The 144,179-nt window shown below is 39.7% G+C and overlaps 6 protein-coding genes across 6 annotated transcripts in view; 4 read left to right on the forward strand and 2 right to left on the reverse strand.

Annotated features, from left to right (window-relative positions):
* Positions 1 to 46,246: 46,246 nt before the first annotated feature.
* On the reverse strand, positions 46,247 to 70,275 carry LOC125231447. The gene is made up of 10 exons (XM_048136904.1): positions 70,140 to 70,275; positions 65,936 to 65,981; positions 51,408 to 51,628; positions 50,835 to 51,025; positions 50,584 to 50,759; positions 50,018 to 50,496; positions 48,795 to 49,866; positions 48,492 to 48,716; positions 48,259 to 48,370; positions 46,247 to 48,143 (listed from the first exon to the last, which is right to left on the reverse strand). Exons 1-10 carry the CDS (start codon positions 70,194 to 70,196, stop codon positions 48,035 to 48,037), a joined length of 2,688 nt encoding a protein of 895 aa, XP_047992861.1. The 5' UTR covers positions 70,197 to 70,275; the 3' UTR covers positions 46,247 to 48,034.
* A 6,049-nt stretch (positions 70,276 to 76,324) lies between these two features.
* Positions 76,325 to 81,948, reverse strand: LOC125230875. Its single transcript, XM_048136127.1, has 3 exons — positions 81,695 to 81,948; positions 78,438 to 80,547; positions 76,325 to 76,682 (listed from the first exon to the last, which is right to left on the reverse strand). Exons 2-3 carry the CDS (start codon positions 80,462 to 80,464, stop codon positions 76,325 to 76,327), a joined length of 2,385 nt encoding a protein of 794 aa, XP_047992084.1. The 5' UTR covers positions 80,465 to 80,547; positions 81,695 to 81,948.
* An 11,403-nt stretch (positions 81,949 to 93,351) lies between these two features.
* LOC125231449 (membrane-bound alkaline phosphatase-like) lies at positions 93,352 to 102,824 on the forward strand. The gene is made up of 3 exons (XM_048136906.1): positions 93,352 to 93,517; positions 101,967 to 102,387; positions 102,477 to 102,824. The coding sequence occupies exons 2-3, from the start codon at positions 102,031 to 102,033 to the stop codon at positions 102,672 to 102,674; spliced, it is 555 nt and encodes a 184-aa protein (XP_047992863.1). The 5' UTR covers positions 93,352 to 93,517; positions 101,967 to 102,030; the 3' UTR covers positions 102,675 to 102,824.
* A 713-nt stretch (positions 102,825 to 103,537) lies between these two features.
* LOC125231448 (membrane-bound alkaline phosphatase-like) lies at positions 103,538 to 111,421 on the forward strand. The gene is made up of 6 exons (XM_048136905.1): positions 103,538 to 103,664; positions 108,302 to 108,722; positions 108,808 to 109,000; positions 109,193 to 109,365; positions 109,444 to 110,101; positions 110,319 to 111,421. The coding sequence occupies exons 2-6, from the start codon at positions 108,366 to 108,368 to the stop codon at positions 110,579 to 110,581; spliced, it is 1,644 nt and encodes a 547-aa protein (XP_047992862.1). The 5' UTR covers positions 103,538 to 103,664; positions 108,302 to 108,365; the 3' UTR covers positions 110,582 to 111,421.
* Positions 111,422 to 116,935: 5,514 nt separating this feature from the next.
* On the forward strand, positions 116,936 to 123,927 carry LOC125230964 (membrane-bound alkaline phosphatase-like). Its single transcript, XM_048136283.1, is given in 6 exon segments — positions 116,936 to 117,051; positions 117,054 to 117,344; positions 122,179 to 122,371; positions 122,497 to 122,669; positions 122,754 to 123,411; positions 123,489 to 123,927. Coding segments are annotated over 6 exon segments (1,656 nt in total). The 5' UTR covers positions 116,936 to 116,976; the 3' UTR covers positions 123,755 to 123,927.
* Positions 123,928 to 142,985: 19,058 nt separating this feature from the next.
* Positions 142,986 to 144,179, forward strand: part of LOC125230876 (membrane-bound alkaline phosphatase-like) — a 9,947-nt gene continuing 8,753 nt past the window's right edge. The window contains exon 1 of the mRNA XM_048136128.1: positions 142,986 to 143,339. Coding sequence (XP_047992085.1) covers positions 142,986 to 143,339 — 354 coding nt within the window. The remainder of the gene's footprint in view (positions 143,340 to 144,179) is intronic.

A 144,179-nucleotide genomic window follows, 5' to 3' on the forward strand; every position in this document is an offset into this window, starting at 1 on the left:
CGCCGTCAGAAGAGGCAGGCGCACGCGATGGATGGCCCTCCAGTTGAGGGCGCCGCATTATCTCGTAAACGACACACCGCTAGAGCACAGAGCACTAGCTGAGGCACTAGGTACATATCATGTCATTTACCATAACGTGAGGATTTGTCAAATCTAACGTTTAATATTGTAACAATACGAAATTAAGCCATGTACACCGCAACACAATGTATTTTCCAGTGAAGATTTATCTTTATCGAGGGAGAAAGTTGAAATTTAAATGAAAATTGTTCGTTGCTCTGTATCGCTTCGGTAACGAAAACGCCACATTTTCATACATAATTGGTATAATGATGTTGACAGTTATCGTGATCCCGACATCCCGACGCCGACACTAATTGATTGCTCATCGGACTCGTGTTTAATTAAACACCAAATCATTATGATAAGATTTAGACATGAATCATCATCATCCTCCTTGCGTTATCCCGGCATTTGCCACGGCTCGTGGGAGCCTGGGGTCCACTTTGACAACTAATCCCAAGATTTGGCCTAGGCACTAGTTTTACGAAAGCGACTGCCATCTGACCTAGACGATCAATATAATACGATTTAGACATGAATATGGTATGTTTAAATTATTAATGTACCTACGACCCGATCTCAGCCTGAACTTGGTGTTTCATTTACATCGTTAAGTAGCTGTACAGGTTGACAGATCTTGAATTATTCCAAAAAGCTTATTTTGAAATCACACTCTTTGTAATGTGATATTTTTTTATTATAAATGGGCTTACTCTTGGCCACAGACTAGCCAAAGACAAAGACGTGGCCTACGATGGTATTTTCCAGTCAACAGCATGACATATTAGTTATAAGTGGCGCAGTCGGTAGGATATAATAGAATAAGAGCCCACGACCAAAATTTTTGTCTCATAGCAATACAGCCAAAACCGCATCAAATCGATAGATACGATTATCCTGAACTCGAAAATACCAATATCAGACATTTTCCGCGTAGCGTTTGATCTGACCGAATTTTCAAAATTGTCAAAGAATTTTACCGAACTGCATCATAACAATATGTCTGATTTGCAGACTGTAGTTGAATGATAGTTCTGAGATACCGGAAACATATTTTTCAGACGTTAGTGGTGGTTAGTGGTGTAGCGCAAACCCACCCGCAAATCACTTAAAAAAATTAAAAATGAGACAAAAAAAATGTCTCATAGCAATACGTCTGAAAATCTTTTTTATTAGTAAATTTTGGTTATTTGATGCGAACAAGACAATTTTCAGACGGAAATGTGAACGCATTAAATTTTGAGACCGTTTTGAAAATGTTAACAAATTTTACCGATCGGTATCATAGCAATATGTCTGAAAATTGTTGGACATGATAAAATAAGTTGTCCACATGTGCAAAAAATTTATATCAGACAAATTAAGTGTAGCACCTTCTCTATCAGACAACTTTTCGATACTCAGATATCATTTAAAAATCGTATTGAGGCATCTTGAATTCTCTGTTACAAACCAATGAATACGTTGCGACCCTGAATTTATTAGATGATAATTAACTAAGAATTTACCCGAAACCGTAACATTGAAGTTGAAGGACTGAAATAAATCGCACAAAAGGAAACTGGGATGAAGTTGAAAAAAAAAACGGTTTGTTCAAAGTTACAAAATATTCTCGTATTCAATCGCTGTCGGATTCGGAATCGTCGTCTTCGAAATCACTCTCGACGTCCTCTTCTGTAAAATAAACATCGTTAGTAAAAATCACGAACTTATTTATGAAATTAACAGCAAAAGCTATGTAAACTGTACCTGTTGTGGATGATGATTTGTCGTCCAAAATAACGTTGCTCAACTCAGGAAGTTGGTTGCCAGAGAACCACGAAAACTGAAATCGTCCCTCGTCTTCATACCATCCATGGGAGTATATGCTACACTTAAAGTATCTGAAAACAGGTTTTTGGTAATCATGGCAGCTATACGAAAGGTTAAAAAAAAAAATATCCGTATTGCTATGATACAGGTCGGCTAAATTTGTTGACATTTTCAAAAATGCGCTCAGGCTATGTGCTACGCGCAAAATGTCTGAAAACAAACTTTTTCGTAATACAATTATAAAATCTATGTACATTTTCACTATCAGACGTATTGCTATAATACCGACTGCCTTTTTTTTTTGACACAGCAGAAATGGCCTCCCACGCAGTTGCTACACTTTCGACCGTTACTACACACCTAGTCGGGTTCAGAATCATATCGGTAAATGTAAATCAAAGCTGTACCTAGAATTTATCCACTTAGATAGTTATTTTCATAGATAATTTGAAGTTAAAACTTTCTGTAAGCAATACATCAAAACTGTACCTAGCGTAAACTTACTTAGTAAACTTACTTCTACCCACTTAGATTATGTAAGGGAGTCCCCTCTGCCAACAAACTGTCCTGCAGTTTGGCAGAAGATTTAATGTTGTTAAAAAAGGGTTTATTTTGAGAATAAACGATTTATTTATTTTTTTTTTTTTTTTTTACAATCTAACGATTTTATAGGGTTTTTGCCGTATTGCTATGAGACATGGTTTTGGTCGTGGGCTCTAGTACTATAATGCTCAAGCCACGATGGAAGCCGGTATGGAATTAAATTTATAAAATACCCAAAAGAAATTGCATTCAGAATACAGAAACAAATGCAGTTTAGCTCATTTCAACACTCTACATTGATGTGTTTGTAAAAGCGTCCCGTCTCGATAAAAACACAAACTACGGCAAAGGAGCCAATTGTTCCAACCGTAATGAATGTAAATCTGAGGAGCGGCAGTGGGGCACAGAACTAGAGCTTCAGAGTAAGGGACTAGATTCAGATTCAAAGACTTGTTACTAATTTGATATTACTTTGGTACGACCATGAATATTGCCCACGACATACGATTGTTGATGATTACTTGTTCCGTGTGTGTGTAGATTAAACAAATATTTTCAGTCACATACGAAAGATTAAAACCCCTACAATACAAGTTTACAATGTGTTCGTTTGAGTGCTATGGCCGGTCTAATACATACGCTACAACAGTTACAATTCATATGCAAATGACTGGGATAAAAAAGTTAAAAATAAGCGCGACGTTTTTAAAATTCTTAAAAATAATTTGTAAAGGAGATTACACTAGTACTTCCCATTAACTTTGGTGGGTGTAAGCTGGGAGGGGGCGAGGGGAGGGGGTGCAACAGAAGCAGCAAAAGTTTCCTTCAGAGCCTTCAGTGCGCTAACTGAAAAGATGCACAGGGCGCGGGAACCAGATACCTCAGTTGCGCTGCTAAGATTTTAATATTTTTCGCGAGACGACAGTTTTGCTGCGTCAGCTATTCTAGTGTAGGACGGGATGTGTGACCACCGAAATCCTACGCCTACGCATGACGTAACTCTATTCACCACATTGTTCTCACATTACTAATTAATACATGTTTGCATAAATGGTCAAAACTGCAGTACATCATAAATGAAATGTAACTCTCATTTCTCCAAAAAAATGTTGCCCTTTTTTAAGCATTTTAGGTCAAAAATGTAATAGTTAGTTATAAAATGACGCTTCTGTGATTTAGGTATGATCAGATACAGGCCATACAGGCCAACTATTTTCTTTGTTTCATAGTGGCCCAGCTGCCGTCCTCGGCTGCGGGGATGCAGCACAAATTGGTGTCGCGGCGCGCCGACGCCGACGCCGCCGCCGATTATCGCCGATCGCGAGCGCCCCGGGTGATTCTACAAAAGCTTCGCGAGCCATCTGTCTACTACATGAACCAGTGTACCTACTGACAAAATACTCATACAAAAATTAATAAAAAGTGGAAAATGTCTGCCTTCAATGAGACTTGAACTCACGGCCTCTGGATCGATACTGGTAAGTTAGCACTTTTAGCAGTAATTATTTAGTCAAAATTCCAAAACTTGACGGAGACCTTCTCTCGCGTACCCTCGATATCCTTAGCGAATAAGACCATTGAAGACGGGCTTTAGCACGGCGTATAATGAATTTGCGATAGTGGGTAGAAATGTCGTCGGATGATAGCTGGCGCCCTGATTATAGATTCCGAGCAAATTCCTCCTGATACTCGGATCATACTAAACTTGGATGATAGGTTCTAATTTGCCAAAGTTAAGAAGAGGATGACGCTCTTCTTTCGTAGTCCTCGTTATTTTCTCTCTCAATTTGATACATTAAATTATTCGTATTTTGAACATCAATGCTATTACTTATTACAAAGCCTATTGTCTACCTATATGTCTATAAACCATATTTACTGCACAATTAGGACATGATTGCCGCGAGATAGACTACCCGTCCTTATGTGACGACCGGTTCCGCGGTCCCGGGTTCGAATCCCGGTAAGGGCATTCGCATTTATTTGTGTGATGGGCACAGATATTTGTTCCTGAGTCATGGATGTTTTCTATGTATATAAATATTTGTATATTATATATATCGTTGTCTCAGTACCTACAACACAAGCCTTCTTGAGCTTACCGTGGGACTCAGTCAATCTGTGTAAGAATGTCCCATAATATTTATTTATTTATTTATTATTTATGTCATTAATACGACAATTAGAAGAAGACCTGTGATCTCACGGCGACATACTCTCGCGCCAAACATGTGCTAACCGTGCTGAGCAAAGAAAATTATTACCTTCTTGCAATTTACCAGGTTGTCATAATAAAGTCTGAGACTCTTGTATGTACACAAATTCAAATAGCAAAGTACCTCGATCGGCAAAAGTTATAGTTGCCAACAACTAGAAAACTTTGAACGATATTTGAATCTTATGCTTTGAGCTTCATGTTATAACACTTGTAATAAGTATCATGGGCCTTTGACATCAATTATATGATGTATTAAGCAGCGTCCGTAAGATTGCGGCATTTACGCAAATGACTGGTAAGTCCGATGCGAGAGCGGCAGCCGCGGCCGCGCAACTGGCAGGAGAATATCATGCCAGATGACGAAGGTGGCAAATCAGCGCGTTGGTGTCTCAGTTTTCGCCTAGAGTGAAGGAGGTTGAACCATGCTTCATCGTGGGCAGCAACTCCGTGGCCCAGGGTTTTCCTCCAGTGGTCGCGGTCTTCTGCCTCCTTTTCCCAAGCGCTGGGATCGATCCGGAAGGATAACATGTCTCGTTTCGCACTATCCTTGAAACGAAGCATTGGTCTCCCAACCGGTCGTTTCCCGTGCGCTATTTCACTCAGGAGCGTCTTACGTGGCAAACGAGAGGGCTCCATCCTATGCACGTGTCCCAACCACCGCAGACATCTCTGTTTTAAGACTGCTGCGATGCTAGGTAAACGTGCGATGCTAAGTACCCTCTCGTTTGTGACTCGATCCTTCCATGAGATGTTTAAAATGCGTCGAAGACAGCGCATATGGAAGTTGTTTAATTTTCTCTCCTGTTTAGCATACGACGTCCAAGTTTCAGAACCGTACAAGAGTATGGACAAAATACATGTTTGATAAACAATCACCTTCGTGTTTACTGTAAGATGTTTATTGTCCCATACTCTTGTACTGAGCCTCCCAAACATCGTGGATGCCTTACCAATACGGATGTTAATCTCTGCATCCAGTGACAGATTATTGGTCACGGTTGAACCCAGGTAGCAGAAACTTTCAACAACCTCCAGAGGCAGATCATCCAACTGTATGTAAGTATATTTACTCTTTATATACTTTTGGAATATTTCAATCTATTAAGCGATTGATTCTCTTGAGAACTAGCGCTTGAGCTATTGATTGCTAAATTTCTTTGAAAATATTTAGTTAATTCCCATTTTGCTGCTATCTGAAACTACTACTCCTCCTCCTAAAGCGTATTATTTGTTCATTCCTAATAAATACAGATAATTAAGCGCCTACATAAGTATAACCAGTATCACCACATACATCTCGCTCGCAACAGCTCGTTATCCTAATTACAATGTGTCCCCGAAACCGCGCGTGCGGCACATCGCGGGCCGCCACGCGCCGCGGAGCCCCTGGCCACACGGGAGACACACGGACACAACTCTCGGGCCCCGGGCGACATGGTAGACACACTAACACAGCCCTGGGTCCCGTGGTAGACACACAAATATGAGCCCTGCGGCCACGAAGGGGAGCTGGAGCGCGGGACCCCTCGGCGGTGGCCACGTGCCTCGCATGCTGAGAGCCTTCACCCTATCAAGGCACAAGTGATACCGAGTTTGTAATTACGCCGCTTGGCATGGCGAGATTGGTAAGGGTTTCAAAAACGTAACATTATAAGTACACGTAGCAGCGTACATTTTTTTGCATTCTGCTTGTAAAATTATTGGATCACTAGTCTTAGCCATAAACTCTCTGCCATAAAACTCTGAAGCAATAACGAGATACAAGAATTAAACTTCTATTTTACAACAGATTAACTCACAAGTTTAGTTACACCATCTCGTATTTGTTAATTTAACTTCTACGAGAGCACTGGGAGATACGTTTACACTTTTGGACTTTACTCCTTCTTAACAAGGCATAAAATGTAAACATGTACTTTGAGGAGTGTACTGCAAATCATACATGTAAAAGCAATGACCCCGCTAACTGGCGCCATGTTCACAAAAGCGGCTCATCACGTTTAAACGAGTCAAGTTTTTATGCTCCGTGCTTTATGGGGACGCGGCTAATTTGGCGCACATGTGTGTCCGTCTGTCTGTGTGCGTGTGTGTGAGGCTAATTCCGTTTGTCTTGAGCGCAACTCATTAAAAGGGTTGCGCCGCGGGCAGTGGTTTCAGGGCACCGGACTCCGAAATTGCGCTTTTTACTGTAGCATGTATTCACGTGTGCTTTCATTATAACCGCTACAGTATTCATAAAGTATTCATAAAATCATAGCACACCTGAGTATTGTCTTCTCATGCGCAAGAGGGTTCGGGTTATATGTATGTATGTAATTATGTATGTATAAGCCTTATTGTACATAAAGGAAACAAAAGAGACACAGTTACAGAGTCAGTAATATACAATGTAGGCGGACTTATCCCTTAATGGGATCTTATAATAGCTATGAATTACAATTATTTCAAGGAACTCTGGCCTCACTTGCTCTGCAAACATTAGTTTCCACAGTAACCTTAGAGCTCACACGTGCTTTCAACACAGTCGCTGACATCAAAACTAACTAGATAACCTGCCTCAGCTAACTCTGACCCAACTTTTGCTAAGACAAAGTGTGCGAAACACATCATAAACGCCAAATTTTAATTTAAGTTTATGACGGCAGTTTCATATTTTCGTCTTCCTAGTGATGAGTTATCTGGGCCTTACTCTGATAGTCATAAAGTCGTCATACTGCCGCAGGTTTTAACTGAAGCCAAGACGAGTGGAAAATAAACCACTCGTGTTGGAATTAAGTAAGGTGCATTGGGGTGATTTCGAAAGTCACATTGAAGTCAACATTGTTTCCATCATGCCAAGATTCCCCTTTCGAAATTACTCGAGCATTTCTGTGCTTCAAAATTACCTCAATGAACCCTATAAGCTTTCTTCTCCGCATCGCTGGAATATATGGAATATATAACCACGGCCCATGGACCCCACGGTATTTGATTTCTTCATTCTTCTCTCATATCCATTTCATTGAAAGGGGCATCGTAATGAGTCAGACAATTATACTTATGTATGCATAGGTACACAGTCTGTCGGCCAAAGTATTCACGTGTGATACAGTGTTCGGGCGGCAGTGCGATGCCCGCGGGAGCTGTGGCTGCGGCGGCGGCATTGTGCTTAAGTCAAATACTGCTCTTAATAATAAAATTCAATATGCTTAGCTCACATGGGCCATGTTTTTGTTTGTTAAAGTCAGTATATGAGCTTATTTTCCTTGCTTTCTTTCCTTGTCTTGCGTGTTACTGAAAGAGTCCAAGTATGTAAACACGAGTGCGAATACGAGTAAGTACGAGTGTTGACGACCGGTCTGGCGCAGTCGGTAGTGACCCTGCCTGCTACGCCGCGGTCCCGGGTTCCAATCCCGGTAAGGGCATTTATTTGTGTGATCAGCACAGATATTTGTTCCTGAGTCATGGATGTTTTCTATGTATATAAGTATTTATATATTATATATTATCGTTGTCTGAGTACCCACAACACAAGCCTTCTTGAGCTTACCGTAGGCCTCAGTCAATCTGTGTAAGAATGTCCTATAAAATTTTACTACACGTCTACTAAAAATAGATAAAATTATGTAAATCTACTATATTGACACGTCTAGAAGTTCTAGAACACAATGATATTTAATTTATATTGTAGGCCACGAGAGCCTTTTTAGATTGATAAAAATATTTAGTATCTTTTTCCGCTTTAGTACAATATAAGGAAAAAGTTATCTTCATGACACATGACATTCTCTTTTTTCTCTTCGTTTGGATAGGTAGTCTATCATGGCTGATGTCACAACCAACACCTGGCACAATCATACTTAATATCCATAGTCTCTGGTACATATCGGTGTCCGGTAGATATTGTGGATGGATGGATAGGGTTAGACAATGTGGAACGCTTTAATAATCTCCACTGACTTCGATACTTTCCGTAATAACCCCCCAAATTCCTGTTACATTGTTGTTATTGTTAACGACCACGAGATTGCCTTGCATATTATATTACTTCCGATGGGTAGTCCTAGCCAAAACAACACCCTCGCTCGTGGTCTGGACTGGGCAGACACAACCTGAAATAGTTATCTACATGCGATCTCTTGTTAAAATAAAATGAGGACAGAGATTTTTCTATACAAAATTATTTCTACATAATTAACAAAATATAAAAATTAAGTTTAGCCCTAGTAATTTCAGCATGAACTAAACTGGATTTGCTATTGCTTTAGTAAATATGGAATGAAACCCTAATCTCGTATAGTTTAGAAATTGACTGAAATGGCGTAGTCTTTATAACTTTGACTCATACTTTTACTGCCGACAATTTGCTGAACTGTTAGAATTCTACCACAAAACTACTAATGCGCGAGCTTTCATTTGTTGGTTCTAATAGCAACACGCTACGTTCGTAAATTGTATACTACATACATATAATCTCCGCTGTATTCCCGTATTTCCCGTAAAGTGGTAAGCAGGAACATGAAACTACTTAAGTTTCAGCGCCACTGAATTGTATACTATAGGTACTACACATACGTATACACGATATAGAGGGCCGATCAGTACCTAATCGTCAAATTCGCATGAAAATGTCCTGGGAAGCCAAGCGGGGGTATTTAGCCCGAACGCGCGCGGTGCGCGCGCGGCGGTAATCGCCCTCCGCAATTACGCGCCCTCTCATTACACCGATCGCCGGTTAGCGAATCGGTTAAGCGAGAGTCTGCATTTTTATTTCTTGTTATTTTAGGAAGATTCCTGGTCTCGAGAGATTTGAACTGACAAGAATTGTATGGTGTTTCGGATGTTAATTGGTGGCGGACACTTACCAGGCTATCTGCTCGTTTGCCTCCAAAAAAATGCCACCATAAACTATGCGCATTACGTCATGTGCATTGGTGTTAGTGTTGATTAGGTCAAATCGTTGAGCTTAGTTCATTGTATAAAGAACTAGCTTTTGCCCGCTGCTTCGCTCGCGTTAAATTCAAAACTGCGGAAAGCTCCATACAAACTTCCACCCCCCATTTTAGGGAAGTTGGGGGTTAGCAAGAGACAAAAAGTAGCCTATATCACTCTCCATCTCTTCAACTATCTCCACCTAAAGAATCACGTCAATTCGTCGTTCCATTTTGCCGTGAAAGACGGACAAACAAACAGACACACACTTTCCCATTTTGACTGGAATAACTATGATGATTGAGCACATACCCGTAACACCCCGGACGCAAACTATCTCAATATGTATCATATTTCGTGTAATCATTTCAACGATTTATTGGATGACTAAGTACCAGAAAGCTGCAAAACAGTTACTTTTTCAAGGTATATGTAGGTATTTGATGAGGGGTTTCTTAAATACCTAGATGTGGTAAAAGCAACATTTTATTTTCCAACAGACAGTGTAAGCTTAAATTAAATGGTCCCTTCCGATGGGACCCTAAACACGCGGTAAACGCACCAATAAAGTACACCAATTACATTTGCCGTTTAATTGAACGTTCGCAGCCGTCGAATAAATACGGTAAATCTGTTACTGCCGTTACTGCTGGTACTGCCCCGTTACTGCGCGAATTGAAATCATTCCGCACTTTACGATGTAGACGAGCCCAATTTGCGTTGAGCCTGCTAAACCTTTGTAACAGCCAATTCTGACTTTTTATTAAACTGATAGCCGAGCGGATGTAAAAACTTTATTGCGCATAAAATATTTTCTGATTATTAATACAGTGACAATAAAAACAGCCACATAAGAATATGTATAACAATCTATGCTTCAAAGCAAAGGATTACAGGGGCCAAGACCTAACATAATTACGATAATTAGCAAATCCCTGTGCTTTTGTTTTTTCTGACCGGTGCTCAAAAGTGAGACAAAACCTAAGAACCGCACGTCGATCAAATCTCCGTCACCTGTTCTTTCTAATTTCCTGGCTTCAAACTGCCTTAGAATTGTGTTGGCAATATCGGTGGAGTTTATATGTCAGTTGGTGAACAAAGTAACGACTATACGATTGAATATTAAAACTGTGGAATCCATATTCCGAGTAGCGAGTGAAGTTCGATCGCCGTCAATGCACCTCGGAATTCAATAAGTGGATGCCTTCGTTCCCGGCACGCGCCGGAGTCTGACCATCGCCGGTTCCACGCGGCTACTCTCGTTATCAGAGTAGCACCTATTCTGTGTGGAGTTGTTGACGCCGTATAAACAACTGCCATGACACAATTAACTTCACTTTCACCTTAATAAAAATAGCCATCCCGACAATTTTAGAATTATTTTAGAATTTTTTTTTAGAATAACAACCATTCGGTACACATTTGAAAAATGCCTTAGGTCGCGCTGGGATTTGAAAATACAAATAAAATAAGAACTGACGATAATAAATTGAGCAGTATGTTATTTGTAAGCACAGGAATAATTGTCGCTAGTAGAAGTACCTATCCATGCTAAGATGTTGGGGAAGAGAAATCTTAAGTAGGTAACACTTTTACATACATTGTTACTCTGCCATTCCAATCCTCTGTGCCGCACGCGCGAGGAATGCAGATGCGAGCAAACACTAGCCCCTACGACGGCCCACCCGGTCGCTATAGGGCCCGGTGCCTTTTGCGGAGGGACGTCGCTCGTTAGCCGACGCTACCTTTGATTTTTGGCTTGGCTGGACGCGCCTTTTCTGAGCCACTGGCCACATATCTCTCACTGCACAACGTCAAATACATTGTTGTGGAAAGCTTTTGGAGTTTTAAGTATATTGTTTTAATATTTTATATAATAATGTTTTGTAGTATTATATTGAATTGGAATAAAACAAGTCTACAATGGATGTTAAGTTTGGACAGATTAGCTAAAAAGTAACGGAAAATATTTCAATTAAATGAAATACGTGGTCATGGTCGTGGTGGTGGCAGTTACTTACTTCATTCCGAATACGGAAATATCCAGTAGATACTGCAGGAATACTGATATCTAATCATACCTACGTTGGTTTAGAGTTTAGTTAAGTGTCTACAATTTTCATGTAAGAAATGAAGACCTTTTACCATCAGAATGGTTATTATGTGTCATTTGAAGTAAGCAGTTTTCGGGTTTGATATGAGATTCCGTAAATTAAAATAAGCCACCTTGTCTCCTTAATGCAGCTTCATATTTTTTATAATGCTGTAGTTTATGTTCATCACATATAAGGCTTACAAAACATCGCATCTTTTATAATTGAAATTGTCTCCTCTCACTAACTTTTCATTAATTTCAGCCATAAATAATCTGTAGGCTTTGTGCCGAAGCCTTAATGAAGTGTCTCGGGGAGGCCGGTCGCAAACACGCCGTTATGAAGGCTTCGACGGAGCTGCGGATTAGCATGCCACAGGCGCAACACCCATATTGCCTGACAATTTTTAAACTGTATGTACTCTATGTATGTATATTACACAGTAGCAACATTTCACCCATAAAGGGCCATACCATTCCTAGGACGATATGATTAAAAGGACTATCAAAAATATACCGATTTTTCTTGTGGATTTATTTTGTGGATATAATTACGCTCTCATCATGAACCTATAATTCTATGGACGGATAACTCCGAAGAAAAACCTGTGATTCCATCATCCACATTGATAGCTTTGTCTATGACCTCATCCACTAATCTCCCGTCAGTCGGATCGAGGCGCCCGTGGCGAAAACATCTCCAGAAAAATAAGAAAATATGCCTAGATACATGCGTTGTCAAATTGTATCTGGGGGCACGGCAGTGCCCCCGCCAAGTCGAGCAAAAAGAGGCACGGCCGTACCATCCTTTTCTCGAAGCATTTCAGACCATTTTCAACCCCCTGTTACTCCGTTCTGGATAAAACTAGAAGCCTCAATTTTCAGCACCCAAGTAGTCATTGTATAAACACGTAATATTCCAAATTTCATTAAATTTGAACCAATAGTTTAGGAATAATTACTAGCCAAAGTTTCTTAGTTTTGTCACTCACTGGCTGACTGACACAGGATCATCAATGATAATAAGACACTTCTAGTACACTTGGAAGCTTCAAATTTCGAATACAGTAAGTGTTTAGTGTATAGATCACACAGAAATTAAGAAATGTTGCAATTTCATTACAGGTTTTTAGATACATCAACTGCATAAATAACTTTGTAATCTCATATCAATATATGGGATTACCAAGTTATATTTGCAGTTGATTTGCAGTGAATACCTAAATCAGTGTACCTGTCTATGTAAAATAATAAATTTATACTGATGCCCGGAGTGGTGATGGGTTAAAAATCTCACAACCCCATTGCCTCACATGGAAGTCGTAGAAGTCAACTATGGGATATGGATTCCATTGTGGTGTGTGCGAATAGGCTGACAACCCTTTAATAATTTGCCAACGGTGGCACTGAAAAGTGTAGTTTCATGTGCTCTGCCTACCCTGTTTGGGAATACATATCTTTGTAAACGAAATTTTCAAACAATCAGTTTTCCTACATCACCAACCGCATAACTATCTTTGTAATCCTATATCAATATATAGGATTGCAAGGTTGCATGTGCAGTAATTACAGAGAATAAATCAGTGTGTTGTAAAAAATACAATTAAATAATACGTACCTAAATATTATGTTCAAATGTGAAAAAAACTTGTATGTTTCGAGGTACAGTCGAGATCATAAATATGTGTACATTTTTTCAACTAATTTGCAATGGGTTAAGGTGAAAGAATGTGTAGCTGATTAAGCGTAGAGCAAGTAGAGCGACCGCTCTAGGCGCCAAATGGTAAGGGGGCCGCCAAAATCGTATAGCTACATGTGAAAAAAAATTAAATAAAAAGTATTACTTAGATTGCGTGGGCGCGCACAAATTCCAAACTATCGAGAGGTGTCAGGAATTAATTCAGATATTGAAGTGATTGTGGAACGATGTAACAAAATGTCGCAGTGTACAATATTCATAAGGCGCTTGCTGCTGCTAAGGTGCAATGAAAGGAGGATTTTAGTCATTGACAAACCTTTGAAAGACCCCCCCACCCAACTGAGGGGGGACTGAAATCTTCTCGAGGCTGAGGCGTAGGGTTAGAGCCGGCGTAGCTTTATTTGACGTTCATATGCGCATTGTAATATGCCTACTTGAAAAATAAATATTTCATTTTCATTTCATTTTCATTTTCATTTCATTTTCATTTTCATTTCATTTTCATTTTCATTTTCATTTTCATTTTCATTTTCAATACCTATTCTATTGAAATTGTATCAATTATGTGGTGTTGCCTTATATCAAATAAAGTTACGTAGTTACAAAGTTACGTCGTAATCCAAATAGTTAAAATACAGTCCGAAGTGGAGTTCTCTATAAAGCTAAAGCCGCCAAAGACGCAAAACGTCTCAGAGAGTCAAAGCAGTGTAAGCTTGATGGTGAGCACACTAGGGAACCGAAGGGACCTACTGAAGAAAACACCGAAATGGGCATGCTGGCAGAGTTACTGGACCTATAAGTATATTTGGCCTATGAAAGACAAGGGCTTTTATATAATCTCCCCCTTTTTCTCCACTAGCGGGTTGAGTCTTGATAAATTGAGTCATTAATAGGAAAAAAATTCGCGTTCGCTTCGCTCGCGTTTACTGGTTCCGCCAAATGTCTTTTATTTGTTGGACATAAAGAAATAAGTGCAAATGGTAGACAGAATGCATTTTTTACTTACATACTTAGTCAAAATTTCGCGTTTGCTACGCTCACGTTCTTATTTAAAGTCGGGTTTCTGACTCTGTTATGTCGTAGGTGCATGAACACGATATCCTCTATCAGCCCCAGAGCCATATACCTATTAGGGCGTGTATGAGGAGGTTCAAATGTACAATGTATATTATGCTTATAAATAGGAAAGAAGGAAAAAAGTTGGGCTATTTACAGAGTCTACAAAAAGAAATGAGATCCCATCAAAAACAAAACTTGTAAAAACACCAAGTCTTCGCAACTCAGTTCTTCTGGCGTAAAAAGAGTTGAGATCCCTGTAATACCAAGTCGGTTAATTTATTCAGTCCCTACTTAAAGGACCTTCTGCCACAAGTTATTACGTAGTTTACCTATAGCTAACCTAATAACATTTTACTCATAGCGATCATATCAATATGAAAAATATTTCATGTTTTAAAGAAAATGGACTGACTTGGCAATCGCATGAAACAATTTTGTCATCGGTGTAAGTAATTATGATAACTTGTGAGATGCATTATATTTTTATAGTGACCAAGCCTATTACTACTCTGTGGCTCTCATCATAATTATATTTTATGAAACTTGTATAATAAACGAAATCTATGAAAGGTTTAGATCCTAAAATAGTCTTCGTTGCACGTTGCTACAAATTTTCATACAAAGAAGTAAAAACTTTTAAGATTATTTTTAGGGTTCCGTAGTCAACTAGGAACCCTTATAGTTTCGCCATGTCTGTCTGTCTGTCCGTCCGTCCGTCCGTCCGTCCGTCCGTCCGTCCGTCCGTCCATCCGTCCGTCCGTCCGTCCGTCCGTCCGTCCGTCCGTCCGTCCGTCCGTCCGTCCGTCCGTCCGTCCGTCCGTCCGTCCGTCCGTCCGCGGATAATCTCAGTAACCGTTAGCACTAGAAAGCTGAAATTTGGTACCAATATGTATATCAATCACGCCAACAAAGTGCAAAAATAAAAAAACCGGCCAAGAGCGTGTCGGGCCACGCTCAGTGTAGGGTTCCGTAGTTTTCCGTATTTTTCTCAAAAACTACTGAACCTATCAAGTTCAAAACAATTTTCCTAGAAAGTCTTTATAAAGTTCTACTTTTGTGATTTTTTTCATATTTTTTAAACTAATGGTTCAAAAGTTAGAGGGGGGGGGACGCACTTTTTTTTTCCTTTAGGAGCGATTATTTCCGAAAATATTCATATTATCAAAAAACGATCTTAGTAAACCTTTATTCATTTTTAAATACCTATCCAACAGTATATCACACGTTGGGGTTGGAATGAAAAAAAATATCAGCCCCCACTTTACATGTAGGGGGGGTACCCTAATAAAACATTTTTTTCCATTTTTTATTTTTGCACTTTGTTGGCGTGATTGATATACATATTGGTACCAAATTTCAGCGTTCTAGTGCTAACGGTTACTGAGATTATCCGCGGACGGACGGACGGACGGACGGACGGACGGACGGACGGACGGACGGACGGACGGACGGACGGACAGACAGACATGGCGAAACTATAAGGGTTCCTAGTTGACTACGGAACCCTAAAAATGGAAAAAAATGTTTTATTAGGGTACTCTCCCTACATGTAAAGTGGGGGCTGATTTTTTTTTTTCATACCAACCCCAACGTGTGATATATTGTTGGATAGGTATTTAAAAATGAATAAGGGTATACTAAGATCGTTTTTTGATAATGTTAATATTTTCGGAAATAATCGCTCCTAAAGGAAAAAAAAGTGCGTCCCCCCCCCTCTAACTTTTGAACCATATGTTTAAAAAATATGAAAAAAATCACAAAAGTAAAACTTTATAAAGACTTTCTAGGAAAATTGTTTTGAACTTGATAGGTTTAGTAGTTTTTGATAAAAATACGGAAAACTACGGAACCCTACACTGAGCGTGGCCCGACACGCTCTTGGCCGGTTTTTGTAGATTGATCAGCGATTGACCCTAGTCACACCTGATGGAAAGTGAAGACAGAGTCTAAGATCGAGCTCGCCGATTCAGTATAGCCTATTCACTCTTGCTGTAAAGAGACCGAGGTCGTATTTATCTGGGAACACAGATGGTGGGACGCAGTTTCACTTGTAATGCACGTTGTGATGACGCAGTGCTCAAACAAAGGATACTATAGACTAGACAGCCAAATAATAATACCACTACTAAACGAGATGGTCACATACAAATTATAATAAGAGTGACAGAGAGCAAAATGTTATTTTTTGTCTTTGTCATAGTTTCACTTTTCCGCCGCTGCCACAAACGTGTTTGTGGCAAACAATAAGTACGTGACTTGTCAAGCTTATTATCCGCCCAAATTACGTAGGTTGTTTATGGTAAACTGTAAGCCATTTTTAAAGTACTTCTTAAATTCACTCCATTATTCTATATCTGTCCCTTACGGGTGTATGCTTACGTCAACTCTATAGTATCCTTCGTCTGAGACGCAGTGACTGTTTTTCGTGAGTCTATGCCTGCCTTTACTTATGTCTCCATGAAACAAATGCAATAGCTCACGCTGAGCGAACTTATCACGAATCACTATGATAAATATACTTTATCGGCGGCTCCGAGACACGTCGCTCAGCGGTATCAGGGTGCGTAGCCGAATGGCACAAACGCTCACGAAACGAAACGCTAGTAGATATCTATCTCTATCGCTCTTGCGTATTGGCGCGACAGAGCCAGACTAACTTCCGCGGCGTTTCGTTTTCGTTTCGCGTCGGAGAAATGCCATTCGGCTACGGGGCCTGGAGTCTACCTCGCCTTGCCTCGCCTACGAGGCTCGAGATTACATGACGGATATGTAGGCTGGGACGTGTGCGGTATCCGGCGCATGCAGCTAGCTGAAACCAACATGTTTCGTGTGTGGCGGCTGGCTTGTTTCCTGCCGTATTCGAACAATGCATCTAAGATGTAAGATATTATGATAATATGTAAGGTATATGTATGTAAAGTAGTAAGCTTGAACGTATTCAAAATGTCTGCATTCGGTTCATATTTGGTGTGCGCAAATACGACCATGTTTCCAGTTTTCGATCTCAACTAAAATGGCTCCCCATCCGTCGTCGTCGGAATTCTCACATAATTTCTCTTCTTTATTCTATACTTTTTAATCCAGCAACTCCCGGCTATCTCAAGGAGCGTTTCTCTAATCTTAATTCAATTAGATCCTCTCAAAATTTCCTTCTATCTGTGCCATCTTCATCTTCCAAATTTTATAATCGTTCATTTACTTTCCAAGCTATTCGACTGTGGAACTCTCTCCCTGTTGAGTTAAGACGTTCTCAATCTATTGCCTCTTTTAAATCAAACCTTAAAGAATACTATCTTTCCCTTCCTTAGATTTTATGAATGACACTGTTGTTTGTTTCTCTATGAATATAAACCTTTAAGTTCTCGCGCTTTGTACACATATTTAAAGTCACACACAGGTCGAACGCGATTAATTAACATTATTTTTACCTTTTTTCCCAACGTTTCGGCCAGGTTGCACTGGCCGTGGTCGCGGAAGACTGACGTCCCAGCAAAGTGTCACCGGAGATGTAAACAACACAAAACTACCCGATATTAATTTATATAAATGTTCGGGGTAGACAAATAAATATAATCTACCCGCTTTTAGTTATTGTTTAACCCTTAATTTGGCAGACATAGAGACATTAAAAATGTCGTATTTTTTTGTTGAATACTATTTTTGTGGGTCATAAGAAACCCCGAAAAAATAATGAAAAAAATCTTAATCTTTCAGTTTTTCAGGAAAATTATGTTCGGTGTGGCGAACACTGCCAGCTAATCAAGAATAAAAAGTGCCAAATAATTTGCTATATAATTTGTAAGAAACATACAAATTTATTCGTAGAAAATAAACATAAATGTATTGTTTACACTTTGTGTGCCCTTTGTGTACTTTGTGACACCGAAACTAGACCTCCTTTGTAATGTTGACACCGAATATCCTGGTACTCTTGGAGACGGTAAGGGGAATGTCCTGGAATCTAGTCGCTATGTTATTTCAAATGGGGTTTTAAATGCAGAAAATGTGCAAAACTTGTTACTGGGGTTCAACTCGACGAGATTATGTTTACTCCACTCGGATACCTGCTCAAGAGAAGCATCCATTTGAGACACAAGTTGCATTCTGCATTCCAAAACCTGCTCACGATAGGCATTTGCACGACCTGTGTACTGGCTGTCACCTGTGCTGTCATACGCATAGCAATAGATATTGCTAGTTACTAGCATATCATTGATATGAAGGATGAACAGGGTCGGTGATAGGATAGATCTTTGGGGTACACCTCTGTCAATGGGCTGGATTTCTAAGCATTGATCGTCGATGAAAACAGAAATGCTTCGCCCAGGTAGAAAGCTGGCGACCCACATCAAAAACCTTAGGCAGCGATATCTAGGCTAACTGCCAGAGCCTCTCCCTTGTTCTCAATGGCGGTGGCCCAACTATGACTCAAGTATACCAGAAGATCCCCAGCGCCACGACCATGGCGTAAGCCGTATTGCCGGTCACTATAAGCTGGTGCTCTTCAGGTACGCTAAGAGCTGGTTATTAACCACTTACTTCATCACCTCCTTGGAGAGAAGAGAGGTTCTCTCATTTGGCCTCAATGGGCCGATAGTGTGCAGGGCTTGTGCGATTACCCTTCTTTGCGGTTGGATGGACTCAAGCAGTCTTTCAGGATGACGGGCATTTAATACCTGAGCAGTATGAATGCGAAAAAAGGCGCGTTGAAACCGGGGTTAGTTCCGGAGCGCACGTTTTCAGCACAATAGCTGGTATACCATCAGGCTCATTGGACTTATTGACACCGAGGGCAAAAAGTGCACGCCTAACTACACTTTTGAAGCGAACCTCGGGCATGGATGCCTCACAGCGCGGGTTCTGGTGTACGGAGGCCAAAGTATTTTTGAGGAAGTGGGAAGACATGAGGAAGAGGGGTCTGAATCCTCGCTGTAGGACCTTCCTGATGCAAAGGTGATCCATCGCGGTTCAACACGGTAACGCGGCAAGAGAACGGATAGGTACTTTTGCATCGGGATGTTCGTAATTAGGTTAGAGTTGGCTATTAATTTTATGTATGTAGATGTAAGATTAATGTAATTTACTTTTGTGCTCATTTGCGAATAAAATAGTTTGATATAAGGTCCACCGATTAGTTGGCAATGTTCGTCATACCGAACATGCAAGCCTGGAACTCATACACTGCGTAGCTGGCGGTGTTCGCCACACCGAACATGCAACAAACCTACTATTTCACTGTGATGATGGCAGTGTTCGGTACCGCGAACATGACTTTTGAATTATTACTGTCACAAAATTAAGACTTGCACTAAACTAGAAACTCTTTAGTTCGATTCATTAACTCATTGGTAATCGATAAATGTCGTTTTTATAAATGTGACACCATAAAAATCTAATATAATGTCATAAATAACTTGATGATACTTCGCGGTTGCCGTCTTGCCGCGATTTTGCGTGCACTGCTGACATACGAATATTGCGACAGTAATGAATTAATTTTCTACCAATTAAAACAATACATAGCTACAATTTGAATCGAAAGAAAAATAAACAAAGATGAAAATGTGACCAGTAGATTTTTTTGAAATGTATGTTCGCCACAGCGAACACTGTCCAATTAAGGGTTAATAATGTTAATTAATCGCGTTCGACCTGTGTGTGACTTTAAATAAATATAAACCTTTTTATATATATATTTATGTGTGTATGTTTATGTATGTTTATGGTTATACTTATTTATGTATTGTTGGGGACATTACCGGGTTGATGATGAAAACTATTACTTGTACCATCACTTTACTTTATTCGCTTATAACAAACATATTAACAACCGATTTACAATAATAATTCAAGACATCTTCACTACAACTCGTCTGTACTCGAACTGGGCACCGTCACTGTATGTCCGCCATTTTTATAACCATCCAACATGGCGGAAACCAGTGACTAGTATGAGTCAATTGATATTCTTTAATACTTTAATCATAAATAACAGTAAGATAAATCAAAATATAAGGCATTAATAAATAATTACTCTTACAGCTCGGCCATCCTGTTCGAGGCGAGACCCTTCGCCAAAGCTTAATATGAAATAATTAAAAAGAAAGACAATACCAGTTTATACAACAAAAAAAAAAGTGTAGTATAATATGCATTTGAAATAATTCTTAAACAATAGAAATACAAAACATAACACTTCATACCGATACCTTTACCACATAATTACGATATGCTGTAAGACTGATATTAGCAAAATATTATTTATTTATGGAAGAGTAATTCTCAATTATAATAAAACTATAACTTACGTATACTAAAAATGGATTTTTAAATATTTCTATAAACCTTATCAAGTGTAAAGAAAGAGCATTAATCAGACCTAGGCCTGTGAAAAATAAATATAGGAATAAGATTTACTTCGATACAATTAAATTATTGAAATCCAATTAAATTCATTACATTTAATTAAATTCATTACATCCAATTGAATTCATTACATCCAATTAAATTATGATGATTAAATTAATTAGAAGGCATTCACAAGTTATAAACATATTTCAGTAAACAATGCAACACTTCACTGCACACTTCACTCGCGAAACATAAGCAAAAAGAACATATTTACACGATTTTATGATATCACCACCTCATCACATGATTGAACGGAATTCCCGTGCCGCTACGGGGCAATAGCATCATGGGCCACCCAAGCTCTGTCAGCCTGCTGCCGCAGCTGCTCATCACGGACGCCGGATATTGCGCCGCCAGACGCAAGCTCGCATACCATGCCAGCATTTAAGGACTCAGTCGACGATCGAAACAGAGGTATCTTTACCCTGACCCTCTCTCCTGGGCACTCCTGGGTCGGAAGTGAATCTACACCCCGACCCTATCACCTGGGCACTCCTGGGTGGTAAATGAATACCAACCCTGGCCCTTTCACCTGGACGCTCCTGGGTCCTTGATCTGAAACTTGCAACACTTTCTTTAGAAACGTAAAATTTCGACTGTCTTCGAAATTATGGTAAAATTATTATGGTTCGGTAATCAATTTAATAAGTCACAATGTATTGATAGTCGTTATGATTAAATAAATTATTGTCGTCACTTATTAATATATCGCTATACTGAGTAATTATATTTAAGATTTTTCTGATTTATGCAGTATACACATCTGCGGAATCTTTAAATACTCAAATAACCCGTCATTAATGAAATATCGTGCCTAATTATTTATTTACCATTTGTAACGTATTATACATATTATATTAAACAACTATTTAAGCACCATCGCAAATACACGACTATGGTGCACGGTGTAAGCACGGTGTAAGTCTTTTTTTTTTTATTCTGTTATCATTATTATTTCTTTAGGTTCTAGCTAATATTGATGCAATAGTATGTCGAAATAGAAAACTTCTTTGTATATTGGTCATATAAGTAATATTAGTTAATGCCAAGCTATTTTATTTAGGTTATAGGCCCATATAAGTTGAATTATACTGATCTGTATTTCTGATCATAGTAAAAATAAGGTTTTGTAAAATAACTTTTGTTTTAGGTCCATTTTTGTCAACAACTTAACACGATTGCCAGATGATTCAAACAAATCAGATCGACGGGAAGACTGCGGACAGTGCCGCGTCGCATGGCACTTTCATGTAAGAATCCCCGTGTAATAGGCCCAACTTATTATGAACGCCTACCCGCCGAAATACGAACTGAAATATCTGACGAAGCATTTGAACGTCAATTGAGGAACTTTTTATTGAATAATCCGTTATATTCAGTGAATGATTACATGAATTTATAATTAAAACTGTATTAACTGACAGTACTACCTATGTTATGTCAAATTTATATTATTTGACATTGTGATTTTCTTAATTAATGCTCTTAGTTTTAATATGACGATCATTATTATGAGATATCTATACCCACCTATTAGATTTGTTCATTTGAAATGTATTCCATTATGTATTAATTTTTTTAGTTTGAATTCGTTTTTATGTTAACTCTTTTTGTTTTGATTATTATTATTATTGATATTATACAATTGAATGAATGTATGTGAAATAATTATATTGACGATCATAATGTAAATTCGTATAGGTTAACATAGCATAATTTATAATGTAATTTATCATTATGAAATAAATAAAACTAAACTAAACTAAACTTTCTATTGTTCTTTGACTTGTTATTTATTATAACGACACCCGTCAGATATTATAAACGTAATCATTTTTTTCATCATTTATTTCAAGCGTATCTTATGAATATGGCTGCAATGAAATAACAAACAAAATATATGACTAATCCTTATTCGTATTGCTTACAAGCTGTGAGGCATTCATATAATTATAAAGAGGTCTATCCACATATACATCAAGTATAACTTAATTTTCCATGGAAAGCTATTGCTAATTTAGACAATGAATATTATGTTGGCTTACTACGTTTTAATTTTATTCCTGTTATCTATGAAATGGGTTTATACATTGAACTTTTTATTATTCTTAACGAATGTAAGTATATCGCAGAATATTTGTCTTACAGAGAGTCTTAACAGTTACTTGCTAGTAACGATTTTTTTTTAATCTGATAGGTTTCTTCATAAACGATACGAGGTATAAGTACTTGACTTTCAGTATGTACCAAATATTTCACCAACAAAATATGCTAGGTGTTAAGTTGCGTATGTTATTCAAATTTATTGTTCTGATTCGAGCATAATAATTTAAAACAAAGTATTTTTTTTGTTACTTTATTCTGAGAATGAGCACCCAAGATTATATTACACGTAAAGAACTAGATAGCCAAAAGAAAAATATGTAATTACTGTACTACTTAAACTTAACCAATCAAAAAGTCGCCATAATTGTAATGTTGGACATTGTCGATCATAATATAAATTATTAAAGCTCAAGGTGTGCTTTTATATTAATAAAATAAATAAATCGAACCTTATCTAATGTATGGGTACATATATAAAATGTATTTGTCATAATTATTTTAGCAATATTCGCAGTAAAATGTAAATAAACTAATTAATAACCGCTTTATGAAACATCATCGCAATGCAATTTGAGCAATTTAAGCTTTCTGATGAAAAACCAAGAACTGCATATGTATTAATAAAAGCCATGAGGCCAGAATTTACGCATGCATTATAGCGATGTATTTGTGATCAATTAATATTATATAAAATTGCCCATTATTACTTTTTCATTAAATAACAAATTATATCGCCATGAATGATATCAAATTTACGAATGTATTTTTTTTTTCTTCGAAGTCAACAAATTGATCTTTCATAATGATAGTGTTAATCATTTTTATTTTAAACGATACGGGCAAGCGAGATTACCTGTCCATCTAATAATAGGTTGGTTTCAGAGTTACTAAAATCACATAACGCATGTACTGGCATAATGTCAATGATCAAAAATTTTTTTTTTTTTAAGTTGCTTTTGTAGGTATTTACGAACATAGTAAAATTTTTAACTCTCATAATAAAAGCACACAGGAACATCGCATTGCGCCTCAAATTATATGCAACTGACTAACATTTTATTTAAGGTTTCCAAACTACATATGCTGACCTTGTTAACTGTTAGGTGTGTAATGAAATATTTGAATATTACTATTGGTTGATTATTTTGAGGCGATTGCTTATATGAATAAGAATTCTACTACTTACATTATTGTTCAATGTATAATTCATTAAGATTAAAATTAAACGTTTGCACGTTTATCAACGTGTATTAAAAGCTACGCACGTACATCTACGCGCTCAGAATTCTACTACTTATATTATTGTTCAATGTATTATTCATTAAGATTAAAATTAAATTTGCACGTTCATTAACGTGTATTAAAAGACTCGCACGTTCATCCACGCGCTTGAAAGACTCGCACGTTCATCCACGCGCTAAGAGACTCGCACGTTCATCCACGTGCTTAAAAGACTCGCACCATCCGCGCGCTTAAAAGACTCGCACGTCCATCCACGTGCGTCAAACATTGATTCCACAAGATACATGTTACACTGTGCCATAGGTATCCTTATTGATATCTACCAATTTCCTTGTTGATATCTACCAATAAGTACCATAGTAGCGTTAATTGTATACCTTATACTGCGATTAAAACACTTAAACATACGAAAAGTGTACTGTAACTACGGACGAATTTATTATTCACGCGTTGTTACTTATTACATGATTATGACCAACTCTACATGTTGACCGACTCTTTTACATGATTTGACCAATAACTCTACATATTGACCGACTCTTATATACTATAATTGTATACCCGAATTGGGTCACCGTTGTAACTTACTAACGCAACGAATTATTACCTGTGTAACACGGTTGAACAATAAAGATCTATCTATCTATCTATATTGACCGATTACATGATTATGTCTGACTACATGATTGTCCGACTACATGATTGTCCGACTATATATTGACCGACTACATGATTGTCCGACTATATATTGACCGACCACATGATTATGACCGACTCTACATATGACTCTACATATGACTCTACATATGACTCTACATATGACTCTACATATGACTCTACATATGACTCTACATATGACTCTACATATGACTCTACATATGACTCTACATATGACTCTACATATGACTCTACATATGACTCTACATATGACTCTACATATGACTCTACATATGACTCTACATATGACTCTACATATGACTCTACATATGACTCTACATATGACTCTACATATGACTCTACATATGACTCTACATATGACTCTACATATGACTCTACATATGACTCTACATATGACTCTACATATGACTCTACATATGACTCTACATATGACTCTACATATGACTACATATGACTCGTGAAGTGGCAAGGGCGGCCGTCACCCATGTCATTTCATTTGCCTGACTTATCACGCGACTTTCGCGATCTTCTCATAAATACCTTCAATATAAATCATCATTCCAATTAATAATGAATTAGTGTTATTGCAGAAACAAACAATGATATCATTGATTAAATTCACAGCATTATACATTAGTTGTCGATTTCCCATCGAATACATATCCATGATCATCATGGTAATATACGAAGAATTATTTGATATACATTGATCAGATACTTGCGCCATCATTGGCCATTGTAGAATAGTAATAATAAATGTAACCTTTCGTCTGCCGTCCGTCAACAAGCAAGAGGAGACCAAGCACTTCAATTTTCATGGAATAAAACTTTTACATTTTTGTTTTATAACGAGTTACTACTCGTATCCGAAAATGATTTCACGAACAACCGGTGAGCAAACTTTTTTTTAAAGACATGATAACGATCATATTATTAGATTGTTGTTATAGATTGACCACTGCTATAACGATAAACATGTTTTTAAAACGACTTGACGTACAATACAACATATGCTTCACAGATGAAGATTTAGAACTTAGTTTGATTGGAAATAAACGTTATATGGTAACATTCAGTCATGTTCTTGCCAATCAGATTAATTTTTCTACTTACGGTTAAGCTTAAGACTTCCTTTTTACAATAAGAAGTCACATTATTAAAACAGATGGATATTCAATCCGGCATTTTAATACAAAAATTGAATGACAGTGACAACTTCGATTTAACGATTAATGGAATGGATTCGATTCACACAAAGTATTTAACTTAGTCCAGGATTTGGGGCACGGTCCGGCATTATGCCACGTGTCAGATGGAAATGACTTTTGTATACATTAAAAATACTATGATCAATATCGTACTTAACGCATCAAATATCAAGTAACCCTGTATTATAATTTTCAATTTGAACTAAAATCAACATGTCATATGTATACATTTTTTTTTACCAATCTCGTGTCGCGTGACTCAAGAAATTGCAATATTGGAATATTTTATGAGTACATATTTTTACACAGCTTATGTAATTAAATATTTATTTTAAATTGTATTCCCGATCTGTATAATCTGATAAGTTCGAATATGTATCACAATTAAGAAACAAGTATTTGAACCATGATTATTTTCTTACTGGTATAATAAATGTCACCATTTTTTTCAAAAACCGAGATGTGAATTTGAAGCAAAGGAAAAATCGTTTAATCAAGAGTTTATTCCTATTGACAAAGTGCAAGTTTACTCATAACTCCACGATTTCTTAAAGACATACTGTCACAAATTGACCGGCGCAGCATATCGTAGCGCTTAATGTGTAAAACAATATGCAATTGTATTCCATGTATTCCATTTTGGATTCATAAAAATAAGAAATCGTTATAACTTTTAATCATACACAGTACTGAGGGTAAGTAAATGTAATGATGACATCTTTTTTTTTTTTTTAAACAATACTGTTAAGAAATAATGAGAAGTAATTGGCTACTGTAGGTTTTATCAATAAAATTATACTTTTGTTTTATGCGTATTATTGATCTATTGATATAATATACCACAATTATTTTATTCCATCAAATTTTGCAATATAGTCATGACGGTAGATTATCAAACCAGTTCTACAACGCCAAAGAAAGAAAAATAAATGTCTCACTTACCATAACAATTTCAGTGCACGTTTCGTAAAGTAAGATAATGGTACTTCCACAAAAAAAAAAAACAAAGGAAAGAAAACCTTACGTTCGTGTGGCGTGGCAAAAATCTTTACCGATTCTTGTTTCGTCCCATTTCTGACCTGTTGGGGACATTACCGGGTTGATGATGAAAACTATTACTTGTACCATCACTTTACTTTATTCGCTTATAACAAACATATTAACAACCGATTTACAATAATAATTCAAGACATCTTCACTACAACTCGTCTGTACTCGAACTGGGCACCGTCACTGTATGTCCGCCATTTTTATAACCATCCAACATGGCGGAAACCAGTGACTAGTATGAGTCAATTGATATTCTTTAATACTTTAATCATAAATAACAGTAAGATAAATCAAAATATAAGGCATTAATAAATAATTACTCTTACAGTATGTCTATATATTTGAATGAGTGTTTTGTTTTGTTTGGTTGTATTTAAATTCTACTTCTCATATTTTTTAGAGCCACCTACCATATATTCTGATTATATTAACTCCAGTACCCAAAGGTTGTCTGGAAGAGATCGCTCTTAAGCGATAAGACCGCCTGTTGTTACCTCTGTTTAATTTGTTTTGTTTCTTGTGTATTACTTGTAAACTATGTGAGGTGTGCAATAAAGAGTATTGTATTGTATTGTATTGTATGATACCGATCTGTTACTCGTAGTATCAAAACCGATGTTTTTCAAACTGTTTAAACGATGTTACTTAGTGGCTTAAACCCGCGATCATTGAGACACCGGTCTAATCGCTTCGTAACTAAGCCACAGAGGCCTACCAGATACGAGTATGTGCAAATCGTTACATGCCTATGCTAAAAATAGTTTAGTGCTAATGTTAATTACACAACGTTCTGAATTTATAGACCAATGTAAGATAGTAAATATTTATAACTTTCTTATGTCTCCAGTCAGTGCAGCTACATAGTGCGGATTAATTATAATATTATCAAGCTAAAAAAAAATATAAATAAATCCCGTAATTAAGGTGATTAGATGATAAAAGTTTGAGTAAAATTTTATTTCGATTTATTATCTTGGTATCGATAAGTATGCAAATCGATTAAGCTGTCCGATAGTAACTCGAGTCAAGGTCGAGTGTTTTGTGGCGCATTACAACCCGGACACGGGGATTACACGGATTTGTGTACTTAATCACGCTATTTAGTTGTTTTATAGTATGTAACTATACACCGTGTTTCACTTAACACTAAAAACCTGAAAACACTTTATTCAGAATCGAGAGTAGAATCGATTGAGCTATATCTTGATGGGGGTAATATTTTTATTTAAATTATTTATTTATTTATTTATTTATTTATTTATTTATTTAGAACACAAACAGTCGTAATATACATCATACATAGGTGTAGTACATAGAGTACCTACAAAAAACTGAAAGTAATACAAACAGACCTGGAGGTTCATAAAATACATATGAAGTTAACTTAAAACAGTAGGTAGTTATAAAACAGCGTAGTACATAGCGTAGTAAATTAGTATTATTAGTTATTTTTACGTGCCCATTCTATTGTACTCGTAATACAACATTGTGTATATCGCATTGCTAGAGGTTGTTTACCTTTTTCCAGTATTTAGGGGTATTAATACTGGCCGGTTACTTGGACGATTATTTTTTCCGCTACTAGTTTGACGTTGTTTGTCAGTTTAATCTTAATGTTTATCATAAGTCATAACAAATTGAACTCGTACCTAATTACAACCTTGTAATTTTGAATATTGAGTTTATTTGCTTACTGCGATTACCTGTCCAATTTGAAGTTTACTGTGACAAAGCTTTAAAGTGTTTTACAGTGACATCTTAGCTGTCTATTGGTAAACCTTATGTCGTTGCAGTAACGTACACAAATAAATAGTCTTATGGTTTATGATGGTAGTTAGCAATTATTTTATGGAGTGTAGAGCTAAAAGTCAAGTAGAGCTGTACAGAAAATTAAAAATTCAATTAAAAAAAAAAGTAACGATCAGATTAAAAGATGACTCTAGATGAGTTTAAAAAAATAAAAATCAGTAGGGGTGTCTGAGGTTTTGAGTGATACCGGAAACACCGTGTATATATGCTTACGATATATCGAGTTACCAGCGCTTATACCGAATCCATGTCCAAATTGTCCATGTACAGAAAGATTTCGTTACTCGTTTGGATCCATTGGTGGTAGCGACTGGACCGGTGTAGGAAATGCATTCCCTGCATGTACTGTAAAAGAATGAATTATTGCATATTAAGATAATAATGTTAGCTGGTAGAGAATGCCTTCTGGCATTAAGTTCGCCTTTTGTACATTTTTTTACTGTGCAATAAAGTTTAAATAAATAAATAAATAATACACGAGTTCGTATACTAACCTACATTACTAAAAAAATACGCTACCTGTAGATTACTTAGTGTCATATTTTAATTAACATATCCTACCTATCTGGGTATTTTCAATTTTATCATACTTTTGTATGTTATAATAAATGAGGCTTTAAAATAATTTGCATGATAAGTGTAGATAACTCAAGGGTAAACCTAGTTTATCAGTTTCCTTTTCACTTTATTCGACTTTTAATATTTTTTATTACACAGGTCATGTGCTTGAATCGTTTTGAAACAGATGCCTGCTTAAGTATGCCCAGCAATAAGGAGGTATGTAAGATGCGTGATACAAGGCCGCTCTCTCAATGATTAGGTTCTGATAAGCGAGTCCGCGAGTCACATGTAGGAGGAGCTTATCAGTGTACGTAGCCGAATGCACAAACGCTCACGAAACGCTCTCGATAATATCTCTTTCGTAGCTATCTATCTCTATCGCTCTTGCGTATTGGCGCGACAGAGCCAGACTACATTTCTGCGGCGTTTCGTTTTCATTTCGCGTCGCAAAAATGCCATTCGACTACCAGGCCAGGGGACGTAGCCGAATGGCACAAACGCTCACGAAACGAAACGCTCGTAGATATCTATCTCTATTGCTCTTGCGTATTGGCGCGACAGAGCCAGACTGCCTTTCGCGGCGTTTCGTTTTCGTTTGGCGTTGTAGAAATGCCATTCGGCTACAGGGTCAGTTGTCAAATCGCACCCGCACCCGCACCCGCCGCCGCCGCCGCCTTCCGCACTTGCGTCAATGTGCTCGCCTGCTCGCTAGCTCGCTACTCGGTGTATCTGTTTATCTCTTCGCTACCTGTATCTGCTTGTAGTTTATCGAATATTTGTGTTGTTACAAGTCAAGATAGGAAAATTTTCACATTTTAGAGATTTTGGGCTGTTTACTTGATACTTACTTACTTCACTGGCTCAGCGACCCAAAAAGGATCTTGGCCTCTGACACAAGAGGTCGCCACTGCTCTATCCTGCGCCACTTCACGCCAGAATTATAAAAAATAAATAAACGTGATACACATATAAAAAAGTTTTAGTTGGTAGACTCCTAATTATATGATTAGGGAGTACCCTTCATCTCACACATCATCTCATCTCACTAATATTGTCACTAACTGGAAATCTTCCCCAGGACCATTGGCTTAGCGCGCGGGAACACTACCGACTAGTAGGCTAGACCGACTGGTAGTCTTTTTTTTTTTATACTACGTCGGTGGCAAACAAGCATACGGCCCGCCTGATGTAAAGCGGTCACCGTAACCTATGGACGCCTGCAACTCAAACAGTGTCACATGCGCGTTGCCACCCCATTAGAAACTTAGTCATTTGTATTTATACCTTATTAATCACTTATAAAGTGTCAATCATTAAACATGATCATAAAACTGCATTACTAATATTTTATGAGCTTCCGTAATAGTTACAAAACTAAATCCTTGTTTGATAACTACCCACTTCAATTATCTATCTCGTCTCAATTGATTTGTCACTCTGGTATGATGATATACGATGTTATGGGTTGGTTTTTCTACCAGCCAATAGGTGGCGTTCAAATTCAGTGTAGTTCGTTGTAGTGAGGTCACGGCTACAGCTGATCAGCTGATCAGCTGTGTGCCACCAAATAGACAATTAATTATTGTATTTCTCTTTACGCCCTTTGTACCCCAACACAAAGGCATTCCTTTCTCACCTGAGATAAACCAATTAACAAGAATTACTATTCTTATTATTACCAACATATGTTAACATAGAACAAAGGATGTAAATTAGTATATAAGGCTTTGCATTCTAGTAATAAAGGTTCATTGTATATCCTACACTAGTGGTGTCAATAGCTACCCCCTACGTCCCATATTTCACATACTTGAAATGAAACTGTGTTCCAATGATTTGGAACACAGTTTCATTTCAAGTAGGTATGTGAAATATGGGAATTTTTTCAAGTATTTCAAGATGACTCAGCTGTGTGCCATACGGAAGTGGGACATTCATTATAAAACGACATTAAAATGTTCTTTAAACAAATGTCAGTATGAAAAATTTAATTAATATACCAACTGTGCTTAGCTATATATGTTATACGTAGCTGTACCTTAATAAATTTATATCTCTTATACTACCTATTTACCCTATACCCTATTCAAACAATGCACACCCACGCCGTAATAAGGGTCCAGTTGGCCTGGATTAGTATGGATTAGGAGAATTAGTCCTTACATCCCATCAAATGTCAAACCAATCGTGACATAGGTATGACACCCTCTTCCAATTTATCAAGATATCCGCAATATCGGAGTATCTGTACGCCAGCACCCTACACAATACTTGACGGGTGGCTATTGTGACAGGACCGTTATCCGCGCACTGTTACTGCGTTTTCATATTATCCGATCCGATATCGGATGTCCTGATGATGTGGATAGCACTGATTGACTAGCACGTTACCTATTCGCAGATTAGCAAAGTAATCTTCTACATTTTAATCTCTAAAATGGAAACGGTTCTCCAAATTATACCACGTGAGTGATTAAAAGAAGGTGAGTTGAAACAAGTATCCATTTAACTATGACATGAACTGATTCGTTTTAATAGAATCACGTCGTGTGTGCCTGAAGACTGCGGACTATCAGTCGGCCTCGAGGAACGATCCCGCGTTAACGGTGTCATTGTCGTAAAGTCGCCGGCGCGGCGCCGCGGCTCGACCCGACGTTCTCGACGGCCGTGCGAGCTCAAAACACTGAGATCTCGGGAGCTATTGAGCTCATGCACACTTCAACAGTATTACATAAACTGATTCGACATGTTTTGTACCTAAGTCGCATGCATCTCTATGTGACTAGAGTACCAACGCAACGAGTTTTGAAATGTAACTTCTAATGCGACCAACTGACAGTCGTTGAACGTTTAACGCTCAGTGTTGCAAACTCGAATTTTGAAATACCCTTTCCTATTTTCATAATATTAATTATAAATATTATAGTACATTCTTACACAGATTGACTGAGTCCCACGGTAAGCTCATGAAGGCTTGTGTTGCAGGAACTCAGACAAAGATACGTATATATAATATACAAATACTTATATACATAGAAAACATCCATAGCTCAGGAACAAATATCTGTGCTTATCACACAAATAAATGCCCTTACCGAGATTCGAACCCGGGACCGCGGCGTAGCAGGCAGGGTCACTACACGCTAGGCCAGACCGGTCGTCAGTTTCACTTCTTCCGCGCGGAGGGACTCCATGCACTGTTTTTTTTTCTAATCATAATATGCCGCTCCAGAATAAGATAAGAAGAAGGCAGAAGTTAGTTTCACAGTTTTACAGTGGTTTAGTAGACCGTTTCCTAAAACTGAGCAAGCGGTGGTAACGCGTCGGAGACCACCCCGGACTGTAAACTTCCGGCACACTCTTTAATCCACTCTATGGCCGCTTTATGACCGGAGACAATATTACACATAAAGCGAGATCACTTCACCATCAACAGGCTCATTTTGTAGCTCTGATAACAGTTTTCCTTATTTCATCAAACAATGTGCCTATTGAAAAAGAAACATTTTCTGTAAACATTACGCTTGTTAACAGCAGTAGTAGGTAGTACTCGTATTCTTAACAGTCTGAAAACAATCCATTTTGGAGTAATTAATGAAAAGATTTATTAGACGTTTATAAAATTAGTTATACCACCACTACAACCTTTGTTGTTTTAGAAGAGTATAAACAGCCTTTTATATTTTATGTAAGGTTCATTAGGTTAATTCCGAAAATCGTCTAGTTACAAAAGTCGCATAAAAGTCACTATTATGTCCATCATACATATTAAGATTCCTCTTTCAGAATTATCGGAGCATTTCTGTCATTCGGAATTACCCAAAGGCACCTTACTTATAATATATTAAGCTAGCAATCTCACTCTTTCCTTTGCACTCGTGCAGGCAGCTGATCAGGGACTCATTTCTCGAAGCTACAAGTTACAATTTACAAGTGGTACTTAAAGTCTATTAGGACAAGTTGTAAAAATACTTCCGCTTGTAACTTTCAGTTTTGAGAAATGGGCCCCATGTATCATATTAGTCAACATGAACACGTGATCTTTGGTCCCAAGTTGAAGTGCACGTTTCGTAGGTATAAGATGTTAGCGCAATCCATCGATGGATGATCTTATCGGTTTATCGCTGTGTTATCGTAAGGCAACGCGTCGTGGACATCGCGAGGTTATCGACAAGATTACCGGATTCATAATAATTAGGTATACAGCGGGTTTTCAATACTACTATATTAACATTTTTATACTAAGTATATAATTGTTCGCATGATACACTATATAAGTTACCGTCATGTTCCTAATGCGAACAAAGAGACCATTGCAAGGAAAAAGATAAAAAAAAACTCTTCGTAGTTTTGTGTTATTGAACATTATTACCCTTTGGAATGTATAGTGATTCATATCATAAGTATGTCCAAAATAAACACTCTGTACATAAAGGCATTTATGACGGATTATGCGACGTTCTTGCCAATGTCAGTTTTTCCTATTCGCAATTCTGGACAATCTGAATTCTACGCAATTAGTATTTCACCTCATTCGCTATTGTGGACAGTAATTACTTGTGAACAGTGGCGATTCTTCCTATTCGCAATTCTGCACATTCTGAATTGCACACAATAGATATTTCGCCTCATTCGCTTCTGTGCACAGCCATTATTTCTGTACAGAAGCGATTCTTCCTGTTCGCAATTCTACACAATCTAAGTTCCACACAATAGGTATCTATCCTCATTCGCGTCTGTGCACAACCATTATTTGTGTACAGAATAGTTTCTTCCTATTCGCAATTCTACGCAATCCGAATTCTACGAAATAGGTATTTCACCTCATTCGTTATTGTGCACAGTCATTATTTGTATACAGTACAGTTTCTTCCTCTTCACGATTCTACGCAATTCGAATTCCACACAATAGGTATTTTGCATCATGCGCTATTGTGCACTGTCATTATTTGTGTACAGTATAGTTTCTTCCTATTCGCAATTCTACGCAATCTGAATTCGACCCATTAGTATTTAACCTCATTCGATTTTATGCACAGTCATTACTTGTGTAAATTTGCGATTCTTCCTGTTCGCAATTCTACACAATCTCAGCATCCTCAATCCCCTCAAACACGCACAAATTAAAACGCATAAAGTGCTTTCTACGGCGCCCTAGCATAGGCAAAGCTCCTTATAGCATTATTAATATTAACTACCGTCATACACACTGTATAATATATCTAGTAAACAAAATGTTAAAATCGACCGTTTGCTGACTAAATAATTACAGATGTAGTGCGAAAAGCGTTTCCTTCGTATTTTTCGGAAAACGTTCGTATTTTTCATGGTATTATAGTTCACACTGTGACATTTGATGAAGTAGAACTGCTGATAATAGATCAGAACGAAACTCCGCTCATGTTAGGAGATTTCTGCGTTTCTATTTGTGCGTGTTTGTGGGGATTGAGGAAGCTGAGATTATGTAGAATTGTGAACAGGAAGTATCGCTAATTTACACAAGTAATGACTGTGCATAAAATCGAATGAGGTTAAATACTAATGGGTCGAATTCAGATTGCGTAGAATTGCGAATAGGAAGAAACTATACTGTATACAAATAATGACAGTGCACAATAGCGCATGAGGCGAAATATCTATTGTGTGGAATTCGAATTGCGTAGAATCGCGAAGAGGAAGAAACTATACTGTATACAAATAATGACTGTGCACAATAACGAATGAGGTGAAATACCTATTGCGTTGAATTCGGATTGCGTAGAATTGCGAATAGGAAGAAACTATTCTGTACACAAATAATGGCTGTGCACAGACGCGAATGAGGATAGATACCTATTGTGTGGAACTTAGATTGTGCAGAATTGCGAACAGGAAGAATTGCTTCTGTACAGAAATAATGGCTGTGCACAAAAGCGAATGAGGCGAAATACCTATTGTGTGCAATTCAGAATGTGCAGAATTGCGAACAGGAAGAATCGCCACTGTTCACAAGTAATTACTGTCCACAATAGCGAATGAGGTGAAATACTAATTGCGTAGAAATCAGATTGTCCAGAATTGCGAATAGGAAAAAGTGACATTGGCAAGAACGTCGCATAATCCTTTATGACGTGCACGTGTAGCAACAATAATTGGCCAATAAATTTAAATACGGTCCAGATAAAGCATTAAAAAAACTTTTATAATCTTAATAAAAACTATACTTTACTAAGGCCCACTTGCACCAATCACTTAACTCAGGGTTAGTGGGCTGTTGTTATCTGTCAAATTCCATATAAAATGGTGGGTTAACCCTCGGGTTAACCCTATATTTTCGTTGGTGCAAGTGGCCCTAAAGACTTGCCATTTGATCTTGTTTTCAGCCTAGGTTAAATTATCATTCAGTCGACTACCGGCAAAAGTCTTTGCATTTCAAAGCGGAGATTGGGTTACTAAAGCAAAAGGCGGGACTCGGTGAAAAATGTCGCCATCATTAATTATATTTAATTACTCTTCCCTCCCTTGCTCCATTTTTAAAAGGCGCTCCGGAAAGAAGTGTGATTATTGACTTAATTATTCTCTGAAATGGAGTCTGAAAGGCAGCGGGCACGGGCCTGTTGTGACCTAGCAATTTGTTGTGGTTCAGAATTGGTTTTGACACGACCTTCAATTGTTTTCGTGATTAGCGCGTATTTCATGCCACGCACGGTGTTCACTTTGATTTGTATGTTTTCACAGGTCATGGCAGATCTCCAATCCATACTTCCATACTAATATTATAAATGGGAAATTGTGTGTGCCTGTTTGTTTGTCCATCTTTCATGGCAAAAAACCGGCCAAGAGCGTGTCGGGCCACGCTCAGTGTAGGGTTCCGTAGTTTTCCGTATTTTTCTCAAAAACTACTGAACCTATCAAGATCAAAACAATTTTCCTAGAAAGTCTTTATAAAGTTCTACTTTTGTGATTTTGTTCATATTTTTTAAACATATGGTTCAAAAGTTAGAGGGGGGGGGGGGGGGACGCACTTTTTTTTCCTTTAGGAGCGATTATTTCCGAAAATATTAATATTGTCAAAAAACGATCTCAGTAAACCCTTCTTCATTTTTGAATACCTATCCAATAATATATCACACGTTGGGGTTGAAATGAAAAAAAATATCAGCCCCCACTTTACATGTAGGGGGAGTACCCTAATAAAACATTTTTTTTCCGTTTTTTTCGAATTCTTGAGCAAGCAACTGACTACGAGAGCCTTGACGCTATCCCAACCATAACGGAACACGAAGTGCATATAGCGCTTAAGAAAATGAAGTACAGTAAAAGCGCAGGTGAGGATGGCGTCACTACAGAAGCTTTGAGAGTTGGAGAGCAATCATTGATTCCGTACATTCAATTATTTTTTAACAACATTATAAAAACCTACACTATTCCAGAAAAAATGTGTCATTCAAATATAATATTATTGCATAAAAAGGGAGACAAGGCTGATATAGGTAATTACCGCCCTATCAGCCTTGTATCTCATCTCTACAAAATGTTCATAAAAATCATAGAGGACCGCATCTCAGGACAGCTTGATACCCACCAACCGCCCGAACAAGCGGGGTTCCGGCCCGGCTTGTCTACCACTGACCACTTGCATGCACTGAATCAAGTAATGGAAAAATGCATAGAGCACAGTCTCCCCATATACCTTGCCTTCGTAGATTATACGAAGGCATTCGATAGTATATCCCATAATTCCATTTTCGAAGCTCTACAACAACAAAACGTTCCGCCTAATTATATCAAACTTCTAAAAACCATATATTCCAATAGTACAGCCGCCATAAAACTTCAATCATCTGGCCCGTTCTTCGTCGTACATAACAAAAAATAAAACCGCCTTCAAAAATAAGCGCGTTACAAAACACGGAGAAACTAAAAAGCCAAAAATAATAAACCTTTCAATTCAGATTTGTTATCGTATTGCAATAAGCTAAACATCCAAATTATAAACAAATCAATTATTTTTGTAGTCGGTACCAGACCTGTTCGTCGCCTTGCTATTGCCTGTTTGCCCCACCCAACCATACACAGGCTGGTACCGACTCCAAAAATAATTGATTTGTTTATAATTTGGATGTTTAGCTTATTGCAATACGATAACAAATCTGAATTGAAAGGTTTATTATTTTTGGCTTTTTAGTTTCTCCGTGTTTTGTAACGCGCTTATTTTTGAAGGCGGTTTTATTTTTTGTTAAAAAGTTTATTTATTTGTTGATTTTTAGTGGTTCCTAGTGATATTATATGTATCAGTCCGAATACATGTACAGTAGTGAAAGAATTATCCTTTAACTCCTAACCATTGAGGAGTTGACCTTCCATCATCAGCTCAGCCACATAAAATTATTACCATCAGACGTAAATACTGGTGTACCTTTGAAAAATAGACTAAAAACATTACATGTGCCTATAACATTTGAAGAGTTCCCTCGATTTCTCCAGGATCCCATCATCAGACCCTGACTTGGTGCCAATGGGACCATCTCGGGGTTATACCGGTTCGATCAAAAAAAAATTTTGAAAATCGGTCCACGATTCTCGGAGATATCGAATAACATACATACAAAAAAAAAATAAAAAAAAAAAAAAAAACATTCAGTCGAATTGAGAACCTCCTCCTTTTTTGAAGTCGGTTAAAAAAGGAGTTAAACAAGGAGATCCGCTATCGCCGAAGCTATTCACCAGCACTTTAGAATATGTGTTCCAAAAACTTGCGCCTCGTTGGGGAGAGAGGGGCTTAATCGTCGGTGATAAGAGGTTAACCAACCTTCGTTTCGCCGACGATATCGTCTTGTTCTCCTCAACTGCATCTGAGCTACGTCTTATGCTAGAAGACCTCAGCAACGCAAGCCTCGATGTTGGACTAAAGATGAATATGTCAAAGACCAAGATCATGACCAATCAAAGCACACAACGTAGGATTGCGATAAACGGAGAACACATCGCATATGTCCAGGAGTACCTTTATCTGGGCCAAATAGTCTCTTTCCAGGCGCGACAGGACAAAGAGATCCAGAGACGCACTGAAAACGCCTGGAAGAGCTATTGGTCGATGAAGCACTTGATGAAGGGAGACCTACCTCTGTCACTCAAACGTAGGCTCATGGACATGTGCGTACTTCCAGTTCTCACCTACGGTGCTCAGACTTGGTCTTTGACAAAAGCTCAGCAGTCCAAACTCGGGGTTTGCCAAAGAGCTATGGAGCGCAGCATATTAGGTGTAAAGTTAAGGGACCGGGTCCGAAACACCACGCTGCGCTCTAAGACTCAAATAATAGACGTAGCTCAAAAAGCGGCTAAGCTAAAATGGGACTGGGCTGGCCACGTCTGCCGAATGCCGGACTTGTGGGCCAAGATAACCACGGAATGGGAGCCCCACGAGTCAAACCGGGGAACCGGCAGACCACGTCGGCGATGGCGGGATAACTTGGACTCCTTTTTGAAAGATTGGCCAGATGTTGCTCCAAACAGGGATGAGTGGAAAAAGAGGGGTGAGGCCTTTGCCCAGCAGTGGGACACATTAGGCTCTAAATAATAATTTTCCGTTTTTTATTTTTGCACTTTGTCGGCGTGATTGATATACATATTGGTACCAAATTTCAGCTTTCTAGTGCTAACGGTTACTGAGATTATCCGCGGACGGACGGACGGACGGACAGACAGACATGACGAAACTATAAGGTTTCACAAAAAGGGATGAATTGACGTGATTTTTTAACCCTTAAATCGACAAGGAAAAAAAAATTCGAAAAAATGGGGTTGCATCTGTTTTTTGAAGTTATTATGTGATAATTAATTGTAGAAAAATCGTAAAAAAAATATATTTATAATAGTTTTGAAAAAATCCTATGTCAAGTATGTTGGACACTGCCAGGTTTGCTGTAATGATGGCGTCAGGATGGAGTTAGGAGAAGACGTGCAGTATTTTGGACAATGCCGAGTATACGGTATTTTATCCGCATACGGTATTTTTATCAAATTATTTTATTTTGCTAAATATAAAACACTTGTGTTTTTTCCATAAGAACATCCTGTAATAAAAAATATATTGATATAATAAACATGTGTCATCCAATTTTTTTTGAGATAATTTCATAGCTTTTAAGGTGATCATATTTTTCCAGTTATTGACACATATATTTAACATAAAATTAAACGAGCCGAATGTCATAAGAAACAGTAACGTAGAAGCTATTGTTTGTATTATAAGCATGTGCATTTATCAAAAATTTCATAAGAAATTTCTATATTGAAATTGGCTCTTCCTTGTAAGGGACTAATAGGGAAAGTACTCAGTAAAAAATATTTTTTTTTTATCCATTTGGCTCAATAACCTGTAGTATACCAAATAACGAACTTGTTGAGGTTTTAAAATATCTAAAAATCATATATCATTGTTATTTACAATAAAAAAATCATAAAAAAAGAACTGTTTTTAATCTTCGTTTACTTGGCAACGTCCAACATACTGGACGTAGCAAAAGTATCGTGAACTTGACAACGGGTAAAATACGGCACACTGCACTTTTTAAGTGTCTAATACCCATAAAAACAACACCTTTTCGTGTTATTTAGACTGTGACTTATTAAATAATTATTAACATATTATATATTTTAACGCTGCATAATACTGTCATACAAAAAAATAAAAACAGCTAGCAACGATATCAGTCAGTCGGATGCTTCCTAGTAAGGTCTGTGTTCTGTAGGACTTTGACACAAATATTAGGTCTCCACTGGTTCCTAATATTTTTTTATTTACTTAAAAATAACTAAGGATTCACTTACGCTGCATCAAAAGTATTGATATGCTTTAATATTTGGTGTAGAATTTTTTAATTGGGATGTCTTGTATAGTGGACGTTGTCGATTTAAGGGTTAAGAGGAGATAGTTGAAAGGTTGGAGAGTGACATAGGCTACTTTTTGTCTCTTTTTAACCCCCCACTTCCCTAAAATGGGTTGTAGAAGTTTGTATGGAGCAGTCCGCAATTTTCTAATTTAACGCGAGCGAAGCCGTGGGCAAAAGCTAGTAGCTAATGAAAATAAGACAATTCCTATAAGACAAAATTTAAAGAAATGCCTGAAAATTTTTGATTAAAAATGCCTCTGTTAGCCGGGTGTCCCATTGATGTAAGAATCAAGCCTAGTACCTACCTAAGTGACATTTATTTCACTTTTGAGATGAAAGTGTGAAACTAGTAGAATCGGAATTGGCCTCCGAGCTCCGGCCCGGCTCGAGGGTCTCTTTGTGCCGATGTAACAAGACAGGAGTAACAAGACGCTTTCTCGCCGTATCATCATTACAAATGGCTCACCAACCGCGACCCGAAACTGGAGAGGTTCAAATACAGTGAGTAGTTTTGAAATTACATTCTAATTTAGTGTAATCTTGTTTTACACACGATATTTTACTACTTTTATTATTTTATACGCATTTTACGAGTATGTTATGCATTGAGAGTATATAAATATATATACTTGACAGTCGATATATCTATATATCGCGCAGATGTTAAGGATTTGTCGTCGTGAAGCCACACAAGCGGCTTTTCAGAACAGAACCTGTACCACGAGATTTTGATGTTTTACCATGAGATTTTGATAGTGTAAAATTCACCAAAATGTACGTAATTTTTGGACGAGTAAATAACCATTTAGTGGCATTGGTCATTTTCTCCACACAATGCCACTTTCGTGACGTCTTCGCTATCAAGTAGCGTATTCGAGAATTTCAAAAACTCCCGATAAGTGTATCGTGGGGCGTCTCCACACGGGCCGCACGTGCCCCCATTATCCCGCAACTCGCAAAACATGAAATTACGCCGCTCGGCTCGAGAGGCGCTCGCGTCGGCACGGCCGCTTTGACGTCGCCTAACGAGCATCTTCTTAATAACCCCCCTCCACCTCCCCCTCGCAGCCGCGGGCAAAGATCAACAACATGACAACTTTGTTAATATAACGTCTTTAAACGTTTTCAGACGTATCTTCCCATTTAGAGTACAATTTCGCAGTTGGTTTGGAACAGGATGCGAAGTAATTATGGAACATGAGTTCAGCGAGTGAAGTGCATCAGTTGAGGAAAAATATCGGTAGAGATGTTTGAATTAGAATGTTTTTTGTACAGCTGAATGTAACTGAGTATTTTTTTTTTTGAGAAACTTGTAAAGTTGTGTGTGGATGATGCGATTTCAGTAAAAAATGTTGAGGAATTTGCTTCGTAACCTCACTTTTGTCTAGTCTTGTACACTTTGTAACAACGTTACATAGTTTAATAACTTCCTTTTATTCAATCAGTAAACAAATGCCTGTGGTATGTTCTCGTTAATTCACTTAATATTGAATGTTGCTTAATCACATTTCCTTATCAATCCAAGCAAGCGGCTTCTGCATTTCCGTGCTTACTATCATTTAGTCACGTCCCAGCACAGACAGTGCACAGCTAAAGCCGACAGCAGAGTCGATCGCACTCGACGTTTCCCACATGTGTAGCCTACTGTGTAGCCTACTGTGTAGCTACTCTCGCTGGGATAAAACGACACTTACGCTAATACGACGAGCCTTGTGCGACGTCCTTCCTGAGGCGGATTAAGCCTAAGCGAGCTCGGAGCTGAGAAACTATTGTTCAGTTTGCAGGTGGATTCACTTTACAAGATCACATTATGGCTTCTTTATTAGTTCAGTGGTGACTTTTATATAAGTAGTAATATATATATATATATATATAAATATATTACTTTAGTTCAGTGGTGACTTTTATATAAGTAGTAATATATATATATATATAAAAATAGGCGTAGGCGAGAGGCTGGCAACCTGTCACTGCAATGTCACAGTTTCGTTTTCTTTCAACCCCTTATTTGCCAAGAGTGGCACTGAAGCTTTAGTAGTTTCATGTGTTCTGCCTACCCCTTTATGGGATACAGGCGTGATTGTATGTTGTTGTTATGTTGTTGTTATATTACTTATTCCTAGGCATCTAAATCTTTACGGCAGAAGATATTGTAACTATGTGTCGAATTTAACAGAAATACCTAAACAAACGGTGTTCATGATAATTATATATTTAAATATCACTTACGTATCACCACCTGACTTAATCAACATCAAATATATCGAAGTGCTGTTTTTGAATGTTTTTTTATCAGATACATATATAAGCCTTTGCATTAATTACCTATCAACCTTCATAATATTTGTTCAGTCGTTATAATATCTGATAGCAATCGAACGATCATAATCATAAACATTTCTATTACAATCATTTATGAGCTGTGTTTTCAAACTATAAACTATTTGTTTACACAATTTGAATTAGGTTGCCTGTTTATTTAGTTTCATATCGCTACACATCTAAATTGGGGCTACAGGTGCCCACTTAATAGTTCCAATATGTGTGAGCAACAAAGCCGTGCTCGGAGAGTCGTAAAGCGGCCGTAAACGGTGATGTTGTGAATACAAGCGAGAGTGGGTGCCCCTGCCGCGAGCCTCGGGCCGCGGGCCGCGGGCCGCGGGCCACTGGGACACCGATTATTTACGCATTTCCGGCGCCAGCGTGCAGCGGCTCTAAGTGCGTTTTCACATTATCCGATCCGATATCGGATGTCGGACCGATATCCCATACATTACAGGCGCCGTCTTGGATTTTGCCATTGATTTGAAATCCTCCCGACATCCGATATTCCGATATCTGGATAATGTGAAACGATTAAGAAAAATTGAGTCATCCAGCACCAGATTAGTGTGCACATCCAAAGTATTAATAAAATGTGGGGCGAATCTTGATTTCATTTCGTCAGAAGCAACGATCCTTGGCAGCAAATCAAAATAATCACCAAGTTTATTCCGTGTAGTGTAGACAAAATAACAAATAGAAATCACACAGAGGAGAGAGAAAGTGAAAACAACGATGTAAGTATTTATAATAGATTTTTACAGCACTGTAAAAATTAGGTTGACAACCCTTTTCAACTTTCAATAGTCCTTGATCCCATAAAAAATAAATTACATGCCAGTGTCACTACAATTTTTAAAGGCCTTTGAATAGTTAGTATCTCACACACACTGAAACTAAGAGGAAGTTATCCAATTTGAAGTGTTCTAAGTTTGTGCCAGTGGCCTTGCCATTGTTCAGCTGTTCGCTCGCCGGCTGCAGACGGATGCTTCTGTTCTCAAACTTCACACTTCAACACCGAGAGATGCTGCTTTAGATTAAGTCATTTATTGCTACCTACCAATTTCCTAATCATTTTTTTTTTCGTTCTTACCATTAGGCAAAATAAAAGTTAAAAGTTACTTAACGATCGTTTAAACTAATATCGCAATTGTCATTGCCAAGCCGTAGAACATAGCATGGATATGAAATCCACTATAAGTATTAAGGTTATTACCTAAGCCAGTTTTAGTTGATATTGTTTGTTACATAAAGTAATCAGTGTCATATCTAATCTTATATTTGAAGCAGTCTCAGCAAATACACTTTATGCGAGACTCTATACCAAGATGTTGCGTGTCACGTAATCTTATTTTTTCAGAAAATAATTGGCTTCTGGTACCCGAGTGACTATATTCTTTCCCCTTCATCATTAATCAACTGCCGGCCGCCTCCCGAACACGAGACATTATTTGTCAATATTTCTGACTCGTAAAAAATGGATCCGTTATCTATCATGAAGAGGAAAAGCTGAAAGAAAAAGTAAATCTTGTCGGATCTTTTTAAGAAAATTGGCGACCCTCCGTCGCTTGGTCGAGTTTGCGTCTCGCTCGCACTCGTGGGCTCCACTCATCAACCGTCTTTTGTCTTGCCGTCGCTAATTAGGGTTGGTAAGTCAAAGAAGAATGCCGTCGATGATAAAGTCGCGTCATTTTTATTATTAATTATTTTGAAAGAAACCGTGTCGCTACGAGGCGTTGTTCAGTTTCAGGTTAGTTACTCTTTAAATTTTATAAACAATCTCCTGAACTAATTGTATAAACATAATTATTTTTAAATCGGGACCGAATCGCGTATAACTACATATTAAACTGACCTCCAACGTTTCAAGGACGGCGTTGTCCCCGTAGTCTCGGAGAAGACTGGCTTGAAATGACATCAACACCTTCTGACAGCCGCGCGAGTTTTTCGAACTACCCGCACTTGGTTTTGATTATCAACTTGAACTGTTTGCGCACTAGGGATGTTACTCTGTCGACATACAACACTGACGATATTCGATTTAACGACTGTCGATATTATTTTCGGCTTACACTTATTAATGACAGGATTCCATGTGGATGAGATCCTAAAACCTTCGTCCCGATTGAAATTGCGATGTTTTTTGATTTCAATGGCTTCACGCACTTTTCTACTGTAGAAATGGCGTTCCGTGGAAAGGACTTTAGGGTCATGTAGTTCTATCCAGTGGTTTGGCCCTGACTCTAACAAATGTTCAGCCACGGCAGACTTGTTGACCTGACGATTTTTCACAGCCACGATGTGCTCCTTTACCCTTTCTTCTATGGTGCGCTTAGTTTCTCCAATGTAGGAGCTACCACAACTGCAATCAATTTTATAAACGCCAGGTGATTGAAACGGTATAACGTCCTTAGGTGATCTTAGGCTTCCTGCAACTTTGGATAATGGCGTGTACACCGTCTTTATAGAGTACTTTCCAAATACTGTACCAACCTTATCCGTCACACCTTAACATACGGCAGAAATGCCGGTTGTCTACATTGGAGAAACTAAGCGCACCATAGAAGAAAGGGTAAAGGAGCACATCGCGGCTGTGAAAAATCGTCAGGTCAACAAGTCTGCCGTGGCTGAACATTTGTTAGAGTCAGGGCCAAACCACTGGATAGAACTACATGACCCTAAAGTCCTTTCCACGGAACGCCATTTCTACAGTAGAAAAGTGCGTGAAGCCATTGAAATCAAAAAACATCGCAATTTCAATCGGGACGAAGGTTTTAGGATCTCATCCACATGGAATCCTGTCATTAATAAGTGTAAGCCGAAAATAATATCGACAGTCGTTAAATCGAATATCGTCAGTGTTGTATGTCGACAGAGTAACATCCCCAGTACGCAAACAGTTCAAGTTGATAATCAAAACCAAGTGCGGGTAGTTCGAAAAACTCGCGCGGCTGTCAGAAGGTGTTGATGTCATTTCAAGCCAGTCTTCTCCGAGACCACGGGGACAACGCCGTCCTTGAAATGTTGGAGGTCAGTTTAATATGTAGTTATACGCGATTAAGTCCCGATTTAAAAATAATTATGTGTAATAATCGCGGAAAGTTTAAATCAGTGTAATTGTATAAATATGGAAAGGGCATTTTTAGGTATGTATCTAAATTATAATAATACCCATCTTGTTTACTGAACTAATTGTATAAATATGGAAAGGGCATTTTTAGGTATGTATCTAAATTATAATAATACCCATCTTGTTTACTGAACTAATTGTATAAATATGGAAAGGGCATTTTTAGGTATGTATCTAAATTATAATACCCATCTTATTTATCGTGACGTATTCGATGGCCAATAATTAATTATATTGATAAGATAATATTCTCTCACCTACCTATCACGGAATAACACAAAATGAGGAAAATTATAAATAAAACAATTGTTCATAGTCATGTTTTATTGAGAAATGACAAGTTTGTTAACATTAGTTAAATATAAATTCAGTTGCTAGCGCACTCTACACAACCTGCACTATCCAGTCTTCCCGCGGCCCGCACTCTGCCCCCCCCCCCCCCTCTACTCCCACCACTACCTGCTACCCTTTCGTTTACTATATATTATGTATAATAATTATAATAACATCTCATCACCTAACCGACATGGAACAGTATATTTTGTCTGTAATTTCGGTTATGAAAATTTACGTAATTTTCGATTAGCTTGTAGATCGGGTGTCGGCTCATTTTCGTTCACGATAGTTATAGTACAAAATGTGCCAAACTGTATAATACTGAAGGATAGAACGAACGCAGCAATACTTATGATCACGTATTCGTGATTCATCTCGTATAAAATTTGAATTCCCAACCTACTACTGATTCAATTATTTTGACGAAATTGCAATCGTGTTTTGTGACGAAATATCAATAGTTTTTGCGAGGCAAATATCTTTCAAAATAGATACCTATATTATTACTATTTTCCGTAATAATAAGCTGTTACTATTATTACCCGATGTCACTCACATTTGTTACAAAAGTGAATTACAAAACAAAGCAATACCTTTTACAAAAATCTTGAAACATACAAACTCGTATTAATTATCAGCTCGCTTTTAATCTTGTATTATTCAAAAAAGAATTTAACAAATGATAAAAGTTTGGAAGTCAGTGCAGTGTGTAAACAAACCGCGGTCCCGGGCCGCGGCCGCGGGCGCTCGCTCACTAACCGCTCCACGCTATCATAATTAACTATAATAAATATATTACACGTTCGATCACCTGTGGTTGCACTCTTATTGCTATGTCGAGTTCATGTACACGAGTACAGTCATAAATCTGTATCAAAATATTACAACACCGCCTATGTACACCTACCCCCTACCTACCCCCACTCCGCTCGAGCGCGCCTATGTACATAGTAGATATAAATGACTAGAAATAAGTTATATTTGGCTGAGTCTTAGGCTAATATAGTGTATTTGAATAAAAAATTAACAACTATTTATAAGACCTGTCTTGTAATTCGTTTAGTTGCGCGTCGCGCCAGTTTGTTTACGGTATCCTTCCAATTCGGACAGCAAGCGGCAGCGGCTTTCCACCATTGTCCAATATTTCGATTATTTAAATATTTAAAGATCATATCCAGCGGCCAGCGGCCGGCTAAATCCAGCGGCGAGACTAAATGCTGACGCTTTCAATCGGAATTGGAATTATACTTTTAATTACTAGAATTTTCATCATAATCACATTTACAATTTTACTAGTGTCCATAGTAATTTATTTTCATATATTAAGACCCAAGTTACAATTTATTTTACAAACTTTCATGTAACTACAAGGAAATTTATCAGAAATAAAATAAAAGTCGTACAAAAGAAGGCTCCGCCGGAGCGCTGCCTGTGGACGGACACACACACGGACAGACTCACATCTACATACGTAAGTACAGAAATACACAGTATTCAATTCACTTAACACTTTTATAATAAAATTTAACAAATGATCTATCTCACTCTCCCGGTCATCGCGCGGGGGCAAATTGTTTATACTCACTTAAGAAAGAAGTGAACTTTGAAAAGCTTCTATTTAGTTTGTTTTTGTAAATATTTACTAGACCACGTCGTCAGTTGTTACACAAAGGTATGTTATCCCAAGTTTTGTACCTAACTGACAATAATGAAACAAACATTTTCTTTTAACTTAAATCGTTTTAAAATGTGGCTTAGCCAAGTTTACAATCGTTGACAGATGGAAAAAGTCACCTCATATCTAATTCCTATAAGTTAATGAAATTCGTATGGTTACTTCGTTTAAACGTTGTTCACTAGGCTGTGCCTTTAGTAATCTCAGTATGAAGAGTGGGCAGCGTTGCGTCGGTTCAGGGCAGGTTGGAGTAGAGGTGCGAGGTGGCGGCCAGGCGCGCGCCGAGCGGCTGGTACTCCTTGCCGGAGCGCGGGCGCAGCACGCTCGCGCACTGCCGCCCCGCCCTGCAACATACCACTAATATAACACTGACATATGCAATCGTTCAATAAATTGCTGCTGTTTTATTCATCGTTGGCGTTGTGGAAAGAGCCCAACTATGTGGCATCAAAAACTCACCGCATGGTGACCGGCGTGTCGCTGGAGGAGTGAGAGGAGCAGATGGAGAGCGTCTCGATGTAGTCGGACATATCGGACGCGCCGCTCGACGAGCTGTGCGTGTCCAGCACTCCTGCCGGGAAATACTCTGTTCAATTTTCCGGTAAAATGCAACGTAATAGTTTAAAATCTACCTAGAAGTTATAAGTAAAAAGTTATGATTTCTCTCAGAGTAACTTTTATTTTATACGTACCTCTAAGTGCTTTAAGCGATAGGAGTGGCACTTCAGCTTCTGCCGACGACGACTTGTGCGTGGGGTCGGCCGCGCCGAGCCGCGGCGCGTCGGAGGAGCGCGCGCGGCGCGGCGGCGCGGTGCCGGCCGGGAGCGCGGCGCGCCGCGCCGAGCGGTAGTGTCGGCGCGCCGCTGCCGTCGTCAGCGGCAACTCGAACTCACCTGCTCGACTGCTGCTGCTTACACCTGAACACAAAACAAAAGTTACAACAATACACACATAATTCGGACCTATTGACGAAATGCAAGAAAGCAGAGGCTCACCTGAGTCATTGCTACTAGAGGAATCTCTGTTGCCTGCCGCACCCGGTGCCGGCGCTCGCGCCTTCGACGCCTCTGAACTGTCCGCGTCAGACAGCTTGTGGCAGCCGCAAGGCGACGCGGCCCGCGCTCGCAGCGTCTCCACTGATGAGGATGATCCTCTACTGCCCGCGCTGCCTTCAAATTCCTTGACGTCTTCCAAGAATCGCGAGGAATCGGCAGAGCTTGAACGCTTTCGGTATTCCACCCGCGTACGTTCTATTCGCGTGGTGAGTTGCGGCTCGCCCGTGCGCAGCGCCGCGCGCGCGGCGGGGCAGAGCGCAGGGTTGCTGGCGGACTTCTCCTCGCCGAGGTTCCTGGCGGCGCGCGCGGGGAGCCGCAGCGTGTGGAACGCGAACCCGCCGATGGGCGACATGGGCGTGTAGCCCGACGGCGCCTTCAGCTTGCCGGGCTCGATGCCGGGCTCCATGAGCAGGTACTCCGACGCGGGCTGGCGGCAGGCGCTGCAGGCGCAGCTTCGCGCCGGCAACCCGAGAGGCCTCAAGTTTGCGCTGATAGCATCCAGTTCAGCCTGCGTCACGCCGGCTTTCCGTAACAACGCCCGGGCGTTCTCGTAATGTTCTAAAGATAATGCGAAGCTCAAGTTCTCGTAGTTTGCAAGCGGTCCTTCGTCTACTTCGACATTCTGCGCTTCACCACCGAGCGACGCTTTCCGCTTCGTCTTTCGAGAAACGTCTATAGTAGCGTACAGCGCTGTCCGATCGCTATTCGGCGTCACATTCTCCTTGTTCGGTACTGACGCCTCCGTGGGCGTCGCTGCTTTCCTGCAGTAGGGCAGCTTTATCCAGCTGTGCGCCCAGTCAGTGACGCGCCGGCACGGGCAGCTGGCCGGCTCCAGGCCCTCCTCGGCCTCCACCACCGTCGCCTCTCTCCGTCGTTTGCCGAACTTGAGGAGACATCCGCAAGGTTTCTTTAAAATAATAGCGTTTGACGTTGAGCTCTTGGTTATCCTAAACAACTCTTCATTTAAACATTCCTTTAATCTTTTAGGAGTATCGTAATACTCTCCTTCCACCTGGTAACAAGAAAATAAGACATTGAAGTTAGAATATGTTTTTTTTATTTAGTTTCAGCAGATTATCATCAAGTGACGAATATAATAGGTAAATAAATTGTGATGAATAATCAAATAGGTAATACCTAATTACAAAATAAGTGAGTCTTACCTCAGCAGGGTGAACTTTAGGCACGTCGTAATTTTCATAAGGGCCGATTTTGGAGTCGTCTGACTGGCAGCATGTAGTGGGCGGCGGCGCGGGCGGACGCCCAAGCTCCAGACGCGCGGGCTCCAGGCGCGCGGGCTTGGGCGGCCGCGGTGGGGCGTCGCTCTCCCTCTCCTGCAGTGCGTCCATGGTCCACGCGGGGTTGAAGGTGCCGGGCGTGGCGGCCGTGGACGAGCGGGACAGCGCGCCCAGCTTGGACATGCAGCTCATGCAGCGCTCCAGCGCCACGCCGGGCGCCCACTCGCCGTGCACCGACGCCGTGTCGCCGTCGCGGTCCGCCGCGCCCCAGGGGGAGCCAGCTCCTCGCGCCGTCGAAGTGTCTTCTAACCGCAAGTCTGCAGGAAGCGAGCGCTCGCCCGCGTTGAGCTCCGACAGCCGAGTGTCTGGTCGAAACGCCTTGGTTGACTTGGGGCTTTCGGCTCCTGCGTGGAAACGTCAGCATAAACTTCTCGTACAGACTACACATTTATGTGGACAAGTTCGTAGTAGTAAAGTAGGAGCATGTTCACCTTCAGGTTTGGTAGCTTGCGGCCGCCGCCTCGGCGACAGGCGTCCCTGCGCGGCGAGCTCGAAGTCCCGCGCCAGCGCCGCCGCCTGGTCCGTCGTCAGCACGAACAAGCCCTCGCCCGCGCCGCAGTGCGACCCGCCCTCGAAGCAGAACTTGCCTTCCACCACACCATACCTCCTGCACACAAAATTTTGCAATCTCTAATATTCGTTATTTATTAAACAGAACATCAATATTTGTGGGTGGCCTTACCGCAGGTGTTGTAGCTGCCACTCGCCGAGCAGCCGCGGCGGCACGCCAGCGGTGAGCGCGCAGCGGCGCTCGTGCAGCAGCAGGCGCGCCGGGCCCGCCGGCAGCCGCTTGCCGCCCGCCCCCGCACCCGCCCCCGCGCCCAGCACCACCAGGTACTGCCGCGCCTCGCCCAGGTGCAGGTTCACTTTCACCTGCACATTCAATCAGCGTAACCATAACCAGAACGATACCAGTCAATTATTTTGCTGATACCCGTGAAAAGGTCAATGATTTTAGAATACACTTTGGTGATCTGGCAAAGGCTTTTGACTATGTAAATCAGGTGCATTCCTTACAAGTTAGATTAGTAAATTAACAAACTGTACCTGGGGTAGTGCCTCATTGCCTTTACGATACAACTCAGCGAGCAATTTGTTATTTACCTACTAAAAGTAAGACAGGTTGCTCTATGAAACGATACGGAGTACCTCAAGGTTCAATTCTAGGTTCATTTTCATTTCATAATAAAAATAAAGTAAGAACACTTGTTTAAGGTGACTATACATAAGATTATTGTTTGTATTCTCTGCGTACCTGCCACTGTATGAGGCGCTCCCTGGTCTCGAAGGCGAGGATGGCGACGAGGTCGCGGCAGACGAGCGCCAGCGTGTTGGAGTGCTTGTCGAGCGTGAATCCCGCCTCGGCGCCCAGGAACTGCTGCAGCGAGAGCGCCGCCTTCACGCCGCTCGCGCCCGCATCCGCACCCGCCGCGCAGCGCGACCGCGCGTCGCGGTACAGCTGCAGGTGCACGCAGTCTGCACACAAATTCATTTCTCCATCACTTCTGTATTATGGCAACTTTCTAAATCCCTCACATGGCATAGGATTTTGAAAGTTGTCATACAAAGTTTACTGCCACTACGGTATCAGATAAAATTTTCATGTACGATATGCGGGACAAATTAGCCTTACACGTGCTTGTTTATGCTTGCTCTTGTCGCTGTCAGAAGTTAATAAGTTTAATGAGAGAGCTGATATTTCTATTGCTTGTGATAAGTAAATTACATGTGATTATCATTAAAATACAAATACAAATTTACGTGGCAGAGTATAGAAAAATCTTTGCTTGGATAACTGTCACAAGGATACGTCGAATTTTCCCCAAGGTTAAACAATTAACATGACCAAACATCCCTCTGCACTGAATGGATCACATTTAAATATGTAGTAAAATTATTAATTTGTCAATGCATCCAACTAGGATGAAACAGCTCTAAAAAGGCGTAGGGTGAGATTTTATGATTTATAATAATTTAGTTGCACTTCTAACGTCGTTTGTGTACCTACATATTTTGTTTGTTCGCTATGTAGACCATAATGTAGACATCACGTCAACAGAAACTGTTTATTATCTACCAGCATTAAAGAGTTACTTTGTTGTTAAATCGCACAAAGAAGTGATAATGATAAGTGATAACCATAATCCAACTACTGATCATCACCTAATCCCTCTTAATTCCGTACGAATAACAAAACAGTCATACTATAATACTGGCGGAGCGCCAAAAGGAAAACTACAGCTCCCCGGATACGAACCGTGAACTATTTCTTCAGATTCACCTGTTCACAAAACCCTTTCAAAACCTGGTAATAAATATGCCGTCGACAAGTTATTATGGACAATGTTTTGTAACATTTTTTGCTGCACCCCTCGGCCCATAAAAGCCGAGAGCGAATGTACTGTAAGAATTTTTATTACACTTTAGGGTGCAGCGAACAATGGGGGACGGCAACGATTCCAAAAAAATCGTTTCAAATCGGATGGCGCCGGGTGCTTTATCGAGGAGAAAATATCGCGCCTCGGAGCGAGGAGCTTCTTCCAAGTACTCGCCAAAGTCGTCGGCCCTTTGTGACTTCTAGGTCTAACCGAACTTTCAAGAGTATTGGTTTTAAATCATTCGCTAGCTTAATACTACCCCTTCGATAGGAAGGTCTGTAACCTTAAACTTGTTACACCGAAGTAAATGAAGTCATTTTAATTGATGATCGAAACGAACTTCTTGAAGTGAAGTTCCATCGAAATTATACGACTCACTTCATTTGACTATAAAATAAATACGACAACTAGTTTCCTGTATGAGATGTATAATGAAATCAGTGAACTGTATGCGGCAATTAATCCGTCATGCAGCATGTTTTGATTCGGTCATCGGGACACGAAATATTTGAGTGCCAACATTATTCGCAAGTCCGAATAATTCGCCAGTCGAGAGAGTTTGTTATACTAATATTAACATTTTTTTTTGCTTTTGATTGGTGTTCTGTTTTTGTGCATAATATATTATAATAGATATACAGGATGATTCATGAGTCGTGAGCAGGAGTGAACAGTGAAGTCACACTGAGCAACTTTCATAATGGGGCAACACTAAATTGTGATTTTTTTTTTCTTAACTATGACTTAATTGATAGTTAATCATCAATTAAGTCATAATTAGAACGTAATTGATCAATTAAGTACTTATCAATTAAGTCATAGTTAAGAAAAATAATCACAATTCAGTGTTGCCCCATTATGAAAGTTGCTCAGCGTGACCCTCCCCAGTACCCTGTTCACTCCTGCTCACGACTCATGAATCATCCACATAGTATACCTCAATTTAAGTTTCATGAAAACGAGGTTGTAAATATTGGTACATTCTTGATAATAATAAATTTTGTAACTAGATTCATCTTTTATAAATCTTTTTTCTGGTCTATTTTTGCTGAAATTATACAAACCTCACTTATTTTATAAGCCAACAGCACACGTATTTTTGTACATAATTAACCGCCTTCCAGATCTCAAAGGAAGGGGTTTTCAATTCGTCTGTATTTTTTTTTTAATGTTTGTTCCTCGATATCTCCGTCGTTACTGGACCGATTTTGAAATTTTTTTTTTGATTGAATGTATATGCATACAGATTTTGTGTTTTTGTGTTTTTAAAGGAACAGCATGCATTTACGTACGGAACAGTGACATTTGGTGCAGTGGAACTCCTGATGATGGTCAGAATGGAACTCCTCAAATCTGAACGGCACACTTATAGTGACTTTGGTATTTTTATAAGAACAGCAACAGCATGCACTTACGTCCAGAACAGTGACATTTGGTGCAGTGGAACTGCTGATAATGGTCAGAACGGAACTCCTCAAATCTGAACGGCACACTTATAGTGACTTTGGTATTTTTATAAGAACATAAGAACAGCATGCACTTACGTCCAGAATAGTGACATTTGGTGCAGTGGAACTACTGATGAAGAGTGAGCCGCCCCTGGTTAGAGTTCCGTTCTGATAATCATTCTCATCTGTAAGTACTTCAGAATCATCTAGATTTCAAAATTGGTTCAGAAATGACGGAGATATCGAATAACAAACATAAAAATATACAGACGAATTGATAACATAATCCAACATTTGAAAGTATTTATCACCAGAACCCCAAAGGAAGGCGGTTTTTTTTTCTTAAAAATTATTATAAGTACTAAGTGTTATAATATGTATTCATAATTTTTAAATGTTTTAACCGCTTCCGTAACTTATGCGCTACTTCATGCAACTTAAGTAGGTACTTTTACTTATAAATACCTTGATTTAACAACAATGTCTCAAGCTCAAGCTTTTACTGCATTCAATTATTTGTAAACCATCAGATTTTATAGCATTCCGAGTGGGGTGGTTCCGTCACTCACGGCCTCACACTGAATGTGTGGAGCTCTTACATTGTTCGTTTATGGCGGCCCCAAACTGCTTCCGCTACAAAATCCTACTTTAGTCGTAGCTAAGCTTGATCACTGGCGCATCGTAATAAAATTACAGATATTGGAAATAAAATATACATTTTACGAGATCGTTAAGTTTTAAACCGAAGAACAACAAAATAAGTTTACGGACACAAATAGCTGATGTGCCGGCGCCGGGGCTAATTGTAAGATTTGTAAGGCATCGCTTTATTGCCATGTTCTTTAAATAGTTTATTTTGTACTTAAAACTTGGTTCACAAGTCTGGAATCTCTCCGACGGGAGGCGAGGGCTGATGTCGCGGGGTTTACGACACGATTAATGAATTTGTAGGATCGCGAGCGGACGGCAGGAGTGCAGGCGAGGGGCGTCGTGGCTCGCGGGAGGCGCAAGTATTTTATACTTGTAGTTTAAAGTGCATACGAGATAAGTGACACTATTTATTTTTGGAAGCAGATCTAAGATAGACTTCTTCATGTGGTAGGTATCATTTCGTGATATCGATATCATCGATTAACCATATCACGCAAAAGTCAAGTTATAGTTCTAAGTGATCAATTTTAACATTATATTTCATGAAGTGATCAAAATCTGTGATGTGTAGGGTGGTGTATGTAGGTACATTATAGTTAACTTTTATCAGCAAATGCTTAAAACATTTCTTGAATTATTTACATGAAGCAAAACTACTGCACAAGTCGAAGTTGTCTTATTAGGGTTGTGTGGGATGCACTTTGTGCAGCGATTCCGGGAGTGGGCCATTAAAGGGTCCTCGCTGCGCTCGCAGCCCCCCCCCCCCCCCGCTGCGACGAGGGAGACTCGCATTGTTTCCGTCGCGCCGCTAACCCACTTCCCCATTTCTTTCAACTTATAACTATCTCAAGTTATTTGGATCAAATTTAATATTGCGAAGTCGTCTTCGTATCATCTTGGTGGGTTATGCTCGTGAAAACCTACCTATAATGTACCTATAATGTAGTTTACTCGTAAAAATCACAATTATATTCAATAGATAGTTACTTCTGTAAATAGGTATATGTACATATATTGTGGCACGGAATTACTACCTGAATAGTCCTCAGTATTTTGCGAGCCTTAAAACTGCTCAATCACAAAATGCATTTTGCTTAAATTCGACATTTTTATTCACAAAAATGTTTAACGTTGGTCTTGGGTTTCCTTTACCAAAAAAATATCACCTGTTTATTTTATGTTGAACAAATACTTATTCAGTATTGGTACATTTTCCGATTTCCATAACTCGTAAGTATCTCGCGCTGAGTTCGCTTATCGGCCGCCTCGTGACGGCTCCATCATCTCCCCCTTATCTGCGAATCACTGCTGCCACGCGCCCCTCCCCGCTCCCCGCTCCCCGCCCGCACGCTCCACCCGTGGGCTACGAACGCATCCACGTCATTATAAAGATTTGAAATCATTATAAAGACCACGGAATCACCATCTAGGTACTGTTTTAAGCAGGTTTTAAGCATGCTTAAGAGTAGCAGGTACTTAACTTTTACTATCTGCTAACATGCTTAGATACATTGCTTACATACATAGCGAGTACCTACAGCTCAGTTTGCGATCCGAATAGTAGTATTATATTTTTATATATGGTACTGCTAGCTCGTGTATTCTCCACTTACCTATTTACACCATAAAAGCCTCCGTAAATCCCTAAAACTGAAGTTTTGCAGGGTACACCACGCGTTGTGGACAAAAGCGCTTCTGTATAGCTAGATGCCGATGCGAGATGCTGTGTATCCAGAGATGCCGAGTTAGGGTGAAGACACATATATCAGCATCGAATCGCATTTAGCTGGATGATTTTGGACACACTATACGCATCGGAAGTTATTAGTTAGTCTGTGCTATCCCTGACACCCCTCTCCGCTAATTTATTTGTCACATCATCGGGCGCGGGCGAGCGGCGCGCGGGCGGCGGCGCGTTCGCGAATCAATTGGACACATGTTCGCCGCGCCCGCGCCGCACCGTGCCGCGCTTCGCAATTATACTTAATGACTTTTATATTCCGAAACCGATTTGGGGCCGTTCCGATATTACTAATATCAGTAATATCGACATGAATAATATGACTATAGGTATTGCCTATGGCAGATACCTATATTTTTTCAAATGAAAATAATTGATAGTATAAATATTAGTGAGATAGGATTAGTAAACGTAACTAACACAATATTTTTAGGATATCATATTGACAATAAGTTAAGTCACTCATTTCACATTGACAAAATTTGTAACAAAATAGCTTCAGGAAATTATGCACTATTAAAACTAAGACCCTTAATCAATCGTAAAACACTTATATCGGCTTACTATGCTCTAGTTCATGCTCATCTGAATTATGCTGTAACTACTTGGGGCAACGCAGTTGGAATAAAAAGAATTCTTATATCTCAAAAACAATCAGTGAGGATTGTATACAATCTACGCAAAGGCACTTCCGTTAGAGAATTCTTTATAAAAAGTCGAATCATGACAGTAATCTCATTGTACATATTTAACTGCCTATTAGAAATCCACTAAAGTAAGAATGATTTTAACACGCGAAAGGACATTCATACATATAACACACGAAATAAGTATAAGCTATGCGTTCCTGCAACAAAGTTAGTCAAAACATTTAAACAAGGTATCTCCTTAAAAGTTACTCTTTATAATTTACTGCCTGTAAACGTAATAAATTTAACATGTACGGAATTTAAAAATAAACTGAAACGTTTCTTTCAATGTAATCCGCGTTCTATTCAATCAATGAATTTACTGAGAAAATGAAAAATAATGTACATCTTATATGAATTATATCTTTGTTTTATATAAGCTATTTTAAGACATTGCATGATTAGTTTTAGCAATGACCTGTAATTGACTTGCTAGATGTAACGTGTTTTGTTACTTGGCCAAATAAAGAAACTTGAAACTTGAAACTTGAATATTTCTATTGACAATATTTGTACAGGAAACAGGAACGAACTTCTTACTAAATGTTGGCTTAAATAAGTACGAATAACTATATTCGGAGTTATAGGTATCTGAGCTGAAAACACTCTAACATCTAAGAAAAAATAAAACCGCCTTCAAAAAAAGCGTGTTACAAAACACGGAGAAACTAAAAAGCCAAAAATAATAAACCTTCGAATTCAGATTTCTTATCGGATTGCAATAATCTAAACATCCAAATTATAAACAAATCAATTATTTTTGTAGTCGGTACCAGACCTGTTCGTCGCCTTGCTATTTCCTGTTTGCCCCACCCAACCATACGCAGGGCTGGCCCCGACTCCAAAAACAATTGATTTGTTTATAATTTGGATGTTTAGATTATTGCAATCCGATAAGAAATCTGAATTCGAAGGTTTATTATTTTTGGCTTTTTAGTTTCTCCGTGTTTTGTAACACGCTTTTTTTGAAGGCGGTTTTATTTTTTGTTAAAAAGTTAATTTATTTGTTGATTTTTAGTGGTTCCTAGTGATATTATATGTATCAGTCCGAATATATGTACAATAGTGAAAGAATTATCCTTTAACTCCTAACCATTGAGGAGTTGACCTTCCATCATCAGCTCAGCCACATAAAATTATTACCATCAGGCGTAAATACTGGTGTACCTTTAAAAAATACACTAAAAACATTACATGTGCCTATAACATTTGAAGAGTTCCCTCGATTTCTCCAAGATCCCATCATCAGACCCCGACTTGGTGCCAATGGGACGACCTCGGGGTTATACCCGTTCGATCAAAAAAAAAATTTTGAAAATCGGTCCACGCTTCTCGGAGATATCGAGTAACATACATACAAAAAAAAAAATAATAAAATTACAAAAAATAAAACCGCCTTCAAAAATAAGCGCGTTACAAAACACGGAGAAACTAAAAAGCAAAAAATAATAAACCTTTGAATTCAGATTTCTTATCGTATTGCAATAATCTAAACATCCAAATTATAAACAAATCAATTATTTTTGTAGTCGGTACCAGACCTGTTCGTCGCCTTGCTATTGCCTGTTTGCCCCACCCAACCATATGCAGGCTGGCACCGACTCCAAAAATAATTGATTTGTTTATAATTTGGATGTTTAGATTATTGCAATACGATAAGAAATCTGAATTCAAAGGTTTATTATTTTTTGCTTTTTAGTTTCTCCGTGTTTTGTAACGCGCTTATTTTTGAAGGCGGTTTTATTTTTTGTAAAAAAAGTTTATTTATTTGTTGATGTTTAGTGGTTCCTATTGATATTATACGTATCAGTCCGAATATATGTACACTAGTGAAAGAATTATCCTTTAACTCCTAACCATTGAGGAGTTGACCTTCCATCATCAGCTCAGCCACATAAAATTATTACCATCAGGCGTAAATACTGGTTTACCTTTGAAAAATACACTAAAAACATTACATGTGCCTATAACATTTGAAGAGTTCCCTCGATTTCTCCAGGATCCCATCATCAGACCCTGACTTGGTGCCAATGGGACCATCTCGGGGTTATACCCGTTCGATTAAAAAAAAAATTTTGAAAATCGGTCTACAATTCTCGGAGATATCGAGGAACATACATACAAAAAAATAAAAAAATAAAAAAAAAACATTCAGTCGAATTGAGAACCTCCTCCTTTTTTTTGAAGTCGGTTAAAAAATAAACTTTTTTTACAAAAAATAAAACCGCCTTCAAAAATAAGCGCGTTACAAAACACGGAGAAACTAAAAAGCAAAAAATAAACCTTTGAATTCAGATTTCTTATCGTATTGCAATAATCTAAACATCCAAATTATAAACAAATCAATTATTTTTGTAGTCGGTACCAGACCTGTTCGTCGCCTTGCTATTGCCTGTTTGCCCCACCCAACCATATGCAGGCTGGCACCGACTCCAAAAATAATTGATTTGTTTATAATTTGGATGTTTAGATTATTGCAATACGATAAGAAATCTGAATTCAAAGGTTTATTATTTTTTGCTTTTTAGTTTCTCCGTGTTTTGTAACGCGCTTATTTTTGAAGGCGGTTTTATTTTTTGTAAAAAAAGTTTATTTATTTGTTGATGTTTAGTGGTTCCTATTGATATTATACGTATCAGTCCGAATATATGTACACTAGTGAAAGAATTATCCTTTAACTCCTAACCATTGAGGAGTTGACCTTCCATCATCAGCTCAGCCACATAAAATTATTACCATCAGGCGTAAATACTGGTTTACCTTTGAAAAATACACTAAAAACATTACATGTGCCTATAACATTTGAAGAGTTCCCTCGATTTCTCCAGGATCCCATCATCAGACCCTGACTTGGTGCCAATGGGACCATCTCGGGGTTATACCCGTTCGATCAAAAAAAAAAAAAAAAAAAAAAATTTTTGAAAATCGGTCCACAATTCTCGGAGATATCGAGGAACATACATACAAAAAAAAAAAAAAAAAAAAAAAAAAACATTCAGTCGAATTGAGAACCTCCTCCTTTTTTTTGAAGTCGGTTAAAAAGAAAAACATTCAGTCGAATTGAGAACCTCCTCCTTCTTTGAAGTCGGTTAAAAAAAGAACAAGATTGAGTTGAACCATGGGAAGGGGTTTGCTCAGCTGTGACACATAAATAGATGCACCAAACAAAAATAAACATTTTAGAAAATCTATGTATTTTTACCAAATTTTTTTCGGATGAGAAAAATTGTAAATTGCCAGCTAGTACAACGTATCGAATGTGACGAGCCCCAAAAAAAACAATTGCAATAGTTAGTACATGTTGAGTTGACAGACAGTGCACCACACTGCACTTGCACGGCACTGCACCGCGCCGCCCGTGCCGTCAGCTGACACGCCATTATATTTAACGACGTTTGTGCTCTAACGCGATTTGTCGCACTCCACTCCGTGCACTCGCTCGCTCGAGATTCAATCTCGCGATTAGTGCTGGGCCGTTAAACGCACATCCGCGGTGCGCACTCTGTCACGATAATGGTCCACAAAAGTTTCGAGTTCTTTTTATTTATTGTTTTTATCGTTAATTGTAACTGGCCCCGTAGCCGAATGGCATTTCTCCGACGCCAAACGAAAACGAAACGTAGTCCGGCCCTGTCGCGCCAATACACAAGAGCGATAGGGATAGATATCTACTAGCGTTTCGTTTCGTGAGCGTTTGTGCCATTCGGCTACGCACCCTGATTCGGTGTTTTTACCAATTTTCTAACCAAGTAAGTACAACAAAATGAATTCAATCTTGAACTAGATGGAACGTAGAGATACTGAGTGATAGTACTCTCAAGATGCTTTAAATAAATGTAGGACTTTTACTGGCCTCTGTGCCTGAACGTCAATCTGAGTAGGCAGCTATCTAGTAATCCGGCAGCTGGCTTGCATTTCGTGCACCGCGTCCACTGCACATAGCCGACACGACGTCGTGTCCGGAACACCGTTCCTCCAGGAAATCATTCCATCCCGATAGTATTGATCCTCCTACCTCCCGGCGTGTGAGTATGTAGTTTCGGTGGGGGGCTTTATTTACTACATTTGCATAAAAAAACTGTTCGTAAATAAACTAAAACCACCGTCACTGTCGTATCATCGTCAACCGTCAATGCGTCAATGCTTATGAATTTACTTTCACCCTCGTTCGACTAATAAACAATTGATATTTAAATAAACAAATGAACATAATCCTACTGGTTTGTGGGGCGCGATTATCGATTGAAGCGCCCCCTCGCGGGTCAAGTTCACTCGGACCTCAAGCTCGGGCGCTGATTGACAGGTTTCATGATAAGCTGTAATTGAAATCATTCAATGATTTTGATGAGGCGACGAATTGTGTTTAGGGTCCAACGCCTCATTATTCTTGTAATTATTTTTCGATGTATCAATATAAAAGGTTTTATAGTTTGTTCGTCCCAACCTAACATAGTTTACCAGAAATCGGTTTCAGAAAAATGTTAAATAACGTTTAATTAATGTAAGCACTTTCTCTCTCTCATCTCTTAGCGTTATAAGCACTTTGTTAGTTAATTAAAAAAAATTCTACCGTATATTATTATATTCGTAAAAAACGAAATTGAGAAAGTAAGTTTAAACTTTATAGCTCAGTGCAATAGTTTGGCTTTATTAATAGTGTTATTAATTATTACTTATTATAAATTTGTTTTTTATCATGCAGAAACGTCTGCCACCCACCCTAAGGCGGTTGAGAATTGAGGGAAGACATGGATAAATTCGCACACATCCAGCAGGTCTCCGTTGCGCAGTTGGAAAGCGCGATGGTCCCGGCAAGGCCAAAGGTCGCAGGTTCGAGTCCTGCCGGAGGTGTGAATTTTTCAATTTTTCCTTTAATTTAAAAAATATGTATTACTTATTATGTCATATTAAAGTACAATTTATACCTATATAGGTGCAGTTTAATTCAAGAAATACAAGAACATCAACAAAGCATGTTACATGTCATATCAGTCGTATGACGTAACAGTTTCTTCCACGAGTTCCACCACAAAACAAATACAATGTCTATAATTAGGTACACAGTAAGTACGTAAAGATTATAGAATGGACACATGCCCATGAGCTGTGGTTTGGAGGCGTGATCGAGACGTCGTGACGCTTGATCGTATTCGTATTATACCGGCGCAAAGTGCGAGGGCGCGGCGTGCTCGACGCTCGTGGCTGCTCCGTGGCTAGAAAAACTGGAATTTAGCATGACCAGCTACCATGTACCAGATAACAGTACCTACGGACGACTACCTAAGACCTAAGTACTCCTAATTGTACCTATTAGTGTACACAAGTGTTCGAAACGTCGGGATGAATCGTAAATTCATTATACCTACGCGATTTAATCCGTTTCCATAGTTTTATTTCATGAGTAACTATCGCGGTAACCGAAGTCTATATTATGTAGGTACCTATTACGTTATGAAGATATTGGAGATCCAACAGCTATTATTACAATATAACACTAATGAATAAGAAATGGAAAATAAATTGCAGGATCACACTTATAGATACAATACATAATTTATAGATTTAAGTGATATGTTCAATGTAGTCAAGCTAAGCTCAACCGGGGCCTTACTAGATGGCGTTAGTAGTCCCGGTCTGCAAGTAAACTTAGTGAATATTTAAGCGTTCCCGTAGCCATAAAATTCTAAAACCTGGTGCAATATGCGTTAACAGGTGGCTAGATGTAACTCCAAGGTAAAATTGGATAAATTGCTAATTTAGCCACCCGTCAACAGATGGCGCCAGCAGTCTCAATGTTGAGATATTGTACTTCGGTGTTTGAAGATGTAAAGTTATGGAGTAATAACGTTCCCGTAACTTCTGAATTTTACTGATGTAACTAGAAAATGTAAAGATTGGAAATAAGTAGTTAAACATGTAAAAACAAACGACAACGTTAGTAGTAAGATCAACTTATCTGTTTATACATACAATTCAATATGTGTCGCTGTGGCGCACCTCGAAGTAAGTTGTCACTACTTATTAAGATTTTTCTCAAAATAAGGACCTCTTGTACTGAACTATGTTATGAATGGAGGATTATTAGCTAAATAGCTAGGAGTCAATTTGGGCACATTAATCAGTGTACCGTAGGGGACCTTTGTGAACCATTTGGCTACATCTGCCAGGCTGCCCTTTGCGCTCGACTGCTGTCCTCAAGGATGCTGTACGGCCTTAGGAACTTCGCTACTTTAGTTATTTATTTAGCATAGTGCCGATTGAATAAGTACTTAAAAACATAACAAGAGCCCAAAGCCGCCAGACCTTCTTATAAAAAAAATCAAAAACATTTATTCAGTAAGCAGGCCACAGGGTCACTTTCACATGTCAACATAAATTAGAATAAAATAATACAGATTCAACTAAACTAAAAAGCTACTTCATATTCACGTATCGTTAAATGTCTGCATATTAGCTAGTTCGGCCCGTTGCGATTCTGCTATAAGGTTTTTTTTAACACTAACTTTTCATAAATGTCGCATATCACGAATTTCCTTGAAAACAACCGGAAACATTCTTGCTATTATCAGTATCATGAAACGATCACGGTCAGATCCTCAATGCCATGACAGAACATTTGACACATCGAACGTTATCTTGCAGTCAAAGGTTTTTCTTCTGATATTATCATCGTATGATAGACACGGATCGATATGTTATCAGATACTACACTACTTGAGTTGAGATACAGAGCCGAGCCCATTCGCAAACTTTTGTTTATTTATAGTTAATACCCCCGACTGACGGCCCGTTCCGAACTGATATTAGGCACAGACCTTCCTCCTTCGTATTTTTACGGAAACGTGTCATGCAATAAGTACAAGATGTACAGACGCTGGTCTGAACTAGCATGACAAATAAGTCTGTAGGTACGTAGAGTCGACATCAGACATATCTGAGCAGCCGGGCGCGCTAAATAAATAAATAAATAAATAAATATTATAGGACATTCTTACACAGAACTAAAATATCTCAACACGCGTAATCGCCTTGAGAATAGAGGCGAGTTCGGATATTTGTGAGCACCTTGACCGCTCCCATATATCTGCTGCCGGCTGTACGTGCATCGCATAGGTTATTTTACTCTTTCTCACAGGTGTTTTGCGAGCTCATGTCTTTGTACAAAATCTATGAACTTTTGTCAAACACGATCATTGTTTGAACATGATATAAATATTGTCCTTAATGCTGACGTTACTGGCTGTTTTTGAAACAGGCGTCGTCATTGTGTAAACAAAGCTATCAGATAAAGTAATCCAATATTTTTTTATGCTGGTCATTAATAATAATCATTAATCTTGACAAGCATCTACTTAACTACTGTAATAAAGATAATAACAGGCCTTTGCAGATGCATGACTTATAGATATAACAGATGATTCAAGCAGCATCCTTGCGACACTTACGTTCGTGGCTGTATAGCCCAATTCGAGAGAGGATCCCTCGTCCGCACACACGACAGGTGTATGCTCCCCCAGATGGGCGGGGGTTAGAGGCCTGCTCGTGACGCCTCATGCGTTTATCATTCAAGGAGGAGAACCAGGCGTTGTCGTGCTTGGATTGACCGTCATGGACAACACGGCGCCACGTGGGTCGGTCTTCGGTCAGCCGCTGCCACTGGTTGCATGGAATATCAAATGTGACCATGTCACGCTTCACGCAATCTTTAAAGCGCAGCATTGGCCGTCCGACCGGTCTCTTTGCATCTGCAACCTCTCCCAGCAGGATTTGACGTGGTAAACGAGTCTGCTCCATTCGATACACATGCCCGAGCCACCTCAGTCGCCTCTTCTTTAGTATGGCTGTGATACTAGGAAGCTGTGCCTCGGCTAGAACAGACTCGTTTGTCACGCGATCCTTCCATGTGATGCCCAGTATGCTCCGCACACAGCGCATGTGAAAGGAGTTCAGCCGGCGTTCTTGTTTTGCGTACGATGTCCAAGTTTCCGCTCCGTACAAAAGTGTACTTAGGACACATGTTTGGTAAATGAGCATTTTCGTTTTTACCGTGAGATGTTTATTGTCCCAAGCCCTTGTACGGAGCCTCCCGAACGTTGTGGCCGCTTTGCCGATGCGAGAGTCGATCTCCGCGGTCCGCGGTCGGTAATAAAGATACTTATCGTTAATAAATTAAATGTTTCATAAATACGTCCGAATCGCAAAACAATGTGGCTATTTTTAAGGTCGCTAAATGCGGAGAACTCGAAGATAATTTCAAGGCAACAAGGAAACAACGATGGAAGTTTTACAAGCACGCTGTTTCTTCCGATAAGCAGATCGACAAAACAGATTGCGAATCTGTGATATATATTCGTTTGTGATATATTTGGCACGTACTCGTGTTCCAACAATACCTACATATACAGATGTAGTGTCAAAAGATTTGCCTTCGTATCGTTACGGAAACGTAATACGAACGTGTCATGCTATTTCAGTCAGTCTCAGTACAAGATGTACCTACTTACATTGACTAAAGTAGCGTGACAAATACGAAGGAATCCCTTGTCGTACTACGTCTGGACTGATACATTTTTACACATCGAAAGTTATAAAGTCACCAAAACCCTTCTACACCACGGTCATATATTTTTATTATATACTGTTAGTTAAAGCTAATATTTGACGTATTTATTAACCGAGCGGTAGTTATGTACTATCAGCTGCAAAAGTGCATGGAGCTCATGAATGAATTCATTAATAAATTCTCCATGCACTTTTGCAGCTGATAGTACCTACACTACATGTTAGTAGTTTATTGGCTAGTACGAGTAGGAGCAGTAAGTTGTGTTGTGTTGCGGTGTGTTGTGTTGTATAGCGTGCAGTAGAGGTGCGCTCACCTGCGACGGGCGACAGCTTCCGCATCACGCACCAGCGGGACTTCCACTGCAACAACAAACGCCGAGTGAAACACCGTGCTCTAATTCTCATCATGCTCATATTCATGTACGCGCTGCCTACATATACATTATACAACTACAATATACAGAACGCACCTAGGGGTATTTCCTATGGATATTTTAAAAAGCTGACTATTAGTCGATGTAAATAAGCAAAAGTAAAAATAATTTAAAATAGCGTATTTGGATTGACACAATAGAACTACTTGTAGAGATGTAGGTACTTATATACTTAAACAATTTTGTCCAGCTTCTTTAGTGAAATACCCCTATGTAGAACGTCACAAGACTATGGGACAGAATCAGAATAGTTTATTTGCTAGAATACTTAATATTATCATTAATTTATTTATAACTTCTACCTCACATGTTTTCAACAAAAGCTATATATGACTGATAATAAAGTTGTTGTGTTTTACATCGTTATAATTATTTAAGTATCACAATAATCCTGCCTCATAAAATCGTCACCAACTTCTACCAACAATAGCACAACACATAGTACATAATTAGTAATTATTGTGAATAAATGGACGACCGCGACCGGTCTGCTTTACAAAAGTATGTAATAGTAAATAAAATCAGTAACTAACTGTCAAATGTGACATAACGCGTGGTAATGTCGTGCAAACAATGCGACCGTATTGATACAATAACAAAATGTAGTCGGCGTGTGCACTTGTTACGGTAACAAAATGTGTACGAATCTGTGGCTGTCAATGTCACTGTCAGAACGATTTTCAACGACACTTTATTAGTCGACGTATGCACACATAACGGTAACAACATGTGGACGAATTTGTCGATGTAAATAAGCAAAAGTAAAAATAATTTAAAATAGCGTATTTGGATTGACACAATAGAACTACTTGTAGAGATGTAGGTACTTATATACTTAAACAATTTTGTCCAGCTTCTTTAGTGAAATACCCCTATGTAGAACGTCACAAGACTATGGGACAGAATCAGAATAGTTTATTTGCTAGAATACTTAATATTATCATTAATTTATTTATAACTTCTACCTCACATGTTTTCAACAAAAGCTATATATGACTGATAATAAAGTTGTTGTGTTTTACATCGTTATAATTATTTAAGTATCACAATAATCCTGCCTCATAAAATCGTCACCAACTTCTACCAACAATAGCACAACACATAGTACATAATTAGTAATTATTGTGAATAAATGGACGACCGCGACCGGTCTGCTTTACAAAAGTATGTAATAGTAAATAAAATCAGTAACTAACTGTCAAATGTGACATAACGCGTGGTAATGTCGTGCAAACAATGCGACCGTATTGATACAATAACAAAATGTAGTCGGCGTGTGCACTTGTTACGGTAACAAAATGTGTACGAATCTGTGGCTGTCAATGTCACTGTCAGAACGATTTTCAACGACACTTTATTAGTCGACGTATGCACACATAACGGTAACAACATGTGGACGAATTTGTGGCTGTCATTGTCACTGTCAGAACGGTTTCTGACAGTGACATTGACAGAATTTGTACACACATGTGTAGGTCTGATTACCGAACTGCTCCTAAACCACTGTATCCGCAAATGACAATCTGAAATACGAAGGTTTCTCAAACTGTCTTGTGAAGTTGTGGACTGGTTGCTGTGAATCATTTAAATATGAGCGAATTAAATAATAATAAACAACGACGACCATTTAAGCACTCTTCAACATTTTATAGAAATGTGGGAAAGTTAAGAAAAGTACAGAACGATAATACAAATAGATAAGCACTTTATAGTTACTTAATGTTTTTAGATATATAATTTTTAATTCTTATTGATAAAAAAGATGTGTAGTATTGCTTTACAGAATAAAAGTAGGTATCAAATGAAATAGAGTATTTACTGTGATATTAATAGATGTCTTGTGAAGTGCATACTAGAGTAAATTCCTATACAAGTATACATAACGTAGTTAGTATTATTCTAACCTTCATTATTTATAGGCAGAAATGACACAGAAGTTCAGGGGCCCGTTTCTCGAAAGGTACAAGCCTTGTATTACAAGTGCGCGAACTGTCAAATCGTATGGGTTTCCATGGAAACACACTTGTAATACAAGGCTTGTACCTTTCGAGAAACGGGCCCCAGATCGCTGAAATTAATGTTGATAGTAATATTAATGAAAATCGACGTATTTTATATTGTTATGAATGCTGGTAGTTACTACTTAGTATTTGTGACGCAGTTTACTTTATGTATTGGGTTCTTCTGTTGCGCAATAATAGTTTTTTTCAATACAGATGCTGCTTCTTTTTAACGCAGTAGTGCGAGCAATGATTCATTTCTGGTCTGGTCGAAACTCTTAGCTTAGATTTAGGTACTGAAAATTGTCGTACGATACACGTGCGAAAAGGACATTCGCAACTCGTGTCGATTTAAAACACTCCCTTCGTTCGTGTATTAATTTATCGCTACTCGTATCGATTTTCCTCTTTGCCGCACAAGTATTTTGTTTGGGTTACAAAAAAAAACAAATTATTTACTCTACTTCGTTTTATTTACGTCTCTTTAACATTACAAATTTGTGGACACTTATCTCTACAAAAATCTTGACAAAAGAAGTTCAGATCGCTGAAATTAATGTTATTAGTAATATTAATGACGACTACTTCAACAAGTGTCAATTGTGAAATGCCGCAAAATACTAGTTGCTCTATAGAAGACCATAATAATATGATCCCCGATCCTTTACAACCCAGCAGCTCGGTACACACGTTACAATTTTTTTTAATGTTCTCCAGTGAGGACAACTGAGTACGACGGCATATTTAATTGTTTATAAAGTTTGAGGATACCTGGAAAAAATGAATACAAGAAGCCATTTTGTAAATCCAATAAATATTCACTGCTTTCGGTCACGCGTGTACGCTACGACCATTTTGCGACCGTTTGGTGACCGTTTGTCGACTGTTTTTTTACATAGAATATTACCCAGTCTTAATCTATATTTTAACAACTTTATTGGTTTTCTAGACATTATTTTTATTATTTCAGTTTAGTATATGCACCGAAGCACTAAAACTTCACCAATCAATATAGTTAAATGTACACAAACACCGAGTAGTCAATAATATTATTGCTGGTTAAACTGAGGTAAATTGATGGCGCGTTGATAAATTTAGACTTATTTAATGAAATCACTCGAGCAATTTAATTGGCCATGGTAATTAGCCCACATTATATTACAAATGCAAACAATATTTATCTTTAACAAATTCTTACGCCATTACATTTTAATGTCAAATGATTTTATTTCTTTGTTACTTTGACGTCTCTGACAGTCGCCATTTGAAAAGAATGAAATGAACGAATGATTTTGGGAAAGTAGTCGCCAAACTGTAACAATGTGTGCACGCGTAGTGCACACTTCTGTCACTTCTGTGACCATTTGTGCCTGTTACCAATCGTCCCCATTTGGGTCGCCTCGACTAAACGTCGTCCGTACTGCGACTAAGCATTGAGACCCGAAGACCTGTGTGTACACAAAATAGGACGATTTGCGTAGGAACGACGACCGATTATGGTTATATGGGTTAGGTATCATAAATCAAATTACAATAAATTATTATATTGGGCACATGGTTATGAATATTATTCAAGTACTATCGTCGTCTACTTCATCTAGCACTCAACATGCAAGCGACTAGCTCAATTTGAGTATGATTATCTCTAAAATATTAGTTTATTTATTCATACATACCTATACCTTTTTGTTTGTCAAGGTTCGTAATCATGATGCGCACTGACAGCAATTGCTATCAACTAATACGGTAATATTTAAGTATAAACATTAACGTATTGGTATTAATTATAAAGGTAGGTACGCGTACAGTATTTGGTCATATGCTAACATTAGAGCATTTCCCAAATCTCCGCGCTCGAGGGAGACCTATCATGTTTTATCACGAGCTGTTGGAAGATGAGATCGCATTTATATAGGAGTACAATGTAGGAAATGTAAGCAGTAGGAAGGACCAACCAATAGTAATTAGGTACAAGGTACAAGTGACATGCAAGGTCCGGAACACTAATGTGATTGAAAAGACAATCAAATTTAGGATCATAACATTACAATGTACTTAATTCGGAAACATATCTGTGCGCTCACCTTCTTGCCATCGCGGAACTTGACGGTGCCCTCGATGATGGTGCTGTCATCCGCCATACTGCTACTGCATCTCTGTCCCTGTCGCACTCACTACCCGCACTCACTGCACCGCACTCACTCACTCACTGTCACCGCATCACTCACTGCACCATGCTGCGAGCGCCAACATCTGGAACAAGGGAATAGCTCAATTGAAATGAAATATTTATTTTCCAAGTAGGCATATTACAATGCGCTTATGAACGTCAAATAAAGCTACGCCGGCTCTAACCCTACGCCTCAGCCTCGAGAAGATTTCAGTCCCCACTCAGTTGGAGGAGGGTATCCACTATGGGACTGGCAAGAAACTCGGCGGGCCACTTCTTTTCAAAACATTACATCTTATAATTAACATGCATTAAAAAACAAGATACAATTTAATCAGCAAAAGTATTCATCAAAAAAAAGAAATATTAAATTAACAGACTAGGTACCTACTCTATGGAAATTCATTTCAATAAATTATACAAAGTACTAAGCTACTATGATTAATAAGAGATTTTAGAGATGTATAGTCTCTAAGTGTTAAAGTACATCAAAAAAAAGAAAAAATATACATGATGAAAACAAAAAAAAACGAACTGATACGAATAAAAGATAACTAAAATAACTTTAGAGTTGTAAAAGACTCTTGATGTCACAACTAAAGAAAAAAAAAATAGATATTACTTAATCTACTTTTTTCCTTGGAGATGTATATGGTCTCCAAGAGTCAGAAAGAAAATAAACAAACAAGGACCGAACAGAGTGCCTCAATGTAATCAAAATTAATGTTACAATCTAATAGTTATAGCCCCTATTAGCAGAAACAGACCGGTCTTCACAAACAGCACCCGTTCACGAGTATGGCGCGTATCTCAGCCATCGCCTCCCTCAACCTATATTCGGGAAGGTGGCGACCCGATCAACGACGCCACCGTAAGCAAAGACTTTTAAGCGAGCATGACATGTTCAAGCTGTCCGGGCTGTATTAAATATTCAAATAATAAGTCAAGGCATATAATTAACCGGGCAACTAAAATATTAAACGGGAAGTTAAGTCTGGCATACAATAATATAATTTGGCTGTGTTTTAATATTGTGGCGACAAAAAAAATACATGAGCCTCAAATATTAAGCATCATTATTATTGAAAAAACGGCAGCAAATTTCAAGCGACAAAAATATTTCCGAGGAACATTAAACAATACTTTGGCGACTAAAATAATAATTGGCACCTAGTATTGTAAAGCGTAAGATTTTTAATATTTGTAGTCATATAGATGTTAGCACCTAAATAATTATACTTAGCTCATCGTTTAAAGTAGTATTTAAATTGAGGAGGCAACTAAAAAAATTAATGGGAAGTATGTTTTTTTAAAAACACATATAAAATCGTTTTTTTATGAAAACGGGTTGATGCGTAGCTACCTACGTACCGATGGTCTCATCGGAAGATCAGCGCTGGAAGTCCAGCAACATGCTGAGGTGAGGCCATTTCGTGGCACTTCATTCCTTTCTGTCTTGTTTTATTATGTGTCAGCAATTCCCGTCAACTTTGTACAAAAATGAAGGGAAAAGTTAAATTTGTTTTTATTAATTCCTATTTTGTTACCAAGATTTTGTTGATTAATTGAGATTTTAATAAGTTTTATTTCGTCATTAAGGTTCTCTAGTATCTATATTTTCTTAATTATAACAATTATCCTGTATATATCTTACGAAAGTCGAATTATATTACTAAATGTTGGTAACAAAATAGGATCAATTAAAATTTGCTGACGTGGCATTGTACAAAGTTGACGGGAATTGCTTGTGTATTTTGTCTTGCCTGTGTTCACGAATATATGTTTATTCTATTCTATTCAAACATCGTATTTGCGACCCGTAATCCACGAGTAGTATTTAAATATCTCTATTAAGGGAACGCGTACCATATCATTTTATAATAAGTACACAGCAAAAAGGAGTGTATAACCTTCTAATGGGTCGGTAACGCGCATATGATACCCCTTGAGTTGCAGGCGTCCATAGGTTACGGTGACCACTTTCCATCAGGCCGATCGTATGCTTGTTTACCACCGACATGGTATTTAAAAAAAATACCGTGATAATCGTATAGTATAATATTAGAGGTACAAGAGCAGAATTATTTTCTGCTAGCAGAAAAGTGGGTTAGGGTTAGATTATTTTTAGTAGAATATAAGTCCTACCAAATTTGCTATGGCATAATTCTTAGGTACTTTGTATGAACAAAACAACGATAGCAAAAAGGAAATGAAATACAGTCCCAGAGGCACCGTTGGGTACGACGACGAGCGAAGCGAGGAGGAGTGTTAGGTATCTTGCATCCCCAACACATAAGACTCATTATCAAAACAGAAATAGGAAGAAGATGGACAAATTTTTACTGCCTAAATATTATGCAAACAAAAGTCTACGGAAATACTCTTAATTTAGAAGATTATTTTGCTCATTAACATTATGCCAGCATAAGATTCGATATTATAAAATCTGCGGAACGATTTATGAAAAGACATATTCTGAGTAAGGTTTTACTGCCAAAAAAATGAATCTTTCAGAGTGATGTTAAGACTGCGTAAGACCGGCCTTAGATTCGATAGAGTAAACGTCATGAAAAGTTAAATTCATTGTATAGAGTCGAAGTTGCCAGCACCCCCAAACACCTAATTTCTTACCCATAAGTATAATATTTTGTCGACCATTATATTTTATAAGAATTCTTTTTTTTTTATTAAAATGACAGCTCAGGTGATGAGTGCCGATGTATAAATTTTAAATGTACTTTTTATGTTAATTTGCTATATAAATATTTTAAAAGAACTGTATATTTTATATTAATAGATAGCCGTTTTCCGATTAAACTGTATCTCTTAAATTGTTTCCAATATAATAATTCAGTTGCCAAATAAATAGTTGGTACTCGCGTCTGAATAAACCGTAGCCGTAATGACATTAAAATGCTACCTCATATTGAAATAATTTGAGGCCCCATTTTAGTCGCCAAACTATTATTTTTGATACCCATTTCTATGGTTATTTAGTCGCCCGGTTAAATACGTGCCATAAGTCAATACCGTATACCTACTTACCTAGATGTAAGACACAACATTCCGTGCTTGTATGTTACATAGCTTAAATTGACTTAACTGAAACAAGATCTTGGGAGATGTAAAAGGTCCCCACAGTCAATTATAATTAATGGGATATAATAAAAATAAAAATTTGGAGGTGTAAAGGCTCTCCAAGTGTCAAAGTACTAGAAATAAAAATGCGTATGAAATACAAATTTCACGTCAGCAGACTGTTAAGCTATAGCAATCTCCAACTAATTCTACAGAATGCATAACTAGTATGTACTCAACAAGTCAATATTTACAAAATTATAATTATACAATAAATAAGGAACAATAATTTGAACAGCCAGTAGCAACAGCGCCTTAAGCATGACACAATGTCTCCTGGGACACTGCTAGCAAAACTATGACAGATTTTGAGCCTGGATAGTCGGCCATGGTGTAGTATCTCCCAGATAATCATCAATTTTGTAGTACCCCTTTTTTAGAAGTGCACTTTTTATGTACTTCTTGAATGAAGTAAAGGGCAAATCCCATGCCTCTAAGGGTACTTTATTATAAAATGTAACACAGTTTCCCAGGAACGATTTCTTCACTTTCTGTAGACGAAACTTGGACACCGCTAGCTTATGTTTGTTCCGTGTATTATAACTATGAATATCTGACAGTTTCTTAAAGGACTCTAAGGTAATGGCGCCTATTAACGTGGTACCTCAGGAAGATTTCAAAAGATTCCAAAAAATTAGGGGTATCAAAGCTCGTTAACGACCACAAATATTTTTTTTATGGAAGAGTATTTATTGAACTATTAGTTTTGAAGAGTTTTTGGATCATTTTAGTTTATTATATGTCATAAAATAATTATTGAAGCCAGTATACCTAAATTTTCTATTACCGTGGTAATGAACAGGCTGCGGTTCTATTAACGCGAATTGAGATTTCATTACCGAGGGTATGAATGACAGTGTTTTTCTGCCATCGGTAAATAGAAACCCATCTCAAAATTCGGAGCTTAATACCGACGGTTGAATATACAAATTATGACAAATACATATACCTATACTATCTTCCTTTATGAATACCCACAGAAGACTCAGTTTCATCTAAGAAATCTGTACTTACGGTACTCTAAATGTCATATGTTTAGACAACAGATTTCGTCAGCACATCGCGCTGATCCGCGCAAATCAATCTAGGGCATAAGCCAGCACAAACATAGTGTAGTAGTTGCACTTTACACGGATGGAATACAAATAAGATTTACATATGTGTGCTATAGGTAATATTGTGTATATAAGGAAATATAATTTGTAAATAAATCAGATACCAATTGTCCGTTGGTGTTTCACTACCTCCATACCTAAAACCTCTGCTTGCTCAGGGCGACACTCTGAGAGTAGAGACTCCCATCCACCACCTTTTTACAGGTACCCTTGCTGTGGCATAAGACTCCTTTAGCCTTAATCGGTCGTCTGAGCCTGGGCGATCGGCAGCAAGTATCCATCCAACCACCTTGATCCCCCCCCGTAGGGAATCCGTCTGTTACCGATAGGTCTCCCGGTACAGACATCCTTGTCATAGAATAAGTTAGGGCTAGGGAAGTAGGGACTTAGGCCAATAGGATCCCTTGCTATCGCCTCCCACCTTATTTTATGCAGTCTGTGCAGGCACATGCATCGCCTAAGTACCATTTGATTCCATATCATTTCAGTCCATTTAGTACAGGTACTCGGCCTTAGCGTGTGGCTGTATATATGGTCCTTCGAACCGGATATCTCTTAAGGTTAACATTGCTATGAGTGCATGGTAACTTAAGGGGTGTCTGGAAAGTCGGTGATATTGACAACCAACCAGTCAGTAGTATCGACTATTAAATTTGCCCTCCACCACTAGGTACGTTATACACCGCGATCTTGTTAATATTATCCTCCCACGGTTAGGTACGAAATAAATTGGTAGGGTTTGACTGACAAACTTACAACATGGACGCTGTTAGGCTCAACGAACTTCTGAAGAGTCAAGAAGAGTTAGGAGGAGGACTTAAGACCTTGTTGACGAATATGAAAAAGGATTCGGCAAGCAGGAAAACGCATAAGTACATCATGGACAAGAGGACGGTGCTTAACGGAATGAAAACGCAAATTGAGGAAAACCACGCACAACTTGAACCGGAAGAGCGGTTAGCCACCCACACCTACATGACCAGCTACTACGGTAGTCTCCAAACCATTTATGAAGAAGCCACAGCATACTTAGACAAGTGTGAAGAAGCGTTGATGAAAGATAGCCAAGGTGGGTCTACAGAATCCAAGTTTGTAGACTGCCAGGAAGTTTCGCCAAAATTAGGGATACAGAAGTGGCGCATATCTCAACTCGTCAAGAAGTTAGCCGCAGCCAGGCAAGCCATTACTGAGAACAAGCCAATCTGGTTCCTGCAAACAACTCTCCAAGCCATCCAGAAACAGTGGGAAACTGTAGAAGAGGAGCATTTGGGATTATGCGTAGAAGAAAGTTCATTTAGTGACGAATACTTTACGAAAGAGAGTTTTGAAGGATGTCAAAAAGATGTTGAAGACACGTCATACCAATTACAAGCTAGAATTAACGAGTCAGCCGAGACTGCCATTTCACGTAGTTCCACCGAACCCAGAAAACGGGCTAACTTGCCAAAAATCACCATCCCGATATTCACGGGGGAGTACGAGTCCTGGTACTCATTCCACGATTTATTTAAAAATCTTATTGTTTGAGCCTGAACTCAATTGTTTAAATAAAACAGTATAAAATATTACCATTTCTTTTAATGGATTTTAAATTACAGGTTTTGTCTAGGACACGCGACAGAGAGAGTTTTCGATTAGTAAAAAAGGGGGCTGGTGCCGCGCACCGTGCTTTTATAGTGTCGCGACGGGGGAAAACCGCGGCGCTTCAGTCTTCATTCCTATTGGTCCGGCAGCTCGAGGCTCTGGCCGCTGCTCATTGGATCAGCGGGGTGACCGGAGGTTGGCTATCCTGTCTGTGTTGCCAGTCAGGGCGTTAACATACTCCGGGGCGCTGAAAGACTCTCTTTCAGGATTCTTGTTGTGACGAGAGCGGGCATATTCTGTTCAGCGCACGCTTGATCACCCCTCTAGCGGTATTGATGTCAGCCACGCGAGGTACGCCATCCTTCCCGTGGTATAGTTTGACGACTCTGCCCATGCGCCAGAGTAGCGGCGGCAAGCCCTCCTCCTTGATGAGTACTACTTCTCCCAGCTGTAGATCACGTTGCCTCTCGCGCCATTTATAGCGTTGCTGTTGTAGAGACACGTACTCGGCCGACCAGCGCTTCCAGAAGTGTTGCCGTAGCTGCTCCAGCCTCAGGTAGCGGTCCAGGCGGTGCGGGTTGCGGTCGTCGAGCGGCGGGCCCGGCAGCGACGTGAGTGGCCTAAAAATGAGAAAGTGCCCGGGAGTAAGGGGTGTAAAGTCTAAGGGGGAGGGAGAGAGTGGACAGAGAGGCCTACTGTTTAATATTGCCTCCACTTGGCTAAAGAGGGATGCAATTTCTTCAAATGTGAGATGGGTGTTACCCAAAACTCTTTTAAGGTGAAATTTTGCGCTCCTTATCTCGGCGTAGCCGTTGAAATTTGGCGCGTAAGCTGGTGCGAATTTGAATTTAATTCCTTGACCAGCTGCAAATTCAGCGAGATCACTTTCATATAACTTAAAAAAATCATTAATTTCTTTAGCTGCAGCTACAAAGTTTCTACCATTATCGCAAAACAATTCTGCAGGTCTGCCGCGCCTAGCGATAAACCTGCGGAGAGCTAGCTCAAATGCATCTTTAGATAAGTCGCTCACAGCTTCTATATGAACACATTTATATCTTAAGCATATAAACAGACACAAGTAACATTTGGTGATTTTGCATCCACGCCCACGGCGATCTGTTATTAAATAGGGCCCTGCCATGTCTACAGCTGTTGACGTGAATGGAAAATCAGCCTTAATTCGTTGCGCTGGTAAATTTCCCATTATATTTTTTAAAGTTTGGCCAGCGATACGTTTACAGGTGACACAATTGTGGGCCGTGCTTCGTGCCAAATTCCTGCCTCCGATCGGCCATATCTCGTCTCGTACTGAGTCTAGCAATGACTGTGGCCCGGCATGTAAGAGACGTACATGTTCATGTGTAAAGATGAGTTTAGTTAGTGTGTGTTTAGCACGTAACAACATTGGATGCTTCTGATCGTAAGTACAATCTGAAGCATCCAGCCTCCCGCCTACTCTCAAGAGGCCTTGAGAGTCGATGAACGGGGCCAGGGTTAGTATGTGTGACTTGGGACTCAACCTGTGACCTTTGCGAAGCGTTTCAAGCTCTGCAGAGAATGACTCCTGCTGTGCAAGTTTAATTAAAGTGTGAACTGCGCCTGTAAGCTCCTGTGCTGAAAGTGTACCAGTTAATTTAGGCCCACGGGGCTTACAGTTATTTATGAAACGACGCACATAGGCCATAGTACGTTGTAGTTCTGTGTATTTTGAAAATCTGTCAAAATCTATAATAGATGAGGTTTCTGTGTTAGTAGTGAGCATTGATGTTACTTTAGTTTCAGGTAAGACCTCCGGCTCTACAGCGTTTAATTCTGGCCATTCATTCTCAGGCTTTAATAGAAACTCGGGGCCTTCCCACCACAGAGCTGTCCCTGCGACATGTTGTGGATCCACACCACGAGTTGCAAGATCACTTGGATTTTGTTTTGTAGGTACATGTCTCCAGGTGGCTCCGGGAGCAAGGCTGTCTATAGCTGCTACCCTGTTGGCCACAAAAGTTTTAAGCTTTGATCTGTCTGTTTTTAGCCAAGCCAAGCAGCAGCTAGAGTCAGTCCAGAATATTGTGCGAGAGACAGGACGTCTCCAGGCTCGTACTACGGCTGCATATGTTTGGGCTGCTAACAAGCACCCGGCCAATTCAAGTCTAGGAATAGATGTGCGACGGATTGGAGCAATTCTGTCCCTCGCACACAGCAAATGTACTTTCTGTTCACCGGATTCAGAAATAGATTTAACATAAATGCAGGCTGCATATGCAGTCTCCGCAGCGTCAGAAAAACAGTGTAACTCTATTGTGCAGGTTGCCTCACATAATACATATCTAGGTATGCTAAGTGATTTAATGTGATGTAAGTTTTTAATGAATTTTGACCAGATATGCTGTATTTCAGGAGAGACTGGCTCGTCCCAAGCTTTGCCTTCTTTCCATAAGGTTTGAATTAATATTTTAGCTTTAACTGTGCATGGACTTAAGAGTCCTAATGGATCAAAGACTTGGAACGTTTCAGATAAGATTTTTCTTTTTGTAACTATTTTATCAGAATGATCATTTTTAATGGAAAAGTTTAGTACATCTTGGCTAGGTTGCCACCCTAGTCCAAGTGTTTGGCAAGCTTGACTCAATGCTAAGTGATCATCTTTATTAATATAATCTGACTTTAATAGCGCGTTAGAATTCGAGCGGTATTTACGTAAATTGAAACAACCAGAGGCTAAAGCCTGTGAGACACCTGCTTGTATACGAAGCAGCTCTATTTCAGAGTCTGCGCCCGTTAATAAGTCATCACAGTAAAAGTCATTTTGTATAATAGTCCTAACTAAAGGATCCTTGCTTTCAGCCCCTAACTGCCACAAACAGCGTGCTGCTAGCCAGCTCGATGAAGCAAAGCCGTACGTAACGGTATTTAAAGTTAGTGAGCGTATGGGTAAGTGCTCATCTTCGCGCCATAGAATAACTTGTAGGTTTCTATCTATTTCATTCATCATTATTTGCCTGTACTGTTTTTCTATGTCACCAGATAGCACATACTTGTACTGTCGGAATCTAAGCAATATGTCAAACAGTGGGCTTTGTATGTTAGGGCCTACAAGCTGAATATCATTTATTGAATACCCAGAAGAGGTGGGACAGCTAGCGTGAAAGACTGTGCGCATGCGTGTAGATTCACTCTCCTTCATCACAGGGTGATGCGGGAGGTGATTAGCTTTGTAACATCGCTCAGACTCCGACAGATGCCCTAAGTCTCTATATTCATTTATGAAATCAACATACATTGATTTTAGTTCAGGTTGGTTACTAAAACGTTTCTCTAAACTGAATAAACGCCTTTTAGCTATGTTAAATGAGTTGCCTAAGCAGTCCGGCGAGTCCTTTAAAGGCAAGCGCACAACGAATCTGCCGTCAGATTGGCGGTAAGTGTTTTCAACAAAGTGTTGGTTTATAGGGTGAGACTCGAACTCACTCCCATTTTTGATGGAGTCCGTTTCAGACGGTAGCTCCTCTGTTTCCCAAAATTTGGTCATTTGGGCCGACAGATCAGAGAGACAGAGGTGGCTGCGCGTGTTCCCTGTATGTAAATGAGCCGAGGCTCCCTCTACCGGTCCCGCTATTAACCACCCTAGTTTAGATGGGATTAGGAAGGTGCGCTTGCTCGTTGGCAATCTTTTTGCAGCACCTGTCACAATAGTCCAAAACATTTCCACTCCCAACAGCATATCTATTTGGGATGGAACGTTAAATGTTGGGTCAGCAAGCTGCACAGAGGCAGGTAAGTTAAGGTGACTAATGTCTACATAGTTTTGTGGAAAGCGACTAGTTACTTGATCTAAAACTAGAAAGTCAATTTTGGCATTAAAATCACTGAGTTTAGATTGAATATGAGCTGCACAAAGCACAGGTTGATAGGTCAGAGGCGTATTTCCTATTCCTGTCACATTTGAGGCAGTTAGAGGCTGACAATCAAGATTTAGTTTTTGTCTCAAATTATGAGATAGATAATTAGACTGTGAACAACTGTCTACAAGACATTTAACTGTCTCCCTTTTGTTGTTAATAGGGTTGATCACTTCAATTAGAGCTGTTGAGAGCAATGACTCACTGGTACTAATTAAAGTGCTAGCAGTGAGGGTGTTTTGCACCGCTGCACTGTCAGAGGTTAGCATAGTCGAGGAGCAAGCCACATCCGACCTAGCACTATTTGCAGGTTCGGCTGTTTGTTCCGTGCTGGCTCCAGGTGGAGAAGTGTTGAGTGTTTGTGTGGTGTGTAAGTATGTATTGTGACGTCTCTTACATACCCGGCAACCGTTCAGCTTGCACTGACGGGTCTCATGGTCCGGTCGGAGGCAGACATGGCACAGCTTTAGACGTGACGCCTGCGACCAGCGCTCGTCGACTGACATCTTTTTAAAGGCTGGGCAGTCGTACACTCTGTGATCACCATGGCACACGATGCACGGCCGACCCTTGTGGTCATCTTGTTTCTCTGAAATCACGAATGTTTTTATGTTTTTATCATGTTTAAATGAAGTTTTATTGGCCACAGGCTCTGGCTTGTGGTTAGATTGTTTTTCTCTCCTAGAGCGATACAGATTTTCTAAGATGTCTGCACGATTACTAAGAAATCCCCTAAAGTCATCGAGTGATGGCCACTCTTTGAGAGTGTTCCTATGTTCTTCCCATTTTGCATTAGTATTGACGTCTAACTTAGCCGTCAATAGGTGAACTAAAATTGTATCCCAATGCTCTGTCGGTTGACCTAATGTCTTTAGGGCCCGGAGATTTTTAACTACATGATCATTAAGGAACCTTAAGGCCTTATCCGATTCTCGCTGTATAGGTTCTAAATTAAATAGAGAATTTAAATGGTTAGTAATCAGCTGTCTTTTATTACTGAACCTGTCACACAAAATTTTCCAGGCTTCAGTATAATTGTTAGCGGAGACTTCTAAGTTTGCTATCACTCTGGCCGCATCCCCTTCAAGATAAGAGCTCAGATAATGGAATTTATGAATAGGTTTAATGTGATCATTATTGTGAATTAAAGATTCATAAAGGTCCTTAAATTCCATCCACTTATAATATGAACCATCAAATTTAGAGATTTTAATTTGAGGAAGCTTGAAGCCGAGATGCTCAGAATGACAGCCGTTCGATGAACATGTTCTGACAGAAGTCTCTGGAGAGGGTTTTTGAGCTTGAGAGCGTTCAAGAATACACTGAGCTGCAGCTATAGCATTATTGATATGGGTTTCATTGTTGTCCCGTTCTGCAAGTTCAGTGTCTAAATTTTCAAAATTAGCAACTTCGATTGAAGTTTGCAGCTCGTCAAGTCGCGTGGATAACTCTATAACTTTGTTTAATCTTAAGGTCAGCTCATTGAATTTAACACCTGATAACACTTCATCATCTGAAATTTTGTCTAAGTAAATGCGGAATTTGGAAACTTGTCCTTTAATCGATCCGCGTTTAGTACGCAATTCTGCTAGAAGAGCCTCCCTTTTAGCTGCCTCAGCCATGTTGAATTATGTTTTTAACTGGGCTAGCAAACAAGTCAAATACAATTTTAAAAACAAAATGTCAAGTTTAAAGTTATCCACGTTAGAAATAAAATGTGAAAACAGCTTACGCGCCTTTTAAACTTCAACAGCTAGGCCGAGGTGTGTTGCGGCAGCAGTCCCTTGGACAACTTGCCACGTGGTGGCAGGTATGGGCGTGGCACTACAGATGTGGCACGCGACACGCACTGCGACGGTTGTCCACGGAATCCACTGAAATTGTGCAAACGAAACTGTGCATAAGCGAACACAAACCAAGATGCAAGCAGGCGCGATGTTAGAATAGAACCACTTTGCGTCAGCGTAATTAGAAAGAAATAGATACAGTTGAGTTTCAATTCACCTTTTTAAAGAAGAAAGCAGTGCCTTTGATTGCAAATGAATTTATCACCTTACGTTTTTATCACAAAATAAGGATGGCATATGCACTTTCTATTAAACTTTAAACGAAACTCAATTTTTAAATTAAAAGTATGGAAAGAACAATGCACTTTACTGTGTTAAGCAGAAAAAACTCGAAATGCAGTATGCGTTAAGCTATGCTATAGCAACGTTTATGTGCCAGCGTGGCTTTTGAGGTTAACGTCACACTGACAATTTGCAGATGCGTTCTGAAACTAAAACACAAATGAAGGCAATAATACGCAGCGAGCTCTCTCCTAATTTTAGATTGATGGGGAACTAGTGAAATTTGAATTTAAAGTAAGGTTGTCAAGTCAGTACGGGTAAAGGTCAAATAGAGGTTAAGTTGTTTACGAGTTCAAAGTTGAGTAAGTAGGTAGATATATAAATTGATGTTAGCTAAGTTGGGTTGGAATGAATTTAAATTTAAGGTTTGTAAATTGGAAAATGAATTTAAATTGGAAAAAAGACTAGGGCTAATTAAGAAATTGGGGGAAACAGAATTAGGTGGGTATGGGCACTTCTCACGGCACTTTCCTTAAAAACTCGCCAGCCGCCACACGCTGCCGCCGGGTGCCGCGCCTTCGACGCTCGTCAGGTTTTTCTTTGTTCGCCGCAGCTGTCCCCCAGGAGACTTCGGGAACTTGATATTCGGCTGGCGGCGATGTCCCTTTTCTGGCTTGCGACGTCTTCTTCTGCTCCAGGCCCAACCCGTTCCGCCAAGATGGCCGTTGTCTTGAGGTGGCTATAAAAATTTAGTTCCTCTCTCCGCACGTGTCCTGTCTACGGTCGCCAAAATGTTTGAGCCTGAACTCAATTGTTTAAATAAAACAGTATAAAATATTACCATTTCTTTTAATGGATTTTAAATTACAGGTTTTGTCTAGGACACGCGACAGAGAGAGTTTTCGATTAGTAAAAAAGGGGGCTGGTGCCGCGCACCGTGCTTTTATAGTGTCGCGACGGGGGAAAACCGCGGCGCTTCAGTCTTCATTCCTATTGGTCCGGCAGCTCGAGGCTCTGGCCGCTGCTCATTGGATCAGCGGGGTGACCGGAGGTTGGCTATCCTGTCTGTGTTGCCAGTCAGGGCGTTAACACTTATCCACAACGACGCTACATTATCAAACACAGAGAAAATGCAATATTTAAAAACACATTTAAAGGGAGAGCCTGCCAGAATGATTCAACAATTGAATATTAGCGAAAACAATTACGACACCGCGTGGGAATTGTTAACGCAGCGTTATGAAAATGAACGACTAATAAGTTCAAAGTTTATTGACAAGTTGCTTGATTTGCCTACAATAGAACGGCCTAGCGCTATTAAAATAAAAAACATGTTTGATACAATAAAGGAGAGCTTGGCCGCATTAACGAACCAAGGAGTGATTACGTCACACTGGGATCCGATTTTAACTCGTATCATCAGTCGAAAATGGGACACTGAGACCAATAATATCTATGAACTAGCGTTGGAAATACCGAATAAAAATCAGAGTTTAACCGATATGATGGGATTCATGGAAAAAAGGTTTAAATGTTTGGAAACTGCAGCACAGATCACTTCCACACAGACACCGAAAGGGAATCGACTTACTATATTACCGAGTGTACAGTCAGACCAAGCACACGGAAAAAAATGCTGGTACTGTCATAATGAGGACCACAAGATTTATTCTTGCGCAAAGTTTAAGTTGCTAAGTATTCCCGAGCGCCTTAAGGTGATTCGAGACCGGAAAATATGTTACAACTGCATAAATCATGACTCGGCAGAGAAATGTAATAGTACAGTGTTGTGTCACTTTTGCAACAAACCCCATCACTCGATGATTCATATCAATCCACCAGGTAACGGTATCAAGCTCAGGTCCGATGAGATGAGAAACCAAAGAGGATTGAGATTTCAACCCCAATATAGAGAGGGTCAGAATAAGGATAGGCGCGTTCAAAGGATGACTACTCACACAGCCACAACTGCAGAGGATTCAAAGAAGACAACGTTGTTAGCTACGGCGTTAGTAGAGACCTCGACATACTACGGTGAACCACGGTTGCTAAGGGTTTTGTGTGATCAAGGGTCAGAAGCGTCATTTTGTACAGAAGAAGTGGCGCAGATGTTATCGTACCCAAGACAAAAAATATACACCCAGGTCAAAGGAATTGGGGACGAGCAGCCAAAAGAGTCTAAACATTGTATTACGATTACAATGAAACCACGATTTCCAAGCCAATATAAACTGCCGGTAACACTCATAGTGTTGCCAAAATTAACCTCCGTATTACCAAGACAGGATATTCCACAAGTAAACTCCAAGAAGATAGAGAACAAGGTCATAGCCGATCCCACATATTACAAGAAAGGCCCAATTGATGTAATTTTAGGAGCGCAAGAGTACAGCCAGTTCCTGCGAGAAGGATTTGAAAAGGTAGAAACAAACATGATAGCACAGGAAACGGAATTTGGGTGGATATTATCAGGCTGGCGGATAACCAACATCGTGAATCCCATGAAAGTGTTATGCATGACATCGTTTAATGAGGAAATCAAACAATTAACGGATTTTTGGGAGCTTGAAGAGGTCCCGAGAAATATTGAATTGAAGGAAGAAGATCGAATTTGTGAGGAATATTTCAGTAAAAGCACTGTAAGAGGGAAAGATGGAGCATATACGGTCCGCATTCCGTTGAAGAATCCAAACCTTGAGTACGGGGAAACGCGTAATAAAGCTGCGGCACGACTATTCCAACTAGAAAAGTCATTTAAGAGAAATGACGTCCTACGGAGCCAATACAACGAGTTCATGGCAGAATACCTGCGTATGGGACACATGAAAAAGCTTAACAAAGCTGAATACGGCAAAGGAAAGTTCTACATACCACATCACGCAGTAATAAGAGACGACAGCTTGACCACAAAGTTAAGGGTCGTGTTTGATGCTTCTAGTAAGGAAAAGGGATATCTCAGTCTAAATGAAAATATGTATAAAGGTCCGCGCTTACAACAAGACATATCAGACATTTTGTTACGATGGAGAAAGCATGAAGTGGCATTTATGGCGGACCTGGAGAAGATGTATCGATTCATAAAAATTCACCAGTCAGACTTGAAATATCAGAGAATACTATGGAGATGGTCCACAAGTGACCCAATCGAGGAGTATGCCTTGACCACAGTAACATATGGAACAGCCTCGGCACCATATTTAGCTGTCAGAACCCTGCAGCAATTAGCACGTGATGAACAAGAAAGCTATCCATTAGCAAGCAAAACAACACTACACGACTTTTATGTGGATGACATTTTATCAGGAGCAGATAGTGAAGAAAAAGCCAAGATATTACAAGATCAGTTGATAAACATGTTGAATGCCGGAGGTTTCAACCTAAGAAAATGGTCATCGAATAATATAGAGTTATTAAATAACATCCCAGAAGGAAGTAGGGAAGACGACATGATAAAATTACCACAACATGAAACAAGAAAATCACTAGGCGTGATGTGGTCACCAGCAGAGGACAACTTCCACTTTCAAATAAAAATCACCAATACCGAAAAATTAACAAAACGATTTCTTTTATCCGAAATTTCCAAAATATTTGACCCAATGGGTTGGTTGGCGCCGATCATAATAGGAATGAAGTTACTAATTCAAGAGTTGTGGTCAAATGCAATAGATTGGGACACACCCGTAGACGAAGCCATAAAAAAGAGATGGGAAGAGTTTTATACACAAATCAAAACGATTGAAACAATTCGCATACCCCGTTGGATAAAACATAAAACCACAACAATCGAGTTACACGGATTTTGCGATGCGTCAGAAAAAGCTTACGGAACGGTGATATACAGCCGAATTAAGATGAACGGCCAGTATTATGTTTCTTTGTTACAAGCGAAATCCAAAGTGGCCCCAAAAAAGACTAAAAGCACACTGCCCCGACTAGAGCTTTGTGCAGCACATCTATTATCCAAACTAATAATAAAGGTGAAGGACGGCCTAGATTGTGAAAACGTAACAATCCATTGTTATACAGATTCCATGATCACTATCGGCTGGATCAAAGGTGAAGCAGGAAAATGGCAAACCTTTGTCGCGAACAGAGTATCAGAGATTCAGAGAAGTACGTCAAGTGAATGTTGGAATCATGTGAAAACTACAGAAAACCCAGCAGATGTACTGTCAAGAGGAATAGAACCACGAAAGTTGGAACATCATGAGCTATGGTGGAAAGGGCCCAGCTGGCTTCAAAATGAGGAGATACCACATACCAAGACCATAATAGAGAAATGCCAAGAAGTTAAAAATAACCACGTTACGATTACAGAAGACAAGAAAGAAAAGAAAATATGGGAAAGATTTTCACGGTTTCAACGCATGATACGGGTTCTGTCGTTTTGCTACAGAATAACACAAAAAGAACAAAAAGGGAACATGTTAACGTACGTTGAAATACAACAAACAACAGGCAAAATCCTTAAACTAGTACAACAGGAAGCCTTTGCTGAAGAATATGAGGCATTAAAAAACAATAAACCAGTCACGAAGAAAAGTAAACTGCTGTGTTTGGATCCATTCATAGGAGACGATGGGTTAGTAAGGGTGGGTGGACGACTACACCACTCACAGTTGCCATACAGTCAAAAGCATCCAATTGTTCTACCGCACCACCACCACGTATCCAGAATGCTAATTAATGAAGCACATCTTCAAACGTTGCACGGTGGGAACAAGTTGACAATGGCAGTCGTAAGGCAGAAGTATTGGATTTTGGGATTAAAAAGAATGACAAAATCTAGCATCCGCAACTGTGTTAAATGCATACGGTATAAGGCAGCCACGGCATCACAGAAGATGGGACAGTTACCAGAACCCAGAGTAACTCCGTCTCAAACCTTCAGCCATACTGGTGTCGACATGGCAGGACCAATACAAGTAAGGACTACGAAAGGCAGAGGGAATAAAGCTACAAAAGGCTATATCGCAGTATTTGTCTGCCTTGCAACAAAAGCCATACACCTAGAACTGGTAGGAGATTTATCCACAGAATCATTCATTGCTGCGTTGATCAGATTTAAAGCAAGACGTGGCCACATATCACATATATACAGCGACAACGGAAGAAATTTCGTAGGTGCAGCAAGGATGCTACACACGCAACTATTAGAAATCATGCAATCACCGCACGTCCAAAATGCCGTAACTACGATGGGAACACAATGGCATTTCAACCCACCCCTCGCACCTCACTTTGGTGGGATTTGGGAGGCAGGAGTCAAAGCAATGAAGTATCATTTGAAGAGAGTAATAGGAGAGTCAACATTAACATACGAAGAATTATCCACGCTCTTGAGCCAGGTAGAGAGCTGTCTGAACTCAAGACCCCTTTGCGCACAAAGTGATAACATCAATGACAACACCGTATTAACACCAAGCCATTTTCTCATTGGAAGAGAGGCAGTGGGCATCCCTGATCCAATAAATGATGTTAGCACAAACCTTCAACAGCGATGGAAATTGATTCAAAAAATGAAAAAAGATTTCTGGAAAACATGGAGTAGAGACTATTTACATCAACTACAGCAGAGGTATAAGTGGCAACTAGATCAAGGAAATATTAGCAAAGGAACCGTGGTTCTAATAAAAGACGAAAACGTTACACCGAGTCAATGGCCATTAGCAAAAGTGATAGAAACACACCCAGGAGCTGACGGGAAAACAAGAGTGTTAACATTACAAAAAGCACCTGGAAATTGTTTAAAAAGGGCAATCCATAAAGTAATTCCACTACCCAACAACAAGGAAGATATAACAGAGACTCAACAGGTCGTCGTCAACAGCAATGTAGCACAACTAACACCAGTCAATGCTACATCAGATCAATCAAACAGAACCGTTACAAAAGAATCACGAAGACAAAGCAACAAACGCACAGGTAGAAAATACCCTTGGACATTGTTCATAACCCTGTTTACCTGTTTTATAAATATGACAACAGCAACTTACACAATAAAAAACATCAACGAAGGAATTTACGTGGAACACGTAGGGTCAGCGACAATCGACAGAGGAATATTCCGGATTCAAACCAATTACGAAAAAAGTAAAATAGGGAGAGATGTTGAAGATATTCGAGGAATCACCGCACAATTCAAACATTACTGTGACGCAGTAACAAAAACTAATACGGAAATTCACTGTGCCCAATTATATCACCAGTTGTATGAAGGGCAAGAAAGACTAGAGGAAATCACTAATTTGATCTTGAATATAGGACAAATCAGAAAAAAAAGAGGATTATTCGGCCAAATGTTGACGTCAATATTCGGGGTAAATGACGAGGTCTACAAAGACATAGATACGTTACAAGGGAACCAAAACAAGCTGATAGAGGCCGCCAATCATCAAACCAAATTCATGATATCAACCATCGCAACAGTCAACCAAACAGAAGAAAGAATAGTAAAGAAGCTAGAAACATTTCAGACCAAGTTAAATCAAGCAATACAATATATGAATAATGTGAACAAATGGTACAAAAGAATAGATATCAATCGCGTAAACATCAACATTCTTCACATGTATCAACTCGCAGCACACTACATAGATGAGGTTATAGAACACTACGCCAGACTTCAAGAAGCATATTTACATCAAGGAACAATCTATGATGTACTACAACTTAAAGAAGTTAACCAAATTATGACAAACGCCAATAGCAGGCTACCAACGAAGCTAAGAATAGTGCAAAATCAACTAATAGATACGAAGGTCACAGAAAACTCAACATACATAAAAGTATATGGGTATTTCGCATTACAAGATATAACTAAATACACCTTGATTCACGTGACACCAGTACCAAAGCAAGATAAAAAAGGAAAAGTATACAGTTTAGAAGTATATCACAACATAATTGCGATCGATTACAATAATGAAAATTACTTCGAACTAGAGACAGAAGAATTTAAAGCATGCCTCAGAAAGAATACCGAATACATTTGTTACCCGACATCAGTAAAAAATATGCAGGAGAATAAGAATTGCATTATTGATCTATTATTTAAGGGAACTGAGATGGTCAACTGTAACACGAGAGAACTGAACCTAACAACAACTGTATGGAAACAATTATATATGCCAAACACTTGGCTAATCATGACAGCAGAGTCAGTAAAAGCGTCAATCATTTGCGATGGAGAAAGAGAAGAAATTATGATCCAGAACACAACTGTCATCCATATTGCAGAAAACTGTATTATCAAAACAAGAAGAAACATTCTAGCAGCAAGAAGAGCTAACTCAATATCGGTGTTAGCAACGTTCTCAAGACAAGCCAACTTTTCATTGAATACAAACGAAACAACCAATCAAATAGAAGATTTAACCAGAGATGAGGAAGTTCTTGACAGCTCCAGAGACATATTTAAACATCTCACTAGTAACGAAAATTTACTCCAAAAACAATTAGACAATACAATTTGGAAACAGATACAAAATAACTCAGTAGCAATCAGTCTCGGTTCGTCATTAGCAGTCTTTAGTTTAATGATACTAACAGTTTGTTATGGTCCACAGGTCCTGGTACACATCCGTTCCTGCACAACCAGTCCGCAGTCTGCTCCGCTGCCCGCCGCCCCCGCCAGGTCGGCTCCACCGAAACCCAAGCGCCACAAAACAAACCCAACGAACAACAGCAGCCAGTTTGAAGAAATAGAGTTACGTCCGATACAGCCGCTGTAAAGCAGCTTCCCATCATTCCCGCTGCCGTCGAGAGTCGCCAGGATGTTTAGACAACAGATTTCGTCAGCACATCGCGCTGATCCGCGCAAATCAATCTAGGGCATAAGCCAGCACAAACATAGTGTAGTAGTTGCACTTTACACGGATGGAATACAAATAAGATTTACATATGTGTGCTATAGGTAATATTGTGTATATAAGGAAATATAATTTGTAAATAAATCAGATACCAATTGTCCGTTGGTGTTTCACTACCTCCATACCTAAAACCTCTGCTTGCTCAGGGCGACACTCTGAGAGTAGAGACTCCCATCCACCACCTTTTTACAGGTACCCTTGCTGTGGCATAAGACTCCTTTAGCCTTAATCGGTCGTCTGAGCCTGGGCGATCGGCAGCAAGTATCCATCCAACCACCTTGATCCCCCCCCGTAGGGAATCCGTCTGTTACCGATAGGTCTCCCGGTACAGACATCCTTGTCATAGAATAAGTTAGGGCTAGGGAAGTAGGGACTTAGGCCAATAGGATCCCTTGCTATCGCCTCCCACCTTATTTTATGCAGTCTGTGCAGGCACATGCATCGCCTAAGTACCATTTGATTCCATATCATTTCAGTCCATTTAGTAATCCAGGTACTCGGCCTTAGCGTGTGGCTGTATTTTGATACAAGACTAATATGTCGCTCGGTAATAGATACTTCTTTAGGAACCTATTACCGACCCAAACAAATATTGCATGGATCGGTAATAGATTCTTATACATTCCATTACCGAGGGTTATCCGATCGTACCATCGGTGATAGGCATAAATTGGAGTATAATAAAATCTAATTCCGACCAATAAAAACAATGTCATACGATGTATTTTCATTACAAATCAAAATAAAATATTGCAACTTTATATTAAAACCAAGTTTACATAACTGGTAAGTAAACATCAGACTTTATCTCAATGTTTAAAAAAATTGACAAATTAACGGTTTTCATAGAAACTACGAAATCAGTAGTGAAGTTTTTGCTAAAAATTAAGGTTTTGTTGAATATTTTTCATACCACGTAAATAGTTCTTTGATAGCGTGAATAGATCAAGATTAAAACAACTGTAAGACATTATATAACTGATCACATATACTTAAAATAAAACATAAAGAACTAATATCACTACTTTAACCATTACTGTGGTATACCACAGTAATAGAATCTACTCACGAAATGGCGCCTTTCACCGCTGTCTTTTAATTTCCACTTTAAACACATTTCCAGGCTAAACAATACGTAAAAAGTACTCAGAAGTCATGTAGAAAACTATAAACAATAATTTAAAATGCATAACTTTCACCTATTTACCACAATTATTACGTAAACTACTAAATGAGATTGGAGTTCACTTAGGTTTAGCGTCACGCGTCAGTATGACACAACCTCTTCTTGCGGCCCCGTGGCAAAAACTGTCAAATAGCGAGTGTCTTCTTTCATTCACACTCTCTAGAGCCTATATGTGCGTTAGTCAACTAAACTTCCTTTGTGTGAGTAACTTTATTTAGGAAATTGGTCGGTTTGCCTTCAAAATGCGTATTTGCAAATGCGGCGGTAATGGACGTCGATTTCGATACCCGCGTTGATAGCCGCCGTTACCTTATATTCTTATGAGTATACATTATCACATCTAGTATGTATTGTGAAGCTACTGTAAGGATGTCTATCTTCTTAAAGCGTTCCTTCAGTGAGTCACGTGACGCCATGTTGTAGATAGATCGTATTGCCCTTTTCTGGAGAACGAAGATGGTTTGTATATCTGCTGCTTTTCCCCAGGCCAATATGCCGTAAGACATAACACTGTGAAAGTAACTGAAATAAACTAGGCGAGCTGTCTCCACATCAGTGAATTGCCTAATTCTCCTTACGGCATACGCAGCAGAACTCAACCTTTTTGCAAGGGCAGATATATGAGGACCCCATTGCAGATTGCAATCTAAAGTAAGGCCAAGAAAAAGCGTATTCTCGACAAGGTCCGGGTTTTCGCCGTTCAGCGTGATGATAGAGTCTGTCTTCCTTACATTGGGTAAAGAGTATTTAACACATTTCGTCTTCTTGGCATTAAGGAGCAGGTTATTTGCTGTAAACCATTCTAAGCACCTCTTTCAAAGTTTCATTCACATGGCTATAGTCACTCAGTTGCCTATCAACTTTGAAAATTAGTGAGGTATCATCAGCAAATTCGATACATCAGTCCCCACTGTTCCAAAATTGAATACATCAGTCCCCACTGTTCAGTTTACGTCACATCCTATGTTACAGAACCCCGAAGGCATACTAAACTAAACTAAGTAACTTTTATTTATTTATTCCGGAACACGGAGTAACATTAAATTTGGTACTTAGGTAACTAACTAAGCACCAGTGGCGGCTGGTGTAAATGTCTGCTAGGCAACACTGAGCAAAAAGAAAACCTACCATAATATTAAGTACTTTACTAGTAATCAATTTTAGGCAAGCCGGTGGGAATCGGCTTGTATGGACCAGCCGCTGCTGCTATGCTAAGCACATTTACCCAATACAAAAAAAAAAATACAAAATCATTTATTCAGCAAATAGGCCACGGGGGCACTTTTACATGTCAACATTACAGAGTATTCATTAAAGTTAAACAAATGAAATTAATAGAAATATTAACTAAAAATATTAATCATAAGCAAAGTAGCTATACACTGATATAGAAATAGCTATACAATAATGACTACGTTACATAGTTACTCGTATTTTGAATGAGTCTGCAACAACAGAAGTCACTCGACGATAATATCTGTCTGTTGTCATAACAGAGGTAAACGCCCGATTCTTGATAGCGATACGATACTAGATAATTTAAGGTTAATGATTACATAATTATATTTTATGAAATATTTACAATGTGTTAAAAGTCATTACCATATCAAATGCTTTTGTAAACTAAGAGTACTCAATAATCGTTAACCCACAACATAACTTCGTAGCGCATATTCAACGGTGCAAAAAGTAGCGAATACTATGATTAATCAACAAGTCAACTGCATAAATTCGTAAAAATAATCTGGAACGATAGAATATGTGTATCTGAGATACCTATTGCATTTGTTACATTAAAAAGGTGCATATTGCAACAAAGACTGACAAAGATAAATCTATAGCAAAAATGTATATAAAATAAGTCCTACAATTAATTGCTACTAAAATACTTATTGTACCTACTTATATCTGTCTGTACTGTTGCCGTGCAAGATTATAACATTGTTGTCTTGGTTTAACGTTTGTCCTCTCGTCCTCATCAGGTACTTACCATGCCAACGCTATTTTTTGCCAAGAAGACGCAAATGTTGCGTGCTACATAATTATTTTCGATGCTAAAGAAAATGCCAAATAAAAGCTTTCAATTAATGTAATTTAATTGCAGGTAATATTTAGAAAATCTATCACGGGTGATGATTAAAATATAATCGGGACTGTGTAATCAGTAATCAGCATAAATAATCGTGTAAGTATAATGATCGCAGATAGGCGTAATCCCCGTGTCCCGCGGAGTCTCGCGCCTGCGCGGCGCACGCGGCGCCCGGCTCGCTCGCTACGATAACCTCCTCGCGAGCCTGTCTTCCCGGCGCGGCGGTACCACACTCATCCCTCTACCCCGACATTAACCTTTATCCTTACGTCATCGTGAGGTGATTACTAATCACGCTATCGCACTGCTATCAAAAGTCCAAAGTCCAAAGTGTTTTATTTGTAAGTATATGTCAAACTAATTACAGTGGTGGTAAACAATATCATATATGTAGCACTATACTCTGCCTGATGGCGTACAAAAACTTCATTATGTCTTTACATACTAACATGCGAAATTGATTTTACGTAACTATATTCAACATAAATTGGGAAATTGAGTAATAATTAGTTATAATATAATTAACATTGAAATTCATATCAGGCCGTGGGCATTAAAAATTATGTAGCAAAAATTCAGAAATAGAATAAAAACAATTATCAATTAAAAATGTCAATAGTTTACGTTTAAATTCATTTATGGGTAACATTCTAAAACTAACAGGGAATTTGTTATAAATCTTACTAGCTAAGCAGAATACACTTTTGCGCATTAAGGCAGTTTTTGCGAAAACAGGAAATAGATTCTGAGGGTACCTGGAATCTCTAGTAAATACCTCGGAAACCGTCCTGAATAGTGTTGGGTTTGTTTTAATAAACATCATAATTTCAAAAATGTATAGGCACGGAAAAGTCAAAATATTTAATTCTTTAAAATGTGGCACACAGCTATCTGTTAATTAAGTGAAGCCCTCGAATTGCTTTCACACATTTCTTCTGCGCTATAAAGACGGCTTCTCTGTTGACCGAGTTACCCCAGTAAATGAGCCCATATCGTAAGGTAGAGCCAACGAAACTGTGATAAGCCATAAGCACAGCTTCCGTGCTAACTTGCTTCGAGAGTTTGTATAGAGCGAAAGCATATTTATTTAATTTTTTACAAACTGTCTCCGTATATGTATCAAAATCTTTACTCAATTAATTAACATTATCATATAGGTACTTATAAGATAACATGCCTATGATAGAAACTGAATGTACAGCTCAATGAAGGCTTTAAGTTATGTAAATTCATAGCAGTAGTGAATAAAACATTCCAATTGTAGGTGGTGGCGCGTAATGTCATGTTAACGATATTAATTTTGTGTAGAAAGTGACAGTCCCATATCCACAGTCCGTATTATCATTCGAACTTTCAAAAACATACAGAACACTTGTAGACATACAGTTGCGTCATCCAACATGAAACATGCAGGGAGTCAGTCGTCAAAAGCGTGCCACGCGCCTTATCTGACACATCAGTAGCTATACCTACTGCGATTATAAAAGTCGCATTATGACTAAGTAACCAGTGTCGCGAACTAATCAAATTATGTGCAATGAACGTAATCCTCTGTCCCGAGGTTGCCCGCGCGGTGCCGGGCTACAACACCCCCGCGGTCCCGGGCACCGGCCGGTCCATCTTGCTTATCTCTACCCTCACATTGACTCTTATATGTACATCACAAAGGATTATTCGACACGATAATATCTTTGCTGTGCCTATAATATAAAAATTATAATCGTATTAAGCCATGACGTAAAATGCCTAAGTACCTATTGAATCTATATTTAATCCACATGCTTATATTTTAACCGTGCGCTTTTGCGGTGCATTGTTAACCACGCATTTTCGACGCGTTGTTACTAAATAATTTTTTGGATAATTGTTAGATAGATAGATAGATAGATAAGAACTTTATTCATTCCCACAACATACATACACATACCTGTTCGACATACCTACGATGTACCGTGATGATCTTTCCAAACCGATTTTGGTAGCGTAATAATTCTCACCTTTCGAACGAATTCAAACCAACTCAACAACGATTCGTTTCAGCGTTTGGTCGCTTTCAGTCTAGAGGCGCGCATTGTTTTGCTTCTTATTGTATAAATATAATGTCGATCCCAATCGATAATTACATTACGTCTATTCATAGTACGGTAGAATTAATTAAAGGTCTAAGATTCTTGCCTAAATATTTACTATCATGAAAGACGGAACTCGCGAATTAGCATCGTCGTAACAGCGAGCCTCCAAGTCTTATCATTTCACCACATTATACAACGACAAGAACCTTGGCAAAGTGATAAGCGCAGCCAATCATGCTCCCTGATAAGAGTAATCCGCTCTGTCCCGAGGCTTCCCGCGCCTGCGCGGCGAGAGGCGCGCGCGCCGCCCGCGGGGACCACCGCGATAACGTCCCCGCGCTCCCGGACACCGGCCGGACCAACTTGCATCCCTCTACCCCGACATAGCGCTTATCTTTACGTCATAAGGGTTAACGAATCGATCGCTATCTCAGTGTCAATATTCAAAAATATAAGCGGATTACGTAGATTACCGGAGCGACATCGTGTGGCGAAATGATGAGCAGAAGTTTTGAGATAAGGCGCGGTTGCGCCGCCGGCGCCGCGCCGAGTGAACAGCGCGCGCCGCGGGCGTGATGACCGCTATCTACGATGTACCTGATTGTACCTATCACTTGCACCTAAAACTTGGACGGTCACCAGAAATAGTACGTTACACAACAAAGGCCGCAGAAATATCTGACACGAAGTTTTGAATTAAAACCGAAATAAATTACATATATGAAAGAAAAAGTGACCAAGTCCTCTGGTGCCTAAGGCTGGAATCGAACCAGCGTACTTTCCTATCGAACGAAGTTTTGAATTGAAACTCCAAAATTTGCACTACAGATAGAATTATAAGACCAACGGCCATCGGTTCTTCAATCTTTTATCTCTATTCGTAAGAGAAACTTATTTTTATATTTTTTTTAAACATGGTCTAAACACTTTTATCGAAATTTGATTCTAGTGAAGGGTGTTACATACATGAAATCGACGTTTGGATTTACCTTTGACTTTTCTAAAAATACAACAGAGATTTTGATTTTAAAGTACTTAAAACCAAACAAACAGTTTTTGACCCTAAAATTGTTCAACTTTAATGCCCAATATTTTACGGAAACAATGAGCTGTGAAGGAATTATGAGATACTAAATATTTAGTTATACATAACTTAAAAATGTTCGTCAGCTTTTCATTATTAATCGCAAAGGCAACCATTCAAGAAGGCAACAGATTAACTTTTGAGTTAATTTCATGAATTGTTGATGGGCGCTCTGATTCCTTCCGTTAATATTAAATGGAGTCCATCGTTTGTCACACTTTAAAGGAAGTGGAACGATTGTTTTATCCATACCGTAAACAATTACCGATAATCATTATACCACATCCATGTGTCTGAGGATTTTAGGTCGGTACCGTTAGGTACCATCATAATCAGGCTGGGAAAGATAGTAAAAACCAACAACCAATTTGAATATCACCTTTGGGTTGTTTAGGACTCTCGGGACGAAGCATGCTGCTGATTTGTATTTGTAGACTACGTATCGGACGGGTACCTTTCATGAAACCCGGATTACTACCGACGCAACGAGGAGTCTAATCTATCCCGAACTTTTGATCTAAAGCCTACCTTATAATGAATATCAGGCCTTCCGAAAACACCTTTTCTAAAGACTTGGGCGAGTTGAGAGCTTAGTTGACTACCGATCCGATTCTCACTTACACATACGTACTCGTTATAACATACATAGAATAGGCGATTCTCAAAAGGACACACATACAATCACGCCGCTCAAAGTTTCCACTCTTGCCGAAAAGGGGTACAATGTAAGCATTAGTCTCACTCTTAGCAATTAAGAGGTCAAAAGAAAACAAAATGTTTTTGTGATATTCCAGCCAGCACATCGCCTACATCACAATTGAACCCATATCCCATGGTTGATTCGTACGACACTCACGGGAGGAAAAGGGATAGGTACTTAGTGAAATTCTTAACCCGTCACCATACTTCAACATACAAACAACAACAGTATAACACAGTTATTCCACATACGTCAAATATTAAACCTAGATAGGATATGGATCGGATCAGTGTCATATATATCATACTTGTTTTTGCCAGCGGCTTCGCTAGCGTTAGAAAGAGACAAAAAGTAGCCTATGTCACTCTCCATCACCACCTAAAAAATCACGTCAATTCGTCGCTTCGTTTTGCCGTGAAACACGGACAAACAAACAGACACACACACACTTTCCCATTTATAATAGTTGTTTATTTATTTATTTGTTTACCTATTTATTCAACCAACTTACATTTACAGCATAGTGCTAAACATGAAAGTTATAGGTCATACTATCAATAATTAAAATTAATACAAATTCATATTTAAAACCGGCCAAGAGCGTGTCGGGCCACGCTCAGTGTAGGGTTCCGTAGTTTTCCGCATTTTTCTCAAAAACTACTAAACCTATCAAGTTCAAAATAATTTTCCTAGAAAGTCTTTATAAAGTTCTACTTTTGTAATTTTTTTCATATTTTTTAAACGTATGGTTCAAAAGTTAGAGGGGGGGGGACGCACTTTTTTTTCCTTTAGGAGCGATTATTTCCGAAAATATTAATATTATCAAAAAACGATCTTAGTAAACCCTTATTCATTTTTAAATACCTATCCAACAATATATCACACGTTGGGGTTGGAATGAAAAAAAAAATCCGCCCCCACTTTACATGTAGGGGGGGTACCCTAATAAAACATTTTTTTTTCATTTTTTATTTTTGCACTTTGTTGGCATGATTGACATACATATTGGTACCAAATTTCAGCTTTCTGGTACTTACGGTTACTGAGATTATCCGCGGACGGACGGACGGACGGACGGACGGACGGACGGACGGACGGACGGACAGACAGACATGGCGAAACTATAAGGGTTCCTAGTTGACTACGGAACCCTAAAAATTAAAATCAAGATTAAAATGAATAGTATGCAATAATTCGATGTTTTACATATTAAGTATGGAAGTATGGATGTGTGACTACTTAGTGACATCTTTCTCAAATGTTTGAAGCATTGCACGAAAACCTAACTTATATGTATAAACAACACATTTTAAAACACCGCATTAACTGGCCCGGAAGTTTCGAGTTAATCGAACGCATGTAAACACAGGTGATGACTAATCAAAGCAAAGTTGTCTGTCTTTTTCCTGGACTCTAATCATACAACTTCGTAGGCTTTGACAATCGTAGTCGAGGTTCGTAGAGCTACGAGCCGCGCGCAGGCTGCGTAGCAACTAGCGCGGCTACGAATAATGCCTTCGACGTGCTACAGAAGCTACGCGCGCTACGAATTAGTAACACATAGCAGCGACTCTTCCCGCTTCTCGCTTCCATCATGGCTTTCAATGAGGTGCAAATAAAAAAAATCGTGATTTTCCTGAAGACATTGCCTTTGACTTTAATACATACACAAATATGAAACTTTCAATCTTGGGTCAAAACTCTAAAGTTGCTTTAATGACTCCAGAGCCGACAGACGGTTGATGCTTACATCTAAAGTATTTTTCTATTATGAATGGGTTCATATTCGGCATTATAAAACTTAATAATTACTTGTTTAAAACTTTTCTACTTCGCCCAAAGGTTGCCCGCTGCAAACTTTGCTAGGGCACTAAGTTCGTCATCTTACAACTAATAGAGATCCAATAAGTAACTTGCCTTACAAAGTGTCAGTAATCCAGTAAGCTCACAACAAACTTTCCACCAAGCTCACTTCACTTCGCCGCGAACGTTCGCGAGTGTGGCAAGTTCGGCGCGAGTGGCGACGTGCGGCCGCCGCGCGAGCCGTCCGGGACTGCCCGGGAGCGGGAGCGACCCGGGGCGCGCGCCCCCTGCGCCTCTACCCGGGGGCGGGGGGGAGCACTGCCCCCATTCCGCAGCCTCCGCGCTGATTCTATTGCAAGTTTTTATCAATCCATGTCGCTGCACGACAACTTGCACCCTTATCGTGCAATTATTGTTTACACTAAACTTGACTTTTGTTTCCGTCTAGAGCCAGCATGCAGTTAAGGAATCTACCTAGTTTTTTTTTTTATATGAAAAGGACTGACATTATTTCGGAAATAGATAAATACCTTTAGTCCATACATTATACGAAAATGTTATGCAAATTGTCCTAGTTGCTAACACCATGAAGAATTAATACATATTAACTATGGTTGATTCACCCCTGTCCTCTTTGCTGTCACGTGGTCATCAAAACCTTTTTGCTTTATAGGTTTATAGATATTTAGAGGTTATTAAGAAATAAAAGATTTTATAAATGTCCAACTACTCGTATTATTGAACTGCAGCTTTATTTTCAGAATTTGGGCCCCCCAATTAGCGAAAGTTGTTAACAAAAATTAACTCGATGTCAGTTTTGTGACGACAATTAGGCATAAAATCTGTCTAAAAATGTATTTTTTTCACATTCTGAATGTAGATTATCGCTTAAAGTTTATGTAATTAACATAAAAAACAATATTTTTTATTGAAATGTCATGCTTAATTATCGTCACAAAACTGACAGTGAGTTAATTTTTGTTAACAACTTACGCTAATTGGGGTGTTCCAAAACCTAAAAATGCCCTAACACAAAAACAATATTTTAGCTAGCTATATACTTGCCAAGTTTCGTGCTTTCTACGACTAAATACAAAATACAAAATCATTTATTCAGCAAATAGGCCACGGGGGCACTTTTACATGTCAACATTACAGAGTATTCATTAAAGTTAAACAAATGAAATTAATATATAGAAATATTAACTAAAAATATTACTAGGACTGTACTTCAAGTTAAGGGGGAGGACTATAGACATATTTATTAAATTAAAAAAGTTTCAAGCAGTCACGGCTATCAGAGCAATGGTCCAGCGACCTTGACCGCGGCGGCGGCTCGTGCTCGCCGCCTGACGGAGCCGTGGCCCACACCCCTTTTTACTAGGCTCACGCCTTACATAATCCTAACGATAGCAATTATCATGCTACCAAGATAAGGTCAGTGCGGGCAAGACCGGCATAGTTTATTTGAAATAAAGTTTGAGTGGATAAAACTCTATAATTAATGAAGTCTGGCGTAATGCGCATGGTCCTATGAGATAGCAAATACTATATTTTACAAAGATTTTATAATATTTTGGTGAAATAAGGTACTTTTAAGTCATAAAAATCACATTTTATAAGGCTCGGCGGGTTGACCGTCCTCCCGCGATGAGTACAGAAAGACCGTCTAGTGCTTGTTGTCGCGTAATTTCATATGAGACTAGGTTCCAAAATCATGATCATTGTTATTTTACGTAATAACAGGGCAGAATGTGCTAGATAATTAATAAAATAATGTTAAAATATTGAACATATAAGCATTTTTCTATTTATAAGGCAAGACCGGCATAAGTCCCGTAGATGGGGTTCATAACCTTTTCTTTTCAGGTCCAGATATTGCATAATACTGTTTTTCCAACGAACACCTGCGATACAATTTAGTCACGATATTACAGGCTCATATAAATCCAACTACTTATCTGTTTTTGAAACTTTTTTATTAAAAAAAGGTAATAGGATATTAAGATACGTGAATTGGTTTGGTAACATTTCTTAGCAATGCTTGGTTTTTCTATAGTTACTACCAGAGTTACCACTTACCTGAGCTACCACCCCCGAAAACCTATCGACGACACCCATAACGACTTTTTGTCAAAGTGACAGCCAGCAATGTCAATTAACGGTCGGGTAGCCGTAAAATAGTCGGTCAAAAGTGTCAAAACCGTTTTAAAGGGTACCCATACGGTCCCTGTTGGGTAATGCTGATTATAAAATTAATGACCAACTGGAAACCCTACTCTCTTTTGAAATATTTGTCGCCGCATGTTGCACAATCTTAATATACTTAAACAAATATAATAGAAAACGGTTAGAGCTTACGATAATTCTACCAACTTAAATATGATGATGAATAATGCAGTCTAAGCTTACTTCTGTTCACCTCTTATCATTCTTCACAACCATGTGAATACTTTCGAATTATTTTAGTAACACCATACGAATCATTATCAAAACTGTATTTCGAAGTTAAAATCAAAAACGGTACAACTATCATAAGCCAAAAACGTACCTATATATTGATATTGTTTACACTCGACTTATTTCCAATAAAGCCTAAAAAAAGTTGGCAACTCCTTGTTTATCATACGAGTATGCCGGTCTTGCCTTTCTCTTTTATGCGACTTTCTGACTAGGCACAATTTCTGAGTTACATATTTCAGAACATAAAACTAGAAATTGAGCGCGTTTTGAGTAGAATAATAGTACTAGGCAGAAATAATGGTTATTAAATGACTGCGTTACATACATGATATACAAATATTCCGACTGCTTCTATTTTATTTTATTTTTTTGCGGAGCCATGTTGAACTCGATGTTCGAGTTCGAAACGAGAAACAAGTTTATTGTTAATTAGTGTTCGTCCTAGGGATATGTATTGAATACCAATGGATTAAGGATGAAAAACTGCTATACCTCCAGATGTGTGAGAAGCGTAGATATATAAACAAAAAAGTTATAGTCAATAGACGGTCTTTCCGGGTAGGCGGTCTTCCCCACACTGACCTTAACACTAAATATACTTAACTAGGTATCCCTCAGTCGTAGTGATTAGATACAAAGCTGGCAATTTAAGCAATACATTTCGTCAGGAAAAGCAGTCTCAAAGTTGCCGCTGGTGTGTGTGTATTTTCCACCTCGCCGACCACTCTCACGATGCTCGCCTCGCTGCTAGTGCTGTCGCTGGCGCTGCTGGTGCCTGCGCACGCCGACCGCTACCACCCGGAGCGCGCCGCCACCGTCACCGCCGCCGTCGCCGCCACCGCCGCCATGCCGGACGAGGCCGAGCGCAGCGCCGACTACTGGTACTCGGAGGCGTTCGCCGCCGTCGACGAGCGGTTGTCGAATCACATTTACGACGACGTGGCTAAGAACGTGGTGATGTTCCTGGGTGACGGGCTCTCGGTGGCGACACTGGCGCCGGCGCGCACGTTGCGCGGCCAGCTCGCCGGCCGCACCGGTGAGGAGGAGCGCCTGGCTTTCGAGCGCTTTCCTGTTACTGGACTCGCCAAGGTTACTTATTCGAACTCACACTGTTGTATATTTTTAGGGCATAATATGTGTATTCTAACAACACTATCTTCACACTGTTTTGTCGTCAGACCTACTGCCTCGACGCGCAAATCCCCGACTCGGCATGCACGGCGACGGCTTACCTGTGCGGCGCGAAGGGGAACCGCGGCACGCTCGGCGTGAGCGGCGCCGTGCCGCGCTGGGACTGCCCCGCCTCCGCGGACCCCGCCGCGCATCTCGAGTCCATCGCCATATCATCGACATTAGATTCACTAATGGCTCAATGACAATGAGATTTAACCTATAAATAAATTACCTACTGTGAATAAATAAAGTTGAAATTTTGCAATCGGTTTCGATATCTCGCTGTCTGGATTCAGGTATCGTAACATCAGCGCGCGTCACGCACGCGTCCCCGGCCGGCGCGTACGCGCGCAGCGCCAACCGCGACTGGGAGAACGACGGCCAGGTGCGCGCTGCCGGCTACGACCCAGCGCTCTGCGCCGACATCGCCGACCAGCTCATCAACTCGTATCCTGGGAACCAGTTTAAAGTGAGTCCCGCTAATACTGATCGATTTTATCTAGGTAATTTCAGAAATGCTAAATACATTTTTAACTTTTTAGGTAATCCTGGGTGGCGGACGACGCGAGTTCCGCCCGATTACAACCAGGGACGAGGAGAAGGATTTGGGTCGCCGCTGGGACGGACGAGATCTGATCGAGGAGTGGCGCGCGCAGCGCGAACGGGCCGGGGACTCGCACGCGTACGCCTGGAACCGCACCCAGCTGCTCGACGCCATCGCCAGCCCGCCCGACTACCTGTTGGGACTGTTTGAAACCACACACTTACGATATGAAAAGGAAGTGCCAGAGGAAAACCTGGATGAACCCACCCTAGCTGAACTCACGGAGGCCGTGTCCTTTCTAAAAACCCTCGCGGGTTCTTCTTGTTCGTGGAAGGCGGGCGCATCGACCACGCGCACCACGACACGCGGCCGGCGCCGGCGCTGCACGAGACGCTCGCGCTCGACGACGCGGTGGCGCGCGCCGACGCGCTGCTGCCGCGCGCCAGCTCGCTGCTCGTGCTCACGGCCGATCACTCACACGTCATGGCGTACAACGGCTACTCGCGCCGCGGCAACGACATCCTCGGCGTGTCCGACGACCGAGGCGACGACGAAGTGCCCTACATGACGCTCTCCTACACCAACGGGCCCGGCTACCGTCCTCACATCGACGGCAAGCGCGCCGACGTCACCAGTGACCATACCTTCCGTAAGTTGCATTGAAGTTATCATTATATATCATATATTCATTGTATCATCATATATCTTCCGTAAGTTGCATAGAATATAATTTTATTTGAGAAATAAAGTTCTTAAACCTGAGATCTGTCAAATACTAAATATAGGTAGGTCTACAAAAAAGGCAACACAAATGTTATTTGCTACTCTCTGAATGATTCTTAGTTTGGTTAGTAATTAGTCTGGTGTGGTGTTGCAGAAGCGTTGCGATGGCGCACGCACGCGGACGTGCCGCTGGCGTCGGAGACGCACGGCGTGGCGCGTGGAAAGTGCCCGTTTTTTGGCTGTTTAGCGTGCAAGAAGTTGTATTTTACGAACTAGTGCGTAAAAAGTATATACGTTCCATTTTACGACTACTTACCGAGCTGTTTTCATATCAGTCGTTTACTAAGACAGAATAAAACTATAAACATACTATTAAGTGATTAATATTTAAAACGTTAATATTTCATATGTAATTGTTTACTTTTAGTCATACTAAACATAATTTATAAAATGGTTTATACTTTGAAAAATCTGTCATAATGAGTCGTGTAAACAGAACATGATTGGAACGAAACGCGTCTTCTACTGTCAAAGTAGAGGCGTCTACCATGTTTTAACTTAATGCACGTTCAAAAAACCTCAATAAGTTACGCGATTTGTCATAATTATTTTACGTTATTTGCAATACGTCGGGACATAAATGGATCGATTAAATTAAAATGTAGTTGTACATTAAACAATCGTCCCAAATCGTAAATGTTTATGTTTTTATGGCACCCAATGAAATAAATTATGTTAGATGAATAGCAAACTCGAAAATATGCACGCAAGTTTAAAAGCTTCAAAAATACGCCTTTGAATTGTCAAATAATCCGTCAATGTCCATGGGAAAATTGATAGTTCGGATTGTTTTATTTCGTTGTAAGTAGTAGTGTTTTTTCGCAACTGTATTAAAAAACGTAGTTCGTTTTCGTTACACGTGCGAGAATGTCATTCTTCACTCGTCCCGAGATTTGCCACGAGCGGCACAAAATATTATTTTCGGACTCGTCCGGGGAAAAAATTCGATTTACACCAAATGTCCGGGTTTTTTTTTAATCTTTGTCCGGGTTTGGCGAAATGTGAGATGGCAGCCCTAATCTTGTGTTTAATTTAAACACAAGATTAGAGCATGTCAAAGGGCGATCGAAAGAAAAGTTTTAAATATTGGACTTATTGACAAAATGCGACACAAGAATATACGAGAAAAAAACAAAATAATCGATGCCCTCGAGCATTCATTAAAACTCAAATGGCAATGGGCAGGTCACGTCGCGAGGATGCCAGATGACAAATGGGCAAAGCGACTTACCATTTGGAAAGGCCCGTTTGGCAAACGTGGATCAGGGTGGCCCCGCGCTCGCTGGGCAGACGACATTGAGGCAGTGTCGAGCAACTGGCTCACAGAGGCACAAGACCGAGAACGGTGGAAGAGGTTGGAGGAGGCCTATACCCGGAAGGGGTCATAACCACTAATACACTTATATTTAAATTTAGTTTATAAGGAAAATTTTGTAAAGTGTTTATGGAATAATAAGGCTTTTTATTCTTATGTTATTTATTTTACTAAAGTTGCGCACTATCGCAACCACAAGTGAACAACACTATCGTATGTATAACTTATATACTAACATAATCAGTACCATTGAAATATAAAATGAAACCACGAAATGAAAGCGACGAAACGCCCAGAGGACACAAAGTATTTCTGTACAAATTTACGCCTCGCGTGGCATTATTTTACAATTGAATACATCGATGTCAAATTCTTTAGATGACACATTTAATTTGCGACTTGCACGCGGTAAGGAACTATTTTGCCTGTATTTGGAAGATGCATTTTTTATCTGTATTGGAGGATACTTACTTATACTTTCGAACGAGTTAGAACGAGTAGAGACATTAAATAAATAAATAAATATTGGGGACACCTTAGGCCGGCAACAGACAGTTTTAAAAATTCATAATCTTAAAAAAAAATTGTATGCAAACTGACAGTTCAAACTGACACTGACAGATCTGTCAGTGTCAGTTTGCATACAAATCTTTTCTAAGATTATGAATTTTTAAGACTGTCTGTTGCCGGCCTTACACAGATCAACTTAGTCCCAAACTAAGCAAAGCTTGTACTATGGATGCTAAGCGACGATATGCATACTTAAATAGATATATGCACAATAATATACATAGAAAACATCCATGACTCAGGAACAAATATCTGTGCTCATCACACAAATAAATGCCCTTACCGGGATTCGAACCCCGGACCGCGGCTGAGCAAATAGGGTCACTACCGACTGAGCCAGACCGGTCGTTGAAAATTATAGTCTATCACTACCAGTAGTAACACTTAAAATAATAAATAAATAAATAAATAAATAAATAAATATAATAGGACATTCTTACACAGATTGGCTGAGGCCCACGGTAAGCTCAAGAAGGCTTGTGTTGTGGGTACTCAGACAACGATATAATATAATATATAAATACTTATATACATAGAAAACATCCATGACTCAGGAACAAATATCTGTGCTCATCACATAAATAAATGCCCTTACCGGGATTCGAACCCGGGACCGCGGCGCAGCAGGCAGGGTCACTACCGACTGCGCCAGACCGGTCGTCGACTTAAAAGATGTTGTATATCACTTGTATCGGCTATTTCCCGACGTTTATGTAAAGAGATAAGGTGGTTTTGCTTATTATTAAGATAGTTGGAGGGCCTGTATGGATCCTTTGAACTTAAAGCAAAGGTGTTTAATACATTTTTGCAGAATACGTTAAATTTTGTCAGTATTGTACTCGTAGCAAGGGTTTCAGACCAGAGATGCGTATTCCAACTTACTTCTAACAAAGGAACAATAAAGTACTTTGAGCGTCTTGGCTTGAGTAAAATTGATAGAATCGTGCATTATAAAACCTACTCTATAAGCGCCATGAATAATATAGTTAATATGACTGTCAAAAATAAGCTTAGAATGGTGTATAACACCTAGGTCTCTCATAGATGGTACTTTCTTAAGAGTTTTACGCTTCAAGGTAAGTAAGGTTCAAGGTAAGATAAGTAGTTAAGGTAAGATAAGTAGTCAAGGTAATAATAAAATCTTTTATTTCGGACAAACAGGGTATCCATAGAAAGTTAGTAAACATGCCTAATCTTAATCTAGTGTTAGTATTCACAATATATCTAAACTTATGTGTACTAATTTATAATATTATTCCTATATTTCATATACCGCTACACTTTTAATCTGCTTGGTCCAGTAGTGGAAGATCGGACAGTCGAACCTATCAGCGATTTCTTTTAAAATGCTGTTGGGACTACATCTCACACGACTTAGCAATGACACTATGTTTTTTCTTAACATTTCCTGAAAACTATCCGTGCGAGCTGCCACAAACATACCCGATGCAGAGCATCTTCTAGGCAGTCCCATCAGCATTCTAAAAGCATTGTTGAACTGCACCCGCGGGGCATTGTAGGCTCGTTTCGTGTACTTGATCCACAGGCTGCTCGTGTACAAGGATTAACAATAGGATTTAAATAGTGTAATTTTTACATCACTTGAGCAACGAGCAAACCTGCGTGTAATCATGTTACTCCGAACCGCCAACGCCCTGCGTTCCCTTTCAATGTCCAAGTCATCCTTGAAGTCGCTCGTGAGGACGTGCCCCAGGTATTTTACTTTATCCACAACTTTTAATGGGCTAGAGTTCAACAGAATAGGTGGCACATAGTAAGGCTTAATGTTACCCGCTCTAAAAACTAACACCTCACTCTTTTTCGTATTGTACTCCAGACCATGTATCAAAGCATAGGTTTCGCAGTGGACAAGCAGCTTCTCCAGCGCACTGACAGACGGTACGAGCAACACCATGTCATCGGCATAACTTAGGCTGTTGACACAAGTACCACCCACATAACACCCAGCATGCATGCTGCTCAGCCCATCTATCAGCTTGTTAATATATAGAACTTATCTTTAAGAAAACTTTCTATAAGTATGTCATCTGCGAAACATAGGAGCTTAGAAGAGACATTTTGTCAATATTGTTGATAAAGATATTAAAAAGCAGAGTAATGACCCTTGCGGTACTCCACTCGGTACAGTGACTAACCCTGATATATTATTATTAACGACTACGGCTTGAATCCTGTTTTCGACTGGGATGTAAACCAGCGCAGCAAATCTCCATTTTATTCCGATGTCATTCAGCTTTGATATTAATAAACCATGGTCAATTCGATCGAAACATTTGCTGTAGTCCGTGTATATAACATCAACTTGGGACCCACTATCCAAAACATTAGTAACATAATCTTTTAGAAGAATTAAGAACAAAGTAAAATGGCTGGACTATAGAGGACTGGGTCGAGCGGCCTTGACCGCGGCGGCGGCTCGTGCTCGCCGCCTGACGGAGCCGTGGTCCACACCCCTTTTTACTAGGCTCACGCCTTACATAATCCTAACGATACCGACTATCATGCTAATAAGATAACACTAAATAGGTATAATTATGTATTCCACAGTCGTAGTGATTAGATACAAAGCTGGCAATTTAAGCCATACATTTCGTCAGGAAAAGCAGTCTCAAAGTTGCCGCTGGTGTGTGTGTATTTTCCACCTCGCCGACCACTCTCACGATGCTCGCCTCGCTGCTAGTGCTGTCGCTGGCGCTGCTGGTGCCTGCGCACGCCGACCGCTACCACCCGGAGCGCGCCGCCACCGTCACCGCCGCCGTCGCCGCCACCGCCGCCATGCCGGACGAGGCCGAGCGCAGCGCCGACTACTGGTACTCGGAGGCGTTCGCCGCCGTCGACGAGCGGTTGTCGAATCACATTTACGACGACGTGGCTAAGAACGTGGTGATGTTCCTGGGCGACGGGCTCTCGGTGGCGACACTGGCGCCGGCGCGCACGCTACGCGGCCAGCTCGCCGGCCGCACCGGTGAGGAGGAGCGCCTGGCTTTCGAGCGCTTTCCTGTTACTGGACTCGCCAAGGTTACTTTTTTATTTTATTTAATTATTATTGACTCACACTGTTAAAACAGTAAACAACACTATATTCACACTGTTTTGTCGTCAGACCTACTGCCTCGACGCGCAAATCCCTGACTCGGCGTGCACGGCGACGGCGTACCTGTGCGGCGTGAAGGTGAACCGCGGCACGCTCGGCGTGAGCGGCGCCGTGCCGCGCTGGGACTGTGGTGCCTCCACGGACTCCGCCACGCATCTCGAGTCCATCGCTGCGTGGGCGCTCGCCGACGGTCGCAGCGCCGGTTAGCACACCATTGCTGTATACCTACCCTACCAGAATCGATGTTGAATTTACTTCATCAACGACATAAGATATACTAATGGTCCAATGACGATTAGATTTGGCCCATAAATACAGTATTGCTGTTAATAAATTAATTAATTTTGGGATTTTGTCGTTGGTTTCGCTGTCTCAATATCTGGTCTGGATGCAGGTATCGTAACGTCGACGCGCATCACGCACGCGTCCCCGGCCGGCGCGTACGCGCGCAGCGCCAACCGCGGCTGGGAGAACGACGCCCAGGTGCGCGCCGCCGGGCACGACCCCGCACTCTGCCCCGACATCGCCGACCAACTGATCAACTCGTATCCTGGGAACCGGTTCAAAGTGAGTTCCGCTAAACCTGCTCGATTTTATTAATCTAGGTAATTTCAGAAATGTTAAATACATTTTTTAACTTTTTAGGTAATCCTGGGTGGCGGACGACGCGAGTTTCGCCCGAACACGACCATGGACGAGGAGAATGATTTGGGTCGCCGCTCGGACGGACGAGATCTGATCGAGGAGTGGCTCGCGCAGCGCGAACGGGCCGGGGACTCGCACGCGTACGCCTGGAACCGCACCCAGCTGCTCGACGCCTTCGCCAGCCCGCCCGACTACCTGTTGGGACTGTTTGAAGCCACACACTTACGATATGAAGAGGAAGTGCGAGAGGGAAACCTGGATGAACCCACCCTAGCTGAACTCACGGAGGCCGCTATTCGTGTCCTTTCTAAAAACCCTCGCGGGTTCTTCTTGTTCGTGGAAGGCGGGCGCATCGACCACGCGCACCACGAGACGCGGCCGGCGCTGGCGCTGCACGAGACGCTCGCGCTCGACGACGCGGTGGCGCGCGCCGACGCGCTGCTGCCGCGCGCCAGCTCACTGCTCGTGCTCACGGCCGACCACTCGCACGTCATGGCGTACAACGGCTACTCGCGCCGCGGCAACGACATCCTCGGCGTGTCCGACTACCGAGGCGACGACGAAGTGCCCTACATGACGCTCTCCTACACCAACGGGCCCGGCTACCGTCCTCACATCGACGGCAAGCGCGCCGACGTCACCAGTGACCATACCTTCCGTAAGTTGCATTGAAGTTATCATCATATATCATATATTCATATATCTTCCGTAAGTTGCATTGAATATAATTTTCTTTGAGAAATAAAGTTCTTAAACCTGAGATCTGTCAAATACTAAATATAGGTAAGTCTACAAAAAAGGCAACACAAATGTTATTTGCTACTCTCTGAATGATTCTTAGTTTGGTTAGTAATTAGTGTGGTGTGGTGTTGCAGAAGCGTTGCGATGGCGCACGCACGCGGACGTGCCGCTGGAGTCGGAGACGCACGGCGGGGAAGACGTGGCGGTGTTCGCGCGCGGGCCGGCGCAGGCGCTGTTCACGGGGCTGTACGAGCAGAGCCAGCTGCCGCACCTCATGGCGCACGCGGCGTGCCTGGGCCCGGCCGCGGCGCGCCGCGCGCTCTGCAGCCACTCCGCCGCGCTCGACGCTTCTGTCATAGCGATATTACTCTCCGTACTCGCCGCGATATACCATTAGCTTTCAACATTGTGATATTTTTAAGTAGATAAAAGTTTAAATTATTTCCTAACTTGTACTTTTAAAACCACTGCTCAAGAAGATTGTAATGTTTAATGGTTGAGCAGAAAATGAGGGCAAATCAAATAGATGTGTGTATACATACGTAGCAACTATTTAATGGAACGAATCAACGAAAAATAGCAAGGCTAGAAGCATCATTATAATCCATGGGCTACCTTTCTCCTTAATCTTCAGGTAGTGGCGTACAAATCTTGAAGGTAAATTACCAAATTAAGAGATCTGGAATTGAATTTAAATAAGGTGGAATTAATCGATACGTATTTTTAATAAAATGTTTTGCATAATATGCAATTGCGTAATATAAAATTATAATTTGTATGTATTTCCCATCACGGAACAATGGTATTCCGGACCTTTGGGAGGCGTGCGCGGGGCCGAAGCCAACGCGTAGAGGCCCTTTCGACACTTTAATGAAATGTTGTAACGTAGCAGATTTTTTTGATAGTCGTAATTAAATATTTTGGATAAATTTAATTTTTGAATGAAATACTTTCTTCTCGTTCATTGCATTATCTGTTGCACTTCAAATGCACATATTTATGTTTAATCTGTTGTAGGGTTGCCATACAACAAGTATTATTCGAAATTGTAGGTATTTTGGCTGTCATTCCAGAAAAACTTTGTATTATTTTGATATATTCATATTCATATTCATATATTCATATTATTTATTCACAATATTTGCAATATTACATGTCATTTTTACATTCAGTAGTAGAGTTAGATTGTAGTGTGACAGGCCACACTCACACTACTACTCCTAACCATGCTATATAAGTTGACGCACACTGTATTCTTATGCTCAATAAACCTATATCTCATACAAGTGAATTGTCCTTTAGTCCCCACATCACATGGCGACCCTGCCGGTGCGGCCTCGCGCTGCACTGGCGGCGCGCGCGCCGGTCAGAAGATGAAAATTAGTTATTCATAAATTATTGGACAATTATTGTGATAAAGTACAGTGAAATTCAGTGGACACAATTAAAACTGCAACAACTGGACAATTTAACCTAAATACCTACATTAAACTGTGGTGATTAAATATAATTATAAGTTAAAATAACTGACTATGACACACTCAAAACTTAAACAAACTTTGCGCAATCCAGTTTTACTACGAAATAATATTTCTTTGGCAGTGAGGTATACAAACTACGAGTATGTGTCAGGACAAATAAAACAGCCAGTGAATGTAAAAGTGCATTAAGCGAAAATGGACTAAATGAAACAACAATTGGGACTTAGAACTTTTGTGATGATGGTAGCTGCTGGGAGTTGTTCGTGTCGCTGGGAAAGGCCTCGGTCTGAGATTGCTGGTGTCCTTGGCCCTAGTTCGTGCACCTGACTCCAGGTGGAAGGACCAGAAGCTATTCCAGTGGAGTGGTACATTCGGAGTATAAAGGACAGTTTAGTGTGATAAGGTTGTATTTAGTTTCTTATAGTGTTTTATATGGAAAATTAAAAACATTTTTTTAGTTTAACGCTAATGCGTCCCTCCTTATTGAGTGATAATTAAAATAGTGAGTGTCATCGAGGAATATTTACAAGAAAAAAATTTATTGTGGTAGTTATTCAGGTAAAAAGTATTATGTTACTTGAACTTGGCTGGACACGCTACCGCGCTACCGCGTGTCTAGATTTTTGAAGAAAAGTAAGCTTTTGTATGTCTACATAGAAAATATTAGTGAGAGGTAAAAACTCTATTATGGTTAAATGTACCTATATGATGTCATTTTATTTTTAAATATAGCTATTTTGTTTTGATTTCAGATATATTTGGTAATCCGGTTTCATTTCGATGTTACACCATGTTTGTTTAAAAAGTATCCCAAATACATTGCGCAAGTTCCTTACAAGTAATTTCATCAGAAACTTAGTCACGCTGCCACCATGATTGGTAGGTATGCGCTGTCTGTAATTACGGCTCAAATCTCAGTAAACATTTGTATCATTATGCACCTGTTTAGATTACAATGTAAATTTTGCAATCACATTTCTTATTAAAAGACCGACAGTTGCCACTTTTAACCCTATAATATTTACTTAGGCTACCTATTAAGTACATTATTGATTAGTTTAAATAATGATAATTAAGATTGATTTAATTTTAACGATACGAGTATTATTTTATTAAGAATGACAAATATTTGATATAACGGATTTGAGATTTTTTTACTAAGAGAACAGGATTTTATGAATTGAAATATAAAAAAAAAAACAAACGTACAGTATTTTGAATAACAAAAATGAAAATTGAAGAGAACTATGTATAATTTAATTTCGGTATATGTAGAAATTGGTTGTTTGTTTTAAAGTTGAATTTTATGGATAGTGGTTTTGTGTTTCAAATTGTGTGTTATACTCGTATAATATGAGAAAATATTATAGAGAAAGACAATTTAATTTTGACAATGTTGGATTTTGAATGGAAGCATTAATTTATGGAGAATGGAGTTGTATGGCATAGATGGTGCGATAGCAGTGGTTGGGCAAGCTGAAGCAGATAAGTTTTTCAAAGAACGATAAGCCTGATCAACTTAGAGTTGTTGAAATTCTTGTGTGTTAAAGCTTTCACGGTGTTGAGTTATATGTTAGGGTTGTGAATGTTTTTTTTTTGTGAATGCGAAAGGAATATAGTGAATATAAATAAATATGCCTATCGCATCAACGATGGCCCGAGAGGCAGTGTTGTGCGATTAGGTTAGCAAGGGTACGCCAGGATACAAGGCAGGCACGGAATCCTTGGCCGTCTGACCATGATTTGGTCGAGTATCAATCGTGGGGACGCCTTGGACACATGGAAGGTTTTGTTGTAAGGATGTGTGTTAAAAGAACTGCCTGTATGTGTAAAAAAATGAATGTGTGCGCGCTTAAAATAAATTTACTTGTATCCTGAGCTAATAAATAAATGTATAATGTACGGTCGGCCGACCAAGTAAATGCGTTGTGTACCCTTGCCAAGTATTGCACGCTTTAGATGCACAATTAAATAAAATGTTATGTTATGATATCATAAATGAGACGTCTATTGAGTGAATGTAATACTTGCAAGTATATATGTGGTGCTAGTAAAACAGAAATAACGTATTGCAATACCGACCTAAAATGACAAATAAACGTATTGTATTCACGTATACACTACGTATGCTACGTAATTCAATATGATGTTTTGTGCCTTTTGTAAGGATATATTAAATATATTTTATCTATATTTTCATATTATTTTAATCATTATTTTGAATTTTAGCTATAATTTTGAAACTGAATTGGTTAAGGTTTTTTTACATTATCAACGTGTTTTGAATTTAAGTTCCATTTCGTTTTCGCAACGCGCAGAATTTATTTTTAGTTTATGCGTAATTACCATCCTTGTAATGTTATTTTTTCTGTTAATTTTCTGATAAGTAATATGTACAACTGTACGTGCGAGTTGCCTTTGTATTCTAGGTTAGTTCAACTGTGGGAATATAAACGTGTTTACTTTAGATTATCATCAATATTATCTTATTTCACTAGTGAATTGATGCTTATGCCTTTTGAGAATGTCCATGAACTACATTTATAGATACTTATGATTTTTTATTGCGTTTTATGTTAAATGTTTTAAATGGCATTTTTCTGTCTTTTCATTAATAAGATCGATACTAGAATTACAGTAAAAAAAAAAGATTAATTTCAACCGATAATTAATCTTTTTTTTCCATGAGGAGGAGATGTAGTGTGACAGGCCACACTCACACTACTACTCCTAACCATGCTATATAAGTTGACGCACACTGTATTCTTATGCTCAATAAACCTATATCTCATACAAGTGAGTTGTCCTTTAGTCCCCACATCACAAGATTCAGTAATTATATAATTATACATTCGTACAGGGAATTACAATAAAGTAAGATAAAAATAATTGTTGTCACTTAACTATAGCTTAACACTGAGAAATTCATCATAGCTGTAGAATGTGTGCTCGAGGAGCCAAGACTTCAGCCTAGTCTTGAAAGATTGGAGTGACTGTGCCGAGGTCACTGTCTCCGGCAATCTATTGTAGACAGTTGGACCCATTATGTGGGTTACCTTATTGGATCTCGCTAGTCTACGTTTTACAAGGAGGAGTTGATTAGGGTGCCGTAGCGTGGGGGCTATAGGCTATAGTTTAAGTATTGATTTTTGGAAAATATAATATTTTAGAAACATGATAACAAATGTTATCATAGGTTTTTTAAGGCTGTTCTGGAATGACATTTGTTAGGTTTTGTTTACTTCAAGGTCTGATACAGAAACTGGAGTAATTTTCATTTAATTAATTAGAGTATTTTATTGTTCATTCGTTTGCCACCCGGCTTTTGTTTTGGGTCCTTTAAATTCGAGATCATTCAGTGCGGCGTTCTTTCTGTGACGAGATCCTCTTGAATAGTGATCGGACGGCCGTATAAGGGCCTGGAGCCCGGCATGCCACGTGCTGCCGTGGCCATTAATTAAATGAAAATTACTCCAGTTTCTGTATCAGACCTTGAAGTAAACAAAACCTAACAAATGTCATTCCAGAACAGCCTTAAAAAACCTTATCCTTATCTTTTTTGTTATCATGTTTCTAAAATATTATATTTTCCAAAAATCAATACTTAAACTACATCAAAATAATACAAAGTTTTTCTGGAATGACAGCCAAAATACCTACAATTTCGAATAATACTTGTTGTATGGCAACCCTACAACAGATAAACATAAATATGTGCATTTGAAGTGCAACAGATAATGCAATGAACGAGAAGAAAGTGTTTCATTCAAAAATTAAATTTATCCAAAATATTTAATTACGACTATCAAAAAAAATCTGCTACGTTACAATGTAAGGGGTACACCGAGCGGATGTTGCCCTTACCCGTATCATGGGACACACGCAAAGGCAACACCCGCCAGGGTGTAAGGACTATTTGAGAGTTAATGGAATCTAAAATGAACTGGTCTATTTTGATGAAAGTGATGGACTAAATACTGGGCTATGGATAAAAAACCGGACACCTGCCTAATAAAACGGTATCCAATTTTATTTCCGGCAGACGGTGACTCGTCCCCACAAGATGGGCCCCCACAAAAAGCGACATCCAAGATGGCTCAAGGGCAACACCGGTGTGAGAACTCAAGGGTGTCGAGAGGTGTACACCGCTTTCTGCCCAGTGGCTGTTAAGCCACTGTACCAACTTCGCGTCTTATGCAAATTTTCACTTCCACCCCTGGGGCATGTAGCCCTAACGACTCCACTCTGGACGGCCAGCCAAGGCAAGCCAGAGGTAGAGAGTACTGTCCCACCCACCCGCCTTACGGGTAACAGAACTCCCCAGGAGCACTCGGGTACGTGGGGTCGCTGTTCCCCAACAGCTCGCCACAAGCTGCCCTGCGTTGACTGATTGCACTGGTAAAACCAATGGGCGATGGGGTCGTCACATCCCTACGCCATTCACATCCCTACCCCAATAATTATTATTATAATTTCCTGTTGAAATGTAAAAAAACCTGCCATAAATTACCAATAATTGGAAGGAACACGTGTTGGAAGTAAAATCTTTTGTTATGTCTTTATATGCATAATAAAATAATTTTTATAAAAAAGACTATATTTAATACATTTATTAGCAAACAAACACACAATAATACAATCAAAACACCATTCAATCAACACTTACATAAATTAATTATGAATACTTGTAAAATATTCATTAACACTATAATAGAAACACAAAATCTGTTAGCCAAGCATACAATTTCTTCTTAAAGCCTCCATTGGTAACTTCTTTGAATCATAAAGAAGATGATTAAAAACTTTGACACCCATTGCCGTGACACTATTGTTGTAAGTTGCTGATTTATGTTTTTATCCAATCCATACTTGGCTTGTAGCCTGGCTTTAACAAATATGGAAACGTCGCTAATATACCTACAGGCACGGCAAAGCTTACAATTTTAGATTTTTAAAAAGTGGCCTACTCTTTGTCTTAATCCGTATATAGATCTAAGACATCGCTTCTGACGCCTAAACACAGTATCCCTGTATCCCCGTTAATAACAATATGTATCTTAATAGCTGTGTCATCTTCGCATTGTTCGAATTGGGTCGCTTGGTCACTAACGCAACGATACCTGCAGCCGCCGTCGAGCGATACGTCTACTGCATTTATAATCGGAATAATATCGTTATCATTAAACAGTTGCAAGTGATTAGATACTACCAGCAATTTAAACAATTAGGCTCGTCGGAACTTGCAGTCTGAAAGCTACCGTCGCTGCGCGTGTATCGTTCCATCTCGCCACCACTTAGGATACGGCATACGATGCGTCCCTCGCTGCTGACGTTGTCGGTGTCGCTGGCGCTGCTGGCTATGGCGCGCGGCGACCGCTACCACCCCGAGCGCGCCGCGCGCCCGCCACCGCCGCCCCCGCCAGCGCGCGCGCCGCCACGCCGGACGAGGCCGAGCGCAGCGCCGCCTACTGGTACTCGGAGGCGTTCGCCGCCATCGACGAGCGGCTGGTGGAGCCTACATACGACGAGGTGGCGCGGAACGTGGTCATGTTCCTGGGCGACGGGCTGTCGGTGCCGACGCTGGCGGCGGCGCGCGCGCTGCGCGGCCAGCGCGCCGGCCGCCCCGGCGAGGAGGAGCGCCTCTCCTACGAGCACTTCCCCGTCACCGGCCTCGCTAAGGTTCGTCATCGCGTTTATTTTTATGATTCACATTGTGACAATGTTCTTGGAAATAAATTAATAATAAAAAATAACATATATTATAGTACAGTCGTGTACATTTATTCATCTTATTGCATAGAGTTAAGGTGAAAAAATGTACACATATTTATGAACTCGGCTGTGCCTAGAAGCTAGATATTTATTAGGTATCACATCAGGGGGCACGGCAGTGCCTCCGCAAACCGAGCGCGAAGCAAACACTGCCGTACCATTCTTTACTGGAACCATTTCGCCGCATTTTCAGGCCCCTATTTGAGAACCTCTGGATAAGACCAGAACGCAGAAGTTATCGTCATCAAGCAAGCTATAATCACATACTTAAAATCCAAAATTTCAAGTCTGTAGGTCATTTAGTTCCGAAGTTAAGCGAATGCAAAATTTCGCAATGTTGTGTGACTTGGCCGTTGAAGGGTACAAAACCAGGTGCTCTATGACACCAATGCACCTCAGTATGTCGCCAGAACCACTACCCTTCAACGGCTAAGTCACACAACATTAACTATAATAATAAAGAAATTGGTAAGGAACCTTAGACTTAATTCAAATAATTTAGACACATTCAAATAATTTCATATACAACCACACCATAAACCAGCTAAATTACAATTTGCCAGTTCATCTTGAAGAGGGTTAGGTTTCTGATAAGAGTCCAACTTATTACTTTGTGGCGCATCACTGGCCGGCAGGCGAGCTGGCTGCCCACAAACCCGCGTCAACGCTGTCAAATTCAAATTCATTTAAATCAGTTTTGTAAATAGATATCAATATAAATAGATTTCCAAAAATATTCATTATAAATACTCATTTCATCCAAGCCATTGGTTTTGATTTATTTATATAATATTACATACCTATATGAATAAATTAAAAAAGAAAATGAAAGAGCTCTAGCCAAAGGCCTACCATAACTTCATAGAAGTTTCTGACGTTTGATTCTAATATTTACGGTTAAAGATTATTTATTCCCATAAGAATTACAAATTCACTTACATGAGAATATCTTACTACTTAACTTAATTCTAGTTCAACGCACAGTGCTTAATTTATTCCTTAAATAACAATTCAATATCTAAATATATAAAAGAAGAAGCTGACTGACTGACTGACTGACTGACATATCAACGCACAGCCGAAACCGCTGGTCCTAGAGATTTCAAATTTGGCACGTAGGTTCCTTATATAGTGTAGAGGAGCACTAAGAAAGGATTTTCCAAAATTCACCTCCTAAGGGGGTCAAATGGGGGTTCAAAGTTTGTATGGGGAAACAAGATTAGTTTGATTATTTTATTCGAAACTTCACAGAAAGATTTCTTAAGACATATGACTGAATACGTGTTTCAGGTTTTTTGTAAATGTAACCCCTAAAAGGGTGAAAAGGGGGTGATAAAGTCAAAAAATCAATATGGGTATCGTTTTTATGGTTTATCGGGTCGCTGATCACGATAAATACAACGTTTTTAAAATCTAACGAGGCGGAAGTGAAATACCTTCTCCCCTGTTGTAGTGCAATGGGGTTTAAATATATAAAAGAAGATATTGACTGACTGATTGACATATCAACACACAGCCGAAACCGCTGGTCCTAGAGATTTCAAATTTGGCACATAGGTTCCTTATATGGCGTAGAGGAGCACTAGAAAGGATTTTTCAAAATTTTCCTCTTAAAAGGGTGAAATGGGGGTTCAAAGTTTGTATGGGGAAACAAGATTAGTTTGACTATTTTATTCGAAACTTCACAGGAGGATTACTAAAGACATATGACTAAATACATGTTTCAGGTTTTTTGAAAATTTGACCCCTAAAGGGGTGCAAAGGGGGTAAAGTCAAAAACACAATATGGGTATCGTTTTTATGGTTTATCGGGTCGCAGATCACGATAAATACAACGATTTTAAAATCTAATGAGGTGGAAAAGAAATTTTCTCCCCTGTTGTTGTGCAATGGGGTTAAAATAGCCATAAGTATAGCTTTAGTTTTTATCTTTACTTCTGGTTCAAGAGATTTCAAATTGACACGGAAGTTCCTTAGAGGAGCACTAAGAAAGGATTTTTCAAAGTTCACCTCCTAGCATGATAATTTGACAGGGGCAAGGACAGGGACAGGGCCAGGGACAGGGACAGGGCCAGGGACAGGGTCAGGGACAGGGCCAGGGACAGGGACAGGGCCAGGGACAGGGTCAGGGACAGGGACAGGAACGGGATAGGGTTAGGGATAGGGATAGGGATAGGGATAGGGATAGGGATAGGGATAGGGATAGGGATAGGGATAGGGATAGGGATAGGGATAGGGATAGGGATAGGGATAGGGATAGGGATAGGGATAGGGATAGGGATAGGGATAGGGATAGGGATAGGGATAGGGACAGGGACAGGGACAGGGTCAGGGACAGGGACAGGGCCAGGGACAGGGACAGGGACAGGGACAGGGACAGGGTCAGGGACAGGGACAGGGACAGGGACAGGGAAAAGAACGGGATAGAGTTAGGGATAGGGATAGGGATAGGGATTGGGATTGGGGGTAGGGATAGGGATAGGGATAGGGATAGGGTTAGGGATAGGGATAGGGATAGGGATAGGGATAGGGATAGGGATAGGGATAGGGATAGGGATGGGGATGGGGATGGGGATGGGGATGGGGATGGGGCTGGGGCTGGGGCTGGGGCTGGGGATGGGGATGGGGATGGGGATGGGGATGGGGATGGGGATGGGGATGGGGATGGGGATGGGGATGGGGATGGGGATGGGGATGGGGATGGGGATGGGGATGGGGATGGGGATGGGGATGGGGATGGGGATGGGGATGGGGATGGGGATGGGGATGGGGATGGGGATGGGGATGGGGATGGGGATGGGGATGGGGATGGGGATGGGGATGGGGATGGGGATGGGGATGGGGATGGGGATGGGGATGGGGATGGGGATGGGGATGGGGATGGGGATGGGGATGGGGATGGGGATGGGGATGGGGATGGGGATGGGGATGGGGATAGGGATAGGGATAGAAATAGGGATAGGGATAGAAATAGGGATAAAAATAGGGGACGGGGACGGGCATAGGGATAGAGATAGGGCCGGGGATAAGAATAGGGATTGGGGTCGGAATAATCGGTCGGCAATCGATATCTAGGCAGTGTAAAATGCAGGTGGCTCAGTGGGAAGGGATTAGTAAGTAGGCATCGGCGAGTATCCTGCATCCGTAATAACTATTACATTCAATGTGCTGTAAGAAGATCGTTGTTTTGCTTGCCTTTTATATGTTTACGTTTGCAATAAGTATAAGCAAAATGGAAAAAATTGTAAGCGATAATGCAAGGAAGTACTTTTTACCCTACCGACCATAGCGTCGAGATATAGCGTCGAAATACTGGCTATGTGGGTTGTACGAAGTTTCCCCAGTATAAATATTTATATAGGTAAAATACATACATATTCGTACCTACTACCTACGCTGTGGTCGCTGTGTAACAATTCTAAAATCATTGCAAGAATTTCTTTAAAAACAATAGTAATATGTGTAAGACTGTACAGTCAGCCAAAACCGGACCGTACAGCAAATAGATCAGTTACAATGGCCCCCCAGTCGAGAATTGCCCCGCTTTACCTTAATCGAAATAATCGCGGACAGATGTACCTACAAAGAAACCTACGGATCCAAATGAAAATCTTATTTTTTGTAAACGTTTCAATAAGAATATTTTTATTACGCGGGCGAAGCCGCGGGTAAAAGCTAGTTTAATATAAAATCGACACATATGTAGGTAATTTTAAAAAGCGACATGCGAACAAGTTTAGTTGTTGTGCAGCGGCTCAGCGCCGAGCGCTCGGCGATAAGGCGCCGGCGTATATTAACGTATCATCGTGATGGATGCGGCATCGGCAGAGTGAGCGTACAAACTTTTAATTTTTTGGTTACTTATTTTAAATTGATTATGGTTACATATAAAGGTTCATTTAAAGTTTTACTTCTTTATTATATTTCGCGTGCATATTTTTTGTTTTTTTTTTAATTAATCGTATACTTAATGTAACAATAATTTAAATTTAATAAAATGTAGTTTTTAGTATATTTGAGGCTAGTATTTTTATATTGTTAATTTCTTATTAAATTTTTAATATGTATATATTACGTAATTAATTCTTTTTTAGGCGTAACGGGCCTATATATATAAATATATATCTAGCATGCTTTGATAAATATTCATATACTTATAAATTGTTGTAAATTCAACAAGCTTATTTATGTAAGTATATTGATTTAATATTCGTGGTAGTAAAATTTTAAGTAGTAATCTATTTTATGTTTAGGTGTGTTTGTGTTTTGACTTAGTTTGAATGTTATATTTATTGCAATTTTTTTTTATATGTTTTTTTTAATATATTTTTTAATTTTTTTTAGTTTAATTTTTTGTTTTATCTGGTGTAAAGGGCCAATATTTAATAACTAATTAATATCTTACATGCTTCTATAAATAAACTTGTTGAGTAAGGTAACATAGTGATAATTTAATATTTGTGGTAGCTTTAAATGTTTATTTATTTAGGTAATAATACTATTTGGCATAAAGTTTATAATTTTAATAGGGTAAATCATTTAACAAGTTTTATATTATTTATTATGTGGTACTTTAGGTATTTTTTGAAACGGTTAATGGATTTTTCTAATTTCTAAACTTCATTTGTTTCGCTAACGCCAAGCAACGAACTATACATAATATACTTTCTTAAAATATAATTAATATGACACGATTTAGATGAATGCTTGAATTGGTTTACAATAATTGTTGATATTCCAGACGTACTGCGTGGACAAGCAGATCCCCGACTCGGCGTGCACGGCGACGGCGTACCTGTGCGGCGTGAAAAACAACTACGGCACGCTCGGCGTGACGGCCGCCGTGCCGCGCCACGACTGCGCCGCCTCCGCCGACCCCGCCACGCACCTCGACTCCATCGCCGCCTGGGCGCTCGCAGACGGCCGCAGCGCCGGTCAGAACACAACCGCACTTACTTACCATTATAAATCGCATTCAATGATCCTTTATCAGAAGTTACTCTCTATCATAATTATTTGATTATATTAGTAACTAACAATTTTTCTTATCAATCTGTAGGCATTGTAACAACAACTCGCATCACGCACGCGTCACCCGCCGGCGCATACGCCAACAGCGCCAACCGCGGCTGGGAGAGCGACAGCGACGTGCGCGCCGACGGCCAAGACCCCGCGCGCTGCCCCGACATCGCCGACCAGCTCGTCAACTCGCATCCCGGCAACAAGTTCCAGGTCACTCATACGTTATTCGCCTAAACGTATAAGTCATATAAAAATAAAATATTAGACAAACCAAACTGATACTTCTTCTTACAGGTGATTTTGGGCGGTGGACGCCGCGCGTTCCGGCCAAACACTACATTTGATGAGGAAAGTCAGCCGGGTCGGCGCTGGGATGGTCGCGATTTAATCGAAGAATGGCGCGTGCAGCGTGACGAGGCCGGACAATCGAACGCTTACGTCTGGAACCGAGCCGGGCTGCTCGGTGCCATAAACAGTCCACCCGATTACCTGCTGGGACTGTTCGAGAGCGGCCACATGCAGTACGCGGCGGAGGCGCGCCAGGCCGGCAACGACGAGCCCACGCTGGCCGAGATGACGGAGGCTGCCATCCGCGTGCTGTCCAAGAACCCGCGCGGCTTCTTCCTGTTCGTGGAGAGCGGGCGCATCGACCACGCCCACCACGACAACATGCCGCACCTGGCGCTCGATGAGACGCTGGCGCTGGCCGCCGCCGTGACGCGCGCCGACGAGCTGCTGCCGCGCGCCAGCTCGCTGCTCGTGCTCACGGCCGACCACTCGCACGTCATGGCGTACAACGGCTACTCGCGCCGCGGCAATGACATCCTCGGCGTGTCCGATGACCTAGGCGACGACGACGTCCCCTACATGACGCTCTCCTACACCAACGGGCCCGGCTACCGCCCTCACGTCGACGGCAGGCGCGCCGACGTCACCAGCGACAACACCTTCCGTAAGTCCAGTATCTAAATTTGTAGATACGTATGTTGTTAAATGCTTGCAGTCATGAAACATATTTGTTTCTTTCAGCGGCGGTCGCTTGGAAAAGCCACGCGGAGGTGCCGCTGGAGTCGGAGACGCACGGCGGCGAGGACGTGGCGGTGTTCGCGCGCGGGCCGGCGCAGGCGCTGTTCACGGGGCTGTACGAGCAGAGCCAGCTGCCGCACCTCATGGCGCACGCGGCGTGCCTGGGCCCGGCCGCGGCGCGCCGCGCGCTCTGCAGCGGCGCCGAGCTCGCCGCGCCCGCCGCCGCGCTCTTATTCGCGCTCCTCGCGGCGCTCTTCCACATGCACTGAACGATACGTGGCAGCGACTCTTTAGCCAGCACAACCGAATGCTAAGGTCTCCTGTAATATCAACGTTTAATATTGAACCTATAGACTGGACTTGTATTTAATTTGAATGTTAATTACGTAAATATGTGATGTTAGTTTTTAATTACATTTAAGAGTAAAATTATTGTACGATCTTCCATGGTTTTCTTTATTTATCACTATCATAGTGGGCAATTGTAACTGTGGAGAAATAGGCCACACAGGTCAATTTAGTCTATAACAAATATATGAATAAAATCAAAGTACCCACCAAAAATATGATTACAGGACTTTATTTCCTTGAGTATATGTGCATAGAGGTACATTATGTTACATCCTACCAATACATAAAGTGCAATACAGCTTGTTGTAAAACTTAAAGTAAAACCAACTGACTTTATCAACTGACAAACATACGTGTCATCAAACAGATATATAAGGTCCTAATTTATGTTAATATCTCTTTATTTACATGAACATATTTACATAATTATATAAGAAACTAAGACTAAACTTATTAGATGCAGATATTTTTACAGCTGATAGTACTCGGTCTCTGGAGTATAATATACTCCCTTAATATTATTAAACCGTGAAACATTATAGCTTTTACGATGTTTTTTTGGAGAAAACGGAAAAACAAATTTGCTACGTAAAAACACCCTGTTTATGTGATTATTAAATGAAAACTCATTGAATAGATTCTAGTACTTCTTTTACGTACCACTTAACTGTAACTGGCCACTTCAATGACATGTGCAGTTTTCCCGCCGAACCTTTACGACATTTACAACAAACAATTGTTGACATGACAGACAGTGTTATTGTGACATGTGATAATGCACATGATGATTTTTTTTAGACGAAATTATAATTAATTTTTTTGTTAGGAAAATGAAATCAAAAAAGTTACATGAAAAGATTTCTTAATTTATATTTAAAGTTAATTATTTTAATCATTATTTTTAAAATCGGGACTTAATCGCGTATAACTACATATTAAACTGACCTCCAACGTTTCAAGGACGGCCCCTACATGACCCTAAAGTCCTTTCCACGGAACGCCATTTCTACAGTAGAAAAGTGCGTGAAGCCATTGAAATCAAAAAACATCGCAATTTCAATCGGGACGAAGGTTTTAGGATCTCATCCACATGGAATCCTGTCATTAATAAGTGTTAGCCGAAAATAATATCGACAGTCGTTAAATCGAATATCGTCAGTGTTGTATGTCGACAGAGTAACATCCCTAGTGCGCAAACAGTTCAAGTTGATAATCAAAACCAAGTGCGGGTAGTTCGAAAAACTCGCGCGGCTGTCAGAAGGTGTTGATGTCATTTCAAGCCAGTCTTCTCCGAGACCACGGGGACAACGCCGTCCTTGAAACGTTGGAGGTCAGTTTAATATGTAGTTATACGCGATTAAGTCCCGATTTTAAAAATAATGATGTGTAATAATCGTGAAAGTTTAAATCAATTATTTTAATGTAAAGTATCATGTGTTAAAATATCTGCAACTAATAAATTAGGACTTTATATACTTGAATGAGGATGGGATATAATATACAGTTAGTAGTTCTCGAGAGCTGGTCGCTGACACGAATTCTTGTGGGGAAAAGTTCCTACTAAAGAAATGCATTAAGTAATAAGAAATAACTTCCGACATTTAATGAAATAACAACCTTTGTGAGTCTTTTGTGTTAAAAGTAAGGTTTGAAAAAACTTCATCGACAAAGAGGTACCAAATACCGTAGCTGACCGATCTTGCATGTTTCAGTAACAGATGGCGTAGACAAAGTTCTACACTAACGTTTCTATGTCACAAATACAAGAGGAAAGGACGTGCTGTATGGACAGTTAGGTTTACTTACCTAGAAGACACTTAGTGCTTAAGCAAAGGTTAAAGCTTAAAGTAAGCAGTAAGCTAGTCCTACTGAGAAGGTCATGAAGTTACGATGCACAAACGTTAGCGTGTTTTATTTTGCATACTGACGCCATCTATTAGTGACCAGCGCAAGCATTATTGTAGGCGTATTTGTATCAGCGCGGAGTGGCCTGACGTCACGTGAATTTGAGTACTACTACCGGCATCTGTTGTCGTGTAGCGATAATGGTGTTACAATGTGAAAATAAAAATCAATCAAAATCAAAATCAAAATCAAAATAATTTATTCAGCAAATAGGCCACAGGGGTACTTTTACACGTCACATGTACAGTATAGGTATTTAAAAAATATTTAAAATTGAGTTGAAATTACAATAAAATTGATACTATTATATACTAATTCTAAGTTCTAACTAAAGTTAACTCTATACAATTAATTAGAGATGTAGATGTAGAAGGTCTCTAAATGTCGGATTACAACCAAGGACTACACTAAATTTTAATTTAAAAACCGGCCAAGTGCGAGTCGGACTCGCCCACCGAGGGTTCCGTACCTACAAAACTATTAGGTACTTTTACATTACTCACATAAGTCTAAAGACTGGGCTAGGCTAGAAGTATAGGTTCTCTAATGAGCATAATTGTGTTTAGCGCCACCTCTCGACGAATTCGCGAACTAATTAGCACAGCTTGCGTGAGGTCTTTTATAATGTTTACCAAATTCAACATTTTTTATTTTATTTTAAAGTAGGTGTTTTATGTAAAATTTCGTAGCTATAAATTTTAACACCTTTATTCATAAACGTACACTAAAGTTATCCAGCCGATAAAGTTCGTTTGTCCCTTTCTATCACACCAATACGTCGGAAAGGGACAACCGAACTTTATCGGCTTGATAACTTAGTGTACGTTTATGAATAACGAGGTGAGTATTACCGTACTGTAAAAATGTAATGTATACGGATTAATGAATTTAATATAGATAGGTAATTTAATATTTGATATGTGGCAAAAGGAAGGAAATTGTTTACACCTTCGCAATAAGTATCTAATGATATTTTTTTAATTTACCATGATACTTCACGTACCTACTTAGGTACTTATTTTAAAAACTCTAAAAATGTCTATTGAGTTTCTGTCGCAGACCACCATGTGGCTTCTGCATATTCTGCGCTGTGATAGAGTTGCCATAGTAGGTATGTATACATACATACATACAATCACGCCTGTATCCCATAAAGGGGTAGGCAGAACACATGAAACTACTAAAGCTTCAGTGCCACTCTTGGCAAATAAGGGGTTGAAAGAAAACGAAACTGTCGCAGACCACCATGTGGCTTCTGCATATTCTGCGCTGTGATAGAGTTGCCATAGTAGGTATGTATACATACATACATACATATACATATAATCACGCCTGTATCCCATAAAGGGGTAGGCAGAGCACATGAACTACTAAGTTTCAGTGCCACTCTTGGCAAAAAGGGGTTGAAAGTAATCCAAATTGTGATTGTGAGTAGGTATGTATATATTGTATAATAGGCAATAAGAGGCAAAAAACATATTGTGCTAAAATATTTAAAATACCTACAGTCATTTCCGAAACGTGTGAATTCATGTCAATACTTTCTTTTATCAGTATTACACGGAGTAGGTAAACGTTTCGTGGCAGCGGCAGCGCACACTGCAGAGAGCGCACGTGGACACCGGCGCGGCGCCACAGAATATATAATAGCACAAGTAAAGAAGGCCCACTGCTTTGATGTTTCCGAAATGCCGCCTTTTTAAATACCTACAACATTCTTACAAAGAAACGAGCCGCACGTGCGCGGCGTCCGGTGATAGGGTTACCAAAGGATCCCAACGAATTAATACTCACATTAAATGTTATATTATTATATTCAAGTCTTGAGTACTTTCTAGGTATATACGCTGTATTTATATATTTTTGTTCAAGGTTCACAAGCCTTATTGAACTTTTCCGTGGGACTTAATCAATAGTAGATCTGTATAAGAATATCTTTTGGTATTTATTTTATTCAATATGTCTATTTAATTAAGTATTATTAGCCATTCCACCCGCGGACATCGCTTAAAAAACCTCGCGACGTAAAGTAACAATAGAAAGTGCGAACGTGCATTCCGTGAGAATGTGCGCCACCCCTGAGTAGGCCGCGAACTCGCGGCCACAGCTCGCGGCTGCCAGGATATACTTGTAGCGCGGCGATAGGATAGCGGAGTGAGCCGCCCCTGGCGGCGCCAGCGGACGAGTCTGTGTGCGTGAGCTAGGTATGCATACAACTACAACTGCTGTAGGCACCGCCCCCCCCCCCCCCTCAGCGCGTCCTCTGCAGCGCGGCGATAATCACCTAGCCCTAAGGCCCTGGTTTCTCTGGCCCGTCACACGCGTCCGGCGGCGTTTGGATGTGAGCCGCATGCGCCGCTGTGCCACACGCTGTCGGTCGCGGGTGCGTGGGTTTTCTGACCCTTGGTCACCCGTCGTCGGCGACGGAACTCAGAAGCTCTGGTAGACTGATTTTTGAACTGTTGTGTTGTGCTCTGATCAAAATGAATGCAAAAATACTTACATTGTAATTCTTAGAGGAAGAAGATTATACGCGACTTAATCCGTTTCCATATAAATATTGATATTACCCAAAAAAAGACAGTCAAACGATATTTTTGTATGAAACCGGCAAAAAGAAAGTGAAATTTTTAACTTGGTACTCAAACACTTGCATTGTAGTAAAGTAAAATTTACATCATATATTCGATTAAGTTTTTATTTTTATTTTTATTCGATTAAGTATATCGAAAACAGTTCACAGAAGTACAATTCATCCATTGAATTACTATGTACTAACATACTAGAAATTACACCCCAAACAAAGTCTGTGCTCCGGCCGGTAGCGCGCGGCGCATGCGTGGGGAGGTACCGTGTCATAGAGTAAGACTTGACCAATGACCACCTAGACGCGACACTCTTAGTGTAAACCTTTTTTTATACTTTTTGTAAAATACTAACCCCCTTATTCATAAACGCACACTAAAGTTATCAAGCCGATAAAGTTCGTTTGTCCCTTTTCGGCGTATTGGTGTGATAGAAAGGGACAAACGAACTTTATCGGCTTGATAACTTTAGTGAACGTTTATGAATAAGGGGGTAAGTAGTTTAATTTTAGCACTATCATACATTGTGCTATGTTTAAGTTCTACTAAGTGAAACAAAAATACATTATTGATTTTTTTCATATACCTACTTTAATTGCCCTTGAAGAAAATCATAGGTTATTATTGTATGAAAATATCGATTACAACTCGTGTTAGAACTGTGTAGTATTCATAAGTATAACGTGAAATAAATTTAACATTTCTCTTTTATATATTACAAACAGAATATAATCACAATTACTATACTTCATTACCTACATGTCAAGTCTGTGCGATTATGATGCGATTAATCTATGATTTCGTTCAACAAAATGGCAGCGATAGCTTCGCGTTTGAGGAGCGCGTCCCTTCATTGAAATAATTACTTAAATAAAGATCGATTAACATAGCGTGTATACTAACCGATGAAATGTGACACGTCAGTTTTATTCGATTTTCCCGTATGGCTTAAACAGCATCTTGTTGCGCAGGAAGGCATTTTTACATTTTATTTGTGTGCAGGCAGAAACATAAGTCCAATGGACTTATGTTTGTAGCGCAAACGTTTTGCAGTGTCCTCTCTAGTATTACCTCAATGAGTTCATCATTATCTTTAGTGAAGTCAGTCATTTTCCATATCAAGACGCCACCCGCCGTCCGTTGCTATTGTACAAAACGAATACAGACCGTCGCGTGCGGCGTGTGACCTTCGCCCGTCGAACCACCCGCCGCCGGCGACGTTTCAAAGAAACCACCCTCAAACATTTCCGAACAAAACATTCGAACGTCGTCAGTCGCGGACCCGCGTAAAAAACCACAACACGTTCTATGAACATTGGTCAAGTGCGAGTCGGTTTTCGACTTTTCCATACAAAGAACTCATGAGCGCCTGAACGACTGTGATGGCAAAGTTAACTTTTCGCACTTTCAAGACTTTACGTATATATCTCGGAAACGATAAGAGATAGAGCAAAATGGACTTCAGATTTGGGCTGTCGTTGGCACAAATTCTATGTTTTCGTCAACAGAGACCTTTTTTTGGACCGATTTGAACAAAATTTTGCTCAGTCCACTTACAAACGGTCTTAAGCGCCTCCTTTTTAGTAGGAACTTAAGTCATTTTGGCAAATGAAAAAAAAAAATGATCAATTTCTAAAAAGAAAAAGACAGAAATGAATTTCTTTCTACCTGTCCATCACGCTTACAAAATTTTAAGACGTTTAGTAACTGCTTGCAGCGTCAGTGAGTGAAAATATTAATTTGAGTTTTTTTCTCGTAAGTCCGACTTACGCTTGACTGTAGATTTCTAATAGGTTTTCCTGTAATCTACAGGTAGAGGGCTATCTCGTGTATTTTTTTGAAAATTTTACGCTAAGTAGTTTCGGAGATAAGGGGGGGGGAATGGTCATTTTTTGTCTATTTTCTTAAATTACTTCTAAAGTACCAAAATTAAAAATTAAAAAAAAATATATTTCAAATGCTCATAAAATGCTCTTTCATTTGATATATAACACAATATAGTTTTAATAACTTTGATTTTTAATTTTCAAGTTTACCCCCCAAAAGTGACCCCTATGATTAAATTTCATTTAATTAAATTACATGTCCGTCTTTGGGCCACAGGTTTACATATGTGCACCAAATTTCAAGTAAATCGGTCCAGTAGTTTCGGAGAAATCGGCTGTAACAGAGGGACAGACAGACACACGAGTGATCCTATAAGGGTTCCGTTTTTCCTCTTTGAGGTACGGAACCCTAAAAAGTACAAATACAAAAAAAAGTCTAAAATTACTTTAGAGGTGCAAATGACTCTAAATGTCACAACTAAAGATAAAATGTATATCTACTTAATCTAATTCTCCTTAGAGATGTATATGGTCTCCATGAGTCAAAATCATATATTTAAAATATTCACTAAAAGAAAGGAAACAAACGACAACCGAACAAAGTGTCCTAATTTAATAAAAATTAGAATTAAAGTTACTAAGTTATAACCAGGGACCGGCCCGCTATCCCTTATACGGGGTTTTGTATGGGTATTTCGTTAGGCTTAACTTACCCTACCCTTTTGACGCGATACCCTTTCATTTTGCTTTTAAAGCCCTAACGAAAGCGCTTACCTAAAATAGCCCAATACCCTTTCAAAACCCTTATCATCGGCTCAGCCTAACGCCATAAGGGTAAGCCTTATATTGGGATTTATTTGCTTTCCCTTATAGCATATCGTGCGAGTTTAAATCCTGTACCTCGCTCATAAAGCACACATTACTCCGAACGAAATAACATACGATCGTTACCTACGGCGGCACTGTGTGTGATATTTGCGTGTTTCTGTTTGATGGAAACGGCTGTAGATAAAATAAGGTTCAATTTTCAATACCAAATACTTATAGTTATGATAGGCTCCTTCTTTGCTCAGGTGTAACACAGGCAAACGCTGCTTTTTAGGGTTCCGTAGTCAACTAGGAACCCTTATAGTTTCGCCATGTCTGTCTGTCCGTCCGTCCGTTCGTCCGCGGATAATCTCAGTAACCGTTAGCACTAGAAAGCTGAAATTTGGTCCCAATATGTATATCAATCACGCCAACAGAGTGTAAAAATAAAAAATGGAAAAAAAATTATTAGGGTACCCCCCCTACATGTAAAATGGGGGCTGATAATATTTTTCATTCCAACCCCAACGTGTGATATATTGTTGGATAGCTATTTTAAGAATGAATAAAGGGTTTACTAAGATTGCTTTTTGATAATATTAATATTTTCGGAAATAATCGCTCCTAAAGGAAAAAAAAGTGCGCCCCCCCCCCTCTAACTCTTGGCCGGTATTTTTTATCGGACTTGTCTTGATGAGTACCCGAAGTCTAGCGGATGCTGAACCCTGCCTGCACCTAGGGGAACTCGGGCTTAGTGTAATACAGGCAAACGCTGTTTTCGTCATCGGACTTGTCTTGATGAGTACTCGAGTGAGCAGTACCCGAAGTCCAGCTGATGCTGAACCCTGGCTGTACCTAGGGGAACTCGGGTTTAGTGTAACACAGGCAAACGCTGGTTTCGACATCGGACTTGTCTTGATGAGTACTCTAGTGAGCAGTACCCGAATTCTAGCTGATGCTGAACCTTGGCTGCACCTAGGGGAACTCGGGTTTAGTGAAACACAGGCAAACGCTGTTTTCGTCATCGGACTTGTCTTGATGAGTAGTCGAGTGAGCAGTACCCGAAGTCCAGCTGATGCTGAACCCTGGCTGCATCTAGGGGAACTCGGGTTTAGTGTAACACAGGCAAACGCTGTTTTCGTCATCGGACTTGTCTTGATGAGTACTCGAGTGAGCAGTACCCGAAGTCCAGCTGATGCTGAACCCTGGCTGCATCTAGGGGAACTCTGGTTTAGTGTAACACAGGCAAACGCTTTTTTCGTCATCGGACTTGTCTTGATGAGTACTCGAGTGAGCAGTACCCAAATTCCAGCTGATGCTGAACCCTGGCTGCACCTATGGGAACTCGGGTTTAGTGTAGCACAGGCAAACGCTGTTTTCGTCATCGGACTTGTCTTGATGAGTACTCGAGTGAGCAGTACCCGAAGTCCAGTTGATGCTGAACCCTGGCTGCACCTAGGGGAATTCGGGTTTAGTGTAACACAGGCAAACGCTGTTTTCGTCATCGGACTTGTCTTGATCAGTACTCGAGTGAGCAATACCCAAAGTCCAGCTGATGCAGAACCCTGGCTGCACCTAGGGGAACTCTGGTTTAGTGTAACACAGGCAAACGCTGTTTTCGTCATCGGACTTGTCTTGATGACTACTCGAGTGAGCAATAACCAAAGTCCAGCTGATGCTGAACCCTGGCTGCACCTAGGGGAACTCGAGTTTAGTGTAACACAGGCAAACGCTGTTTTCGTCATCGGACTTGTCTTGATGAGTACTCGAGTGAGCAGTACCCGAAATCCAGCTGATGCTGAACCCTGGCTGCACCTAGGGGAACTCGGGTTTAGTGTAACCCAGGCAACCGCTGTTTTCGTCATCGGACTTGTCTTGATGAGTACTCGAGCAAGCAGTACCCAAAGTCCAGCTGTTGCTGAACTCTGGCTGCATCTAGGGGAACTCGGGTTTAGTGTAACACAGGCAAACGCTGTTTTCGTCATCGGACTTGTCTTGATGAGTACTTGAGTGAGCAGTACCCGAAGTGTAGCTGATGCTGAACTCTGTTTGCACCTAGGGGAACTCGGGTTTAGTGTAACACAGGCAAACGCTGTTTTCGTCATTGGACTTATCTTGACGAGGACTTGGGTGCGCAAGAGCCAAGAAAGCGTTGTAGCTGAGCCCTGGCGGTATCTAGGGCAACTCTGGTTTCGGTGCATTATAATATAGAAATATTTCATGCAATGTCAAGTTAGGCATAAAACATAATATTAACTGAACAAAAATCCTACCAGAAGTGAATATTAACATCAAGTAGTTAGAACAAATTTATTAATTTGCCATACATAAAACACTTTATTTATGTCTAAAAAAATACGTATTTAAATCCATTTGAATATCAAAATTAAGTACAGTCAATTTCACTAATAGTAACACAGGGAATAAAGAGAATACTGGAGTTCCAAGCGTCCATAGACTGCGGTAACTATTTACTATCAGACGGGCTGTATGCTGTATGCTTGATTGCCACCAGAAAAGTATTTCTGTTTCAAACGATCTTCATAGAATTCACAACAATCAACAGAAATAGTTTGACAGATTCTATGGGACTACTCAACTCAACCAAGTACCAGTCATAAAGACGAGTCTAAGATATTTCACACGAAACATACTATGAACAGAAAACAGCGTTTATTTATATTGCCGAACCTGAGTTCCCCTAGGTACCACCAGGTCTCAGCTACAGCAGTGGCTTGGGTACTGCGCACCCAAGTCCTCATAAAGGCAGGGCCTATAACGGAAACCGGGTTTGTCTATGTTGCACCAAACCTAAGTTCCCCTAGGTACAGCCAGAGTTCAATATCAGCTTTACCAGTACTCATCAAGACAAGTCCGCTGACAAAAACAGCGTTTACCTATGTTGCACGAAACCCGAGTTCCCCTAGGAATAGCCAAGGTTCAGCATCAGCTCTACCTTGGTTACTGCTCACTCAAGTACTCATCAAGACAAATCCGATGACGAAAACAGCGTTTGCCTATGTTGCACGAAACCCGAGTTCCCCTAGGAATAGCCAGGGTTCAGCATCAGCTCTACCCTGGTTACTGCTCACTCAAGTACTCATCAAAACAAGTCCGATGACGAAAACAGCGCTTGCCTATGTTACACCAAACCCGCGTTCCCCTGGGAAAAGCCAGGGTTCAGCATCAGCTCTACCTTGGTTACTGCTCACTCAAGTACTCATCAAGACAAGTCCGATGACGAAAACAGCGTTTGCCTATGTTGCACGAAACCCGAGTTCCCTTAGGAATAGCCAGGGTTCGGCATCAGCTCTACCTTGGTTACTGCTCACTCAAGTACTCATCAAGACAAGTCCGATGACGAAAACAGCGCTTGCCTATGTTACTCCAAACCCGCGTTCCCCTAGGAATAGCCAGGGTTCAGCATCAGCTCCACCTTGGTTACTGCTCACACAAGTACTCACCAAGACAAGTCCGGTGAAGAAAACAGCGCTTGCCTATGTTACTCCAAACCCGCGTTCCCCTGGGAAAAGCCAGGGTTCAGCATCAGCTCTACCTTGGTTACTGCTCACTCAAGTACTCACCAAGACAAGTCTGGTGAAGAAAACAGCGCTTGCCTATGTTACTCCAAACCCGCGTTCCCCTGGGAAAAGCCAGGGTTCAGCATCAGCTCTACCTTGGTTACTGCTCACTCAAGTACTCATCAATACAAGTCCGATGAAGAAAACAGCGTTTGCCTATGTTGCACGAAACCCGAGTTCCCTTAGGAGTAGCCAGGGTTCAGCATCAGCTCTACCTTGGTTACTGCTCACACAAGTACTCATCAAGACAAGTCCGATGACGAAAACAGCGCTTGCCTATGTTACTCCAAACCCGCGTTCCCTAGGAATAGCCAGGGTTCAGCATCAGCTCTACCTTGGTTACTGCTCACTCAAGTACTCATCAAAACAAGTCCGATGACGAAAACAGCGCTTGCCTATGTTAAACCAAACCCGCGTTCCCCTGGGAAAAGCCAGGGTTCAGCATCAGCTCTATCTTAGGAACTGCTCACCCAATTAACACATCAAGGCGAGTTGGATGACGAAAACGGCTTGTTTTTATGTTGGCAATTAACGTTTTCAATGTGTAATGTTAATGGTTAATTGTATTGATTTTCGGCCAACACTGTATATTTACATGCATACATACATATTTACATAATTATATTCATACATACATACCTACATACCCTAAGGTTGTCTGGTAGAGATCGCTTACAGCGATAAGACCGCCTGTTGCTACCTATGTTTAATGTCTGCTATTTGTAATCTGTTATCCTTGTGGTGCAATAAAGAATATTTACTTACTTACATACATACATTCATACATACCTACATACATTCATACGTACGAACGTACATACTGATCTATGGGCGGCGATGATCATTTACCATCAGGCGATCCATCACTTCCTTGTCTCCCAGTTCATTAAAAATAATTTCTAGCCGTGTTCTACTTTTATCCAACGAAAACATGTTTCGTTGCAAAATTAAAAATGGGGCGCATAGTGCGGAGTGGCAACAGCGCATTTTCCTTCCTGTTCTTACAATAGCTTAGATTCATAATCCTGTCTCTTTTACGCAAGGCTCGACTACGCTTTAACAAAAGGGAAAGCCTTATAAATAGCGCTTAAAATAAGGGTAACCCTTATTAAAGGCTTGCAAGCCGTATCGGATAGCGCTAAGCCAATGCACAGGGCTAGCTTTATTGTTTTGCTTAGTTTTTTGTAAGGGCTAGTCAAATGAATGGGCTTGCAGTTCGAAAGGGAGAGTCTCTCGATTGGGTCGTCCTTACGTTAGGGATTCCCAATGAAAGGCTTGTAGCGCGGAAGGGGTTGTCCGGTCCCTGGTTATAACAGCCCCGGTAAGCTTAAACAGACCGGTCTTCACAGACGGCACCCGTTCACGAGTATGACGCGTATCTCAGCCATCGCCTCCCTCAACCTTTATTCGGGAAGGTGGCGACCCGATCAACGACTCCTTTTTACTGTGTACTTAACACAGCAAAAGGGAATGTACAAGTTTCTAATGGGGTGGCAACGCGCATGTGACACTGTTTGAGTTGCAGGCGTCCATAGGTTACGGTGACCGCTTTACATCAGGCGGGCCGTATACTTGTTTGCCACCGACGTAGTATAAAAAAAAAAAAAAAAAAAACTTTTAAGTGTGCATGACATGTTCAAGCTGCCAGGCTAAATTAAATATTCAAATAATAAAACATAGCTGTAAGACACTATATTCTGTGCTCGTATGTTAGAAAGGAAGGAAATATAGTTTTAGACAATAAAATTAAAGTAAGATAAACATTAAACACATAATCTTGGAGATGTATAAGGTCTCCAAGTGTCCACTGTGACGTGGGGACCAAATGACAAGTCACTTGTGTGAGATATAGGTTTATTGTGTCTCAATTTATACAGCGTGCGGCAACTTATATAGCAAGCAATGAGAGGGGATATACTCCACACTACATCTCCCCAATTGATAGAAAAAAAAAAGAATTTACGACAATTTTTTTTTCAATATAATTTTTGCATGTCCTAAACATTAATTAACAACTAATTATAACTAAGCATATTTAGTTATAAGCATACACAAGTAATCAGTTTCTCAATGGATGCTCGTGATACAAGCGATAATGTAAACAATAACAAACAGGTAGTTTAATCTTATGACTAAGCCTTAGGTAGGTATAAGTATGTATACAACAATGCTTATGGCTCGTGAGCAATACAGTAGGGTTCCTTTATACATCTGATTTAGGATTTAAACAATTTAGTTCTGTTTTTGTGAACAATTTCATCCCTATTATTAAGCTTTATCTTTACATTGGGGCCTAGATCACTTATAACAGGGTAAGGGCCTAAATATATACTTTGTGTCTTGTCGTTTACAGGGTTTCTTAATAAAACTAAATCTCCTACACTATAGGACACTGGGTTACTTTTTCTATCATAGTACTGTTTCCTAACTAGCTTACTTTTATTAAGGTTATCCTTAGCTTCGCGCTGACTCAGCTGTAAGCGATACTTTAACTCTAATGGGTAGCTATCGTAATTGTATAATGGATCAACAGTGGTTACAAGATTAGTAGGTATGTTACACAGCTTACCGAATACCAGCTCGTGCGGTGTGTACTTAGTTTCGGAATGCACACTGCAATTATAAGCAAAGCACCAGTATGGTAGCCAAGAGCTCCATGAGGATGTATGATTTTCGGTATGTATTCTTAGATACGCACCCATAGTTTTATGTGAATTTTCAAGTGCTCCGATGCTCTCGTGGTGATAGGCGGTAGATGTTACCTGATTAATTTGTAGCAGTTTGCATACCTCCGTCATGGTGCTCGCAATGAACTCGCTGCCGCGGTCTGTCGCTATCTCGCATACCTTAGTACGAAGTTTTCGACGAATGCCTTCGCGACCGTGACCGCGTCCTTGGACCGTAGTGGGTATGCTTCTGTGTATTTGGTAAGGTCACACTGAAGAGTGAGTATGTATGTAAAGCTATCGTTATCTTTATTTAGTGGACCTACAATATCGAGATATACTTTGTCGAAGGCTGATTCAGCTGTTGAGGTTATCACCATTGGTTGTTTTGTGTATAATGAGTACTTTTGAGTTTGACATTTAGTACACTTAGAAACAAAATCTCTGATGTCCTTGTCCATGGATGACCAAAAATAATACTTTTTGATATTATTAGTCATTCTCCTAATGCCAGCGTGGCCACTAGTTGGCAAGAGGTGAAAATCGTTAAGTATTACTCGAACATCGTCTTCTTCAGTTATTCTTTGAACGCCTTTAATTATGTATAATCGGGGCATATGAGGAATTGCCGGTCCGGACCGTTTCTTATATATTTGTTTTATTTCGCGCGTTAATTTCTCTATCATTTCTTTATTAGTATTATTTTTAATAATACACAATTCCTCTATTTGTAATCGTTTACAAAATGATCCCAATTAAGTCCCTCACTAACACGGCTCGCGTAGATAATGATCGAGATTTTGGGTTCATATATATTACCCCTTTTGTTGGCACATATACAAATGAATCGGACATTTCCGCAATTAATCCTCGATTGGATATATCTTTTAATATTTCATTATTTGCAATGCTTAATTCAGTCAAGTTTCTTGGTTTTTTAAGAATTTCCACAACCCTTGGGTGATCAGGCCTTGAATTAGTGAAAAGTTGGCACACACTCAGACCTTGTTCGAGGAACTGGTCCGGCCTGCATCTCAGTTGGTTACCGCAGCAATTGAAAACCCTTCAGTAACTACAGATTTAACCAATGATGCCACTACACGAAGGTTAGTAAATTGCAGCGGAAACAAACTAAAGAAGTATATAAAATTAAATAAACTGATCAAAAAAAATCAAAAGATGTCAAAAATTAATAAATTGTTTTTTAAAAAATTGAGATTTTGTAAAGTTAATATAAGTTTAGTAGATAAGTTAGATTTGTATACAGCTCAGTTAGAACACAGTAGATTACAGTATGAAACTGACACACAGGCATTAAAGTTAAAAATTCAAAGCCTAGAGGATTCACAATAAAATCATTAGATGTGATAAATGAGAGTTCAAAAAAAGTTATTAGTGAATATTCTTTAGCCATGGATGATTTAATATCCCAGATTAAGCATAATTCAGAGCGGTTTGAGTCGTTGACAAATGCCCAGGCATGTGCATGTAAGCAAGTGACTGGAGATTTGTCGACCAGTGCGCTTGACCCAAGCCTGTGTGACAGTTTACCGCAGGGGCAAATGAATGATAATGGCCCCTTCCACACTTCACAACAAAGCACAGCTAAACCTAATGTTATTATGTACTGTGATGAGATTGGGAGCAATATGAGCTCATTTTAAAATTTTTACTTAAAGGGACTTAGTACAATCAATAACTGTCTGCCTCATAGCAGCTTTGAAAATATCATTAAACAAATTTTAAATGACAGTAATATCAATTGTAAGACAACACTGCTTATCTTTATGGGGAATAGGGGTAATGTAAACAAAAATAATTTAGTAAAATATTATGAACAATTAAACTCATTGGCAGTGCATGAAATTATTTTCTTTACATTCCCCTATTGTAACCAGATGTCAGAGGCAGAAAAAAGAAAATAACACTAGACATAAGTTGAATGTAGCTTTATATAATCTTTGTACATATAGTAGTAAGGTTAGCATAATTGACACTAACAAATTTGTTAGTAAATACCATATGCCTATGGTGTTTTTGACTAAAGGTAAATGTTACCTTTCAAATTATTATAAAAGACAAATAGCTTTATCGCTATCCTATTTATTTGACATTTCTGCCAAGAATTTGGCAGACAACTCTGCTCCTATTGAGCAGCAAAGTATGAACTTGGAATTGGTTCCAGACATAACCAATGATTTAAACTAGCTTCTAAGACAAAAGATTCTGTCTCTGGCAATTTAATTTTAAGTAACTATAAGAATCAATACTGTGAGCAAGGAAAGTATATCCACCTGGTGCATCAAAATATTCAATGTATTAGAGGAAAAGATTAATAAATTGAACTATTCATGAACGAATTTTATGTAGACATTTTATGTATTACTGAACACTGGTTAAAAAACAATGAATTAATGCCTCAATTTAATAATCACCAGGTGGCAAGTTCGTTCACCAGACATAGTTCCATACATGGTGGGTCGTTAATTATAATAAATAGCCAGTTAAAATTTAAGGAACGTAAGGATATCGTTTCCATGTCTGTTGAACGGACTATAGAACTAAGTGCTGTAGAATTGGAGCAATTTATTGTTGTCTGTGTGTATAGGCCGCCATTAAGTAATTTTGAAACTTTTGAAAATATTATGGAATCTGTGCTACTTAAAATATCATCTTCTAGTAAAAAAATACTTATATGCGGCGACTTTAATGTAAATATCTTGGAAAATTCAACAATAAGTATCAGATTGTTGAATCTTTTCAAATCATGTAATCTCAATCATATTTTTATGGAGCCTACTAGAGTGACTGCCACTAGTGCCACCTGTATAGATAATATTTTCACTGATATTTTTCCTACTACTAAAAATGTAATTAGCAACTTAGAATCAGACCATTTAGGTCAATTGATAGTATTTGAGACATTAAGGAAAAATACTTTGAGAAAACAAATAACTTTTGTACCAGTAACCTCCGACCGCGTGGAACGAATGAAGCAAAGTTTGGTTCAGGCGCTACCCTCCCTGTCTTCCGATATGAGTCCTAATAGTATGTATAATTCATTCTTTCACACTTTTCTGAAACATTATAATGCAATATTTACTTCAAAATCGGTCGTAGTTAGTGGTGCATCAGTTTTTAGTGAGTGGGCTACTGCAGAGTTACATCAACGAAGACGTGCATTGTATGCCTTGTATGAAGAACGGCGGTTTAATACGAGTGATGAATTTAAAGAACATGTTAAGCAATATCCGAAGAAGTTCAAGATAGATTGTCATATCGCTAAGCGAAATTATCTTAGTAATAAAATAAAAAATAGCTCTGACATTATTAAAGCAACGTGGAAAGTAATTAATGTGGAAACTGGTCGCTCGAAACACGCAGTAAAAGATATTAAACTGAATATTGATAACAAAATTATAGATTCCAATTTCGAAGTAGCAACAGAGTTCGAAAAATTTTTCACCGAGATACCAGCATTCACAACTAAGGATTTAAATTCATCACCCTTATCTGCCGTCACATTATTAGAGGAAAACTTCCTGAGTGTTGTAGAGACCTTTATTTTGAACATGTTTGTACCTCAGATATAGTAAAGGCATTTAAATCAATTAATGTCAAAAAAACTAGTGACCTCTGGGGGTCTCCGTCCATGCCGTAAAATCCTTAGTTGAGATTGTAGCGCCTGACTTAGCAGTTATATTCAACAACAGTGTTGACTGTGGCGAGTTTCCTGATCTAATGAAACATAGCAAAATAACTCCTTTATTTAAATCCGGCAGCCACTCTGACCCCACTAACTTTAGACCAATATCTGTGCTGCCAACTTTCAGTAAAATATTTGAAAAATTAGTTCTTTCTCAATTAGTACGACATTTTAACGTTAATAATTTAATGCATAATAAGCAATTTGGCTTCACACGGGGTCGCTCGACAACCGATGCTGGTGTTGAGCTAATTAAGCATATTTTCGATGCCTGGGAGGAGTCACAAGATGCTTTAGGTATCTTTAATTGTGATTTATCTAAGGCCTTCGACTGTGTTTGTCATGAAACATTGATCAGGAAACTACATTATTATGGAGTCAGAGGATCAGCACTAAATTTACTCAAGTCCTACTTAAATGGTAGAATACAAAGGGTAGATGTCAATGGACAGAGATCAACTGGGTCATTGGTCTCTATGGGTGTACCACAGAGATCAATATTGGGGCCTTTCCTGTTCCTTATCTACATAAATGACTTGCCATTCCTTGTAAAGACCCACCATGATATAGTTTGCAGACGACACCTCACTTATTTTCAAACTCAAACGACAGCAACAAGCTCACAGTGATGTAAACAATGCTATCTCTAAAGTAGTGAACTGGTTCAATGTTAATAATTTATTATTAAATGAAAAAAAGACTAAATGTATTAAGTTTGTCACTAATAGTAACGTAAGGAATGAGCAAACAAGTGTCGTTGTGAAGGATGAGGAATTGGAACTGGTAGATAGTACAGTGTTTCTTGGTATAACCTTAGATTCTAAACTTCAGTGGGGTCCCCATATTGTTAACCTCTCGAATAGACTTAGTTCTGCAGCTTTTGCAGTGAGCAAGATCCGTCAGTTAACAGACGTGAAAACAGCTCGATTAGTTTATTTTAGTTACTTTCACAGCATTATGTCATATGGTATTTTACTTTGGGGCAGTGCTTCAGAGATAAATACCATATTTATTCTGCAGAAGAGGGCTATTCGAGCAATATATAAAATGAACCATAGAGACTCGCTTAGAGATAAGTTTAAGGACATTAATATAATGACAGTGCATTGTCAATATATTTATGAGAATATTATGTATGTACATAAAAATATTTGTAATTTTAAGAAAAACTGTGATGTACATAATATAAATACTAGAAATAAACATAAACTCGCGGTGCCCTTCACACGGCTCTGTAAAATTAAAAAATCATTCATGGGTAATTGTGTTCGATTTTATAATAAACTTCCGAATCATATTACTGACTTGTCAATTAATAAATTTAAGAATCATGTAAAGCGTGTACTCATTTCCAAAGCTTATTATACAACACAAGACTACATGAATGATAAAACAACGTGGGATTAATTGTTATTCGAAATGGTTTCTTATTTTTACGTTTATTATTATTATTATTGTTGATGAAATTAATATTGTATTTTTTTGGACATTGGATTTTTCCTAGAAATATTCTAGACATGTATTTTTATATATACATATACCTAATTATATATTTTTTGTTTAACGATTATTTTTATATGAAATTGTATATTATAGACTCAATATTATTATGAACAATAATTACAACAATAAATTGCTCTGATAATTAGGTTAGATTAAGATCATAACATATATGTAATGAACTATTCATAAGAGCTTGTAACTAGGCCTACATGAATAAAGATATTTTGAATTAAAAAAGCTCGTCTCCTTGCTGGTGCAAAGTGGGAATCCGGCGCATGGCTGCAGGCACTCCCTTCCAGCAATATTGGTACCCTGCTTACCAGCAGCACCTTTAGGCTCGCTGTATCGCTGCGCTTGGGGGCGGCATGCGTGACGCCACAACGTTGCCATTGCGGCGTTGAAGTGTCCAAGTTTGGAACCCACGGCCTGTCTTGCACCAAGAGTGCCGGCCGCACGGCACGCCACGCAAGCCTTAACGACATACTGCGTCGAGCCCTGGTCTCCGCTGGAGCGCCGTCCGTTCTAGAACCTACGGGTCTAGCGCGTGACGACGGAAAGAGACCAGACGGCATGACGCTGGTTCCTTGGAAGCTGGGTCGACCCCTAGTCTGGGATGCCACGTGCGTGGACACCGTCGCACCTTCCCATCTTCCAGGGACCTCGGTTAGGGCTGGCGCTGCTGCTGATGCGGCCGAGCATCTTAAGCGGCGCAAATATGCAGCCATCGACGCCGGCTACATATTTGAGCCCTTTGGCGTAGAGGCGCTTGGGCCGTGGGGTCAAGGCGCACACGGCATTTTTAAGGAGCTGGCTAAACGTCTTATAGACGCGTCGGGTGACCGGAAGGCTGGGGCTTACCTTGCCCAGCGTATTGGCATTGCCGTTCAGCGCGGCAATGCTGCCAGCCTTCTGGGCACCCTACCGGTCGGCTCAAATTTAGACACAATTTTTTATTTGTAGGGTTTAATTTCATAGGTAGTTTTAGTTTAGTAATAGTTTTATTTATAAGTTCATAGTTAAGTTTTTTTTTGTATTAGTTTTAGTTTAGTTATAGTTTTATTTATAAGTTCATATTTAAGTTTTTGTTTTTTACTTAGTTCCAAATAAAATATTTAAATATTGTTGTAACTAAAGTTATGTATCTTAGAATCGTACCTGAATTTTTTTACGTTGTACGTTACCACCTATTAAATATTTTTATTAAAAAAAAAATTAAAAAAGCTTATCAAACGAAGAGCTTTGCTGAAGAGTAGCATCATTTCGTAGGTTAGTTAGTTGACGTCGCGCTTGACGTCGCGTCATAACATTCATAATATTATTAGTCATATCGGCCAGCTGCTCCGACGTCACTACGATACGAGAAAGTGCGTCGGCTGCGCAATTGTTTTGACCCTTTATGTATTCAACGGTGTAATTATATTCTTCTAGTTGAAGTCTGAATTTAAGAAGTCTACTCGAGGGATCACGAATATTAAATAGATATACTAGTGGCCGATGATCTGTCTGTATTTTGAATCTTCTCCCATATAAATACGGTCGAAAATATCGTACACTCCATACGACTGCCAATAGTTCTTTTTCGATCGTTGGGTAGTTTAACTGTGCCTTATTTAATCCTCTACTTGCGTAAGCGATTGGGCGTCCGTCACTATTACAAAGGACAGAACCTATGGCCTGACCGGACGCGTCTGTTTGCAAGATAAATTCGTTTTCAGGTGAAAAGTTTGGATATTGTAATTTGTAATACGGGTGGGTTAACTAATG

This window comes from Leguminivora glycinivorella, chromosome 11 (genome assembly GCF_023078275.1).
Source record: "Leguminivora glycinivorella isolate SPB_JAAS2020 chromosome 11, LegGlyc_1.1, whole genome shotgun sequence".
NCBI classification, from domain to species: Eukaryota; Metazoa; Arthropoda; class Insecta; order Lepidoptera; family Tortricidae; genus Leguminivora; species Leguminivora glycinivorella.

Excerpts from the sequence above, each read along its gene's own strand:
- LOC125231447 (XM_048136904.1), bottom strand. The coding sequence starts at position 70,196 with ATGGCGGATGACAGCACCATCATCGAGGGCACCGTCAAGTTCCGCGAT. Across the intron at positions 50,497-50,583 it reads GCAAGCTACCAAACCTGAAG|GAGCCGAAAGCCCCAAGTCA; the intron begins GTGAACATGCTC and ends GTTTCCACGCAG. Across the intron at positions 48,144-48,258 it reads GACACGCCGGTCACCATGCG|GGCGGGGCGGCAGTGCGCGA; the intron begins GTGAGTTTTTGA and ends GGTATGTTGCAG.
- LOC125230875 (XM_048136127.1), bottom strand. The coding sequence starts at position 80,464 with ATGTCAGTCGACGAGCGCTGGTCGCAGGCGTCACGTCTAAAGCTGTGC. Across the intron at positions 76,683-78,437 it reads CCTGAAATACAGCATATCTG|GCCACTCACGTCGCTGCCGG; the intron begins GTCAAAATTCAT and ends TCTCATTTTTAG.
- LOC125231449 (XM_048136906.1), top strand. The coding sequence starts at position 102,031 with ATGCTCGCCTCGCTGCTAGTGCTGTCGCTGGCGCTGCTGGTGCCTGCG. Across the intron at positions 102,388-102,476 it reads CTGTTACTGGACTCGCCAAG|ACCTACTGCCTCGACGCGCA; the intron begins GTTACTTATTCG and ends TTTTGTCGTCAG.
- LOC125231448 (XM_048136905.1), top strand. The coding sequence starts at position 108,366 with ATGCTCGCCTCGCTGCTAGTGCTGTCGCTGGCGCTGCTGGTGCCTGCG. Across the intron at positions 109,001-109,192 it reads CGCCGACGGTCGCAGCGCCG|GTATCGTAACGTCGACGCGC; the intron begins GTTAGCACACCA and ends GTCTGGATGCAG. Across the intron at positions 110,102-110,318 it reads CACCAGTGACCATACCTTCC|AAGCGTTGCGATGGCGCACG; the intron begins GTAAGTTGCATT and ends GTGGTGTTGCAG.